General features: G+C 44.4%; 1 protein-coding gene, 1 long non-coding RNA gene and 2 pseudogenes across 2 annotated transcripts; 2 read left to right on the forward strand and 2 right to left on the reverse strand.

The window, feature by feature from the left end:
- Positions 1–1,585, forward strand: part of LOC142832522 (UL16-binding protein 1-like) — a 2,670-nt pseudogene extending 1,085 nt beyond the window's left edge.
- Positions 1,586–18,325: 16,740 nt separating this feature from the next.
- On the reverse strand, positions 18,326–113,917 carry LOC142835777 (uncharacterized). The gene is made up of 3 exons (XR_012907923.1): positions 113,539–113,917; positions 21,009–21,098; positions 18,326–18,704 (listed from the first exon to the last, which is right to left on the reverse strand). It is a non-coding gene; the product is annotated as an uncharacterized LOC142835777 (long non-coding RNA).
- Positions 25,764–27,199, reverse strand: LOC142842585 (protein LSM14 homolog B pseudogene; annotated as a pseudogene).
- On the forward strand, positions 30,178–35,099 carry LOC142837795 (UL16-binding protein 1-like). The gene is made up of 5 exons (XM_075953145.1): positions 30,178–30,256; positions 31,883–32,140; positions 32,481–32,759; positions 33,317–33,471; positions 34,460–35,099. Exons 1-4 carry the CDS (start codon positions 30,178–30,180, stop codon positions 33,466–33,468), a joined length of 768 nt encoding a protein of 255 aa, XP_075809260.1. The 3' UTR covers positions 33,469–33,471; positions 34,460–35,099.
- Positions 113,918–133,208: the final 19,291 nt, after the last annotated feature.

Raw genomic sequence — 133,208 nt, forward strand, 5'->3', positions numbered from 1 at the left:
CTTCACTGCAAGTTTCCTTCACAGATGCTGCTTCTCTTTGCTACACCTTCACTGTTAACAAGTCAGGGTCTGGACCATGGAGGCACAAAGTCCAAGGCCAACTGAACGAAGACACTTTTCTTTCCTACAACAGCAGCAGCAACAACTGCCAAGCCATTGGTGTTCTGGGGAACCGACTGAATGCCACAAAGATCTGTGACAAACAGGTTGACACTCTGAAAGATGGAGTTGACCTGCCCAAAGAACAAGTGGTTCACATGAAGCGGGAGAAGAAGACATTCAGAGGTAAGCTTCAAATGGCCCCATATTCTTGGGGTAGAGTGCTTGCCTGGCATGCATGAGGCCATAGGTCAATCCGCACTGCTACAAACTAAATAAAAGAACATATCAGATGGGCCCCTGAAGGAAAGAACAGGATTTGTGACAGGTTAGGGACATTCATTGTTTTCATGGAGGAAAAGAATGAATCACTGGTAGTCAAACCTAAGTGGTCCTGCAGCAAGGCTTTAGTATAGAGCAAGCTCAGAGGATGGGAAAAGAGGGAAGGGGCAGGATTCATTAAGAGCAGTGGCTGATCTCTTTGCAATGGGCACAGAGCCCCTCTCTCTGCAGGCCAGGCTGTGTTGTTGGCATGAAGGAGATGGACATTTCAATGGATCCTGGGACTTTGACCTCAATGGACACAAAATGGTCCATGTTGACTCAAGCACTGGAAAGTAGACTGAAGTAGACCCTGTATCCAGATGGATAAAAGAGATGTGGGAGAAAAACAAGGAGTTAACAGACTTCTTATCCAGGACCACACAGGGGGACTGCAGGGCCTGGCTTAAGGAGATGATCAAGTCACTCTTGGAAGAAAAGCTGGAGCATACAGGTAACTGGGAAGAAGGGGAAGAAACTCACTGCAGTTTAGGGTATGTGTCTATGCGTGCGTGTGTGTGTGTGTGTGTGTGTGTGTGTGTGTGTGTAGTAATGTAATCACCATGAGTCCTTGGGTTAATGGTCATTTTTTCCACCATTCATTTCATTTCTCTCCCTCTCCTATTTCACTAATTGTGGATACATGGTTCTCTCACTGCGGTTCTCGCTGGCTGTCACAGTCTGAGCATCCTTGTATTTCCTGGCCTTTTCCTCATTCTGCACTCACTGTTGCTTTTCCTCTCACCTGATCTTTCTTCTTCCCTGGCACCATCCTCACGGGTCATCTCATGCCTCCTATCCTGCCAGAGGAAAGATGAGGCTCCATTATTATCCTGCTTCTCCTACCATAGCTGCCTAAGTCTTATGAGGTCACAGAACATGCTGTCTCTCCCTTCCTACTCAGGATCCACCTAAACAGTTGTTACATAGCAATGGAGGTGGAACTCTGTGTGTTGCTGAATTGCTAGACAACCCAGAAGCTATGGTGAGATTTCCTCAGATTTGAGGTCTTGTCAAAGACTCAACTTGTGTTTCTACTTCAGCCTCAACAACCACTACTCCAGATGTGGACCAGCTTTTGTCCCTGGATCAAGCCCAACATCTCTGTCCCACTGATAATCCTCCGCTACTCCCTTCTTCTGTGGTCTCTGAGGAGAATCCTTGACAATGAAGGTACTGAGGGCCACGGCTGGGAGTGGGGTGAGACAAAGATGGGCGAGGAGTGAGGAAGCAGGAATGAATTCCTGAAGACTTGATGCTGTTTCTCATCTATAGCATCTTATTGAGAAAGGAGGCAGGAGATCTGGAGTTCATGTCACCTGCTAGCAATAGCGTGTGCACGCTCACCCTTGACAGGACAGGAATCATGTCACAGAGCAGTGGGGAATGAGAAGGGAACACAGCAGGTGCCTGATCAGAGCAGGTTCCTAAACAGGGAGGTCCCATGATACAGATGTGGAAACATTAGGAACACAAATGAAGAATGTGGTAGCTCTATTCAATGTATAGGAAGAAGATTCTATACCACAGACAAAGATAAAGAAGATATAAATAAAGAGATGGTACAGGGGCAAGACCACTTCCTGTTCATGTGTCGGACTTGGGTTCCAGTCCCAGAACCCACATGGCAACCATACAGTTAAAGGTCTGAGAGATCCAGCCCTTTCTTTTCCGCAGACACCAGGCATTTATACAGTGCACTTACAGGCATGCAAGCTTATGCTCATACACATAAACTCACAATGAATAGAGCAGCGGCCTCCAGAACCCCTGGAGCAGTGGCCCCACTGCATGCAGGTGGACTGAGCTGCTGCTGGAGTCTGCTCCTATCTGGGCTGCTCAGATGACAAGGCGGGGCTGAGACAGTCACATCCACACCTGTGTGTGTCACTCTAAGGCTGAGAAAGAATGGAGAAGAAGGCTGGATAGGGGTCCCCATGACTCCTCCAGCCCCTCCCATCATGCCCTGAGTCAGGAAGCAGAGCTAGTCATCACCATTTTATTCTCATCTCCAGGTCTACAGCAGGGCTGGGACTCTGGGACAAGGGAAAGAAGGAGGACGACAGTAGGGGATCCAGGATGGAGAGCCCAGGGGTGATGGAGGAGGGAACTGAATGACCCTCAGTGAGGGTGGCTATGGGGTGGTGATGACTGGTACAGGACACCCAGGAAAACTGACCCAGGCTTTCCTTGGACTCTTCAATAGATGTGTTTCCTTGCTGCAGGTTGAAGATGCTCCAGAGATGTCGTGAGAGTTCATCTGGTGCCACCACTCTCCCTTTCCATCAGCCTCCACCAGATGAATCAGGATGCTGCGGACACAGCATTTCATGGTCTTCACTCTGTGTGGTCACTTGGGCCCTTTCTTATCCCCTTGTACTCTTGGTGCTCCCTGGTGGGATTTGCCCTTAACATGGAACTACCTGAACTAGAGATCTGAAAAAGGACATGGCTGTGTACACATTCTTAGCATAGGAAACAGGACAGCCAGATCTCCTTAGTGGGAATGTGAACTTTTTATTCTTGTGTATCTAGGTCAATGTGAGACAGACTAGAAAGCCCCCACCCCCACTAAGGTATTTGTTTGGAAGTTAAATTCTGTTAAAAATATTGATTTTGTAGTAGGTATTTATTAGGCATCCATCTCTAGAACAAAAGAAAAAATGTGTCTTTTATTTTTCAATGTCTGTATATAATATAGTCATAAGAGAAAATGTAATATTTTATAATATCATTACTATTATAGGTTAGTCATACACTAGGTAGCCTAGCAATGCCCCCATTCACAGTGAGAACAGAGAACCCGGAAGCTGCTCAGTCCGACAGGCTGGCTGTCCCTGCAGTGACAATCTCGCAGTGAAAGGCAGAAGATCCTGGGAGCTGGTGCTGCTGGGTCCACATCCTCCTGGTGCAGGTCTGGGTCAGCGCTGCTCTCCACTGTGTCAGAGAAGCTTCTTCTGCAATCCAGACCTGGGATGGAAGGAGAGTGAACTCACACTGGTTTCCTCTGACTGCACAGGGACACTTTGCACACGTGCACTAGCACTCACACACACGTGACACACGCACACACATGCACGCACACACACACACACACACACACGACACACACACACACACACATACACAGTGACACATACACAGTGACAGCATAAGGACTTGAAAATATGGAAAGATCACTATTGAAAACATGTTTTTGAGGTAGGTCATAACTATGTAGCACAACATGGAATAGAACTCACTACATAGACCAGGCTGACCTGGAACTCGGAGATCTTCCTGCCTCTACATTCCCAGCATTGGGCTTAAAGGTGTGTGTACCACACCTGACTGATTCTTGGATTTTGAGCTCTTATGTTGTGCTACCTAAGTATGTGGGCCCATATTTCGATATGGCACAAAAGCATTTAGCCCGGTTTGAGCGGATCACATAGCTCTGCAGACAAGCTCTCTCTGCCCTTAACAAAAGTCAGGATGCCTGCTCCTAGTTTCTTTTGTTAAAATGTGGATTACCTGAGAAGAGATGTTTGACTGAAGCTGATGTCTTAAGAGTTTAGATGTTTGGTGCTTTCTTCCTTTGTAATTTGAAGGGTGTCTTATAGAGATGCTAATTCAGGGCCTACCTGACTGCCAGATGCGGACGTGACCAGAGCCCATGCACCTGGTTGCCTAGGAGACAGCCTAATGTGTTCCTGCTCTATTGATGTGAGGATATATAAGCTGTTTAGAGAATAAATGAGAGATCTTGCCCGTGAAGGATGACCGTGTAAGTTGTGTCTGATTATTCCTCGCGACTCCGTTCCAGTCCAGTTAGGGAATCTGTGTTGGACCCACACGGGCTCCGACAGAAGTATCACTAATGTAAGATGCACTATTTCTCCCTAATTAATTTGTAACTACAGTGGCATTAAGTAGACTGGCCATACTCAGATATCTCAGGCATCACTAAAGGAAACCTGTAACAGCTAATCCAAGGAAAGAGAAATTGAGGACTAGTTTAGTTGAAGTCACTGGTAATGTCTGTCCTTACTTTTCCTTACTGGAAGCCATCTGATTGCTGACTTGGCATCTTTAAAAAATGCCATCTTTCCATTCAGATGTTTGTGAACTTTCTTCTTGTGATTGCTTTGCATGTGTTCATGTTGTGGCAATGGCTATTTCATTTGTACTAAAATAGCTGTAATATTCTCTTTATTCTTTGTCAATCTGTATAAAGACCTGTCAAATTCAGTATTCATTATTTTGGTCTGGAGGGGGTTGGAGGTGGAAACAGGGTTTCTCTATGCAGCCTGAACTCTGTTCATCTGAGGGGACTAACCCTGACAAGAAATGGAGGTTTGACCTCACAGAAATCAAGCCTCTCACACCCAAGTTTAAGTATCTGTGTGTGTTGACACTTTCTCAACTGGATAGAAGCATTTACTTCTCAGAGGGGACACTGCTCTGACAGTGACCAAGACTCTCTTACATAAGATCATTCTAGGTTCAGACTGCCCTTGTCAATCGGATCAGATGATGGACCTTCCTTCCCTTGTCCATAGCTTAAATGGTCAGTAAGGCCTTAACGTCTCCTGGGAATTGTGCCTACTGACTTCAGAGCTCAGGACGGGTCCAAGACAGAACTGGGCTCTTAAGTTAGCCTTCTCCAAGTTAATTTTGGAAACCAGTGAAAATTGGTCCAACCTTTCACTCCTGACCCTACTTGCGGTGAGATGTTCCACTCACAAGGCAGCACTCACCCAATGATATTGCTTTCGAAAGACACCTGTGGGGGCCCTGCTAACACCTCCACCTGCAGAGAGTTGATCCACAGGAAGCAAGAAGGAAGCCCTGTTTAACCTGACTCAGTGGGCAGTATTGGTTCAGACTTTGAAAGTCTGACACCAGGTAGTTTATTTTAGACATATTTAAGCATAGAAAATAGGAAAAAAATGTTCCCTAGTGACTATTAACTCCATCTCTGTGCACAGCAGAGCTTAAAACAGGACTAAATGGAAACTCTTCTCAAGTGCAAGTGACATCTTCCATAAGGATAGGATCTACAGATTATCTGAAGATACAAACTCAGGATAAGGGTCTGGGGGAGGATCCTGCTGTGATTGAGATAAACAAGATCAAGATAAGGATCTGGGGTAGCTGTTGTGGTCTGACCATACAGATAACACAGAGGTCACTAGGCTATTAACCCAATCTCTCCCAGCCTTCTGGGCAGAAAACAGGTTATACATCTCTCTTTGAAGAGATGACCCTGTGCATTCAGTATTCCTGATTTCCCTAGTATTCATCAGTGAGCACAAGGACCTACATGCCTCCTGCACCTCCCACCTCCCTAGACAGCCCTGACTGTCCTGGAACTCTATCCATAGACCAGGCTGACTTCAGATTCAAAGAGGTCTACCTAACTCTGCCTCCCCAGCGCTGGGATTAAAGGCAAGTGCCACCACCACAGGGCCCCTTTTTAAATTTTGTTTCATTATTTATTTTGTTTTTTTCCAGACAGGGTTTCTTTTTGTATCCTTGAATGTCCCAGAACTAGCTTTGTAGACCAGGCTGGCCTCAAACTCACAGAGAATCTGACCAATTATGTCAGAACAAGGGGAAGCACAAAACTAATGAAAACAACGCCTAGACTGTAAGATTTTAAGTTTTAAACTGAGGGGATGATGGCCAAATTATTGTGAAGTAATAATATGTTCTAAGCAATTGTAGTATGATTGTTTTGTATTTTACATGAAGCTATGTTCAAATTTTGCTCTTTTAATCTTGTTTCCCATCAAAGTTAAGCAACTCACATAAGTACTGATTTATGAGCAGGAGAGGAGAATGTCATCCACAGAACAAATGAGGAATACCTCCGGAAATTTAACCAGCACCGACTGAAGTGCTTAATTACAGAATAGTGATCTATTGGGAGGCTAGTTTTCATCCCCTAGGGTAGAATTTTCCAGAGGTATTGGGACTGTGGGAGTCAGCCATGATAAGCTAAGTATGGGCAGGTTCTTTACTTCCAACCATTATCACCTGCCAGAGTAGGACTCGGCCATCCATAAATTTAATAAAAGGCCTTAGTCTCATTAGTTTACCCTGAAGCAATACCTGGTTTCAAGAAGAACCACAAGCTGAGATTACCCAACAACCACTCAAGAACAGACCATTCAAAGGAAATGCCTAATATTGCAACTGCAGTAGATAGAATCACCTGCCAACACACACTCACCAGTACACCCCCAGAGAAATGTCAGCCAATCAGGTGTCCTGAACCTCAAAAACTCCTCACCCCCACCTTTACTAAAATAAAAACCCAATTCTAACTGAACTCGGGACTCTCGTGTTTATTCCAAAACGTTAAACATGCAGAGAGAACAAATTTGCAAACTTGCTTAAAATAAAGGCTCTTTGCCTTTAACATACAGGACTCTGTCTCCTTGCTGGCTATTGGGGGACTTCATGGATTTGGCCATAACAGGGACATTGGCTGTTGATTGTTTAAAGTAGGAACAGAGAATGGGGGGAGGGGGATGTTCCCTTTCAGGATGTAACGGAAGAGAGAAAAGGCAGTCTTGATCAAGTATAGTAATGTTGGTGAGAAATCACAGTAGAAGCAGGGAGCCTGACTGGAGGGTCCCCGCTGTTTGCATAGTCACATTTATGCACCTATGATCGTGTAAAATTCTAAATTTATTCTTTGTCTTATGAACTGTAAAAATGGGGGAGTTCAAGTGCTGGTACATGCTTTTAATCCCAGCACTCTGGAGGCAGAGGATGCAAATCTCTGAGTTCAAGGTCAGCCTGGTCTAGAATGAGTTCCATGACAGCCAGGGGGTACACAGAGAAAACCTGTCTCTGAAGGGGAAAAAAAAAACAAAAACAAAAAGAAAAAAAAAACCTGGGGAAGTTCAAAGGACCATCCGAAAGTTCTCGAAATTTCTTTATCCCCTAGTTACAAATTTTTTTGACCCAGAAGTTGGGCCGGTTTTAATTTTTCCCCAAGAGGAGGTCAGTGGTCAGAGGGGAGGTGGGAGAGTGGAGAAAAACCTAAGTGCTGGGGTAGGCTAGCCCTAGGGGTCAGACAGTGGAGGAGACATCTCCCCACCCCCACCCTCCCCATACACCCAGTCCTTGTGTGTCATCAGACAACGCGAGCTGAGACAGTCCTGACAATCGGGGAGTGCAGCCCTGGAGAAGGGCGCCCTAGGGAACCTGCTAGCTCCTTCTCCAGGTGGGGGTGGGGGGAGGGAGGGGGCCTTGGAACTTCCTTCTGATTGATCAGCATCGGAAGGGGAGGAGCCCAGAAGTAATGAGATTCATAGGCTAAGCGGAGTGGGCGTGGTACGTGGTGAGTAGAGGGCGGGTCCTGTATATATTATGCTGATTCTGGCTGCTCTCTGCCTAGATGCCAGCTGAAGACACTGACTTTTTTTTTAAAGATTTTTTTTTTATATTTTACATACGAACCCCAGTTTCCTTTACCTCCTCTTCTCCCCCCACCCCCCACCCAATTTCCACCCATCCCACCCCCATCTACTCCTTAGAAGGAGTAAGGCCTTCCTTGGGGAGTCAACAAAGTCTACTATACCAAGTCGAGGCAGAACCAGGCCCTCCCCGCTGCATCAAGGCAGAGCAAGGTATCCCAGCATAGGGAATAAATCATGGTCCCACTGGCCCCTCAAGCAGTTCAAGCCACACAACTGTCACCCACATTCAGAGGACCTACTTCGGTCATATGCAGGTTCCCCAGCTGTCAGTCCAGAGTCCCTGAGCTCCTAGTAGCTCAGGTCAGCTGTCTCTGTGGATTTCCACATTATAATCTTGAACCCCCGCTTGCTTTATGAAGTCACAGATTTTATTCTGTCTCTGTCTTTCCTGATTCTGTTGCCTAGGGTCCCAGGGTGAGTGAGATGAAGGCACCCCGGGCTGTGGGAGCCCAGGACAACAGTGCCCTCCATGCCCCAAAGGAGCAAGGCAATGAGCTAGCAAGTCAGAAACCTCCAGAGACCAGAGCCATAGTGCTGCCTGGCCCAGTGTGACGAAATCGCAGTGCTCAGGGAGGGAGGAGCAGAGGCCCTGGAGGGACCCCAAAGAGATGTAGGAAAATAGGGGAACTCCGTGTGTCTGGAGGACCAGGAGGCCTGAATTCATAGTCCAGATGCCCGGAACTTTGCGAATCTTTGCAAGGGGTTTTCTGCAGGGCGGTATGAGGACTCCCCCATTCTCTCTGCAGGGCAGCTCCAGTCACACCTGTGGGGTGCCGGGCCTCGGGAAGAAACCATGGCAAGGGCTGCAGTCACCAGACGCAATCTTTCCCTAGTTCTGTGCCTTTTCGTTGTACTGAGCTGTCTGGGGTCCAAGCTGCCTGCCAGTGAGTTACCGGGACTTAAATGGAGAAGTGGGGGGGGGGGGGGGGGGAGAGCATCGGGCTACAGCGTCGGGAAGATAAAAGTCTCCTCAGGGGAAGCTTCAGGGCTTTTCTCTTCACTACCACCGGAATTTAAGTCTCTGCTCCCTGGTCTTTGCAGCGTCCCTCCCCCATCCTCACAGGTGAATTGACAAAGTTAGGGGAAAGTCACTGTGGCAGGGCCGGAAGGGGCTGCGTGAATGAGGAAGGCACAGCGGCAGAGGGGAGTAGCTAGTGAGGCCCTCAGCACCACTGGGGTCCACTGAAGCCTAAGCCCTGTCGCCAGTGCTGACCCTTCCAGGAAGCGGTGTCAGACAGCTGCCCTGGACCTAAGGCAGTCTGTCTCTGAAGACTGCCTTCCCGGGGGTTCCTCACAAGCCCCCCACCATTCGGAAACCTCTTTGCTCTTTCTTTCACATCTTCTCACCACCACCCCCCTTTTTAATCAAAAGATCACAAGAGTTGCAGCCTTGGACAAAGCAGCTACAACCATACTCATTCTTAGTTTTTTTCCTTCTTTTTTCTTTACCTTCTTTCTTTCTCTTGTTGTTTTAGGGTGGGATTTCACACCATAGCACCATAGCACACACTGTAGAATACAGAATCTGCAATAATCACTCCTCTCTCTCCCTCTCTTCCTCTCTCTCTCTCCCCCCTCTCTCTGTCTCTCTCTGTGTGTGTTGTAGAAGGAGGTCACTTGTTTGTCCTAGCCTCCCAGAACCGAAATACCAACACAGAAACTGTATTGATTAAATCATTGCTTGATTCATTAGGTCTAGCTTCTTATTGGCTAACTCTTACACATTAATTTAACCCATTTGTATTAATCTGTATCGCTACATGGCTATGGCTTACTGGCTAATATTCTGGCATCTGTCTCTGGCGGGGCTACATAGCTTCTCTCTAACTCCTCTTTCTTTTCCCCAGCATTCGCTTTAGTTTTCCCCACCTAGCTCTTTCTGCCCTGCTCTGCTGTAGGCCCAAAGCAGTTCCTTTATTAACCAATGGTATTCACAGCATACAGAGGGGAATTCCACATCACCTCCCCCTTTCTGTTTAAATAAAAAAGAAGATTGCAACTTTAACATAGTAAAATTACATACAACAAAACAGGTATCAAGCAAGAATTAGGGTTATAGTATTTATATCTACTTTATTTTTATCATAACTAAGGAAAACTGTAACTATATCTACATATTCTTCAACTCCACCAAAGACTCCAGAAGGATATAATATTACCTAAGTAAACAGGAAGTGCAGTGTAAGCAACTTCCAAAACTCTAGAATTGACAGAGACTTCTCATTACCTGGACACTCACCCAAAGATCTTCTGTACCATTGGGGCATCCATATTCAGCCTATCCTCTTGAAGTAGATTGGTATTGCCAGGAGCAGATGTGTCTCACTGTCATGAAAAGTCCTAAGTTCTTAAAACATTTTAAATGCCATATTCTTTAGTCTTTGAAAGGTTTGAAGAATGCCTATTCATCTGAAATATATCTCTGTACATCTAGAAAATCTAACATGACTACAAGCTTGACTATTATAGGTGACTATCTATTAACCTATATTTCTTAATTATACATTACATTTTTAAATGAGCTTCACAAACAATACCTTAATCAATAACAGAAATATACATATAACAAAATAAACCTTAAATTTGTATCAATATACCAAGATCCATACCAATGCAAATCTCTATAGCATATCTCCCTTTAAAAGTAAACAAACATGTGTAAACAATACTTGGGAATTTGGGCGTAGTTCTCTAGACTACTTCCTGCTGATTGGGGTGCTGCTAATCAGGTCTTCATAGTGTCTCCTGTGTGCTAGGTTCATCTCAGTCAGCAGTTGGCCAAAGTAATTTTTTGGAGGGTGTTCACAGTTACCTTTCAGGGGTTCTTGGAGCATCAAACCATATTAGTCTGGAAGCAGGTTCTCATCCTCTGTGGAAACAAAAGAAGAACCTCTTTTCCAAAGCAACTTATCCTTAGACTCAAATTTTGAATTCAAGAAGCCTTTAAAATATCTATGCTGGTTTAGCTTAACAGCCCATGCAATGAAATGTCTCTCTATATTTAGCTCATTCACAGTCAAAAATTTCAAAGAAAACACATTAGTATACATAATCCAGTCTCTCTGTGTGTTCTCCATCTTTGCATGGATTATTCGTTCTTTACTCCTTCTAATGTATGACTGTCTCTACTCTGTCTCTTTAATGACTTTGTTTTATTATTGTATAACTCTCTCTACTCTTTTTCTTCTCCCAAGCCTATGTACATTTTTTTAAACACACTGTATCTTGTTTAGAGGTCTTTTATGTCTGAGTCTGTCCAATCGTATATCTGTAATTCTTTACTGTCCAGGGGTGCTTCTTAAAAAACTTAAGCTATGCCATTGCTAAGGGAAATATGGCACTGTCTGCTTGCCCCATCCAGCCCAGCACAGCAGAGGTGCTCAGCACTTCTGAGAGCCATGCACAGTGCCCTGTCTCTAGATACACAGCTGGTCCATGTTGCCACCAAGCAAACCATAGCATGTTGCTCACAAAACCCCATTCAAGTACTCAGTCTCCTGAAAGCGCCAGAGGTTGTGCTGGAAGCATGGCCCAGACATCCTGCATTTCAAAACGACATGGCTTTTTTTTCTGCTACTGCTGAATCAGGAAAACCTCTCTTAAAGGAGCTGTGGCACACCACCAGCAAACAGCAAGAAGGTGTGTTAAACTCTGTATTTTTTGTATTTCTAGAATTCCTTTCCAAGCCCTCTAAGGTTTTAAGTGGATTTTAGTTGGCCACGTGGGTGACAGTGGGTTGGAGGAGGCTGCTTGTTTGTCCCAGCCACCCAGAATTGAAATAACAATACAGAAACTATATTAATTAAATCACTGCTTAGCCCATTAGCTTCTTATTGCCTAACTCTTACATATGAATTTAAACTAGTTCTATTAATCTTTGTATCACCGCATGGCTGTGGCTTACCAGCTAAAGTTCTGGTATCTGTCTCTGGTGGAGTTACATGGCTTCTCCCTAACTCCTCCTTCTTTCTCCCAGCATTTACTTTAGTTTTCCCTGCCTAGCTCTTTCTGCTCTGTTCTGCTATAGGCTCAAAGCAGTCATTTGTTAATCGATGGTATTGCATACAGAGGTGAATCCCACATCACTCAGTATTTCAAGTTCCTGAATCACAGATGTGTCCCACTGAGCTCAGATTCAACTCCTATGTGTATCATCATCTTTCAGTCTTGCTCACCTCCCTTTCCAGTGCTTCTAACCAGACCGCACTTCAAATCCATACAGTGCATTTAAGCCCTCTTCCACTGGGTGGCAGTCTGTGTTCACTCCTGAAGACATCTTAGCTAAGCCTGGGCTGACTTGCCTTGTCCATTAGGGTCTGACAATGTTACTGGGTGGAGAGTATGAAATCTCCTGCCCTCCTAGGCCCATATAGTCTACCTCCTGGGCGATGTCATCAGATACTGGTGTTCATTTAGGAGGAGAGGGTTTGTTTTTTTCTGTAAATAGAAGGCACTAAATATCTTCAACCTGGCAAGTCTCACTGTATCTAACCTGCATCCAATACTCAGGTCTACATTCAGTGTAGACAGAAGGTAACAAGTTGATAAATGGGAAATCAGATTTGTCCTCTGTCCATTCTTTTGACCCCAGATTAGGGAAATCCCAAAACTAGTATCAGTGCCCATCCACCCAGAGTGTCTTCAGAAGTACTGCCAAAGCTGCATGGTTTCCAGTCAGCAGTGGGTTCTATGCTTCCTGTGACATCTGGGTCAGATAGCAATGACACAACGAGGTCCTGGCTTTAGGGAATGCTGCTCAGTCCATTGCTGCCCAATGGAGTCCTTGCATTCCATCATTGTGAGGACACTCCTTGAAGCCTGAGGTGTTTGCTGAGGGAGAGGTGGTACTGACTTGAGAACTAACCTCAGTTTCTTCATCTAGATAAGATCTCCACAACCATCTGGAAACAGGAGATGTTCTGTCAGACAAGAGTCCTTGTCCCTCCCTGCCAGGCAGCTGTGAACACACAAGGGGCTTGTCTGTCCCTGCAGCGATGTCTCACTGCTGGACACCTTGTCAGAGTGTGACCTGTGCACCTAATAACCTAGAGGGAAAGAGCTCACCTCATCATGTCTGCCTAAGACCTGAGGGGCCTTCTGATAGCCCAGGACCACAAGCTGCTCTCTCCCAGGGCCCAGGACCATGTCAGGAGCCACAGTGAATTAGAGTGTATTTTCCCTGCTGCAGGTGGGTCAGGCTGGCTTCTGCACAAGCAAGGCGATTCTCCAGTTAGACACTGCCATGAATTCCACCCAGGGCCATTTCCTAGAATTGATGCCTTGGATTGACAGATTGTCCTGGGTCATAGAGCCCTAGGACAGGTCCAGTAATGTCTCTAGTTGCTTTCAAGTTCCAAGAGCAAAGTTGTCCAGATGTAACAGAAACAGTCTGTCCTGTGAAGATTTCATTGTTGATATAGTAGCTGTATTGGTCACTTTCTGCTACTGGGATGAACACACAGAAGGAAGGGTTTGGGATCTTAGAGTTTCAGAGGACAAGAGTCCATCACCTTACCGCAGAGAAGCATGGCACCTGGGGTGCATGGTGGCTGGAGCAGCAAGCTTAGTATTTTTAGTTTGGTTTGGGTTTCTGTGACAAAGTCCCACTGTTTAGTCCCTGCTGACCTAGAACTCACTACATAAAACAGGCTTGATACAAACTTATAAAGTTCTGCCTTCCTCTGCCTCTCAAGTGCTGGGATTAGAGCTCTGTGATACCATGCCTAGCTGAGAGCCTGCATCTTAAACTTCAAGCACGGTCCAGACTGGGTTTTCTTGAAGAATCGGAATGGGTTTCAAAGCCTCACCCCGTGTCATACTTCCTTCAGACAGCCACACCTCCTGAACCTGTCCAAGCAGCTGCCACCAACTGGGGACCAAATATTCAAAATTTAACTTTATAGAGGACAGGCTCACCCAAACCAGCACACCATCCATTCACAGGAGCATCTCTGGGTTCATCCCTGAGTGACAGGGCAGTAATGAAATAGTGCAGAAAGAATGACTGCATTTGCTGTGGGGCTGAGTGGTCACTCTTGTGGCCCTCCTAGGAAGGCAATCAGGGTCTTTCATAGAGGTGGTTCAGTTTTAATCGTTATTTTAGTTTTTTTTGTATTGACTGCATGTATGTATGTGCACCACTTATGTGCCTGGTGCCTTTGGAGGACAAAGCACATTTGGTCTCCTGGAACTGGAGTTACAGGCGATGGTGAACCACCAAGAGCAGTTGCTGAGAACCAAGAATCAAACCTGTCTATCACTGAGGGAGGTCAGGGCAGGTTCTCAGAGACAGGCCCACTTGCTATTCCCCCCAGCATTATCTATGACCAAGGAGCTCCCTTCACAGCCAGAGAGGCACAGCAGGAACCATGGAGGATGCTGCTAGCTGTCTTGATCACATCTTCTGCAGAGCTAGATTTCTTATCTAGATTTCTCATCAGAGACCACCTGCCTAAGGAACAATAATTCCCACAGTGATTGGGCATTTCTACATCATTCACAGTCAAAACAGCCCCTCAATAGACACTCCCTTCTTAGGTGAGTATAGGCTGGATCAAACTGACAAAGTAAACCAGCAAAGATGGTCAAGACTTTCCTTCCTTCCTTCCTTCCTTCCTTCCTTCCTTCCTTCCTTCCTTCCTTCCTTCCTTCCTTCCTTCCTTCCTTTCTTTCCTTCTTCCTTTCCCTTTCCTCTCTTTCTTTTTTTTAAAAGACATTATTCCAGAATGACTTTTGGTCCAAAAACTGTCTATGAGGACTGTCTCTGAGTTGGTGCTCTTCATCCCTAACCTCACTGCATGTTTCCTTCACAGAAGTTGTGTCTCTTTGCTACACCTTCACTGTTGGCCAGACAGGGCCTGGACCATTGAGGCAAGAAGTTAGAGGCAAAGTGAACAAAGAGACTTTTGTTTACTGCAGTAATAACACCTGCCGTGCAAACGGTATTCTAGGAAGAAAACTGAATACCACAAAGATCTGGCAACCCCAGATTGGTGTTCTGCAACAAGGAAGTGGACTGTTCAAAACGCTCGTGCTTCGCGTGATGCAGGAGAGGACACTGGGGGGTGAGTTTTAAATTGCCCAGTAGTGTTGGGGATGTAGCTCAGTGATAGAGAGTTTACCTAGCATGCACGAGGCCCCAGATACAATTTCCACTGCTACAAACAAAATAAAAGAACTTATTAGATGGCTCCATGAAGGAAAGGACAGGATTTGTGACAGGTTAGGGACATTCATTGTTTTCATGGAGGAAAAAAAAAAAAAGAATCACTGGTGGTCCCTCCCACCAAAGAGACCCAGGAGTGGTGTAGGAGGCCCTTCTGTATTTGTGTTGCTTTCATTGGGTATTAAAGAAACTGCCTTGGCCTAGTTGATAGGGCAGAATTCAGGAAGGCGGGGGATGACAGAACAGAATTCGGGGAGGAAGAAAGCAACAGAGAGAGCCTAGATGCCATCAATCTCCAGCCTGAGATGGATGTAGGTTAGAATCTTCGCAGTGAGCCACGACCTCGTGGTAATACACAAATTACTAGAAATGGGTTAGACCAAGATGCGAGAGTTGGCCAAGAAAAGGCTGGATATAAAGGGCCAGGCAGTAATTTAATTAATACAATTTCTGTGTGGTTATTTCTGGGGGTTAAGCTACCCAGGCGGCGGGACACGGTCTGCTCCTCCTCCTACACGGTAGCAAGGCTAAACTGTGAAGGGTAGAGCAAGGTCAGATGATGGGAAAGGGAGGCAGACAGGACTCATCAAGGCCAGAAGCTGATCTCTTCCCCATGGGCACAGAACACCTCTTACTGAATGCCAGGATGTGTTGTTGGCATGAAGCAGATGGGCAATTCAATGCATCCTGGAACTTTGACATCAATGAACGCAAAATGTTGCATTTTAACGCAATCACTGGAGCATGGACTACTATTGATCCTGCATCAGTCCTGTTGTTGGAGAGAATCAAGCAAAACTTGGAAGTAACTACCTTCTTACAAATGACCTCCCAGAATCACTGCAAGACCTGGTTTCAGGAGTTCAGCTTCCGCATGGCAAAAAAGGTGAAGCGTACAGGTAACTGTGAAGAAGGGTAGGAAACTCACTGCAAATGAGGGGTGTGTGTGTGTGTATATGTGTGTGTGTGTGTGTTTGTGTGTGCATGTGTGTTGTATGTGTAAGTATGTGGTGTGTGTGTGGTGTGTGCGTGTGTGTTATGTGTATGTGTGTGGTGTGTGTGTGGTGTGTGTATGTGTGTGTGTGGTGTGTGTGGTGTGTGTGTGGTGTGTGCGTGTGTGTTATGTGTATGTGTGTGGTGTGTGTGTGGTGTGTGTGGTGTGTGTATGTGTATGTGTGTGGTGTATGTGTATGTGTGTGGTGTGTGTGGTGTATGTGTGTGTGGTGTGTGTAATAATCTAATCACCAGGAGTTCGTGGGTTAGTGATCATTTTTTCCATCATTCACTTGGGTTCCCACCGTCTCCTGTCTCACTAATTGCTCTCTCACTTTGACACTCACTGACTATTACAGTACGAGCGCCCTTATTTCCTGGCCTTGTCCTCATTCTGCACTCACTGTTGCTTTCATCTCAGCTGACCTTTCTTCTTCCTGCCACCGTCCTCACAGGTCACCCTCATGCCTGCTCTCCTGCCATCACTACCCTGCTTCCCCCACAGCTGCCTGAGTCTTTTGAGATCAGGGAACACGCCCTCTCTCCTTTCCTCCTTGGGACCCACCTAAACAGCTGCTGCAGAGCAACACCAGGGGTGGAACTCTTGTGTGTTGCTGCATGACCCGAGGACCCAGAAGCTAAGGCGAGGTTTTCTCAGATTTGAGGTCTGGTCAAAGACTCAGCTTGTGTCTCCACTTCAGGTTCGTCAAAGGCCATGACCATCAAGCCTCACATCTCTGTCCTGCTGATTCTCCTCACCTGCTCCCTTCTGCTTCTTCTCTCAGGAGGATCCTTGGCAATGGCAGGTACTGAGGGCAGTGATGGGAATAGAGTAAGGGACGGATGGATGAGGAGTGTGGAAGCAATTCCCGAAGTCCTGCTCTTGTCCCTCAACTGCAGCATCTTATTGAGAAAGGAGGCAGGAGATCTGGAGTTCATGCCACCTGCTAGCAATAGCTTGTGCATCCTCACCCTTGACAGAACAGGAATCATGTCACAGAGCAGTGGGGAATGAGGAACACAGCACGTGTCTAATCAGGCAGGTCCCATTTACAGGAACACAAAAGAACATATAGTTCCTCTTACTGTGTAGAGGCAAGAGGATTCCACCCAACAGACAAAGATAAAAATATGAATAAAGAGATGGCTCAGTGGCAAGACCACTTGCTGCCCTTGCTTCAGACCTGAGTTCCCTTTCTAGAACCCATATGGCAGCTCACAACCAAACAGCTTCTGGTCCAAGGGATCCAGCCCCTTCTCCACAAACACCAGGCATTCACACAGTGCACTTACAAACATGCAGGCACACACTCATGCACATGAAATAGAAACAAATCAAGGAACAGCAGCCTCCAGAACCCTGTCCCCACTGGAGGCCGGTGGACTGAAATGCTCCTGGAGTCCATTGCTCTCATCTGACTGTGCGGATGGACAGGTAGGGCAGGGACAGTCACACCCTCAGGTGTGATGCCAATCTTAGATATTGGGAGTTTTAGAATAAAAGAGAAATGATGTCTGGAACTCCACTCAAGGCATGGATAACCAGGACCCATGGGCCTTTCTGAATAGAGGTCCCCTCCCAGGTCCTCCAGCCCCTCCCATCAGCCCCTGAGTCAGGAAGCAGAGCTAGTTGTCATCACTTTATTCTGATCTCCCAGATTTGCAGCATGGTCTGGGGCTCTGTGATTTGGGAAAGAAGGAGGAAGACAGTAGGGGATCCAGGATGGAGAGCCCAGGGGTGATGGAGGAGGGAACTGAATGACCCTCAGTGAGGGTGGCTGTGGGGTGGTGATGACTGGTACAGGGCACCCAGGAAATCTGACCGAGGCTTTCCTCAGACCCTTCAATAGATGTGTTTCCTTGCTGCAGGTTGAAGATGCTCCAGAGAAGTCGTGAGAGTTCATCTGGTGCCACCATTTTCCCTTTCCATCAGCCTCCACCAGATGAATCAGGATGCTGCGGACACAGCATTTCATGGTCTTCACTCTGTGTGGTCACTTGGGCCCTTTCTTATCCCCTTGTACACTTGGTGCTCCCTGGTGGGATTTGCCCTTAACATGGAACTACTTTAACGAAAGATCAGGAAAGAGCATGGTTATGTACACATCCCTAGCATAGGAAACAGGATAACCAGATCTCCTTAGTGGAAAAATGTGAAGTTATTTCTCCTGTGCAAATAACTTGCCAGTATCTAAGTCAGTTTGAGACAGACCAGAAAGACTCCACCCTCCCTAATGTATTTGGCTAGGAGTTAAATTCTGTTAAGTATATCAATTTTCTAATAGATATTTATTATAACCACACCTATACAAGGCAGCCTTCTCTAGCACAAAACAAAGAATGTATTTGATATTTTCATATGACTATATATGATAGGGATATTTCATAACAGAAAAGTTAATATTTTATAATACTATTATAGTTTAGTCTTTGTGACATGCACCAGGTCCAGCAATGGCCACATGCACACTGGGGAAAGAGAACCCGGAAGCTGCTCAGTCCGACAGGCTGTCTGTCCCTGCAGTGACAATCTGGCAGTGAAAGGCAGAAGGTCGTGGGAGCTGGTGCTGCTGAGTCCACATCCTCCTGGTGCAGGTCTGGGTCAGCGCTGCTCTCCACTGTGTCAGAGAAGCTTCTTCTGCAATCCAGACCTGGGATGGAAGGAGAGTGAACTCACACTGGTTTCCTCTGACTGCACAGGGACACTTTGCACACGTGCACTAGCACTCACACACACGTGACACACACACACAGTGACAACATAAGAACCCTAAAGTATGGAGAGTTCACTGTTGAAAACGAGATTTATTTTTTGAGGAAGGGGCTAACTAGAACGACCTGAAATGGAACTCACTATGGAGACCAGGCTGGCATGGAACTCAGAGATCCACCTTCCTCTACCTCCCCAGTATTGAGCTTAAAGGTGTGTGCACCACACCTGACTGATTCTTGGATTTTGAGTTCTTATGTTGTGCTACTAAAGTATCACTAATGTAAGATGCACTATTTCTCCCTAATTAATTTGTAAACTACAATGGCATTAAGCAGGCTGGCCATCCTCAGATATCTCAGGCATCACTAAAGGAAACCTGTAACAACTAATCCTCTGAAAGAGAAATTGAGGACCAGTTGTTTAGTAGCAGTCACTGGTAATGTCTTTCCTTCATTCTCCATACTGGAACCTATCATATTGCTGACTTTAAAATGCCATCTTTCTATTCAGATGCTTATAAACTTTCTTCTTATAATTGCCTTGCACATGTTTATGTTTATATAAATGTGTGCATGGCTGCAGTGTATGACTTTTACGTAAAAATTTCCAAAGAATTTTCTCATAATTACTTCTCAAAGTTTGTGGCAATGTTTATTTCATTTGTGATAAAGTAACTGTAATATTCTCTTTGTTCCTTGTCAATCTGTATAAAGTCCTGTCAAAATCAGTATACATTTTTGGGGGTCTTGAGGGTGGTTAGAGTGTATTGATATTTTGTTTGTTTGTTTTTTTAACAAATAAAGCATGCTTGAAGATCAGAGTGCAGAGCTAAGCCACTAGAGGCCAAAGAGTGTTGGCACACACCTTTAATACCAAGAGATGGACAGAGGCAGAGGGATCTCTGTCAGTTCAAGGCCACCCTGGGCTACAGAAGATTGAATCTGTTTAAAGGAAAAATAGGGCTCCCACAAAGATGACCTCAGAACTTGGGATCCTGTGACTTTAGTCCCAGCTCTAGGGAAGTGGAGAAAGGAGTGACATGGTAGGGTGAGGAAATAGGAACTCAGTGTAGTCTGAGGAGCAGTATAGCCTGAGAAACAGTGCAGTCTGAGACATTCAGTCTAAGCAGTGTGAGGATGCAATCTGAGGACAGAATCACCCCTTTGTTCTGAGCATTGGTGGAGGTAAGAACTCTCTAGTGTCTGTTCACTGTGCTTCTCTGATCTTCACCATTAACCCTTATATATGACTCTGTTTTTATTATTAATGCCAATTAGAATTCAAATTACATCTGGCACCCAGATGTTTGGGGTGTGAATTCACTGGTGAAAAGAAGAAGCTAAGACCATTGAACAACAGAGTAGAGTTGGAGGTGTGGAAATGGATCAAGACCAACTTCTTGTAGAAGGAGATTATGTTACTATAAATAGGCAATCTCAACATGATGCTCATACCCTGGCTTTATGCTATGCAGCAGCATTGAATGTTTGGGACAAAATTGAAGAAGTAGGAAAGAAGGTTGGGTCACTTATTAAATTCATAAAGGGCCCAAAAGAAATTTTCACAGATTTTGTCAAAAGATTGACACCAACAGTAAATAGAATGATACCAAATTCAGAAGCCAGACAAATTATAATTGAATCTCTGGCTTTTGAAAATGTTAATTCTTAATGTAAAGTATAATTTGGCCTTTAAAGGCAAGATCAGCACCATTGGAGGAATGGAATCAGGATACTGTTGATATTGAATCTCATGACCATGATGATGCATGGATAGGAGAGGTGATTTACAGAGGTTTGAACAAAAATCAAAATGTCAAGTGTTTCAGTTGTGGCAAACAAGGTCACTTTCAAAGGGACTGAACACAGGGGGTTCCCAGAACAATTTTTTTTCTAAGCATAATTCAAATAAAATAGAACGCCTCTCCCTTAAGGATTATATAGAAGGTGAGCAAAGACAGAGCATGAGACATGTCAAATGTATAGGGTCAAGAGGACAGAGAAGAAAATTAAAACCATATGTGGCTAACATAGCAATGAATTTGTGGGGACATGATTTTTTTTTACAGCGATGGAACACTCACATTAACAGTCCATAAATTAACCTGTTTCTGGGAAAAACATTAGAAGGTATCATAAAGAACAGTCACCAACCATTCGGGTTGTACAAGAACAGGGCACAACAGCTGCTGATCTTCCAAAGGCACCAACAACCATACCTTCAAAATGGTTGGCAGACAAACCTGTATGGGTTGTGCAATGGCCTTTAACAACAGAGAAACTTCAGTGCTGGAAGAGGTTTCTGTGCTGCCTGGTCCCACAGCCATTCAGTCCTATAGAAACACACAAAGGTTTACATTAATTATAAACTGGTTGGCCTATTAGCTCATGCTTCTTATTAACTAATTCTTTTATCTTGCAGTAACCCATAATTCTTGTCTGTGTCAGTCAGTCATGTGGCTTGGTACCTTTTATCAGTGAGGCATTCTCATCTTGCTTTTGCTGCATCTGGGTTACGATTGGAGACTGAGTCTTTTCTCTTCCCAGAATCCCTATTTTTTCATCGCTCAGCCTATACTTCCTGCCTTGTCGCCCCGTCCATACTTCCTGCCTGGCTACTGGACAATTAGCATTTAATTGAAATACAAGTAACAAATCTTTACAGGGTACCAGACCATTGTCCCACAGCACTGCGGGCTTTAGATAAGATGGTACGGTAATAATTAAAGGACCAGGATATTGAAGAATAAACTGGCCCTTGGAATTCTCCTGTATTTGTTGTTAAAAGAAATCTGGAAAACAGAGATTGGTGACACATCTAAGAGCTGTCAACAAGGCAGTTCAACCGATGTATCTTAGTGTTCAGAGGTGTGCGCTACTTCCAGTCTTCATAATCACACCACCAGTCAGATCTTCATCAGAGCATTTTTAAATTATCTTTAAAACGATTGACTCAGTGATTTGCTAGCTATTCTTTACCCATGGTTATAGGAGTTCACTAAAATTGCAAGGGTGCTTTCTTTTTATTACTGCTTCACACACAGTCATCTCTGAAAAACAACATTCACTCTTGAACCACTCATACCTCCTGGTGGAAAGGTGAGATGCACTGGGGAGGGGGAGGCAGAGGCAGGCGGATCTCTGTGAGTTCGAAGCCAGCCTAGTCTACAGACCTAGTTCCAGGACAGCTAGGGTTGTTACAGGGAGAAACCCTGTCTCTAAATAAAAAAAAAATAGTGAAATGCCCCACACTCTGTCCCATCCCACCCCTCTACCTGACCCCTAATACCTACCCTGTGGGCTTGGCTCATACACTTCACACTGGGTCTCTGCTGGCTCTATTTTGGGAAGGTTGTAGAACTTTCAGAAGGCAGGGCTTCACTGAAGGAAATGGCTCCCTAGGGGGTAGGAGTTAATTTTTTGGTAACTTCGTGTCCAACTCTCTATGACCTAACTGCTAGTGCCACAGGGCCAGTGACTCTATCCCATCTGCCAAGCCTTCTGTTCCATGAAGGACTGTACCTCTTCTAATGTAAGCCCCAATAAATCCTCCCTTCCTTCCTTAAGTTGCTTCTTGGCAAATACTTTTCATAAAAGAAAAAAAAAACATATGATCATTTCATTAGATGCTGAAAAAGCATTTGACAAAATTCAACATCCCTTTATGATAAAGGTCTTGGAGAGAGGAGGGATACAAGGGTCATACCTAAATATAATAAAAGCTATTTACAGCAAGCCGACAGCTAACATCAAATTAAATGGAGAGATACTCAAAGCCATCCCACTAAAATCAGGAACAAGATAAGGCTGCCCACTCTCTTCATACCTCTTCAATATAGTGCTTGAAGTTCTAGCAATAGCAATAAGACAACATAAGGGGATCAAGGGGATTCAAATTGGAAAAAAAGAAGTTAAACTTTCGTTATTTGCAGATGATATGATAGTGTACATAAGCAACCCCAAAAAATCCACCAAAGAACTCCTACAGCTGATAAATACCTTTAGTAACATGGCAGGATACAAGATCAACTCCAAAAAAATCAGTTGCTCTCCTATACACAAAGGATAAGGAAGCAGAGAACGAAATCAGAGAAGCATCACCTTTCACGATAGCCACAAATAGCATAAAATATCTTGGGGTAACTCCAACCAAGGAAGTGAAAGATCTATTTGACAAGAACTTTAAGCCGGGCAATGGTGGCGCACGCATTTAATCCCAGCACTCGGGAGGCAGAGGCAGGCAGATCTCTGTGAGTTTGAGGCCAGCCTGGTCTACAAGAGCTAGTTCCAGGACAGGAACCAAAAGCTACGGAGAAACCCTGTCTCGAAAATTCAAAAAAAAAAAACAACAACAACATTAAGTCTTTGAAGAAAGAAACTGAAGAGGATACCAGAAAATGGAAGGATCTCCCTTGCTCTTGGATTGGGAGGACAAACATAGTAAAAATGGCTAGTCTCCCAAAAGCAATCTATAGATTCAATGCAATCCCCATCAAGGTCCCATCAAAATTCTTCACAGATCTTGAGAGGACAATAATCAACTTTATATGGAAAAACAAAAAAACCCAGGATAGCTAAAACAATCTTATACAATAAAGGAACTTCTGGAGGCATTACCATCCCTGACTTCAAACTCTATTATAGAGCTATAGTATTGAAAAGAGCTTGGTATTGGCATAAAAACAGAGAAGTCGACCAATAGAATTGAATAGAAGACCCGGATTTTAACCCTCAATCCTATGAATACCTGATTTTCGATAAAGGAGCTAAAAGTATACAATGGAAGAAAGAAACCATCTTCAACAAATGGTCCTGGCACAACTGTAGAAGAATGAAAATAGATCCATATCTATCACCATGCACAAAACTCAAGTCCAAATGGATCAAAGACCTCAATATCAATCTGAACACACTGAACCTGATAGAAGAGAAAGTGGGAAGTACTCTACAACATATGGGCACAGGAGATTGCTTCCTAGGTATAACCCCAGCAGCACAGACAGTAAGGGCTACATTGAATAAATGGGACCTCCTTAAACTGAGAAGCTTCTGTAAAGCAAAGGACACTGTCACTAAGACAAAAAGGCAACCTACTGACTGGGAGAAGATCTTCACCAACCCCACAACAGACAAAGGTCTGATCTCCAAAATATATAAAGAATTCAAGAAACTAGACTTTAAAATGCTAATTAACCCAATTAAAAATGGGGCACTGAACTGAATAGAGAATTCTCAACAGAAGAAGTTCAAATGGCCCAAAGACATTGAAGGTCATGCTCAACCTCCTTAGCGATCAGGGAAATGCAAATCAAAACAACTTTGAGATACCATCTTACACCTGTCAGAATGGCTAAAATCAAAAACACCAATGATAGCCTTTGCTGGAGAGGTTGTGGAGTAAGGGGTACACTCATCCATTGCTGGTGGGAATGCAATCTTGTGCAACCACTTTGGAAATCAGTATGGCGGTTTCTCAGGAAATTCGGGATCAACCTACCCCAGGACCCAGCAATACCGCTCTTGGGAATATACCCAAGAGATGCCCTAACATACTACAAAAGCATTTGTTCAATTATTTTTATAGCAGCATTATTCATAATAGCCAGAACCTGGAAACAACCTAGATGCCCTTCAATGGAAGAATGGATGAAGAAAGTGTGGAATATAGAATAACATATTAGAGTACTACTCAGCAGTAAAAAACAATGACATCTTGAATTTGCATGCAAATGGATGGAAATAGAAAACACTATCCTGAGTGAGGTAACCCAGACCCAAAAAGATGAACATGGGATGTACTCACTCATAATTGGTTTCTAGACATAAATAAAGGACATTGAGCCTATAATTTGTGATCCTAGAGAAGCTAAATAAGAAGGTGAAGCCAAAGAAAAACATATAGTTATCCTCCTGGATATTGGAAATAGACAAGATTGCCAGGCAAAAATTGGGAACTTGGGGGTGGGGTGGGATGGTGATAAGGGGAGATGGGGAGAGAAAAGTGGGAAGGGGATGATGGGGGGAACTTTGGGGAATGGGATGGTTGGGATAAAGGAAGGGTGGATATGAGAGCAGGGAAGTATATATCTTAATTAAGGGAGCCATCTTAGGGTTGACAAGTGACTTGACCCTAGAGGGGCTCCGAGATATCCAGGGAGATGTCCCCAGATAGTTCCTTGGGCAGCTGAGGATAGGGAACCTGAAATGACCCTATCCTATAGCTATACTGATGAATATCTTGCATATCACCATAGAACCTGGCTCATTTCAAAGTGGATGAGAATACTTAGGTGCAGCCAGAGTCTTCTAACAATGGCTGACCTGGGTCAGAGGCAGACAAGGCAGGAAGCCGGGCACACCACATCCCTTGTCTTGGATCTCGACCCTAAGCCTCAGTAGCTGTGGAAGCCAGGCTCTACATGAACTTCTTCACTCATCCCTCTGTCAGCCTCCAGCACTGACCATCACTGGTTCATTACACAACATGATCCATGAACCACCCCCCCTTCACTGCCCTTGGCCCTCTCACCCCATATAAATGGTTCACCCTGTGCTGGCCCTGCTTGGCTCCTGAGACTTCCAACTTTTAGCAGCTGGGGTAGCAGGCCAGTAGCACCAGAGGCCAGATGGGTTTCAGAGACATTTGGACACCACATGTGCCAAATAAAATTTGGTTCTAAGAGTCAAAGCTATCATTTAAAAGAAATTACAACGTGAGGACTGAGCCTTTGTCTATAGAAACCTTTTTGCGGGGCTGGAGAGATGGCTCAGAGGTTAAGAGCATTGCCTGCTCTTCCAAAGGTCCTGAGTTCAATTCCTAGCAACCACATGGTGGCTCATAACCATCTGTAGAGGGGTCTGGTGCCCTCTTCTGGCCTGCAGGCATACACACAGACAGAATATTGTATACATAATAAATAAATAAATATTAAAAAAAAGAAACCTTTTTGCAAAATACCAAAACCTTACAATTAGGCTGTGTGCAGCCAAGAAGAAAATGTAGGTCAAGAAACCTTCACAAGGTCACCCACAAAATACTTCCCCCAAAACAAGTGGTTCTAATCAGACCACAGCCAAGTTTAGATTAAGTCCAAAGCGAAGTAGCTAAGTAGCATCCAGACTTGGTAAACAAGATCACTTCTCCCGGTGACTGTAACGTTCATTTCCTTCTGTCTTCTTCAGGACCTTGTACTGCACCCTCACACCCGGCCAGTCCCAGCTCGGTGGGAAGTAGGGTTGTACCATGTTGTTCCATTGCCTCTGCCTCCTCGGAATCCACCACGTGAACTGCGGGGCCCAAAGGAACCTCCCAGATACCCCAAAGGTCTCAGTGTTCAGCTTCCTCTCTTCAGCCCACCTTGTTCGCCTAGAGCTTGTTTTGAGTTCAGAGGAAATGTTGTCAAAGAAGGACTTGGATTTGTCATAGTAACAGTTGGGCCCCCCTCCCACCAAAGATCTTCCTTAGCAGGAGTCTCTTCACTCTGGGTCATCACAGTAGGGTCCTTCTCTTCCCCCTTCTCAGCTTTGTCATCCTTAAAATTCAGCTTCTTCTTCATTTCTTTATCGAGCTCTTCTCTGTTGAACTGGGCATTTGCACTCTCAAAATCAAAGTCACCCTCAAAATTGATTGCGTTTTCCTTAACATTAGTTGGACGGTTTTGCCCTCTGGAACGGTTTCTTGTTCGCCTATTGCCTGACCGCCTCCGTGGAGGTCTTCTGTTCTCATCATTCACCTGCCCTTGAGTGTGCACAGGTGCGGGCTGGACTACATGGATGGCAGTCTTGCTGCTAGGCTGAGCCTGGCGACCATTGAGTTGTGTCCCCGAGGTGACCTTGGTGGGTAAGAGGTTCTTAGCATTCAAGTTAACAGCAGAACTGGTCTGGACAGCCTATTCCACCATGGGACTCTTGCCGACTGGGGTTGATGGAAAACCAGCTCCCTTGGAAGTGAGCTGAGGTGGCTCTGAGGACATGTCAAGCTCTGAAATAAGCTGTGGAGATGGAGAGGTACTAGGGCTGGAAGCAGCGGCTAAGGCTGGAGGGCTTACCAACTTCTCTAGACCTAAGGAGGCAGCACACTGCTGGCTGAGCAGGGAGCTGGCTGCCAGCTGGCCATAAGGCAGCATCCCTCTGAAGGGGCTGTAAGACACATAGGGCTGGAAGGGTGAGGTGGAGGCCGAGCCCAGGGAGGACTGAACAGTAGCAGGATCCTGAGAGAGTGTGTGCTGAGCTTTTGGAGGTTCACACACAGTAATATCTTTGATATCACTTCCCCGGAAAATGATGTACTCATAAATTTCCTCTCTTGGGGGAGCAGGCCTATCTGGGGGACGGTCTTCAGTGCCAAAGGACCTTACTTTGGCGAGCGCCACGGTGGAATTGTCGGTGTCGATGGTGTAGAGAATGCCCTCTTAGCGGATCTGCGCCTTGGAGATAAGGCAGATCTTGCTGCCCAGATACCAGGTGCCGGAAGAGTCGCTCCTGGCGGCAGCGGGGAGCGCCAGGAGCAAGGGACCAGCGCCTAGCCCCGCCCGTTCCGCCGCGGCGTGGTTGCCTGGCCGACCACTTCCGCACACCTCTGTGCCACCGCTGTCACAGCCTCCTGCGGCGCCTAGGGGGCCGGCCTCGAGCAAGCCAGAGAGGGAGCGGATTGAGGCACAGAGCCCGAGTCTGAGGGGAGCGGGTCATCCCAACCTTTTCTGTGGCTGCCTAGATACTTCTCTTTCTCCAAGAGCTACATCCACCTTGGCAATGCTTTTCCACTGTCCATAACCCTAACTATAGTCCAGATACATTAACCAAAATAATTGGGGTTTGTGCAAGACTAAACATAAACCTAAAACAGCTAAAATAAAGTCAATGATAAACAGTTGTGGAGTGTCTGGGAAATACTGCTGAGCTTTGAAAAAAACTAATATTACGAGGCCATGTCAAATACCTTACTGCAGTAATCCCGCACCTTGCGCACTGATGTCATTGATATTTTGTCTATTTTACACTGTACACTTCAGCTCGGCCATCAAGAGTCTTTAGATGCATGAGCCCATTCTCGTTCAGTCCATTACTTAAAACGTCTCAATTTTTTTGATTGATTTAGTCAGCATCATTGTCAATGATTAGTTCTCATGGATCATTTCATTTGGAGGCCCCAGCTTGATCTCTGTGGTATTCAGCCTTGTTCCCTGCCTTCCCTCCCATGAGGAGGTTACAGGGGAGGTATCCACTGACAAACCTTTCAGGGCCATACTACTCTCACTGGTTCCAAAGAAATCTGGGTTGTTAGCAATTTCCCTACACATGAAAACAGATAAGGAGGGCTGCAGATTCTGAGGACCCAAAAAGTGTAACACAGATAAGAGTGGGCAAAACTAGAGTTTTTGCTTGAGCTTACTAAGACCTCCTAAGAGCTAGATAATATGATAGGGACAAGGGAATGGGGGCTTAGGGAGGGAGAGCGAGGGCAGTGCAGAAGAAGGTGGGAGGAGGGTAAAGGGGAATATCAGAACTGATACAATTACATTGCTAGGGAAACACAGAAAATGAGGTCTCCTTAAGGAAGCTGAAGGAAGGTAAATACAGGAGAAGGAGCAAGGGAGGTAAAATAACAATATGATAGCTGGAAAAGTCATAAGGGCTCCTAACAATAACTATTTATCTAACAAAGCAAATGTAATTCAGCATAGAACTATGCACATATAGTTTTAATGAACATTTTTTTCATGTGTGTTGATGGCATTTCCTCCAAGAGACTACCTAACAAAACCCCAATACTAGGCAAAAGGACCCTCTTTTGAATTGTTGGTCAGGGCTAAAAACTCCCCAAACATACAGCCCATTGCTGTTACCCTTGTTTACCCAGCAGAGTTGGAACGTAAGACCCTACTGCTGAAGACACTTTAGAAACAGGGCCCCGAGGTCCCTGAACTGCAACTGACCTAAAGTCACCTCCATGAGAGACTAGATTTCTTAGTTCTAAAAGGTGCCATGTAAACTTCCAAAGGAGAGAGGCATCCACTGTCCCACCCATCAATCAATGCCTATGGACCACATCAATGAGCAGCACGACACGATAACCCTTATAGGCACAGAACTGGCACACGTGCATTGGTGGTAACCAGCAGCTCTCTCACTGAACTTAAGATCTGCTCAGCAAGATGGATATTATACCTGCATGGTACTGGAAACTAATAATAAACATAGCTAACTAATAAGTGCTGAAGTCATGGTTATTAGAGGAGAATCCACAACCACTAATCTACCAAATCAGCATAATCTCTAACAGCAATCTATAAAGACTTATCCTTAAACACCAGGGTAAATGTATTCTTCACCCGCATCAAGGAAACTTTTCTTTGGAGAGGATGGAGACCTCTATAGAAAACCACAGTTGATCAATATGCAGAGTTGTGGAGCCCAATTTCAAGGGATGCTTCTTCAAAAGATCCCACACCTAAGGCTCAGGGCACAATGCAGAAGAGGGGAAAGAATTCCAACATGGGTCCTCTGGAAGATCAATCAGTGCTCTTAACCTCTGAGCTATTTCTACAAAGCTCCAGAATCTGCTCCTAATTGGAATAAACTTTGTGATTTCTGAACTTGCTGAGGTTCCAATGTCACAGGCTTAAGGAGAAAAGCACAGCCTTGCTGACAAGATAGTAATTGTCTTCCCTTCGTGGGGGTTTGGGGATAAAGGAAGGAAATGGAGGTGGGGAGGGGGAATGACTGAGGCTGTAAGGGGATGGGGAGTGCTGGGTCCCTGGACCAAGAATCAGGACAACAATTAACATGAGGGTGGAGGACAGGGTTGAGAGGAAAGAACCTGGTGGAGAAAATGAGTCTGGGGTTGAGATGTAGGGAGAGGGAAGGTGACGGGAAGTGCAGAAGGACCAGCTGAGTATTGGAAGGGGATTCAGACAGCAGCAGGCAGCAGGGGTGGGGGTGGCGAGGGGACACTGGTGGTGTGGCTGAAGATAAAGGAGGTGTGTGAGTCTCCGGAAAAAACTCCTGGGAGTGACTCCAAGTTTCTTGTGGCGTGACTGCTCTTAGGAACACACGTCCCTTTCCGGTGTCACGCGGCAAGAAAAAAAATTTAGGGAAGGACTTTGGTTTTGGGGCGGGTCAGTTGTCATGGATTTAGAAGGCTGAGCCATGGTTGATTGTCTGGGAGGGACGGGGATGATTAGGAGCCTGGGGATTGGACAACAGCCTGCATCACTCAGGTCATAGTCTCTGCCTTCACAGTCCGCTTATAAATTGAGGGAGCGCGTCCCGTGCAGGGCGCCCAGAATCCCCACTGAGAATTCATTCTGGTGCCTGGCACTTTTGTGAACCCTGTGCCAGGCAGCACTGAGGCCTCACCGCTTCTCTCCACAACTCTGATTACTAAACCTGTGGCTCAGGGTATGGCAAAGAATGCAGCTGCCTAGAACTATCTTTAAGAAGCAGTACTTCTTGGTTCTACTGATCTGTTTCCGGTCCTTGCAACCCGCTGGTGAGTTGGTGCAATTCAACCTGAGGGGTGCCAGGAGGGGAATGGGGAGGGAAGGGAAGTTGCCATTGAATCCCAAAGTAGTAGTCCTCCTCTGGGAAGCTCCCAGATCCTCAGAATTGAGAACTTGCAGAAAAGGCAGAGCCTGTGGAAATGTGGCGCTTGCAGCGCACCTTCCCTTGCCCTGCCCCTACCATGTTCAAGGGAGGAGGGGAAAAGTTACCATAACGCCATGAGCATTCTGTCATACTGGTGTCCACGGGAAGGCTAAGCCTAGTCAAGAGGTCCGGAGGTGATGCACACAGTGCCAGACCCCACCAAGAAGCTCAGACAGCTCCCCTGGATTGAAGGCAGTCTGTGCTCTGAAGACTGTCTTCCCAGGGGATTCCTCAGGAGCCCTCCTCCATTCCTGAGCCTCTATGCCCTGGAACTTTCTTTCCCATCATTCCTCCGTACTATTCCAGCAGATGACAAAGGATGCTTCAGGGAAAACGTTATCAACCACCCTCTTTCTCACTTTTTACCCATTTATTCTTGCTTTTGCTTTGTTTTACATCAGGACTTTACACCAGAGACCACAATAAAGAATTTGCAGCGATTCCTTCTCTCTCTAGGTCTGTCAGGTGCTAGGATTACAACTTTCTACCACCAACCTTCAGCTTCAATTCCATGAGACTCATCAACCACCAGCCGGCTCAGCGCCCTTCCCTGTTCATATACCCTTTCCCATTCCCCATCCATAAAGTGCCTTTCAGCCCCTTTTCCACCAGGTGACAATCTGTGGATTAGCACCTCAGCTCTCAGGGCTGACCATAGTGGATTCCAGCAATGATACTGGGTAGGGACATGTGGAAGGCTCTGCCCTGGCATTCCAGGCCCATGTAGTCTACCTCCTGGGGAAACAGCATCAATTAATGGTGTTCCTTTAGGCAGAAATAGGTTTGGGTTTTGTTTGTTTGTTTTCTTTTGTTTCATTTTCTGTAAATGGCAAGCATTGAAATTTCCCACCAGGCAAGCCTTACTATACCTATCCTGCATTAAACACTCGAGTCTACATTTAGTGTAACTGGCTCAGAAGGCAACAAGCTGATGAACGGGACAGCAGATTTGGTCTCCATCACTCTTCTGACCCCAGATTAGGGTCTACCCCATGTACCAGTATTGGCGCCCATCCCTCCAGAGTGCATTCAAATGTACTGTGTAAGTTTCATGTTTCTCGGGAATCAGTGGGTCCTATGCTGCCTATGACTTCTGGGTTAGCTAGAAATGACAGGATGAAGGCCTGGGTTTAGGGCCTCTTGATGAATCCTGAAAATATCCAGAAAAAAAAATTCTTAATTTTCCTGCCATCACTGACAAGGCCCACTACAGCATGATCATGTGATAACAGATTAGAGAATTGTCCTGATGAAGAGCAGGGGTCGGCCACACCTTGGCCTGCATCCTCAAACAAGAGAGAATGATGGGCTATACTTTACTTAACACAATGCAGGTTCAAGTTTCATTTTATCTACTTATTTCTATATTTTTAAAGTCTCCCTTTCCAGAGGACTTTCCTGTTCCACAGGCAGAGACTGACTTTGATCCCCTGCTCCGCATCCCTAACCTCACTGCATGTTTCCTTCACAGATGATGCTTCTCTTTGCTACACCTACACTGTTAACAAGTCAGGGTCTGGACCGTGGAGGCAGGAAGTCAAAGGTCAAGTGAATGAAAATACTTTCATTTACTGTGGCAGTATTAACAACTGCCATGCCATTGGTCTTATTGGGAAGAAACTGAATGTCACAAAGACCTGGGACCTACAATGTGACACTCTGAAAGATGGGCTTGGCCAGGTCACTGACCAAGCACTTCTCATGAAGCCGGAGAATGAGACAATCAGAGGTGAGTTTCAAATGGCCCCATAGTGCTGGGTATGAAGCTCAGTGATAGAGTGCTTGCCTAGCTTCCATGAGGACCTAGGTTCAGTCCCCACTGTTGCAGTTTAATAAAAGAACAATCAGATGGGCATCTGAGGGAAAGAATAGGACTTGTGATGGTTTAGGGACATTCATTGTTTTCATGGAGGACAAGAAATGAATCACTGGTGGTCCCTCCCACCTCAGAGGTCCAGCAACAAGGCTAAAATGTGGAAGGTAGAGCAAGCTCAGAGGATGGGAAGGGAGGAGGGTAGGTAGACAGGATTCATCAAAGCCAGAGGCTGATCCCTTTCCAATGGGCACAGAGCCCCTCTCTCTGCAGGTCAGGATAAGCTGTTCACATGGAGCCGATGGAAATTCCTATGCATCCTGTGACCTATACCTCAATGGACAGAAAGTGCTGTATCTTCACCCAAGCACTGGAAAGTGGACTGAAGTTGACCCTGGATCCATGCAGATAAAAGAGATGTGGGAAAAAAACAAAGATTTAACAGACTTCTTATACAGGACCTCACAGGGGGACTGCAAGGCCTGGCTTAAGGAGATGATCAAGTCATACTTGGAAGGAAAGCTGGAGCGTACAGGTAACTGGGAAGAAGCTCTCTAGAGATGAAGTGTGTGTGTGTGTGTGTGTGTGTGTGTGTGAGAGAGAGAGAGAGAGAGAGAGAGAGAGAGAGAGAGAGAGAGAGAGAGAGAAATAATCTAAACTTCATGAGTTCTTGGGTTTATGGTCATTTTTCCCGTCAATCTTTTCCATTCCTACCCTCTCCTATCTCAGTAATTGTGGCTACATTGTTCACACACTGTGGTTCTCGCTGGCTGTCCCAGCACAGAAACCGTTTGTTTCCTGGCATTGTCCTCACTCTAGAATTACTGTAGTTTTACATCTCACCTGATCTGTCTTCTTCCTGCCACCGTCCTCAGAGGTCATCCTCATGCCTCCCCTCCTGCCTGCAGGAAAGATGCGGTCCCATCATTACCCTGCTTCCCCTACCATAGCTGCATGAGGGAACACGCGCTCTCTCCCTTCCTACATGGGACCCACCTAACCGTTGTTGCATAGCAACAGGGGTAGAACGCTCTGTGTTCCTGAATTGCCTGAGCACCCAGAAGCTAAGGTGAGACTTTATCTTGATTTCAGGTCTGGTCAAAGACACAGCTGGTATTTTCACATCAGCCTCAACAACCATTGCCCCAGATGTGGACCAGAATTCATCCATGACCATGAAGCCCAATGCCTTTGTCTTGCTGTTCGCCTTAGCCCTCCTGGTTCTCTTAAAGTATCTGCAATGACAGGTACTGAGGGCGGGACTGAGAGTGGTGTAAGGGACAGATGGGAGAGGAGTGAGGAAGCAAGAGTGAATTCCTGAAGTCACCATCTTGTCCCTCAACTGTAGCATCTTATTGAGAAAGGAGGCAGGAAATCTGGAGTTCATGTCAGCTGCTAGCAATAGTTTCTGCATCCTCACCCTTGACAGGACAGGAATCATGTCACAGAGCAGTGGGGAATGAGGAGGGAACACAGCCAGTGGGTGCTCAGAGCAGACTCCTAATCAGGAGGGTCCCATGATGCAGATGTTGAGACAGTAGGAACAAAAAAGAACATAATAGTTCCTCTTAATATGTAGAAAGAAGAGGATTCCATCCCACAGACAAAATAAAAAAGATATAAATAAAGAGATGGTCCATTGGCAAGAACACCTGCTGCCCATGCATCAGACACAGGTTCTGTTTCCAGTACCCACAGGACCATCACAACCATACAGCTCTAGATCCAGAGGATCCAGCCTGTTCTTCTGCACAGACCCCAGGCATTCACACAGTGCAGGTATAGGCATGCAGGCTCACATGCACAGACATAAAATAGAAGTGAATCAAGCAGCAGCAACAGCCTTCTGAACAACCCCAGGAGCAGAGTCTGCACTGGAGGCTGGTGTACTGATCCTATTGCTGGAGTCTACTCCCTTCTGGACTACTTAGATGGACTTGGTTGGACTGGGAGAGTCACACCCTGAGTCAGGCCCTGAGTCAGGAAGCAGAGCTGGTCATCACCACTTCATTCTGATCTCCCAGGTCAAAAGTAGGGCCTGGGGCTCTGGGACAAGGGAACAAAGGAGGAAGACAGTAGGGGATCCAGGATGGAGAGCCTAGGGGTAATGGAGGAGGGAACTGAATGACCCTCAGTGAGGGTGGCTGTGGGGTGGTGATGACTGGTACAGGGCACCCAGGAGAACTGACCCAGGCTCTCCTCAGACCCTTCAATAGATGTGTTTCCTTGCTGCAGGTTGAAGATGCTCCAGAGAAGTCGTGAGAGTTCATCTGGTGCCACCACTCTCCCTCTCCATCAGCCTCCACCAGATGAGTCAGGATGCTGCAGACACAGCATTTCATAGTTATTTACTCTGTGCTAATTGCTTAGAGTCTTTTCTTATCACTGTTTCTCTTGGTGCTCCTTAGTGGGAATTGCTCTCATTGTGGAACTATTTTTACTAGAGATCTAGAACGAATGTGGTTTTTACCCATCCCTAGCATAGGAAACAGGATAACTGGATCTCCTTAGTGGGAACGTGAAGTTTTTACTCTTGCATATATAACTGGCAATAATCAAATATCTCAGATGTCAAAAAAACCTCTAATAACTAATGATAGAAAACAGAAGTTGAGGACCAGTTGTTCAGTAGAAATCACTGGTAACCATACCAGGGCACACCTGACTCCATGATGGAAGCTCCATCCAGGCTGTAAAAGTCAGCATAAAGGAAGCACTACCTGCCAAAACTCGAATAAAGTCCTAGTCCATCCAAGTCTCTGAATGGATTAACCTTGCTTTAGGCTTCTGTCCTTCCGCTTCTGCCAACTCTTCTGTTAACTGAGGTATGTCCATCCAGAACATGGTTTTGTGTTTCAAAGAAAGGCTCATTGCTACACTGGAATCTCAACACCCAGTGTAGTTGCTGATCAGCTAATAAAGAGTTTCTCTTGACTTAAATCCATGTCTGAGCAGTCTTCTCTAGTGAATACCCCACATTTCTGGAAGTTCCTGCGGAGAATCCTGAGCAAGACCTCAAGACAACAGAGGTCTCAGAACCCCTTGGAGTAGGGAAGATTGTGTTGATCAAGAAGCCCCTAGGGCAGTGGTCCTCAACCTGTGGGTCTCAACTCCCTTTGGGGGTTGAAGGGCCCTTTCAACGTGGCCACACCACAGATACATTGCATAGAAGATATTTACATAATGATTCATACCAGTAGTAAAATTACAGTTATGTAGGAGTATCAAGAGTTTTATGCTTTGGGATCAAAAACAATATGAGAAACTGTCTTAACGGGTCACAGCATTGGGAAGATTAAGAACCATTGTCCTGGGGCTGTGCAACCTGAGTTCTAGGTCCCCAGGGCTCCTTTTGATCAATTGTTGCCTAAGACTTCAGAAGAGTCGGACATCTCCACCCCAAAAGGAAACAAAATTAGAATGTCACCTCCAGAGGTAAATCCAGTTAAGGCGACATCTTTTTGAACACATGGAAGAGGTCCAACAAGGCCACTGGTCCAGTGTCCGGAGCCTGTGAAGTGTCACTGGATTCCCCCTGTCTGTTCAGGTGTATGAATGTGTGGTGGCCATCAGTGGTTGTCTTCAGTCTGTGTGTGTATCTGGGTGTCTGTATTTCTGTCACTTCTTGCTCTCTCTATTAACCAATGCTTTCTCTGGTATGAGAAATCCCTGGATTAAGACCTGTGCCCTTCTGTTGGGGACCCAAATCTTTTTTGGTTCTGCCATGTCACCTAGAAAGAAACAGAAACAAAGAGACAGCAGAAACAAGAACCTTCTACCTGTCTCAGTCCCTGATGGGGAGCATTTGCTTGGCTCATTGCTTGCCTCCTGCTCATGGTCAGGGTTGGTCTCGGTGAGGGGAGGCCAAGTTTCTTATTCAAACCCCTCTGCATCTAGTGCAGTGCACACAGGGAGGGGAAATAGCTCCCCAGGTGAGCATTCCCTCCACCCCAAGTCTGTTCTAAGCAGCCCTGGGGAAGGTGGAAAGTTCCCCTCAGCTGAACCTGAAGGAAAAGAGAATCCACCCCTTCCTCTTTATGACGTATGTCTTCTTGTCAGCAAATTGTCCATACAGCTTGAAAGCTCATTGCCACATTATCTGGAAAAATAAATAAATAAAAACCATCCCAGAGCCTGGAGGGTGATCCCTGCCAGTCTACGCGGTCTGGAGAGAGTGGATTCTCCCCTCTGTCCAACACTGACTAGGGAGACTTTAAACAACTTTTAATAAATAGTTTTAGAAAGATTAAAGACACCTGATAGAATGTTTTCTTTTGTCACCCATTCAGCCTCAGATATTAGAAAAAAATATATAGAAGTTACCAAAAAATTATAAGTGTAAGGAGGTCCCAGTTGCTGGAGCTAGCTCAAAGGTGTTTAAAAACAGAACTGATAAGGTTGAGAACCTTTCCTAAACTGAAAGCTACCAGCATCTTCTCTGACGATGAGACGCAGCTACATTTGCAGACATCCAGCAAAACCGGGCTTCTACCCTCTGTCAGAATACCTCCTAGCTGAACACTCTGCCCCCAGCTGAAAGATAAAGTTGACTTATGTCTCAGATTGACAATAAAGATTTCACAAATGGGACATCTATATCATTCCCTGCCCCCACTATGCAGGAACCATCATGAAGATGCCTCATTCAGTGTTTACAGTACCAAATTTTCCTTTCTTTAAAGATTTATTGTTGTTTTATATATGTTCATCTCCATTGTTTACTTTTATCAACTCTTTATGGTGTTTTCCCGCACATTGGAATGTGCACCCTGTACGTGCATTCTTGGTAGAAGGCAAAAGAGGCATCTGATCCCCAGCACTGGGGTTACAGACAGTTGTGAGCTTCCGTGTAGGTTCTGAGAATTGAGTAGGGACTGAGAATTGAGCCCAAGTCTCCTGGGGCTCAGACAATGCTCTTAATCACAGAACCACATCCCTAGAAAAGTTCCTAAAAAACGTTAGGAACTAGCAAGGATAGATCTGGGAGGAGTGAGGGGAAACTTTGTATTCCGGCATGACAATCTCAATAAATAAAATACTGTGTTTACAAATGCCTTGTGTTAAAATAGAGACACACAGTCAGACATTATGCAGAGAATGAGAGATCTTGAAACACTGAGTTTTAAAAGTGATGTCTCCAATGAATTCCTCCTCAGAGTTCAGGGAACCCTGTGGAAAGGGGACACAGAAAGAGTGTAGGGGCCAGCAGGGGTGGAGGACACCAAGAAAACAAGGTCCTCTGCATCAGCATGAGCAAAGCTATAGCTACTCCCAGGAAGTGCAAGCAGCATGCAGGGCCTGCATGGGTCTGCACCAGGTCCCCTGGGTTTATAAGCTGCCTTCAGGTTTACTGTTTAAAGGGATTTTCTGACCACAGGAACAAGTTTGCCTCTCTGACTCGTGTGCCCTTTCTTGGGCTTGTTTCTTTCTGTTTGTCTCTACTGTCTTACTTTTATGTGGTAGGTTTGATTTTAGCCTGTTACAGTTTCTTGAAATGCATGAATGAATCTATGAATAAATGGGTATAAATCTAGTCACTAGGATAAAGGTTAACAATGGGACTGTCATTTATACCATTTGGGACAGAGAAAATCAATCTACTCCAATGAAAATGATGCTGGCTATAAACAGCACCACAGGGAAGATCACATGTTCAGAGTAGCTGACCAACAAATGATGAATGCTACAGTTTGTGTGTGTGTGTGTGCACGTGTGTGTGCTTTTAATTAGTTACAGTTCAATTTTATTTTGATTAATTTTTGGTTTTGTATTTTCTTTTTGGGTGATGTTATATTTTCTTTTTTTACATTTTAGGCATTTATATTTGTATTGGTGTTTTGGCTATTTTTTGAGATAGAACTTAAAGTTGAGTGGATAGGGAGGAGGGGAAGAGCTGGACAAACATTGGGGGGGAGGAATGTGATCAAAACACATGTAAATTTGAAAATGATTTTCAGCCAAACAAAATGGCCCATGTCTTTAATCTTAGCACTAGGGAGGCAGAGACAGGTGATTTTGTTAGTTCCAGGTCAGCCTGTTCTGCAGAAGGGGTTTTAAGGCAGCCAAGGATGCACAAAGTAAAACTGCCTCAAAATAAATAAATAAATACTAAAAGATATGCTTTTAAATAATAACAAATATAAAAATAAGTAAAAACTGGTGTAGGAGGTTTTTCTGTCTATGTGTTACTTTCATTGATTAAATAAAGAGACTGCCTTGGCCTTTTCATAGGACAGAAAATTAGGTGGGCGGAGTAGACAGAACAGAATTCTGGGAGGAAGAAGGCAGTGTAGCAGATGCCTTGGCTCTCCTCTCTGAGACAGGTGCTGGTTAGACAAACGCCGGTAAGCCACAGTCAAGTGGCAATACAGATTATTAGAAATGGGTTAGATAAATATGTGAGAGTTAGCCAATAAGGGGCTGGAGATAAGGGGCCAGGCAGCAATTTAATTAATACAGATCTCAGTGTGGTTATTTTGGGGGTTAAACTAGCCGGGCTGGGAATGCAGCCTGCTTCTTTACAACAAAAAACTGGTTACAGACACTAATTATAAACTCATCGAACATTTACTACATCTACTGTTTGAGAAAGAAAGGCTCTCCTTTCCACTCCTCCCAGATCCAATGAGTGGTGCTCAGATTCTCTTCCTTTGAGCCCTACCCTTTCTCCTCTCCAGTGGCAGCAAGTACCAGCACCTGTAGAGTCTTGGATGGACTTGTCATTTTGAGACAAACTACTCTAATTTCAATAAAGCTACTGAGTGGCAGAATGACAGCATTTTTAAAAACATGTACTGGCTTTGTGGGAGCCTAGGCTGTTTGGATGCTCACCTTACTAGACCTGGGGGAGTTGATTGGGGGAAGGGGAGGGAAATGGGAGGCGGTGGTGGGGAGGAAGCAGAAATCTTTAATAAATAAATAAATAAAATAAAAATAAAAAAGTGATGTTTAAATTTCACAGTCTTGTGCCTTATCTATTTTTTTCTGTTTATTAATTTCTGGTTTGGTACCATTTCACTAGAGAAGATAATTTTATGGTAGTTATGTTAACTTTATTTAAGCCTTGCATATTTTAGAAAAGCCTATCTTGGGAAATACTTTATGAACGCTTTGAAAATAATATACTGGGATTGATCAGAGATGGAGAGTTGGCTCAGAGGTTAAAAGCACTGGCTACTCTTCCAGAGGAACCCAGGTTCAGTTCCCAACAGCGACAGGCAGCTCACGACTGTCTGTACCGCCTGTTCCACAACATCCAACACCTCACAAAGATATTCAGGCAGTCAAAACACCTATGTATATAAAATGAATTATTTTTTTAAAAAAGCAAGGAAGCATGATCAAAGAAATAATACAGGTTGTATTTGTCTATGCATAGTTTGGGTCTGAGTAAAGGTCCAAGTTTGGGGGTCATAGTAGAGGTCCAAGTCATGTTTCCTTACTGATATCTGGCTGTTCTTTCCATTACTGGAAGTGAGGAATTAAGCCAAGGATAGGGGCACATGCCTTTAGTTCCAGCACTAGAGAGCTAGAAGTTGATGGATCTTTATGAGTTCAAGGCCAGCCTTGAACTATCTCAGGGAACAAAACTAAATAAATAAAAATAATGAATATAAACAATTTAATTCAATTACTATGTTGCTGTAGATTTATCACTTCAGTAATACATATTTCGTCATTTGTAAGCTCTGATGTTAAATAGAAGCTTAAGACTGTGATATACTTCTGTCAAAGGAATCCTATCGTCATTACATAATCCTTTATCTCTTGAGACCCCAAGTTAACAATATAAAGCAAATAACACAAGTAAAACAATCAGCTATAGACTTGGAAAGATATTTACCTTAATATGATGACATGCTAATGACCAATAAGCACGTGAAAACATTCCATAGTATTTAGCACTAGAATATGTAACCCAAGATAATAGTGAGATGGGCACTTCATGTGTGTTATAGTGATTACTACAAAATAAATATCCTCAAGGATTTGGATTTGGAGAAACGGTATCCCTCCTGTACTGTTGTTGGGGTATTTTCTTTCTTTTTGAGACAAAGTCTCACAAAATAGCCCTGTGTGGACTGGACAATGCTATGTAGATCTGGCTGTCAAGCTCATAATTTAATGCCTTCAAAACTAGTAACACACCAAAGATGCTTACACATTGCCAAGTTCAGCTGCCAAGGTCAAGATGTCACCTGGCCCCACTTACTCGGATTTCTATGTTCTGAATCTGGGGAAATTCTTTCTCATTGTCCCTCAATGGTACTGGTCTCTTATTAATGACAAATGATTCTCCATCCTTAGCCTGATCAGGCAACAGCGATTCTTAGCCTAAATATCATACTATAGCCTCATCCTAATTCTTAATAAAGCACTTTAAACCCCCCCTTCCCCTCAAAAAACCTCTCTGGATCTGGCCTTTCACTATCCACATTAATGCTAACATTCTTATTTTCAAACGACCTGCGAAAATGACCCATTAAACTCTGAGACAGTGTTCAGTAGTATTTCCAGCCGAAAGTTTCAAAATCTTCATCCTCAAAGCACCACATTCAGGTTGTCACAGAACTAGCCCACTTCTCTGGGACCAGTTTCTGCATGGTTTCATTTCTGTTTCTGTGACAAAACACCATGACCAAAAACAACTTGGAGGAGAAAGGCTTTGTTTGGCATCTAATTCCAATTCAGTTATAGTTACATTCCAGTGCGGGGCTGTGTCAGGTTGACAGAGTGAACCTTCACAGAGTACATGGGAAATTCTTCTCAATTCTTTTCTGAACCCCTACTCTCTCCCAAATAGCTTCCCTATTAAATGTTCAATCTAGACCTCAAAAGTTTCTCTGTGGATGACGGGGATGAAACACAGGGCATTGCAAATGAAGTGTAGGATTCAATACCCATCCAGAAAACTTCTCTTTAGGACAGAGATGGCTACAGAAAATCACAACCAATCAACATGCAGTGCTGTGGAGTCCAGGCCCAGTGGTTACATCTAAAAACCTCTCCCTCACCATAGGCACAGAGAGTATTGCAGACTGTGGACTGGCAAGATTGTAAGAGCCAGAAGAGCAGGGACTTTGCTGTGAGTAACATCAGAAGCCACTACAGTGAAGTCTCACCAATAAGACTGTGAGCTAATGTGACCTGAACAAGGAGGAGAGCAATGACTACACCAACTGCTGGGGTAGGAGGAACCCAGGACGAATCAACCCTACACAGAGACCTACAGGCAAATGAGTAAAGATGGGAGCAGGGGAGGTGGCTCTCCCCAGAGAAGAGCCCAGCAACTGATTGTCCAGTGCTGAGTAGTTAGCCCTGAAAACATGCATAAAGCAACAATCCATACACACAACATGTTCTATTGGCAAATATATATATGAATATTCAAATACATATATGCACAGAGTAGCAATTTATGGAAAAGAGACCATGAATTTGAGAAAGAGTAGGGAGGGGTGTATGGAAAGATTTTGAGGAAGGAATGGGAAGGGAAACATATTATAATTAAACTACAATCTCAAAAATGAACAAACACATTAATCCTCTATCTTTCCTGAAAATCGAGGGAATCAGTCTTTATAGAGACAATACTTAATTTTGATGACTTCTCTCACTGCCTGAGTGATGTTGAAAAATAAAATGGTTCCATTAAAACAACTGTGTGGACGAAGGGTGCCCAAAACAAGGAATAATATGTTCTGTGAGGACAGCGGATCCCTCTCAGACCTTGACTATCTCAGTAGATAATTTGGTGTCTTGTATGGGGACACGGGAATAAAATCAGTTTGTCAATCATGCACACATTGAAAAGAGAAACAAAGGGATAGAGTGAATGAATACCCAAGCCAGTCTTGGTGTGCCTCAGAAAGATACAGTTTAGATAGAAACACAAGGATATATATATATATATATATATATATATATATATATATATATTCCAATCAGCTCTCCTCATGATGTTTGCCTGAGGCCTGATGGTCTTCTGAAAGCTCAGGACCACAGGCAGCTCTCTACCAGGGCCAAACACCATGCGATAGCCACACTGAAATGGAGTATGTTTTCCCTGCTCCGGGTTGTCAGCCTGGCTTCTGCTCAAGCAAAGTGCTTCTTCAATTAGACGCTGCCATGAACTCCACCCAGGAGCCATTTCCTAGCACAGTACCGCAGGTTGACATACTGCCCTGGGGACATTGGAGAGTTAGAGTCCAGCAGGCTGGGTGCCTCCGCAGTCGAAATCTGACAGTGAAAGCTGGCAGCTACAGGTATAGATTCCACGGCTTTGTCACTGAGTATAACTGTGGTGGTAGCAGTAATAGAGACACTTCCTCTTTGTAGAGACCTAGGCTCGGTCACCCCCTTGATGGAGGGTCTTTCTGTGATTCACTCTCCCCTCTGGAAACACTCCCACAGACACAGAGCATCTCAACCATTCTCCTAGCTGCTAAGTCAGTCAGGCCAACCTTGGAGTCCACAGTCACTACCCCTTACATTTCTGTCCTCTGTGTTTTAACTTACGGTGCCTACTATAGATAAACACAGCAGGGAGGCAACACTGACATGAAAACACACAGTGCACTACAGATACCACTACTGCCTCCCGCCCCCACCCCACCACACCCTTTTCTTCCAAGAGCTTCTCATTCTCTTTTCATGTATCACATCCTGTTGTTTTTCCTCATCTCCGTCTTATACCCTCTCTCCCATTTCCTCTTGTTATTTCCTGGCTTCTCCCTGCTCAAGATAGTTTTTTACACTGTATAAAGATGCGTCACTGAGATTGGTTTAATAAAAAGATAAACAGCCAGTAGCTAGGCAAGAGGTATAGCGGAGACTTCTGGACAGAGAGGTGAAGTCGGCAGACTTGCAGGAGGAGAGATAATAACCACAAAGCTAGTTCTCTGCTCCAGAGTTCATGTTCTTGTCCAATAAATCCTTCAGTGAAGTGTACTGAGTGAGACGGAATCTCAGCCACTAAAGAACAAATTCAAGCCTTAAGAGTGTGAGGAAATAATAAAAGTTTGACGTCTTCCTTTCCAATTAGAATCCCCTTGATCTTTTTATGTTGTCTTATTGCTATTGCTAGAACTTCAAGCACTACATTGAAGAGATATGGAGAGAGTGGACTGCCTTGTCTTGTTCCTGATTTTAGTGGAATCGCTTTGAGTTTCTCTCCATTTAATTTGATGTTAGCTGTTGGCTTGCTGTATATTGCTATTATTATATTCAGATATGATCCTTGTATCCCTAATCTCTCTAAGACTGAGAAGCCAATGATAATGGCACTAGGATTTGTCTCTACTGCATGTACTGGCTTTTTGCGATCCTAGTCTATTTGGATGCACACCTTCCTAAGCCTGGATGGGGGGGGGCTTGGACTTCTCACAGGGCAGGGTACCCTGCCCTCTCTTAGGACTGGAGGGGGAGGGGGAGAGGATAAGTGGGGGAGCAGGAGGGAAGTGAGAGGAGGGAAGGAGGGGAAGTTTTGAATGGTATTATACATAAAGTAATAAAAAAAGAAAAGCAAGAATGTGAGGAAGGGGAAAGTAGATTTGGAAAAACTGTGGAGAGAGAAGAAACAGGTGGTAGAAGAGGCAGTGAGGTGAAGGAAGAGGAAGCTGGTTGAGGGGGACAGGAAAGGACGTCCCCAAACCTGCAGCAGCCCACCTCATAGCAGAAGTTTTGGGGAGGGAGGAGGGAAAGAGGGATTTTTTTTTAAAGCATCTCTTTTTCATTTTTTTGGGTACAATTATATTGCAAACTTGTTGAAAAGGTCCTTTAAAATTACTGTTTATTTTAGATTTCAGTGCTCACACACACGCATGGAGTACACATGTTCATCCTCACTAGGTGTTACCTGCTTGTTTATACACTCTGCTGAACAGAACAGCTCTAGCGTGTGGTGTCTTCTGTTGATGCTAGCGAAAGTCTGGGAGACCAGGGGCTATAAGTGTGCTGGGAAACAGCCGTCTGAGGAAGGGAAGAGACAATCGGGGCTTCGAGAAGGTCAGACAGAGATCTCTTTTTGAGAAAGAACTAGAAGTGTAGCTTAGCAAGTGAGTATCTGGCATCTGATGATTAACATTGGTGTTTGAAGTGGCCCAGTGGGAATACGGTGTGAGTACTGTGCTCACAGGTGACAGCTCCCCTGCCAAGATAAGTTGCAACATAGTCCAAGGGTCCTTTCCTGAACTCCATACTACATGTTGAATTTACCACATGTTCTATGATGCCTCCTTTCTCTGTGGGTTCAGTAGATTTCAGTCCCAGGAACAAAAATATTACTGACGTATTTTATTTTTCAACACTTGATAAAAGTCACTATAAGCAGTTGTGAGATAAAATCCCCTGGTGACACAGTGTGCATCTGAGGGTCCTACCACCCTAAGATTGCCAAAGATAGCATGGAAATGAGGTTCCAGAAGTTGGTGGACATAGGGAACAGAGGCTTCTCTTCTTGGTCTTTTGTCCTTCAGAAGGATTCTGGGTGTCACAGAACCATGAATTCCTTGACTTTCTGCTCCCTCTTTGTACCTCACCTGCTTGTTTCTCTCACAGATACACACTCTCTTACTTGTGACGTCATTGTCAAGGCTGGTACCACACCTGGGCAGTCCTGGTGTGAAGGGCAGTGCTCAGTGGATGGAGAGCCTTTCCTGCAGTATGATAATGACAACAAAGCCACACCTTTGGGAGACCTGGGAAAAGCCGTAAATGCTACACCTGTGTGGACAGATTTTGTGCAAAAGCTGGAATACTTAGGGCAAGAGCTCAGGAAGATGCTGGCTAACTCCAACTTAGGGTCAAACAAGATCAGTGGTAAGTGTGGGATCAAATACAGAGGCAGAGACAGTTGGCAAGAGAGGAGGGGGAGAGCACATGTGGGAATGGGATGGTGGTTGTATCTGTGTGAGGGAGCTGAGCATTGGTCCAACCTTGGAAGCATGTGGTACCCAGTGGATAACATAAGACAAGTCATGTGGAAATAATCCTGTCTCATAACCCAGTGGGAAAGTCCTGACCTTTGGAGAAGTGATAGATCTCTGAGAGTGAAGCATGATGGTATTGTGTGTGTTCACAGGTCAGCCCACTTTACAGACCACCATGGTTTCTAAGTATGAACAAGGACAAATTGTTGGTGCCTCCTGGAGATTTAACATCAGTGGAAAGTACTCCTTTATCCTCAACACAATGAATATGAATTGGACACTGATTGATCATGAAGTTGGCGGTATCATAAAAATTAGAAGCAAAATAAACAATTAATAAAAGATCTCAAGACAATATCCACAGCAGACTGCAGTCACTGACTCAACAAACTCTTAAAGCACCAGAAGGAAAAGCCTAGTAGGTATTACCTAGATTATCAGGGGCCAACTCTATCACATTTGATAGACTGGGTGGGTCATTTCTTGGTGGTTTTCTTGTCTGAGTTCCACTGATTCTCACAGGATTTCTCTATCTCTCCTCACCTCCCAAAGTTTCTCATTTCCTACTAACCAATGGTCCAGACACTACATGGCCTGCTAATGGCGCCCAAGTCTGCATGCATCACGCATCCCTGTAAACCTCCAGCCTTTTCTGCCTCACTTATAGATGCCCTTTCTCCAGCACCACATCACTTTGAGAGGCTTAACTATCTTTCTCTGGCACAATTAAACATCACCAAATAGAGCCACCCTCCAGAAAGTTCTAACCAAAGTAAATACGTTACATTGTTGGATGGTTCCAGAGACATTTATTTTCTTTGGTAATAAAATAAACTCTGCAAAGACATTGCACACAAAACTCTACTCCTCTCTCTACTCAGGACCTTATAAATAGTTATTGCACATTGTAGAGGGCTGGTTTTGAATTGCATAGCAACTCTGTGCAAGGGAGACTTGAGGTAGCATTCTTGCTGATAGGCTTGGCAAACCAAGTCAGGAGGAGACAAACCTCTCCCATCAGTAGAGTGCCTTGCCAATGGTCAGTCCTTGAGAACACAGATGTGCACTGTAGTTCAAAGGCTCTGATTAGGTTGTGGTTTGTCTTCTGATAAGGTGTTTTTACATATTATATTACAACAAGAGGTTTTCCCATAACATCGAGGTTTTTGTTTTTGAAATTATTTGCAACAGAGTGACTAGTCTATGAAACTATTTTCATGTATTATGGGAACCTAGTTTCAATCATGACTTGAGTATTATAAAAAGAGCACTGGCTTTGCAATAAAGGATGCAGTTGTATCTCCTACTCTGCATCCCCTGAGTCCTGATTTCTGTAGCATTACCCAGGGTCATCCATAACCCAGGAGGTTGGGGAAGGATCCCCAACAATTGGCACCCAAACAGGGACCCTGAAAGAACATGAGGAGTGCCGGATAATAAGGTAAGTAATTACAGGGTAATGGAACAAGCTAACTCTTCTCTGCTTCTGTCTATGCTTAAACATTTGCTGAAAACTCATGGTACTCGTGTGTCTATGTCAGACTTAGAGATGTGTCTGAAATTATCAAAGACTATAATCCCTGGTTTCCCTCAGATGAGAATTTAATGGATATAGAAAATTGGGATCGGGTTCTGATGAACGTTGAGAAGGCTGTAAAGCAAGTTAAAAGAATACTGGTGTGGTTTTGGGCTATATGGTCTCTTATTTGTGTAGATTTTAAAGCAGTGCAGACTGAGAAGCCAGTGAAAAACTTAGCATCCGAGGTTCATGCTCCGGTGAAAAAGTTACAGGTTAGTGAAGAAATGCAAACTGAGATTGAAAAAGATAATTCCTAGTTAGTTGAGAAGCCAGTTACGGTTACTCAGAAGGATAATGAAGTTACTAAGGAAAGGATAAATAAAGGATAAATAAAGAAAAACAGCTGGAAGAATTGTTAACTATCGCCAAAGATAAAGTGAAAGTAAAACTGTCAGCTACTCCACTGTCGAGGCAATCATTTAAGGCAGCTGCAGTCAGGGGATATGCAGAATCTTTGGAGTCTTCTGATTTTGACTCTTCAGATAAATTTGGCCTTGACCAAGATGAAGATGACCACCCTGATCATTATGTATTTTCTGTCATGGGACAGCCACCTATTGGGGGAGTAGCCCAACCGCCATGGTATGAAGGTATCAATGTGGACGATATTAGTAGGATTCGAAAAGCAGTTACTTTGTATGGTCTACAATCATATTTCACTAAAGAAATTTTCATTGGCACTGGCCATTATTATGGAAATTGGTCTCCTGAGGATTGGAAAATTGTGGTGCGTTCTTTACTCAAAGAAGGGGAGTATTTGCAGTTTCCAATGTGGTATAATTATTTGTGTACTGAGAAAGCAAGCAGAATGCCCACAGTCAGGACCCTCAAATTAGAGTTATCACATACGCTGTAAGGAACTGGGCAATATAATGATCTACATCAACAAGTAAAAATTGCTAATGAGGCGTGGGAACGGATTAAGTCAGCTGGGTCCTGGACTAAGATTTTTCAAAAGGCTAATGAACTTTACATAGATTTTAATGCCCACGTCAAGAAGACTATTGAGAGAGCTGTAGTTGTTGAGGAAGCAAGACAGCAGTTACTGACGTTATTGGCTTATAAGAATGCTAATGAGGATTGCCAGAGGGCCATTTTACCCATTAAGGAATCAGGGAATTTGAACCAATACATAAAACTTGTAACAATATTTTATCAAAAACCAGAAATATGCAGCTTATGCCAGAAACTGTTTATCAAATGGTCACTGTTTATCAAAAACTGAATGAGAATTCAGGGAAGACTATGAACTGTCACCTTAAGAAAAATTGTAAACAACTTTGGCAGGGTGCTATACTGAACATAGGTCCGTGATGTAAGAAGGGCAAGCCACAATTTTTTCACTCCAGCCAGCACTAAACATAGTGCCGCAGTGGCCATACCAGCTGTGACTGATATAACTTTGAAAGCTGGACAATTTGCCTGTTAAGGTGCCGGCTGGGATCTATGGGCCCTTGCCTCCTGGGACTTTTGGGTTATGAACTGGAAGATCTAGCTTAAGTATGAGAGGAATTATAGTGCATTTAGGAATAATTGATAATGATTATAAGGGTGAAATACAAATTATGATGTCTGGTATTGCTGATTTGGAATTAAAAAAAGTGTTGCTCAATAACTGCCTTTACCTTATTTGCCTATCAATCTTCTGCTATAAGGACAGGAGGTGAGGTGTAAATACAAAAAAGAGGTTAGCTGCGCAGTGTGAAATACAAGTAAAAAGTAACTCGAGTATAATTGTAAAATAAGAAGTATCTTAAGAAGTAACTTGTATATAAGTGTTTAAAAAAAAAGTAAACTGAATATGAGCCAAGAAGACAGCCAAGAGCTGTTTGTACATTTACTTAGAGATACTTTAAAGGTTAGGGGGACTAAGGAAGGACAACAACAACTGCTTCTGTTTTTGAAATGTATAAAGGATGTGTGCCCCTGGTTCCCTGCAAAAGGGAGTATGAATCTAGAGATTTTTAAAGGTGTGTTTGAATGAATGAGTGTGCTTTGTCTTGGTCTGTGTTTGACTGTTACTATGTTGCTGTTTTTATGTGTTCATGTTTTTGAAAACTTTAAGTGGTACCGGCACCTGTCTGTCTGTCATCACTGTCCGTTTTTGTTTATTGACCTTTGTTATCTTGGAAGAGATGAGGCGGGCAGCCTCTGCTTCTAGAGTCCTGGACATTTTTATTGGATCACATCCAGGTCTTTGGGTTCTGAAAGAAAAACTTCTCTAAGGTGAGGCATGACACTGGCCACCTTCCTTAATTGTTTTCTGGTCCACAGCCAGCCAGCAGCTCTTGCAGAGGGCAGGTGTGCAGGCGCATGCTCAGGTGGGCAGAGATACTATAGGGAGACATGCGCTTGTGTATGCGGCGGCAGGGAATTAATTACTTGAAGCTGAAAAACTGCACAGATGTGTAACAGAGAATCTTTGATGGTGGCTGGAGAAGTTAACTTTTTTTTTTCAGGAATGCTGGCAGTCAAGGACACTCTGTGCCCACCAGCGCTGCTCCCCGTCTTTTCTTTCCTAAGTCAAGTTCTTCTTCACTGTGATAACACTCAAGGTCTTTTCTGCTGGCCAGCTATTTCTCATTTTAACCATTCTCTGTCTTGATACTGCTTTAAAAAAAGAAATGTTGAGTTATACCTTCCTGTGTACTTTTAAAAGCGTTGATTTAAAATAATAGTTAAAGATACATTATGTTTGGGGAAAATTATGCTTTTGTTTTCACAGAAAAAAATATATGCATTTTAATCATTTAGATCCAATTGGTTACAAATATTTACCATCTTTAAAGGAAATTGGGTACAAATTATTACTGGTTAAGATAAAGAAAGCTACTGCTGGTTTTAAATTTTCACATTAGTACAGGCTTTTATATGTCACTACAAATTTAAGTTATTTTTATTGTGATACATACACACATACATACATATATTATATATTTTGGCTTTTGTTTGAAATGTATCTATGCAATGTTCCTGACTGCTGGATACACTCACCAGAGGAGACATTCATGGAGATTGACATGTTGTCTAAAGGACAAGGGGACAAACAAGAGACTAAAATGATATAAAAAAATTCATCTATGGACAATAGTGAGTTTTAAGAAAAACTATAAAAATTCTAAATATTTAATTATCTTGTGCTAATTCTGATTGACTTCTCCAATAATAAAGCTGGTGATTCTTCACTAAAAAATAGTTATGTTAATTATGCAATCATGTTCTTTAAAGGTAAAAAGAAGACTGAGGTCCCAAATACAAGTTAATAATTAATCATCATAATACAAACAATTCTCCTAATTACAAAATTCTATATGATTGTCCTCCTATAAAATAACAATGCTAAAGCTCTTAGCTATTTAGACTCTCATGGAGAAGTCCAAATGTGTTTCTTAAAAACTTTAACATCACATCTATGGTCGGTAAATTAAAACTGTACTCTAACTACTCCTATGATGGTTAGTCACAGGTCAAAATGCTTTTACTGTGAGTCTATATTAATACAGAGGGTTGAAAGCATGGGATAAAACCGGACTAGCTGAACATAGCAGACAATGATGACTACTGAGAACTCAAGAACAATGGCAATGGGTTTTTGATCCTACTGCACGTACTGGCTTTGGGGGAGCCTAGGCAGTTTGGATGCTCACCTTACTAGACCTGGATGGAGGTGGGCGGTCCTTGGGCTTCCCACAGGTCAGGGAACCCTGATTGCTCTTAGAGCTGATTAGGGAGGAGGACTTGATTGGGGGAGGGGGAGGGAAATGGGAGGCGGTGATGGAGAGGAGGCAGAAATCCTTAAATAAATAAATTTAAAAAAATGAAAAAATAAAAATAAATAAAAACCTGAGAACATCAATACAGGTTGTAAGGATGTAAAGACATAAAAGCTTGGAGACGATATGGGTCTTAGAGGATATTCAAAAATATAAAATTTATAAGAAATAATGGCTTTAGGTGTATATAAAAATTTACAAGATTTCTTTTCCCTTCCTTAATTATTAAGAATACGAGTAAACAAGCTTCAAACAAGCCCATAAATTTAACTTCTTTTCCCAGTTTGTGTCTGCTTTACCAGGTTTCCACTTGGCCGACAAACGCATCCAAGCATCAGTTGCTGATAACAGCCTGCTCCAAATGACTATGAGTCCTGACCTTGCTGAAACCTGATGTGGACCCATCCAGCCAATGTGACTGATGTATTCTCAGCTTGTCAATGAACCAGATTCTTTTAAGTTCCCTCATTGCTTTTAACTAGCATTCTAGCCTTCCAGCCCCCCCCCCAGAACAACAACATCCTAAGGTCAACAGGAAGTAATTACAGAAACGAATACATCATCCTTGTTTCTCCCCCCTCCCCCAGAATGTTAAAAAAAAATTTTCCGTCAGTCATCACAGGGATTTTGGCCATTAATGCCTTCAATAAATAATAATTCCTGTCTGGGTGCCATTAAACTAATGTTACTAAAATCTCAATATCAGCCTCTGGAATAAATTCATCTCAAGGATTTGAGATGATCTACTGAGCAGGGGCAAGGAATTTTTTAAAGAACATTTTGTCATTAATTACCTTATAGTGGAACAACCCATTTCTCAAGCTCAAACTGTCTTTACTGATGGTTCTAGAACTCGTGCCACTTATTGGACTGAATCAGTTTTGGTCATGATTATCTCCTTATTCCTCAGCACAACAGATTGAGTTATGGACAGTCATTCAGGCACTGCAGGATTTTCCTACCAAAGCCTTTAATAGAGTAGCTGATTCCAAATATGCAGTCAGGTTGTAAAGACCATCTACACTGCTTCTATTCATGTTAATAATCCTATACTGCACGGGTTATTTTTAACATTACAAAAGTTACTACAAAAATAAAATCATGTAGTGTTTATTGTGTATATACAATCACATATCAAATCACCTGGATATCTAACAAAGGAAAAATAACCTAGCTCATGCTCTTGTAAACTTTGCTCTGGCTGAGGATGAGCATCAACATTTGCACACCAATGTTCCTCATTTACATGTTCAATATAAAATCCCTTACAGACAAGCTAAGTGTATTATTCTTAACTGTCCTATCTGTCATCCCCTGCATTTAATACAAAATATCCCTGGTACAAATCCTCAGGGTTTGGATTCCAACCATATTTGACAGATGGATGCAACTCATATTGTTGTTCTTTTGCCAAACTACAGTTCCCAGCATTCTCCTGGATATGGACATTTCCCAGAAGCCTTTGTATTCCTCGTTAAAAAGCGAGGGTCCTACGACCCTCTCTCTCTCTCTTCTCCCCCCCTCTTCCCTTTTCCGTCTTCCTAGTGTATCGACACACCTTCACCTGCCTGTTGCCCCTCCCCCATTAAAGTGCACCCACGTGGGACCGCCGCGTGTCTGTGTCTTTTCCTCGCGTAACCGTCTTCGTCCTCTACCCTGCAGCCAGGAATTAATTAATTAACAACATTGGTGCCACCGTTTGACTCGTCTGAACCGACTGCCTGCACTCACTTCCAACTGTTTATCACGGCCATTCACCTCATCCTCATCCTCATCCGTGAGTTAACCTTATTTGGCTTCCCTTTCCCCCGGGGCGCTCAGAGACTGTCCTGCCGGCTTTCTTTGGTGCGTCCTGGACTAGGTCGCCAACCTCCCTCCCCCTTCCCCCCGGATTTTTGCCCTTGGCTAAAACCTGCCTTAGTCCGCACAGGCAGTTCGGTGCTCCCGGCCTTTTTCTCCTTTTTTTCTAATCTTTCCTGTCTCCGGGCCGTACGCAGGCCCTAAAAAGCTTAATTGTCTCCTCCCAGCCGGGGCTTTTTCTCCCCCATATGGTAGTTGGGTTCGGGCCAATTAAGTCTTAACACGCCCCAAGAACACCGGGACGCCAGCGTTCTTGGCCTTGCCGTGTTCGCGGTACCTTTTGGGTACCTTTTTGTGGGCGGGCTTCAGTTTCAAGTCATGGGCTCTGTAACCAACCCCCGCACCTGGAAGGCTGGTGCAATGCCATCCCTCCAGGGACCCTCTGCTCCCGCCGCCATGGATCCCGGACAAACCTCAAACTCCATACCCCCCCACCGCTCCTGGAGGGGCCACTCGCTCTCGCTCTGCCCAGTCGAACGATAGCGATTGGCTCACCCATTCCTCCTCCTCCCAAGGTTTACTCGCCTGCACCTTTCCGCTCCGGCTGCGGCTCGCAAGCCGCTGGCCGCGGCCCTCCCCCTGCTCCCGCAGTGGACCCTGCTCGCCTCCCACTGCTCCCCGTCTCCCCTGTCGGGGACCCATCGCGAACAGGGGGGGACAGGGGCGGAGCGTCTGGGTACGCGTGTTCCCAGGATCGCAGTTACAACGCGATCCTCTCCGCCAGCTCTTCTGCGGCTCCGAGCCCTTCCAAGGGGACCCCTCCTCATCTCACCCCTTCAACTCATGTATGGGCAGCCGGTTTAACCCCCAGCTTCTCATCGGAGATCTCTCCCCTTCCTGACTACCTGCTCACTCCCCTCCTTTTCCACTTACGCTCACTACTGTGGGACTTCACAGATCATTCACTACCTCGACCATGTGCTAATACATGTCCACCGCCAGTTAAAATAGGAGATAAGCTGCCAAGCTTGAAGGGATTCCTCATTGGATTCACCTGTCACATCTTAAACCGTTTATCTCCACAGCTCAAGATAATCCTTCATATACGGTAACTCAAACTGGAGCCTGTTCTCTTAAGTTCCAAAGGACACCTGATCCAGTTCCCCTACCACAGTCTAAGGAGAACACTGGTCCCCATCCGTCGCTGTGTTAACACACCCTCCCTTCTTTAAATTCATAAATAACCGTCTAGCTGTCGTTGCAGGTACCCTCATTAAATACGGAGTCAAGTGGTAAGCAGATTCTCCTCTACAAAACTCTTTAACATAACAGGCCAGCCACTGACTGCAGCAGTGGCCCCTGAAATGTTAAGAAATGTATGGTTAGAATCTATTTCTTTTAAGACAGTTTCTTTAAGCTCCAGGATGCCAGCCCAACCTACCCAAACAAATCAAGCACAAGTGGACCATTAATGATAAGTACTTTTTTTATCATTCTTAACCCCAGACATCCTATCTCCCCCACACTTTTTAACCTCTTTTTTACTTTTTTAATTTTCTTCCTTTTACTAATGCAACTTTTGCCTTCCAGCATCTTAATGATGACCCAGCTACTCAGGAAAGCCAGACAGATTTCTCCAATTAGCTACCTCAGATGACAGCCGATCTCTTCAATCAGCTATGTCAGACACCAGCGACCTCAGACACCAGCGACCTCAGACACCAGCGGCCAGTGGGACATCGCCAAAAGAATCAAACATTCCCTGGACCCCTCAACTCCCAAAGCCAGCAGGAAGCAGCCATGAGAGACCGGACTACGCCCCCATTCCCTACCCTTCAAGGTTCCCCAATTTTTTTTTAATCAAACCAAAAGGGTGTAATGTTGTTCTTTTGCCGAACTACAGTTCCCAGCATTCTCCTGGATACGGACATTTCCCAGAAGCCTTTGTATTCCTCGTTAAAAAGCAAGGGTCCTACGACCCTCTCTCTCTCTCTTCTCCCCCTCTCTTCCCTTTTCCGTCTTCCTAGTGTATCGACACACCTTCACCTGCCTGTTGCCCCTCCCCCATTAAAGTGCACCCACGTGGGACCGCCGCGTGTCTGTGTCTTTTCCTCGCGTAACCGTCTTCGTCCTCTACCCTGCAGCCAGGAATTAATTAATTAACAGCACATATACCAGAATTTAGCCGGTTATCTTATGTTCAAGTGACCATAGATACATTCTCCTCCATGATATGGGCTGCGCCATTATCTGGGGAGACAACCAATCATGTCATGACCCATATATTTGAAGCTTTTACAGTATTGGGGGTGCCAACCATAATAAAGACAGACAATGGGCCTACATACTCTTCTACAAAATTTCAGTGATTCTGTGATCAATATGATATTGAACATGTGACTGACATAGAATATAACCCTCAAGGTCAAGCCATTGTACAAAGAGCCCATGCTACCTTAGAGCAACTAATTAAAAAACTAAAAAAAAAGGAAAGATGCAGGACTTGGGTATGATAGACATTTGGGCTTTACAGAGTAATTCTAGAGCTATTATGCATAAAGCTTTGTTTATTTTAAACTTTTTGAATTTACCACAGGGAGACATTCTGACTAGAGCAGAGAAGCATTTTGTGTCTGAAAAGTCTCAGGCTTTGGAGTCAGCTTCTTTTAAGGAAAGTTGAGCAAAAACTGCTACTGCTGCTGAATGGGTTCCGGCCCAGTTGTTGGTAGATGGAAGTGGGTATGGTCTTGTGTCTTTTCAGAATGGCCACCAGCAGTGGATTCCAGGCCGCTGGATCAAGACCCAAAGGACCCATTAAAACAGCTGTGCAGAGAAGAATGACATCAAGGGGAAACGAGGACAATCTTGAGGTGACCGTGGCAGCAATGGCCCAGTTATCATTGGCCAGATAAAGCCCCCATCGGCATGTTAAAGCTCCTGTGCCTACCTGGGGGCAAATTAAGTCTCTCACTGCTAATGGCCAAGCTGTTCTGCAGAGGTGTGATAAACCTGTTGCAGCCGAGAATCTTTTCCTGACCATGAGTGCTTTACTGTCCATAACTTCTGCAGAAGCCAATGGCTCCAGCTACAAACAACAACGAGACAGTTAACAGTCCTCGGCTTATGGCCTGGGGAGAAGGAGGGAGAAGTGAACCTCAGATGGCTACTATACAATTTCCTGATGCTGTTCAGATGCATATTTGGAAGCTGGCTGCTACCTTAAAGACTGTGCACCTCCATAATGTATCATTTTCCAGAACTGCTTCCAGTGCTTCTGTGTATAATTTTGCTATGTGTAAAAGCTGGAATATTACAGCTTGCATTCCTTTGCCTTATCTACTGCTAACTGGCAATCTAAAAATATTTCTTATGTCAACTGTACCTTATATACTTGCTTAAATAATTCTGTTCCTTTAAATGGTCAGTGCATCATGATTGTGAAGCAACTATCCTACGTCTGGTTACATAAAGGTAAATAGGCCTTGGTCATCTAATCCTTTAATTCAGTTAACAGTAGATTTTTTTTAAAGAAATCGCTTGCTGGGCATAGGCCCTTTGTTTACGAGCTACCTGAGCAGCACGGAGATCTGATCTCGGCACCAGGAGAGCCATCACTGGGGTGATTGAGTTTCTGACCCTCGGCAGCAGCCGGGGACACGGAACACAGATGTTCCTCATCCCCCTATACTTCCTGCTCTTCCTGCAGGGGCTATACTTGCCGGATGATGCCTCTCTCTTCCTATCCCACCCAGCTTGCATCCAGAAATCCTCCCTTTCTGCCTTCCTACTCTCTTCGGGCCCGTGTAACATCACCCAGCTCAGCCTGTTTGGGCACTGGGATGGAGTCATGAGTACAACGAGGCGGGCGGGAGTCCCTTTGTCTCAATAGCCTGCCTACAGCAAACAAGGTAGGCCTTTTGTTTGTGAGCCACCTGGCCAGCTAAAAGACCTGATCTCGGAACCAGAAGGTACATCAGTGGGCAAGGAGACCTGATCATGTAAAAGAAGATCCATGGGGGAGCATTCAGAGGAAGAGATGGGTAGGCACCAATGCAAGAATTCACCCAACAATATGAAAAACAACATGAAACCACTAGAACCCAGCAACCTTACAACAGGAGGATATGAACACCTTAATCAAGAAGAACTTGAAAAAATTTACTTTATGAAAGTGATAGAGGCCCTTAAACAGGAGTTGAAAATCTCCCTTAAAGAAATCGATGAGAAGAATAACAGAACGTTTGAAGAATTCAGTAAATCTGTGAATGATATCCTAGGAAACCAAGGAAAAACAATCAAACGGATAATGGAAACAGTTCAAGACTTAAAAACTGAAATGGAAGCAAGGAAGAAAACACAAACAGAGGGCCAACTGGACATGGAAAATCTAGGTAAATGGATAGAGACTACAGAAACAAGCATAACCAACCGAATAAAAGAGATAGAAAAAAGAATCTCAGATTCTGAAGATACCATAGAGAAAAAAAAACGCACTGATCAAAGAAAACAGTAAATCCAATAAACTCTCATCACAAAACATTCAGGAAATCTGGGACATGATAAAAAGACCAAACCTAAGAATAATAGAAGTAGAAGAAGGAGAAGAAGTGCAGCTCAACAGTCCAGAAAATATATTTAATAAAATATTAGAAGAAAACTTTCCCAACCTAAAGAAAGATATACCTATGAAGGTTCAAGAAGCATACAGAACACCGAATAGACTGCATCAAAAAAAATCCCCTCTCCATATAATAATCAAAACACAAAACATACAGAATAAATAAAGAATATTAAGAGCTGCAAAGGAAAGAGGTCAAGTTACTTATAAAGGTAAACCTATCAGAGTTACACCCAGTCTCCAAAGTGGGACATTGGAGAGTTAGAGTCCAGCAGGCTGGGTGCCTCCGCAGTCGAAATCTGACAGTGAAAGCTGGCAGCTGCAGGTATAGATTCCACGGCTTTGTCACTGAATATAACTGTGGTGGTAGCAGTAATAGAGACACTTCCTCTTTGTAGAGACCTAGGCTCGGTCACCCCCCTGATGGAGGGTCTTGCTGTGATTCACTCTCCCCTCTGGAAACACTCCCAGAGATACAGAGCATCTCAACCATTCTCCTAGCTGCTAAGTCACTCAGGCCAACATTGGAGTCCACCGTCACTACCCCTTACAGTTTGTCCTCTGTGTTTTAACTTACGGCGCCTACTATAGAGTAAACACAGCAGGGAGGCAACACTGACATGAAAACACACAGTGCACTACAGACACCACTACAGCCTCCCGCCCCCACCCCTCCCTCCTCTCCCAGGAACTTCTCATTCTCTTTTCATGTATCACATCCTGTTGTTTTTCCTCATCTCCGTCTTATACCCTCTCTCCCATTTCCTCTTGTTATTTCCTGGCTTCTCCCTGCTCAAGATAGTTTTTTACACTGTATAAAGATGCGTCACTGAGATTGGTTTAATAAAAAGATAAACAGCCAGTAGCTAGGCAAGAGGTATAGCGGAGACTTCTGGATAGAGAGAGTCGGCAGACTTGCAGGAGGAGAGATTAAAAACCACAAAGCTAGTTCTCTGCTCCAGAGTTCATGTTCTTGTCCAATAAATCCTTCAGTGAAGTGTACTGAGTGAGACAGAATCTCAGCCACTAAAGAACAAATTCAAGCCTTAAGAGTGTGAGGAAATAATGAAAGTTTGACTTCTTCCTTTCCAATTAGAATCCCCTTGATCTTTTTATGTTGTCTTATTGCTATTGCTAGAACTTCAAGCACTACATTGAAGAGATATGGAGACAGTGGACTGCCTTGTCTTGTTCCTGATTTTAGTGGAATCGCTTTGAGTTTCTCTCCATTTAATTTGATGTTAGCTGTTGGCTTGCTGTATATTGCTATTATTATATTCAGATATGATCCTTGTATCCCTAATCTCTCTAAGACTGAGAAGCCAATGATAATGGCACTAGGATTTGTCTCTACTTCATGTACTGGCTTTTTGTGATCCTAGTCTATTTGGATGCACACCTTCCTAAGCCTGGATGGGGGGGCGGCTTGGACTTCTCACAGGGCAGGGTACCCTGCCCTCTCTTAGGACTGGAGGGGGAGGGGGAGAGGATAAGTGGGGGAGCAGGAGAGAAGTAAGAGGAGGGGAGGAGGGTATTATTTATAAAGTAATAAAAAAAGAAAAGCAAGAGTGTGAGGAAAGGGAAAGTAGATTGGGGAAAAACTGTGGAGAGAGAAGAAACAGATGGTAGAAGAGGCAGTGAGGTGAAGGAAGAGGAAGCTGATTGAGGGGGACAGGAAATGACGTCCCCAAACCTGCAGCATCCCACCTCATAGCAGAAGTTTTGGGGAGGGAGGAGGGAAAGAGGGATTTTTTTTAAGCATCTCTTTTTCATTTTTTTTGGGGTACAATTATATTGCAAACTTGTTGAAAAGGTCCTTTAAAATTACTGTTTATTTTAGATTTCAGTGCTCACACACACGCATGGAGTACATATGTTCATCCTCACTAGGTGTTACCTGCTTGTTTGTGCACTCTGCTGAACAGAACAGCTCTAGCGTGTGGTGTCTTCTGTTGATGCTAGGGAAAGTCTGGGAGACCAGGGGCTATAAGTGTGCTGGGAAACAACTGTCTGAGGAAGGGAAGAGACAATCGGGGCTTCGAGAAGGTCAGACAGAGATCTCTTTTTGAGAAAGAATTAGAAGTGTAGTTTAGCAAGTGAGTATCTGGCATCTGATGCTTAACATTGGTGTTTGAAGTGGCCCAGTGGGAATACGGTGTGAGTACTGTGCTCACAGGTGACAGCTCCCCTGCCAAGATAAGTTGCAACATAGTCCAGGGGACCTTTCCTGAACTCCGTACTACATGTTGAATTTACCACATGTTCTATGATGCCTCCTTTCTCTGTGCGTTCAGTAGATTTCAGTCCCAGGAACAAAAATATTACTGACGTATTTTATTTTTCAACACTTGATAAAAGTCACTATAAGCAGTTGTGAGATAAAATCCCCTGGTGACACAGTGTGCATCTGAGGGTCCTACCACCCTAAGATTGCCAAAGATAGCATGGAAATGAGGTTCCAGAAGTTGGTGGACATATGGAACAGAGGCTTCTCTTCTTGGTCTTTTGTCCTTCAGAAGGATTCTGGGTGTCACAGAACCATGGATTCCTTGACTTTTTGCTCCCTCTTTGTACCTCACCTGCTTGTTTCTCTCACAGATACACACTCTCTTAGTTGTGACGTCATTGTCAAGGCTCGTACCACACCTGGGCAGTCCTGGTGTGAAGGGCGGTGCTCAGTGGATGGAGAGCCTTTCCTGCAGTATGATAATGACAACAAAGCCACACCTTTGGGAGACCTGGGAAAATCCATAAATGCTACACCTGTGTGGACACATTTTGTGCAAAAGCTGGAATACTTAGGGCAAGAGCTCAGGAAGATGCTGGCTAACACCAACTTAGGGTCAAACAAGATCAGTGGTAAGTGTGGGATCAAACACAGAGGCAGAGACACTGGGCAAGAGAGGAAGGGCAGAACACATGTGGGAATGGGATGGTGGTTGTATCTGTGTGAGGGAGTTGAGCATTGGTCCAACCTTGAAGCATGTGGTACCCAGTGGATAACAAAAGACAAGTCATGTGGAAATAATCCTGGCTCATAACCCAGTGGGAAAGTCCTGACCTTTGGAGAAGTGATGGATCTATGAGAGTGAAGCATGATGGTATTGTGTGTGGTTCACAGGTCAGCCCACTTTACAGACCACCATGGTTTCTCAGTATGAACAAGGACAAACTGTTGGTGCCTCCTGGAGATTTAACATCAGTGGAAAGTACTCCTTCATCTTCAACACAGTGAATCTGAATTGGACACTGATTGATCATGAAGTTGGCGGTATCATAAAAATTAGAAGCAAAATAAACAATTAATAAAAGATCTCAAGACAATATCCACAGCAGACTGCAATCACTGACTCAACAAACTCTTAAAGCACCAGAAGGAAAAGCCTAGTAGGTATTACCTAGATTATCAGGGGCCAACTCTATCACATTTGATAGACTGGGTGGGTCATTTCTTGGTGGTTTTCTTGTCTGAGTTCCACTGATTCTCACAGGATTTCTCTATCTCGCTTCACCTCCCAAAGTTTCTCATTTCCTACTAACCAATGGTCCAGACACTACATGGCCTGCTAATGGCGCCCAAGTCTGCATGCATCACGCATCACTGTAAACCTCCAGCCTTTTCTGCCTCACTTATAGCTGCCCTTTCTCCAGCACCACATCACTTTGAGAGGCTTAACTATCTTTCTCTGGCACAATTAAACATCACCAAATAGAGCCACCCTCCAGAAAGTTCTAACCAAAGTAAATACGTTACATTGTTGGATGGTTCCAGAGACATTTATTTTCTTTGGTAATAAAATAAACTCTGCAAAGACATTGCACACAAAACTCTACTCCTCTCTCTACTCAGGACCTTATAAATAGATATTGCACATTGTAGAGGGCTGGTTTTGAATTGCATAGAAACTCTGTGCAAGGGAGACTTGAGGTAGCATTCTTGCTGATAGGCTTGGCAAACCAAGTCAGGAGGAGACAAACCTCTCCCATCAGTAGAGTGCCTTGCCAATGGTCAGTCCTTGAGAACACAGATGTGCACTGTAGTTCAAAGGCTCTGATTAGGTTGTGGTTTGTCTTCTGATAAGGTGTTTTTACATATTATATTACAACAAGAGGTTTTCCCATAACATCGAGGTTTTTGTTTTTGAAATTATTTGCAACAGAGTGACTAGTCTATGAAACTATTTTCATGTATTATGGGAACCTAGTTTGAATCATGACTTGAGTATTATAAAAAGAGCACTGGCTTTGCAATAAAGGATGCAGTTGTATCTCCTACTCTGCATCCCCTGAGTCCTGATTTCTGTAGCATTACCCAGGGTCATCCATAACCCAGGAGGTTGGGGAAGGATCCCCAACAATTGGCACCCAAACAGGGACCCTGAAAGAACATGAGGAGTGCCGGATAATAAGGTAAGTAATTACAGGGTAATTAAAAAAGCTAACTCTTCTCCGCTTCTGTCTATGCTTAAACATTTGCTGAAAACTCATGGTACTCGTGTGTCTATGTCAGACTTAGAGATGTGTCTGAAATTATCAATGACTATAATCCCTGGTTTCCCTCAGATGAGAATTTAATGGATATAGAAAATTGGGATCGGGTTCTGATGAACGTTGAGAAGGCTGTAAAGCAAGTTAAAAGAATACTGGTGTGGTTTTGGGCTATATGGTCTCTTATTTGTGTAGATTTTAAAGCAGTGCAGACTGAGAAGCCAGTGAAAGACTTAGCATCCGAGGTTCATGCTCCGGTGAAAAAGTTACAGGTTAGTGAAGAAATGCAAACTGAGATTGAAAAAGATAATTCCTAGTTAGTTGAGAAGCCAGTTACGGTTACTCAGAAGGATAATGAAGTTACTAAGGAAAGGATAAATAAAGGATAAATAAAGAAAAACAGCTGGAAGAATTGTTAACTATCGCCAAAGATAAAGTGAAAGTAAAACTGTCAGCTACTCCACTGTCGAGGCAATCATTTAAGGCAGCTGCAGTCAGGGGATATGCAGAATCTTTGGAGTCTTCTGATTTTGACTCTTCAGATAAATTTGGCCTTGACCAAGATGAAGATGACCACCCTGATCATTATGTATTTTCTGTCATGGGACAGCCACCTATTGGGGGAGTAGCCCAACCGCCATGGTATGAAGGTATCAATGTGGACGATATTAGTAGGATTCGAAAAGCAGTTATTTTGTATGGTCTACAATCATATTTCACTAAAGAAATTTTCATTGGCACTGGCCATTATTATGGAAATTGGGCTCCTGAGGATTGGAAAATTGTGGTGCGTTCTTTACTCAAAGAAGGGGAGTATTTGCAGTTTCAAATGTGGTATAATTATTTGTGTACTGAGAAAGCAAGCAGAATGCCCACAGTCAGGACCCTCAAATTAGAGTTATCACATACGCTGTAAGGAACTGGGCAATATAATGATCCACATCAACAAGTAAAAATTGCTAATGAGGTGTGGGAACGGATTAAGGCAGCTGGGTCCTGGACTAAGATTTTTCAAAAGGCTAATGAACTTTACATAGATTTTAATGCCCACGTCAAGAAGACTATTGAGAGAGCTGTAGTTGTTGAGGAAGCAAGACAGCAGTTACTGACGTTATTGGCTTATAAGAATGCTAATGAGGATTGCCAGAGGGCCATTTTACCCATTTAAGGAATCAGGGAATTTGAACCAATACATAAAACTTGTAACAATATTTTATCAAAAACCAGAAATATGCAGCTTATGCCAGAAACTATGGTCACTGTTTACCAAAAACTGAATGAGAATTCAGGGAAGACTATGAAATGTCACCTTAAGAAAAATTGTAAACAACTTTGGCAGGGTGCTACACTGGACATAGGTCCGTGATGTACGAAGGGCAAGCCACAATTTTTTCACTCCAGCCAGCACTAAACATAGTGCTGTAGTGGCCATACCAGCTGTGACTGATATAACTTTGAAAGCTGTACAATTTGCCTGTTAAGGTGCCGGCTGGGATCTATGGGCCCTTGCCTCCTGGGACTTTTGGGTTATGAACTGGAAGATCTAGCTTAAGTATGAGAGGAATTATAGTGCATTTAGGAATAATTGATAATGATTATAAGGGTGAAATACAAATTATGATGTCTGGTATTGCTGATTTGGAATTAAAAATAAGTGTTGCTCAATAACTGCCTTTACCTTATTTGCCTATCAATCTTCTGCTATAAAGACAGGAGGTGCAGTGTAAATACAAAAAGACGTTAGATGCCCAGCATGAAATACAAGTAAAAAGTAACTCAAGTATAATTGTAAAATAAGAAGTAACTTGTATATAGGTGTTTTTTAAAAAACAAAGTAAAGTGAATATGAGCCAAGAAGACAGCCAAGAGCTGTTTGTACATTTACTTAGAGATACTTTAAAGGTTAGGGGGACTAAGGAAGGACAGCAACAACTGCTTCAATTTTTGAAATGTACAAAAGATGTATGTGTGCCCCTGGTTCCCTGCAAAAGGGAGTATGAATCTAGAGATTTTAAAAGGTGTGTGCAAATGAATGAGCCCTCTCTGTCTTGGTCTGTGTTTGACTGTTACTATGTTGCTGTTTTATGTGTTCATGTCTTTGAAAACTTTAAGTGGTACCGGCACCTGTCTGTCTGTCATCACTGTCCGTTTTTGTTTATTGACCTTTGTTATCTTGGAAGAGATGAGGCGGGCAGCCTCTGCTTCTAGAGTCCTGGACATTTTTATTAGATCAGATCCAGGACTTTGGGTCCTGAAAGAAAAACTTCTCTAAGGTGAGGCATGACCATGGCCACCTTCCTTCGTTGTTCTCTGGTCCATAGCCAGCCAGCAGCTCCTGCAGAGGGCAGGGGTGCAGGCGCATGCTCAGGTGGGCAGAGATACTACAGGGAGACACGTGCTTCTGTATGAGGCGGCAGGAAATTAATTACTTGAAGTTGAAAAACTGCACAAATGTGTAACAGAGAATCTTTGATGGTGGCTGGAGAAGTTAACTTTTTTTTTTTCAGGAATGCTGGCAGTCAAGGACACTCTGTGCCCACCAGCGCTGCTCCCCATCTTTTCTTTCCTAAGTCAAGTTCTTCTTCACTGTGATAACACTCAAGGTCTTTTCTGCTGGCCAGCTATTTCTCATTTTAACCATTCTCTGTCTTGATACTGCTTTATAAAAAGAAATGTTGAGTTATACCTTCCTGTGTACTTTTAAAAGCGTTGATTTAAAATAATAGTTAAAGATACATTATGTTTGGGGAAAATTATGCTTTTGTTTTCACAGAAAAAAATATATGCATTTTAATCATTTAGATCCAATTGGTTACAAATATTTACCATCTTTAAAGGAAATTGGGTACAAATTATTACTGGTTAAGATAAAGAAAGCTACTGCTGGTTTTAAATTTTCACATTAGTACAGGCTTTTATATGTCACTACAAATGTAAGTTATTTTTATTGTGATACATACACACATACATACATATATTATATATTTTGGCTTTTGTTTGAAATGTATCTATGCAATGTTCCTGACTGCTGGATACACTCACCAGAGGAGACATTCATGGAGATTGACATGTTGTCTAAAGGACAAGGGGACAAACAAGAGACTAAAATGATATAAAAAAATTCATCTATGGACAATAGTGAGTTTTAAGAAAAACTATAAAAATTCTAAATATTTAATTATCTTGTGCTAATTCTGATTGACTTCTCCAATAATAAGGCTGGTGATTCTTCACTAAAAAATAGTTATGTTAATTATGCAATCATGTTCTTTAAAGGTAAAAAGAAGGCTGAGGTCCCAAACACAAGTTAATAATTAATCATCATAATACAAACAATTCTCCTAATTACAGGATTCTATATGATTGTCCTCCTATAAAATAACAATGCTAAAGCTCTTAGCTATTTAGACTCTCATGGAGAAGTCCAAATGTGTTTCTTAAAAACTTTAACATCACATCTATGGTCGGTAAACTAAAACTGTACTCTAACTACTCCTATGATGGTTAGTCACAGGTCAAAATGCTTTTACTGTGAGTCTATATTAATTCAGAGGATTGAAAGCATGGGATAAAACCGGACTAGCTGAACATAGCAGACAATGAGGACTACTGAGAACTCAAGAACAATGGCAGTGGGTTTTTGATCCTACTGCACGCACTGGCTTTGGGGGAGCCTAGGCAGTTTGGATGCTCACCTTACTAGACCTGGATGGAGGTGGGCAGTCCTTGGGCTTCTCACAGGTCAGGGAACCCTGATTGCTCTTAGAGCTGATGAGGGAGGGGGACTTGATTGGGGGAGGGGGAGGGAAATGGGAGGCGGTGATGGGGAGGAGGCAGAAATCCTTAAATAAATAAATAAATTTTTAAAAAAGAAAAAATAAAAATAAATAAAAACCTGAGAACATCAATACAGGTTGTAAGGATGTAAAGACATAAAAGCTTGGAGACTATATGGGTCTTAGAGGATATTCAAAAATATAAAATTTGTAAGAAATAATGGCTTTAGGTGTATATAAAAATTTACAAGATTTCTTTTCCCTTCCTTAATTATTAAGAATACGAGTAAACAAGCTTCAAACAAGCCCATAAATTTAACTTCTTTTCCCAGTTTGTGTCTGCTTTACCAGGTTTCCACTTGGCCGACAAACGCATCCAAGCATCAGTTGCTGATAACAACCTGCTCCAAATGACTATGAGTCCTGACCTTGCTGAAACCTGACGTGGACCCATCCAGCCAATGTGACTGATGTATTCTCAGCTTGTCAATGAACCAGATTCTTTTAAGTTCCCTCATTGCTTTTAACTAGCATTCTAGCCTTCCAGCCCCCCCTCCCCGAACAACAACATCCTAAGGTCAACAGGAAGTAATTACAGAAACGAATACATCATCCTTGTTTCTCCCCCCCTCCCCCAGAATGTTAAAAAAAAATTTTCCGTCAGTCATCACAGGGATTTTGGCCATTAATGCCTTCAATAAATAATAATTCCTATCTGGGTGCCATTAAACTAATGTTACTAAAATCTCAATATCAGCCTCTGGAATAAATTCATCTCAAGGATTTGAGATGATCTACTGAGCAGGGGCAAGGAATTTTTTAAAGAACATTTTGTCATTAATAACCTTATAGTGGAACAACCCATTTCTCAAGCTCAAACTGTCTTTACTGATGGTTCTAGAACTCGTGCCACTTATTGGACTGAATCAGTTTTGGTCATGATTATCTCCTTATTCCTCAGCACAACAGATTGAGTTATGGACAGTCATTCAGGCACTGCAGGATTTTCCTACCAAAGCCTTTAATAGAGTAGCTGATTCCAAATATGTAGTCGGGTTGTAAAGACCATCTACACTGCTTCTATTCATGTTAATAATCCTATACTGCACGGGTTATTTTTAACATTACAAAAGTTACTACAAAAATAAAATCATGTAGTGTTTATTGTGCATATACAATCACATATCAAATCACCTGGATATCTAACAAAGGAAAAATAACCTAGCTCATGCTCTTGTAAACTTTGCTCTGGCTGAGGATGAGCATCAACATTTGCACACCAATGTTCCTCATTTACATGTTCAATATAAAATCCCTTACAGACAAGCTAAGTGTATTATTCTTAACTGTCCTATCTGTCATCCCCTGCATTTAATACAAAATATCCCTGGTACAAATCCTCAGGGTTTGGATTCCAACCATATTTGACAGATGGATGCAACTCATATTGTTGTTCTTTTGCCGAACTACAGTTCCCAGCATTCTCCTGGATACGGACATTTCCCAGAAGCCTTTGTATTCCTCGTTAAAAAGCAAGGGTCCTACGACCCTCTCTCTCTCTCTTCTCCCCCTCTCTTCCCTTTTCCGTCTTCCTAGTGTATCGACACACCTTCACCTGCCTGTTGCCCCTCCCCCATTAAAGTGCACCCACGTGGGACCGCCGTGTGTCTGTGTCTTTTCCTCGCGTAACCGTCTTCGTCCTCTACCCTGCAGCCAGGAATTACTTAATTAACAACATTGGTGCCGCCGTTTGACTCGTCTGAACCGACTGCCTGCACTCACTTCCAACTGTTTACCACGGCCATTCACCTCATCCTCATCCTCATCCTCATCCGTGAGTTAACCTAAGTTGGCTTCCCTTCCCCTGGGGCGCTCAGAGACTGTCCTGCCGGCTTTCTTTGGTGCGTCCTGGACTAGGTCGCCAACCTCCCTCCCCCTTCCCCCCGGATTTTTGCCCTTGGCTAAAACCTGCCTTAGTCCGCACAGGCAGTTCGGTGCTCCCGGCCTTTTTCTCCTTTTTTTTCTAATCTTTCCTGTCTCCGGGCCGTACGCAGGCCCTAAAAAGCTTAATTGTCTCCTCCCAGCCGGGGCTTTTTCTCCACCGTACGGTAGTTGGGTTCGGGCCAATTAAGTCTTAACACGCCCCAAGAACGCCGGGGCGCCAGCGTTCTTGGCCTTGCCGTGTTCGCGGTACCTTTTGGGTACCTTTTTGTGGGCGGGCTTCAGTTTCAAGTCATGGGCTCTGTAACCAACCCCCGCACCTGGAAGGCTGGTGCAATGCCATCCCTTCAGGGACCCTCTGCTCCTGCCGCCATGGATCCCGGACAAACCTCAAACTCCATACCCCACCACCGCTCCTGGAGGGGCCACTCGCTCTCGCTCCGCCCAGTCGAGCGATAGCAATTGGCTCACCCATTCCTCCTCCTCCCAAGGTTTACTTGCCTGCACCTTTCCGCTCCGGCTGCGGCTCGCAAGCCGCTGGCCGCGGCCCTCCCCCTGCTCCCGCAGTGGACCCTGCTCGCCTCCCACTGCTCCCCGTCTCCCCTGTCGGGGACCCATCGCGAACAGGGGGGGTCAGGGGCGGAGCGTCTGGGTACGCGTGTTCCCAGGATCGCAGTTACAACGCGATCCTCTCCGCCAGCTCTTCTGCGGCTCCGAGCCCTTCCAAGGGGACCCCTCCTCATCTCACCCCTTCAACTCATGTATGGGCAGCCGGTCTTAACCCCCAGCTTCTCATCGGAGATCTCTCCCCTTCCTGATCACCTGCTCACTCCCCTCCTTTTCCACTTATGCTCACTACTGTGGGACTTCACAGATCATTCACTACCTCGACCATGTGCTAATACATGTCCACCGCCAGTTAAAATAGGAGATAAGCTGCCAAGCTTGAAGGGATTCCTCATTGGATTCACCTGTCACATCTTAAACCGTTTATCTCCACAGCTCAAGATAATCCTTCATATACGGTAACTCAAACTGGAGCCTGTTCTCTTAAGTTCCAAAGTACACCTGATCCAGTTCCCCTACCACAGTCTAAGGAGAACACTGGTCCCCGTCCGTCGCTGTGTTAACACACCCTCCCTTCTTTAAATTCATAAATAACCGTCTAGCTGTCGTTGCAGGTACCCTCATTAAATACGGAGTCAAGTGGTAAGCAGATTCTCCTCTACAAAACTCTTTAACATAACAGGCCAGCCACTGACTGCAGCAGTGGCCCCTGAAATGTTAAGAAATTTATGGTTAGAATCTATTTCTTTTAAGACAGTTTCTTTAAGCTCCAGGATGCCAGCCCAACCTACCCAAACAAATCAAGCACAAGTGGACCATTAATGATAAGTATTTTTTTTTATCATTCTTAACCCCGGACATCCTATCTCCCCCACACTTTTTAACCTCTTTTTTATTTTTTTAATTTTCTTCCTTTTACTAATGCAACTTTTGCCTTCCAGCATCTTAATGATGACCCAGCTACTCAGGAAAGCCAGACAGATTTCTCCAATTAGCTACCTCAGATGACAGCCGATCTCTTCAATCAGCTACGTCAGACACCAGCGACCTCAGACACCAGCGACCTCAGACACCAGCGGCCAGTGGGACATCGCCAAAATAATCAAACATTCCCTGGACTCCTCAACGCCCAAAGCCAGCAGGAAGCAGCCATGAGAGACCGGACTATGCCCCCATTCCCTACCCTTCAAGGTTCCCCAATTTTTTTTTAATCAAACCAAAAGGGTTTAATGTTGTTCTTTTGCCGAACTACAGTTCCCAGCATTCTTCTGGATACGGACATTTCCCAGAAGCCTTTGTATTCCTCGTTAAAAAGCGAGGGTCCTACGACCCTCTCTCTCTCTCTTCTCCCCCTCTCTTCCCTTTTCCGTCTTCCTAGTGTATCGACACACCTTCACATGCCTGTTGCCCCTCCCCCATTAAAGTGCACCCACGTGGGACCGCCGCGTGTCTGTGTCTTTTCCTCGCGTAACCGTCTTCGTCCTCTACCCTGCAGCCAGGAATTAATTAATTAACAACACATATACCAGAATTTAGCCGGTTATCTTATGTTCAAGTGACCATAGATACATTCTCCTCCATGATATGGGCTGCGCCATTATCTGGGGAGACAACCAATCATGTCATTACCCATATATTTGAAGCTTTTACAGTATTGGGGGTGCCAACCATAATAAAGACAGACAATGGGCCTACATACTCTTCTACAAAATTTCAGTGATTCTGTGATCAATATGATATTGAACATGTGACTGACATAGAATATAACCCTCAAGGTCAAGCCATTGTACAAAGAGCCCATGCTACCTTAGAGCAACTAATTAAAAAACTAAAAAAAAAGGAAAGATGCAGGACTTGGGTATGATAGACATTTGGGCTTTACAGAGTAATTCTAGAGCTATTATGCATAAAGCTTTGTTTATTTTAAACTTTTTGAATTTACCACAGGGAGACATTCTGACTAGAGCAGAGAAGCATTTTGTGTCTGAAAAGTCTCAGGCTTTGGAGTCAGCTTCTTTTAAGGAAAGTTGAGCAAAAACTGCTACTGATGCTGAATGGGTTCCGGCCCAGTTGTTGGTAGATGGAAGTGGGTATGGTCTTGTGTCTTTTCAGAATGGCCACCAGCAGTGGATTCCAGGCCGCTGGATCAAGACCCAAAGGACCCATTAAAACAGCTGTGCAGAGAAGAATGACATCAAGGGGAAACGAGGACAATCTTGAGGTGACCGTGGCAGCAATGGCCCAGTTATCATTGGCCAGATAAAGCCCCCATCGGCATGTTAAAGCTCCTGTGCCTACCTGGGGGCAAATTAAGTCTCTCACTGCTAATGGCCAAGCTGTTCTGCAGAGGTGTGATAAACCTGTTGCAGCCGAGAATCTTTTCCTGACCATGAGTGCTTTACTGTCCATAACTTCTGCAGAAGCCAATGGCTCCAGCTACAAACAACAACGAGACAGTTAACAGTCCTCGGCTTATGGCCTGGGGAGAAGGAGGGAGAAGTGAACCTCAGATGGCTACTATACAATTTCCTGATGCTGTTCAGATGCATATTTGGAAGCTGGCTGCTGCCTTAAAGACTGTGCACCTCCATAATGTATCGTTTTCCAGAACTGCTTCCAGTGCTTCTGTGTATAATTTTGCTATGTGTAAAAGCTGGAATATTACAGCTTGCATTCCTTTGCCTTATCTACTGCTAACTGGCAATCTAAAAATATTTCTTATGTCAACTGTACCTTATATACTTGCTTAAATAATTCTGTTCCTTTAAATGGTCACTGCATCATGATTGTGAAGCAACTATCCTACGTCTGGTTACATAAAGGTAAATAGGCCTTGGTCATCTAATCCTTTAATTCAGTTAACAGTAGATTTTTTTTAAAGAAATCGCTTGCTGGGCATAGGCCCTTTGTTTACGAGCTACCTGAGCAGCACGGAGATCTGATCTCGGCACCAGGAGAGCCATCACTGGGGTGAGTGAGTTTCTGACCCTCGGCAGCAGCCGGGGACACGGAACACAGATGTTCCTCATCCCCCTATACTTCCTGCTCTTCCTGCAGGGGCTATACTTGCCGGATATGCCTCTCTCTTCCTATCCCACCCAGCTTGCATTCAGAAATCCTCCCTTTCTGCCTTCCTACCCTCTTCGTTCCCGTGTAACATCACCCAGCTCAGCCTGTTTGGGCACTGGGATGGAGTCATGAGTACAACGAGGCGGGAGGGAGTCCCTTTGTCTCAATAGCCTGCCTACAGCAAACAAGGTAGGCCTTTTGTTTGTGAGCCACCTGGCCAGCTAAAAGACCTGATCTCGGAACCAGAAGGTACATCAGTGGGCAAGGAGACCTGATCCTGTAAAAGAAGATCCATGGGGGAGCATTCGGAGGAAGAGATGAGTAGGCACCAATGCAAGAATTCACCCAACAATATGAAAAACAACATGAAACCACTAGAACCCAGCAACCTTACAACAGGAGGATATGAACACCTTAATCAAGAAGAACTTGAAAAAATTTACTTTATGAAAGTGATAGAGGCCCTTAAACAGGAGTTGAAAATCTCCCTTAAAGAAATGGATGAGAAGAATAACAGAAAGTTTGAAGAACTGAGTAAATCTGTGAATGATATCCTAGGAAACCAAGGAAAAACAATCAAACGGATAATGGAAACAGTTCAAGACTTAAAAACTGAAATGGAAGCAAGGAAGAAAACACAAACAGAGGGCCAACTGGACATGGAAAATCTAGGTAAATGGATAGAGACTACAGAAACAAGCATAATCAACCGAATAAAAGAGATAGAAAAAAGAATCTCAGATTCTGAAGATACCATAGAGAAAAAAAAACGCACTGATCAAAGAAAACAGTAAATCCAATAAACTCTCATCACAAAACATTCAGGAAATCTGGGGCATGATAAAAAGACCAAACCTAAGAATAATAGAAGTAGAAGAAGGAGAAGAAGTGCAGCTCAACAGTCCAGAAAATATATTTAATAAAATATTAGAAGAAAACTTTCCCAACCTAAAGAAAGATATACCTATGAAGGTTCAAGAAGCATACAGAACACCGAATAGACTGCATCACAAAAAATCCCCTCTCCATATAATAATCAAAACACAAAACATACAGAATAAATAAAGAATATTAAGAGCTGCAAAGGAAAAAGGTCAAGTTACTTATAAAGGTAAACCTATCAGAGTTACACCCAGTCTCCAAAGTGGGACATTGGAGAGTTAGAGTCCAGCAGGCTGGGTGCCTCCGCAGTCGAAATCTAACAGTGAGAGCTGGCAGCTGCAGGTATAAATTTCATGGCTTTGTCACTGAATATAACTGTGGTGGTAGCAGTAATAGAGACACTTCCTCTTTGTAGAGACCTAGGCTCGGTCACCCCCCTGATGGAGGGTCTTTCTGTGATTCACTCTCCCCTCTGGAAACACTCCCACAGATACAGAGCATCTCAACCATTCTCCTATCTGCTAAGTCACTCAGGCCAACCTTGGACTCCACCGTCACTACCCCTTACATTTTTGTCCTCTGTGTTTTAACTCACGGTGCCTACTATAGAGTAAACACAGTATGGAGGCAACACTGACATGAAAACACACAGTGCACTACAGATACCACTACAGCCTCCCGCCCCCACCCCACCACACCCTCCTCTCCCAGGAACTTCTCATTCTCTTTTCATGTATCACATCCTGTTGTTTTTCCTCATCTCCGTCTTATACCCTCTCTCCCATTTCCTCTTGTTATTTCCTGGCTTCTCCCTGCTCAAGATACTTTTTACACTGTATAAAGATGCGTCACTGAGATTGGTTTAAAAAAAAGATAAACAGCCAGTAGCTAGGCAAGAGGTATAGCGGAGACTTCTGGACAGAGAGAGTCGGCAGACTTGCAGGAGGAGAGATTAAAAACCACAAAGCTAGTTCTCTGCTCCAGAGTTCATGTTCTTGTCCAATAAATCCTTCAGTGAAGTGTACTGAGTGAGACAGAATCTCAGCCACTAAAGAACAAATTCAAGCTTTAAGAGTGTGAGGAAATAATGAAAGTTTGACTTCTTCCTTTCCAATTAGAATCCCCTTAATCTCTTTATGTTGTCTTATTGCTATTGCTAGAACTTCAAGCACTACATTGAAGAGATATGGAGACAGTGGACTGCCTTGTCTTGTTCCTGATTTTAGTGGAATCGCTTTGAGTTTCTCTCCATTTAATTTGATGTTAGCTGTTGGCTTGCTGTATATTGCTATTATTATATTCAGATATGATCCTTGTATCCCTAATCTCTCTAAGACTGAGAAGCCAATGATAATGTCACTAGGATTTGTCTCTACTGCATGTACTGGCTTTTTGCAATCCTAGTCTATTTGGATGCATACCTTCCTAAGCCTGGATGTAGTGGGGAGGGCCTTGAACTTCCCACAGGGCAAGGTACCCTGCCCTTTCTTAGGACTGGAGGCGGAGGGGGAGAGGAGGGAAGTGAGAGGAGGGGAGGAGGGGAAGTTTTGAATGGTATTATTTATAAAGTAATAAAAAAAGAAAAGCAAGAGTGTGAGGAAAGGGAAAGTAGATTGGGGAAAAACTGTGGAGACAGAAGAAACAGATGGTAGAAGAGGCAGTGAGGTGAAGGAAGAGGAAGCTGATTGAGGGGGACAGGAAAGGAAGTCCCCAAACCTGCAGCAGCCCACCTCATAGCAGAAGTTTTGGGGAGGGAGGAGGGAAAGAGGGATTTTTTTAAAGCCTCTCTTTTTCATTTTTTTGGATACAATTATATTGCAAACTTGTTGAAAAGGCCCTTTAAAATTACTGTTTATTTTAGATTTCAGTGCTCACACACACGCATGGAGTACATATGTTCATCCTCACTAGGTCTTACCTGCTTGTTTGTGCACTCTGCTGAGCAGAACAGTTCTAGCATGTGGTGTCTTCTGTTGATGCTAGCGAAAGTCTGGGAGACCAGGGGCTATAAGTGTGCTGGGAAACAGCTGTCTGAGGAAGGGAAGAGACAATCGGGGCTTCGAGAAGGTCAGACAGAGATCTCTTTTTGAGAAAGAATTAGAAGTGTAGTTTAGTAAGTGAGTATCTGGCATCTGATGCTTAACATTGGTGTTTGAAGAGGCCCAGTGGGAATACGGTGTGAGTACTGTGCTCACTGGTGACAGCTCCCCTGTCATGATAAGTTGCAACATAGTCCAAGGACCTTTCCTGAACTCCATACTACATGTTGAATTTACCACATGTTCTATGATGCATCCTTTCTCTATGCGTTCAGTAGATTTCAGTCCCAGGAACAAAAATATTACTGACGTATTTTATTTTTCAACACTTGATAAAAGTCACTATAAGCAGTTGTGAGATAAAATCCCCTGGTGACACAGTATGCATCTGAGGGTCCTACCACCCTAAGATTGCCAAAGATAGCATGGAAATGAGGTTCCAGAAGTTGGTGGACATATGGAACAGAGGCTTCTCTTCTTGGTCTTTTGTCCTTCAGAAGGATTCTGGGTGTCACAGAACCATGGATTCCTTGACTTTTTGCTCCCTCTTTGTACCTCACCTGCTTGTTTCTCTCACAGATACACACTCTCTTAGTTGTGATGTCATTGTCAAGGCTCGTACCACACCTGGGCTGTCCTGGTGTGAAGGGCAGTGCTCAGTGGATGGAGAGCCTTTCCTGCAGTATGATAATGACAACAAAGCCACACCTTTGGGAGACCTGGGAAAATCCATAAATGCTACACCTGTGTGGACAAATTTTGTGCAAAAGCTGGAATACTTAGGGCAAGAGCTCAGGAAGATGCTGGCTAACACCAACTTAGGGTCAAACAAGATCAGTGGTAAGTGTGGGATCAAATACAGAGGCAGAGACACTGGGCAAGAGAGGAAGGGCAGAACACATGTGGGAATGGGATGGTGGTTGTATCTGTGTGAGAGAGTTGAGCATTGGTCCAACCTTGAAGCATGTGGTACCCAGTGGATAACAAAGGACAAGTCATGTGGAAATAATCCTGGCTCATAACCCAGTGGGAAAGTCCTGACCTTTGGAGAAGTGATGGATCTATGAGAGTGAAGCAGGATGGTATTGTGTGTGGTTCACAGGTCAGCCCACTTTACAGGCCACCATGGTTTCTAAGTATGAACAAGGACAAACTGTTGGTGCCTCCTGGAGATTTAACATCAGTGGAAAGTACTCCTTCATCTTCAACACAGTGAATCTGAATTGGACACTGATTGATCATGAAGTTGGCGGTATCATAAAAATTAGAAGGAAAATAAACAATTAATAAAAGATCTCAAGACAATATCCACAGCAGACTGCAGTCACTGACTCAACAAACTCTTAAAGCACCAGAAGGAAGGAAAAGCCTAGTAGGTATTACCTAGATTATCAGGGGCCAACTCTATCACATTTGATAGACTGGGTGGGTCATTTCTTGGTGGTTTTCTTGTCTGAGTTCCACTGATTCTCACAGGATTTCTCTATCTCTCCTCACCTCCCAAAGTTTCTCATTTCCTACTAACCAATGGTCCAGACACTACATGGCCTGCTAATGGCGCCCAAGTCTGCAGGCATCACGCATCACTGTAAACCTCCAGCCTTTTCTGCTTCACTTATAGATGCCCTTTCTCCAGCACCACATCACTTTGAGAGGCTTAACTATCTTTCTCTGGCACAATTAAACATCACCAAATAGAGCCACCCTCCAGAAAGTTCTAACCAAAGTAAATACGTTACATTGTTGGATGGTTCCAGAGACATTTATTTTCTTTGGTAATAAAATAAACTCTGCAAAGACATTGCACACAAAACTCTACTCCTCTCTCTACTCAGGACCTTATAAATAGTTATTGCACATTGTAGAGGGCTGGTTTTGAATTGCATAGAAACTCTGTGCAAGGGAGACTTGAGGTAGCATTCTTGCTGATAGGCTTGGCAAACCAAGTCAGGAGGAGACAAACCTCTCCCATCAGTAGAGTGCCTTGCCAATGGTCAGTCCTTGAGAACACAGATGTGCACTGTAGTTCAAAGGCTCTGATTAGGTTGTGGTTTGTCTTCTGATAAGGTGTTTTTACATATTATATTACAACAAGAGTTTTTCCCATAACATCGAGGTTTTTGTTTTTGAAATTATTTGCAACAGAGTGACTAGTCTATGAAACTATTTTCATGTATTATGGGAACCTAGTTTGAATCATGACTTGAGTATTATAAAAAGAGCACTGGCTTTGCAATAAAGGATGCAGTTGTATCTCCTACTCTGCATCCCCTGTGTCCTGATTTCTGTAGCACTACCCAGGGTCATCCATAACCCAGGAGGTTGGGGAAGGATCCCCAACAATTGGCACCCAAACAGGGACCCTGAAAGAACATGAGGAGCGCCGGATAATAAGGTAAGTAATTACAGGGTAATTGAAAAAGCTAACTCTTCTCCGCTTCTGTCTATGCTTAAACATTTGCTGAAAACTCATGGTGCTCGTGTGTCTATGTCAGACTTAGAGATGTGTCTGAAATTATCAATGACTATAATCCCTGGTTTCCCTCAGATGAGAATTTAATGGATATAGAAAATTGGGATCGGGTTCTGATGAACGTTGAGAAGGCTGTAAAGCAAGTTAAAAGAATACTGGTGTGGTTTTGGGCTATATGGTCTCTTATTTGTGTAGATTTTAAAGCAGTGCAGACTGAGAAGCCAGTGAAAGACTTAGCATCCGAGGTTCATGCTCTGGTGAAAAAGTTACAGGTTAGTGAAGAAATGCAAACTGAGATTGAAAAAGATAATTCCTAGTTAGTTGAGAAGCCAGTTACGGTTACTCAGAAGGATAATGAAGTTACTAAGGAAAGGATAAATAAAGGATAAATAAAGAAGAATTGTTAACTATCGCCAAAGATAAAGTGAAAGTAAAACTGTCAGCTACTCCACTGTCAAGGCAATCATTTAAGGCAGCTGCAGTCAGGGGATATGCAGAATCTTTGGAGTCTTCTGATTTTGACTCTTCAGATAAATTTGGCCTTGACCAAGATGAAGATGACCACCCTGATCATTATGTATTTTCTGTCATGGGACAGCCACCTATTGGGGGAGTAGCCCAACCGCCATGGTATGAAGGTATCAATGTGGATGATATTAGTAGGATTCGAAAAGCAGTTACTTTGTATGGTCCACAATCATATTTCACTAAAGAAATTTTCATTGGCACTGGCCATTATTATGGAAATTGAACTCCTGAGGATTGGAAAATTGTGGTACGTTCCCTACTCAAAGAAGGGGAGTATTTGCAGTTTCAAATGTGGTATGATGATTTGTGTACTGAGAAAGCAAGCAGAATGCCCACAGTCAGGACCCTCAAATTAGAGCTATCTATCACATATGCTATCAGGAACTGGGAATATAATGATCCACATCAACAAGTAAAGATTGCTAATGAGGCGTGGGAGCGGATTAGGCCAGCTGGAGAACACTACGGGTCCTGGACTAAGATTTTTCAAAAGGCTAATGAACTTTACATAGATTTTATTGCCCACGTCAAGAAGACTATTGAGAGAACAGAAGTTACTGAAGTTATTGGCTTATGAGAATGCTAATGAGGATTGCCGAAGGGCCATTTTACCCATTAAGGAATAAGGGAATTGGAATCAATACATGAAAACTTGTAACAATATTTTATCAAAGACCAGAAAAATACAGCTTATGGCAGAAACTATGGTCGCTGCTTACCATAAGCTGAATGAGAATTCAGGGAAGACTATGAAATATCACCTTAAGAAAAACAGTAAACAACTTTGGCAGGGTGCTATACTGGACAAAACTCCATGATGTAAGAAGGGCAAGCCACAATTTTTTTTCACTCCAGCCAGCACTAAACATAGAGCCGCAGTGGCCATACCAGCTGTGACTGATATAACTTGAAAGCTGGACAATTTTCCTGTTAAGGTGCCGGTTGGGATCTATGGGCCTTTGTCTCCTGGGACTTCTGGATTATTAACCGGAAGATCTACCTTAAGTATGAGAGGAATTCTAGTGCATTTAGGAATAATTGATAATGATTATAAGGGTGAAATACAAATTATGATGTCTGGTATTGCTGATTTGGAATTTAAAAAAAGTATTGCTCAATAGCTGCCTTTACCTTATTTGCCTATCAATCTTCTGCTATAAGGACAGAAGATGCGGTGTAAATACAAAAAAGACGTTAGCTGGGCAGTGTGAAATACAAGTAAAAAGTAACTCAAGTATAATTGTAAAATAAGAAGTATCTTAAGAAGTAACTTGTATATAAGTGTTTTTTTTTAAAAAAAAAAAGTAAAGTGAATATGGGCCAAGAAGACAGCCAAGAGCTGTTTGTACATTTACTTAGAGATACTTTAAAGGTTAGGGGGACTAAGGAAGGACAGCAACAACTGCTTCAGTTTTTGAAATCTATAAAGGATGTGTGCCCCTGGTTCCCTGCAAAAGGGAGTATGAATCTAGAGATTTTAAAAGGTGTGTGCAAATGAATGAGCCCTCTCTGTCTTGGTCTGTGTTTGATTGTTACTAAGTTGCTGTTTTATGTGTTCATGTCTTTGAAAACTTTAAGTGGTACCGGCACCTGTCTGTCTGTCATTACTGTCCGTTTTTGTTTATTGACCTTTGTTATCTTGGAAGAGATGAGGCGGGCAGCCTCTGCTTCTAGAGTCCTGGACATTTTTACTGGATCAGATCCAGGTCTTTGGGTCCTGAAAGAAAAACTTCTCTAAGGTGAGGCATGACCCTGGCCACCTTCCTTCGTTGTTCTCTAATCCACAGCCAGCCAGCAGCTCTTGCAGAGGGCAGGGGTGCAGGCGCATGCTCAGGTGGGCAGAGATACTACAGGGAGACATGCGCTTGTGTATGCGGCGGCAGGGAATTAATTACTTGAAGCTGAAAAACTGCACAGATGTGTAACAAAGAATCTTTGATGGTGGCTGGAGAAGTTAACTTTTTTTTTTTCAGGAATGCTGGCAGTCAAGGACACTCTGTGCCCACCAGCGCTGCTCCCCGTCTTTTCTTTCCTAAGTCAAGTTCTTCTTCACTGTGATAACACTCAAGGTCTTTTCTGCTGGCCAGCTATTTCTCATTTTAACCATTCTCTGTCTTGATACTGCTTTAAAAAAAGAAATGTTGAGTTATACCTTCCTGTGTACTTTTAAAAGCGTTGATTTAAAATAATAGTTAAAGATACATTATGTTTGGGGAAAATTATGCTTTTGTTTTCACAGAAAAAAAATATGCATTTTAATTATTTAGATCCAATTGGTTACAAATATTTACCATCTTTAAAGGAAATTGGGTACAAATTATTACTGGTTAAGATAAAGAAAGCTACTGCTGGTTTTAAATTTTCACATTAGTACAGGCTTTTATATGTCACTACAAATTTAAGTTATTTTTATTGTGATACATACACACATACATACATATATTATATATTTTGGCTTTTGTTTGAAATGTATCTATGCAATGTTCCTGACTGCTGGATACACTCACCAGAGGAGACATTCATGGAGATTGACATGTTGTCTAAAGGACAAGGGGACAAACAAGAGACTAAAATGATATAAAAAAATTCATCTATGGACAATAGTGAGTTTTAAGAAAAACTATAAAAATTCTAAATATTTAATTATCTTGTGCTAATTCTGATTGACTTCTCCAATAATAAGGCTGGTGATTCTTCACTAAAAAATAGTTATGTTAATTATGCAATCATGTTCTTTAAAGGTAAAAAGAAGACTGAGGTCCCAAATACAAGTTAATAATTAATCATCATAATACACACAATTCTCCTAATTACAGGATTCTATATGATTGTCCTCCTATAAAATAACAATGCTAAAGCTCTTAGCTATTTAGACTCTCATGGAGAAGTCCAAATGTGTTTCTTAAAAACTTTAACATCACATCTATGGTCGGTAAATTAAAACTGTACTCTAACTACTCCTATGATGGTTAGTCACAGGTCAAAATGCTTTTACTGTGAGTCTATATTAATTCAGAGGGTTGAAAGCATGGGATAAAACCGGACTAGCTGAACATAGCAGACAATGAGGACTACTGAGAACTCAAGAACAATGGCAGTGGGTTTTTGATCCTACTGCACGTACTGGCTTTGGGGGAGCCTAGGCAGTTTGGATGCTCACCTTACTAGACCTGGATGGAGGTGGGCGGTCCTTGGGCTTCCCACAGGTCAGGGAACCCTGATTGCTCTTAGAGCTGATGAAGGAGGGGGACTTGATTGGGTGAGGGGGAGGGAAATGGGAGGCGGTGATGGGGAGGAGGCAGAAATCCTTAAATAAATAAATAAATTTTAAAAAAAGAAAAAATAAAAATAAATAAAAACCTGAGAACATCAATACAGGTTGTAAGGATGTAAAGACATAAAAGCTTGGAGACTATATGGGTCTTAGAGGATATTCAAAAATATAAAATTTATAAGAAATAATGGCTTTAGGTGTATATAAAAATTTACAAGATTTCTTTTCCCTTCCTTAATTATTAAGAATACGAGTAAACAAGCTTCAAACAAGCCCATAAATTTAACTTCTTTTCCCAGTTTGTGTCTGCTTTACCAGGTTTCCACTTGGCCGACAAACGCATCCAAGCATCAGTTGCTGATAACAACCTGCTCCAAATGACTATGAGTCCTGACCTTGCTGAAACCTGACGTGGACCCATCCAGCCAATGTGACTGATGTATTCACAGCTTGTCAATGAACCAGATTCTTTTAAGTTCCCTCATTACTTTTAACTAGCATTCTAGCCTTCCAGCCCCCCCCCCACCAGAACAACAACATCCTAAGGTCAACAGGAAGTAATTACAGAAACGAATACATCATCCTTGTTTCTCCCCCCCTCCCCCAGAATGTTAAAAAAAAATTCTCCGTCAGTCATCACAGGGATTTTGGCCATTAATGCCTTCAATAAATAATAATTCCTATCTGGGTGCCATTAAACTAATGTTACTAAAATCTCAATATCAGCCTCTGGAATAAATTCATCTCAAGGATTTGAGATGATCTACTGAGCAGGGGCAAGGAATTTTTTAAAGAACATTTTGTCATTAATAACCTTATAGTGGAACAACCCATTTCTCAAGCTCAAACTGTCTTTACTGATGGTTCTAGAACTCGTGCCACTTATTGGACTGAATCAGTTTTGGTCATGATTATGTCCTTATTCCTCAGCACAACAGATTGAGTTATGGACAGTCATTCAGGCACTGCAGGATTTTCCTACCAAAGCCTTTAATAGAGTAGCTGATTCCAAATATGCAGTCAGGTTGTAAAGACCATCTACACTGCTTCTATTCATGTTAATAATCCTATACTGCACGGGTTATTTTTAACATTACAAAAGTTACTACAAAAATAAAATCATGTAGTGTTTATTGTGCATATACAATCACATATCAAATCACCTGGATATCTAACAAAGGAAAAATAACCTAGCTCATGCTCTTGTAAACTTTGCTCTGGCTGAGGATGAGCATCAACATTTGCACACCAATGTTCCTCATTTACATGTTCAATATAAAATCCCTTACAGACAAGCTAAGTGTATTATTCTTAACTGTCCTATCTGTCATCCCCTGCATTTAATACAAAATATCCCTGGTACAAATCCTCAGGGTTTGGATTCCAACCATATTTGACAGATGGATGCAACTCATATTGTTGTTCTTTTGCCGAACTACAGTTCCCAGCATTCTCCTGGATACGGACATTTCCCAGAAGCCTTTGTATTCCTCGTTAAAAAGTGAGGGTCCTACGACCCCCTCTCTCTCTCTTCTCCCCCCCTCTTCCCTTTTCCGTCTTCCTAGTGTATCGACACACCTTCACCTGCCTGTTGCCCCTCCCCCATTAAAGTGCACCCACGTGGGACCGCCGCGTGTCTGTGTCTTTTCCTCGCGTAACCGTCTTCGTCCTCTACCCTGCAGCCAGGAATTAATTAATTAACAACATTGGTGCCGCCGTTTGACTCGTCTGAACCGACTGCCTGCACTCACTTCCAACTGTTTACCACGGCCATTCACCTCATCCTCATCCTCATCCTCATCCGTGAGTTAACCTAAGTTGGCTTCCCTTCCCCTGGGGCGCTCAGAGACTGTCCTGCCGGCTTTCTTTGGTGCGTCCTGGACTAGGTCGCCAACCTCCCTCCCCCTTCCCCCCGGATTTTTGCCCTTGGCTAAAACCTGCCTTAGTCCGCACAGGCAGTTCGGTGCTCCCGGCCTTTTTCCCCTTTTTTTCTAATCTTTCCTGTCTCTGGGCTGTACGCAGGCCCTAAAAAGCTTAATTGTCTCCTCCCAGCCGGGGCTTCCCCCCCCATATGGTAGTTGGGTTCGGGCCAATTAAGTCTTAACACGCCCCAAGAACGCCAGGGCGCCAGCGTTCTTGGCCTTGCCGTGTTCGCGGTACCTTTTGGGTACCTTTTTGTGGGCGGGCTTCAGATTCAAGTCATGGGCTCTGTAACCAACCCCCGCACCTGGAAGGCTGGTGCAATGCCATCCCTTCAGGGACCCTCTGCTCCTGCCGCCATGGATCCCGGACAAACCTCAAACTCCATACCCCCCCACCGTTCCTGGAGGGGCCACTCGCTCTCGCTCCGCCCAGTCGAGCGATAGCGATTGGCTCACCCATTCCTCCTCCTCCCAAGGTTTACTTGTCTGCACCTTTCCGCTCTGGCTGCGGCTCGCAAGCCGCTGGCCGCGGCCCTCCCCCTGCTCCCGCAGTGGACCCTGCTCGCCTCCCACTGCTCCCCATCTCCCCTGTCGGGGACCCATTGCGAACGGGGGGGGCAGGGGCAGAGCGTCTGGGTACGCGTGTTCCCAGGATCGCAGTTACAACGCGATCCTCTCCGCCAGCTCTTCTGCAGCTCCGAGCCCTTCCAAGGGGACCCCTCCTCATCTCACCCCTTCAACTCATGTATGGGCAGCCGGTCTTAACCCCCCGGCTTCTCATCGGAGATCTCTCCCCTTCCTGACCACCTGCTCACTCCCCTCCTTTTCCACTTATGCTCACTACTGTGGGACTTCACAGATCATTCACTACCTCGACCATGTGCTAATACATGTCCACCGCCAGTTAAAATAGGAGATAAGCTGCCAAGCTTGAAGGGATTCCTCATTGGATTCACCTGTCACATCTTAAACCATTTATCTCCACAGCTCAAGATAATCCTTCATATACGGTAACTCAAACTGGAGCCTGTTCTCTTAAGTTCCAAAGGACACCTGATCCAGTTCCCCTACCACAGTCTAAGGAGAGCACTGGTCCCCATCCGTCGCTGTGTTAACACACCCTCCCTTCTTTAAATTCATAAATAACCGTCTAGCTGTCATTGCAGGTACCCTCATTAAATACGGAGTCAAGTGGTAAGCAGATTCTCCTCTACAAAACTCTAACATAACAGGCCAGCCACTGACTGCAGCAGTGGCCCCTGAAATGTTAAGAAATGTATGGTTAGAATCTATTTCTTTTAAGACAGTTTCTTTAAGCTTCAGGATGCCAGCCCAACCTACCCAAACAAATCAAGCACAAGTGGACCATTAATGATAAGTATTTTTTTTATCATTCTTAACCCCGGACATCCTATCTCCCCCACACTTTTTAACCTCTTTTTTACTTTTTTAATTTTCTTCCTTTTACTAATGCAACTTTTGCCTTCCAGCATCTTAATGATGACCCAGCTACTCAGGAAAGCCAGACAGATTTCTCCAATTAGCTACCTCAGATGACAGCCGATCTCTTCAATCAGCTACGTCAGACACCAGCGACCTCAGACACCAGCGACCTCAGACACCAGCGGCCAGTGGGACATCGCCAAAATAATCAAACATTCCCTGGACCCCTCAACGCCCAAAGCCAGCAGGAAGCAGCCATGAGATACCTGACTACGCCCCCATTCCCTACCCTTCAAGGTTCCCCAATTTTTTTTTAATCAAACCAAAAGGGTGTAATGTTGTTCTTTTGCCAAACTACAGTTCCCAGCATTCTCCTGGATACGGACATTTCCCAGAAGCCTTTGTATTCCTCGTTAAAAAGCGAGGGTCCTACGACCCTCTCTCTCTCTCTTCTCCCCCCCTTCCCTTTTCCGTCTTCCTAGTGTATCGACACACCTTCACCTGCCTGTTGCCCCTCCCCCATTAAAGTGCACCCACGTGGGACCGCCGCGTGTCTGTGTCTTTTCCTCGCGTAACCGTCTTCGTCCTCTACCCTGCAGCCAGGAATTAATTAATTAACAGCACATATACCAGAATTTAGCCGGTTATCTTATGTTCAAGTAACCATAGATACATTCTCCTCCATGATATGGGCTGCGCCATTATCTGGGGAGACAACCAATCATGTCATTACCCATATATTTGAAGCTTTTACAGTATTGGGGGTGCCAACCATAATAAAGACAGACAATGGGCCTACATACTCTTCTACAAAATTTCAGTGATTCTGTGATCAATATGATATTGAACATGTGACTGACATAGAATATAACCCTCAAGGTCAAGCCATTGTACAAAGAGCCCATGCTACCTTAGAGCAACTAATTAAAAAACTAAAAAAAAGGAAAGATGCAGGACTTGGGTATGATAGACATTTGGGCTTTACAGAGTAATTCTAGAGCTATTATGCATAAAGCTTTGTTTATTTTAAACTTTTTGAATTTACCACAGGGAGACATTCTGACTAGAGCAGAGAAGCATTTTGTGTCTGAAAAGTCTCAGGCTTTGGAGTCAGCTTCTTTTAAGGAAAGTTGAGCAAAAACTGCTACTGCTGCTGAATGGGTTCCGGCCCAGTTGTTGGTAGATGAAAGTGGGTATGGTCTTGTGTCTTTTCAGAATGGCCACCAGCAGTGGATTCCAGGCCGCTGGATCAAGACCCAAAGGACCCATTAAAACAGCTGTGCAGAGAAGAATGACATCAAGGGGAAACGAGGACAATCTTGAGGTGACCGTGGCAGCAATGGCCCAGTTATCATTGGCCAGATAAAGCCCCCATCGGCATGTTAAAGCTCCTGTGCCTACCTGGGGGCAAATTAAGTCTCTCACTGCTAATGGCCAAGCTGTTCTGCAGAGGTGTGATAAACCTGTTGCAGCCGAGAATCTTTTCCTGACCATGAGTGCTTTACTGTCCATAACTTCTGCAGAAGCCAATGGCTCCAGCTACAAACAACAACGAGACAGTTAACAGTCCTCGGCTTATGGCCTGGGGAGAAGGAGGGAGAAGTGAACCTCAGATGGCTACTATACAATTTCCTGATGCTGTTCAGATGCATATTTGGAAGCTGGCTGCTGCCTTAAAGACTGTGCACCTCCATAATGTATCATTTTCCAGAACTGCTTCCAGTGCTTCTGTGTATAATTTTGCTATGTGTAAAAGCTGGAATATTACAGCTTGCATTCCTTTGCCTTATCTACTGCTAACTGGCAATCTAAAAATATTTCTTATGTCAACTGTACCTTATATACTTGCTTAAATAATTCTGTTCCTTTAAATGGTCAGTGCATCATGATTGTGAAGCAACTATCCTACATCTGGTTACATAAAGGTAAATAGGCCTTGGTCATCTAATCCTTTAATTCAGTTAACAGTAGATTTTTTTTAAAGAAATCGCTTGCTGGGCATAGGCCCTTTGTTTACGAGCTACCTGAGCAGCACGGAGATCTGATCTCAGCACCAGGAGAGCCATCACTGGGGTGAGTGAGTTTCTGACCCTCGGCAGCAGCCGGGGACACGGAACACAGATGTTCCTCATCCCCCTATACTTCCTGCTCTTCCTGCAGGGGCTATACTTGCCGGATGATGCCTCTCTCTTCCTATCCCACCCAGCTTGCATCCAGAAATCCTCCCTTTCTGCCTTCCTACCCTCTTCGGGCCCGTGTAACATCACCCAGCTCAGCCTGTTTGGGCACTGGGATGGAGTCATGAGTACAACGAGGCGGGCGGGAGTCCCTTTGTCTCAATAGCCTGCCTACAGCAAACAAGGTAGGCCTTTTGTTTGTGAGCCACCTGGCCAGCTAAAAGACCTGATCTCGGAACCAGAAGGTACATCAGTGGGCAAGGAGACCTGATCATGTAAAAGAAGATCCATGGGGGAGCATTCGGAGGAAGAGATGGGTAGGCACCAATGCAAGAATTCACCCAACAATATGAAAAACAACATGAAACCACTAGAACCCAGCAACCTTACAACAGGAGGATATGAACACCTTAATCAAGAAGAACTTGAAAAAATTTACTTTATGAAAGTGATAGAGGCCCTTAAACAGGAGTTGAAAATCTCCCTTAAAGAAATGGATGAGAAGAATAACAGAAAGTTTGAAGAATTCAGTAAATCTGTGAATGATATCCTAGGAAACCAAGGAAAAACAATCAAACGGATAATGGAAACAGTTCAAGACTTAAAAACTGAAATGGAAGCAAGGAAGAAAACACAAACAGAGGGCCAACTGGACATGGAAAATCTAGGTAAATGGATAGAGACTACAGAAACAAGCATAACCAACCGAATAAAAGAGATAGAAAAAAGAATCTCAGATTCTGAAGATACCATAGAGAAAAAAAAAAACGCACTGATCAAAGAAAACAGTAAATCCAATAAACTCTCATCGCAAAACATTCAGGAAATCTGGGGCATGATAAAAAGACCAAACCTAAGAATAATAGAAGTAGAAGAAGGAGAAGAAGTGCAGCTCAACAGTCCAGAAAATATATTTAATAAAATATTAGAAGAAAACTTTCCCAACCTAAAGAAAGATATACCTATGAAGGTTCAAGAAGCATACAGAACACCGAATAGACTGCATCACAAAAAATCCCCTCTCCATATAATAATCAAAACACAAAACATACAGAATAAATAAAGAATATTAAGAGCTGCAAAGGAAAAAGGTCAAGTTACTTATAAAGGTAAACCTATCAGAGTTACACCTGCCTTCTCTATGGAAACCATGAAAGCCAGAAGGTCCTGGATAGATGTACTGCAGAAACTAAGAACCATGGATGCAAGCCCAGACTATTATACCTTGCCAATCTTTCATTCACTATAAATGGAGAAAACAAATTTTCCAGGATAAAAACAAATTTAAACAATACGTAGCCAAAAATCCAGCCTTACAGAACGTAATAAAAGGAAAATCACAAACCAAGGAGTCCAACAATGCCCACAATAACTCAGACATCTAGTGACCCTTCACCAGCACAACTCGAAGAAGGGAGACACACAAATTCTACTACCAAAAAAATGACCAGAGTTAACAACCACTGGTCATTAACATCACTTAATATCAATGGACTCAACTCACCTATAAAAAGGCACAGGCTAAGAGACTGGATACGAAAACAGGATCCAACATTCTGCAGTTTGCAAGAAACACATCTCAACCACAAAGACAGGCATCTACTCAGAGTAAAGGGTTGGGAGAAGGCTTATCAAGCAAATGGACCTAAGAACCAAGCAGGTGTGGCCATACTAATTTCTAACAAAGTTGACTTCAAACTAAAATCAATCAGAAGAGATGGAGAGGGACATTTTATACTCATACCAGGGACAATTCATCAGGATGAAGTCTCAATCCTGAATATCTATGCCCCTAATATAAAAGCACCCACTTATGTAAAAGAAACATTACTAAAACTCAAGGCAGCCATCAAACCACACACACTAATAGTAGGAGACTTCAACACTCCTCTCTCACCAGTGGACAGGTCAATCAGACAGAAACCTAAGAGAGAAATAAGAGAATTAATGGAGGTAATGAATCAAATGGACTTAACAGATATCTATAGAACATTCCACCCAAATAGGAAAGAATATACCTTCTTCTCAGCATCTCATGGAACGTTCTCGAAAATTGACCACATACTCGGTAACAAAGCAAACTTCCAAAGTTACAAAATAATATTAGTAACCACCTGTGTCTTATCGGATAACCATGGATTAAAGTTAGAATTCAACAACAATGCTACCCGCAGAAAGCCTACAAACTCATGGAAACTGAATAGTCAACTACTGAACCACACCTAGATCAAGGAAGAAATAAAGAAAGAAATTAAAGTCTTCCTTGAATTCAATGAAAATAAAGAAACAACATACTAAAACCTATGAGACACTATGAAAGCAGTGCTAAGAGGAAAGTTCATAGCTCTAAGTTCCCACTTGAAGAAAACAGAGAAAGCACACATAGGAGACTTAACAGACCACCTGAAAGCTTTAGAAAAAAAAGAAGCAGACTCACCTAGGAGGAGTAGAAGACTGGAAATAATCAAACTGAGGGCTGAAATCAACAAAATAGAAAGACAGAAAACAATCCAAAGAATCAATGAAACAAAAAGTTGGTTCCTGGAGAAAATCAACAAGATTGATAAACCCCTATCCAAACTAATCAAACGGAAGAGAGAGAATATGCAAATTAATAAGATCAGAAATGAAAAGGAGGACATAACCACAGACACAGAGGAAATTCAGAGAATCATTAGATCTTACTATAAAAGCCTGTATGCCACAAAATTGGAAAATGTAAAAGAAATGGACACTTTTTTAGATAAATACCATATACCAAAGTTAAACCAGGATCAGGTGAACAATCTAAATAGACCTGTTAGTCGCGAAGAATTAGAAGCGGTTATCAGAAACCTTCCTACCAAAAATGCCCAGGACCAGATGGTTTCAATGCAGAATTCTACCAGAACTTCCAAGAAGATCTAATACCTATACTCCTTAATGTATTTCACAATATAGAAACAGAAGAGTCATTGCTAAATTCCTTTTATGAAGCTACAGTGACCCTGATACCAAAACCACACAAAGACTCAACCAAGAAAGAGAATTAAAGGCCAATCTTACTCATGAATATCGACGCAAAAATTCTCAATAAAATACTGGCTAACCGAATCCAAGAACACATTAGAAAAATTATCCATTATGATCAAGTAGGCTTCATCCCAGAGATGCAGGGCTGGTTCAACATACGAAAATCTATCAATGTAATCCATCATATAAATAAACTGAAAGAAAAAAACCATATGATCATTTCATTAGATGCTTAAAAAGCATTAGACAAAATTCAACATCCCTTTATGATAAAAGTCTTGGAGAGATTAGGGATACAAGGGTCATACTTAAATGTAATAAAAGCTATTTACAGCAAGCCGACAGCTAACATCAAATTAAACGGAGAGAAACTTAAATCCATCCCACTAAAATCAGGAACAAGACAAGGCTGTCCACTCTCTCCATACCTCTTCAATATAGTGCTTGAAGTTCTAGCAATAGCAATAAGACAACATAAGGGGATCAAGGGGATTCGAATTGGAAAGGAAGAAGTTAAACAACCACTGCACCACCTCTCAGGCCCAATGGTCCAGTTTAAACAATGGGCACGGGAGTTGGGATTTTCATAAGACAGCAGCTTTCAGCTTCACAATTATCTGTTCTATCTTTAATTATTAAAATTCAGTCACATGTGGGTTGGCTAACCACTTATATGTATTTAGCATTTTCATGTTCTGTTAGTCGTAACTCCCTTAAGCAGTTAAGCTTCAAAGTGGGTCCCCTTACTCAGCAATGGACCACTGTCCTTGATATTACTGCTTCTTGACCACTCCACTTGATGGGATTTTTCTGTACCATATTTGCTGGGATTCAGGAATACAGTTTCCTAACCCACCCCAGCTTTGAGCCATCATCGTCATCTCTGAGCTTCCAGGAATGTTGGTGCCCTTCTCCCTGGTCCTTCTCACTGTGCTTCTCAGCAGGGATGCTCCAGCATCCACAGACAGCATGGACTCTTCACTCTTCCCCTGGAGATGTTTGCTGTTCCATCTACTCTGGCACATGCACTTCTCTGAGATTCTTGATCCCCACTCTTCTACTGCCAGATTTAACCAGCCTAGATTTTCTGTGTCCTGTAGTGTGGGCTAGCCTCTGACCAGGTCCAGGAAGCCATCCCTGGAGCTCTGCAGTATCCATGGAATCTGGCAGATGTTGTTCTGGTTTAATTCTGTTGCTGTGATAAACACTACCAAAATCAATGTAAGGGAGAAACTGATTTATTTGACTCCTATTTCTAAGCCATAGTCTGTCACTGAGGGAGGTCAGGGCAGGTACTCAGTGGCAGGCCCACATGCTATTCCACACAGCATTATCTAGGACGAAGGAACTCATTTCACAGCCAGAGAGGCACAGCAGGAACCATGGAAGAAGCTGCTTGCTGTCTGAATCACCAGCTCCTGCTTAGCTAGATTTCTTATCCAGCCAGAGAGACCACCTGTCCCGGGAATGATAATGCCCACAGTGGCCGGGTGTTCCTACATTATTAATAGGGAAAACAGCCCCTCAGTGGATACTACCTTCTTAGCTGACTCTAGGCTAAATCAAACCGGCAGTAGAATCTAACCAGCAAAGATGTTCAAGTCTATGATCTGAGTACAGATGAGTAAAAACGGTGTCCATGCAACTTCTGTTCCATCCTCACCCTGCTCCACTCTGCTCCCTCCCCCAGCCTCACGCATCACTCTGTCTCCACACAGTCTCCATGAGCAGGTTCTGGAGATTCTACAGAATGAACAGATCCAGAGAAGACATCCTAAATTTTCCTGTCATAACTGACAGGGCGCACCCCTAGCAAGATCATGTGATAACAGAGAAGGGAATCGTCCTGGTGGAGAGCAGGGTTGGGCCACACCTTGATCTGCATCTTCAAGCAGGAGAGAAAGGTTAAATTTTTTAGCACAGTGGAAACTCAGCCTGGGATTGATGATTGATTGATTGATTGACTCACTTAATAGCTGTGGGACAATGTTTTGTATCCTATCAGTGTGTGATTTCTTTGTGACTGAATGGCTGTCAGACCAGGCAGGACTGGGTGAGACAGAAACCTCGGTCAACACTTATTTCTCTCTTTCTTTTTTAAAGACTCCCTTCCAGAGGACTTTCCTGTTCCACAGGCAGGGACTGTCTCTGCGTCCCTGCTCTGCATCTCTAACCTCACCACATGTTTCCTTCACAGATGCTGCTTCTCTTTGCTACAGCTTCACTGTGAAAAAACCAGCATCTGGAAAATGGAGTCAGGAAGTCATAGGCCAACTGAACAAAAAGTGTTTTATTCACTGTAACAGTACCAACAACTGTCATCCCAATGGTGTTCTAGGAAATAGACTGAGTGCCACAAAGATCTGGGGAACACAGGTTGAGACTCTGCGAGATTTATCTGACCTGTTCAAACAGCAAATGAGTCACCTGAAACACAAGAATAATACTATCAGAGGTAAGATTCAAATGGCTCCATTGGGCTGGGGATTTAATTCAGTGTAGAGTGCTTGCCTGGCATGCATGAGGTCCTAGGTTCAATCCCCATAGCTACAATTTAATAAGAGAACATATTAGATGCCCCCCTAAAGGAAAGAACAGGATTTGTGACAAGTTAGGGACATTCAGTGTTTGCATGGAGGAAAAGAAGAGGTCCAGCACCAAAGCTAAAATGTGGAGGGTAGAGCAAGGTCAGATAATGGGAAAGGAGGGAGGGTAGGTAGACAGGATTCATCAAGGCCAGAGGCTAATCTCTTTCCAATGGGCACAGAGCCCCTCTCTCTGCAGGTCAGGCTGTGTTGTTGGCATGAAGTAGATGGACGTTTCAATGGATCCTGGGACTTTGGCCTCAATGGACACAAAATGGCCCATGTTGACTCAAGCACTGGAGAGTGGACTGAAGTTGACCCTGGATCCAGGTGGATGAAGGAGATGTGGGAGGAAAAAAAGGATGTAACAGACTTCTTATCCAGGACCTCACAGGGGGACTGCAATACATGGCTTGAGGAGTTCGAGTCACATTGGGAAGAAAAGCTGGAGCCTGCAGGTAACTGGGAAGATGGGGTGGAAACTCAGGCAGGTGAAGGGTGCGTGGGGTGTGTAATGATCCAATCACCGTGAGTTCTGGTGCTGATGGCCGTTTATTCCACCAGTCACTTCTTTCTCACCCTCTCCTATCTCATTACTTGTGTGTACATTGTTTTCTCTCTGTGGTTCTCACTGGTTGTCACAGTCTGAGTCTTTATTTCCTGACGTTTTCTTCATTCTAGAATCACTGTTGCTTTTCATCTCCCCTGATCTTTCTTCTTCCCTGTCACCATCCTCACAAGTCACCTTCATGCCTGCTCTCCTGCCAGCAGGAAAGATGAGGACTCATCATTATCCTAACATAGCTGCATGACTCTTTTGAGGTCAGGGGACCCGCTCACCTAAACAGTTATCCACAGCAACAGGGGTGGAACTTTGTGTTGTTGAATTACTTGAGAACCTGGAAGCTACGGTGAGATTTTGTAAGATTTGAGGTCTCAACTCAACTTGTGTTTCCCCTTCAGCCTCAACAACCACTACTCCACATGTGGACCAGTCTTCATCCATGGCCATCGATCCTAAGATCACTGTCCTGCTGATAATCCTTTCCTACACCCTTCCTCTCTTCTGTGTTTTCTGAGAAAAATCCTTGGCAATGACAGGTACTGTGTGTTGTATTGGGAGCGGGGTGAGGGACAGGAGGGTAAGAAGCGAAGAAGCAAGAATGAATTACTGGAGTCCTGTTGTTGTCCCTCATCTTGTTGAGATCGGACGCAAGAGATCTGGAGTTCATGTCACCTGCTAGCAATAGCTTGTGTATCCTGAGCCTGGACAGGACAGGAATCATCAAGTCACAGACCAGTGGGAAAGGAGGAGGGAACACAGCAGGTTCCTAATCAGGAGGATTTCATCATGCAGATGAGGAGTCAACAGAAACACAAATGAACATCATAGTCCCACTCATTGTGTGGAGGGAATAAGATTCCACCCCACAGATAAAGATAAAGTGATATAAATAAAAAGATGGCCCAGTGGCAAGACACCTGTTGCTCATGCATTACACCCAAGTTCCATTCCCAGAACCCACAGGGTAGTCACAACCATACAGTTTCAGGTCCAGAAGATCCAGCCCCTTCTTCTTCACATACACCAAGCATTCACACAGAACAATTAAAGACTATCAGACTCATATTCATACACATAAATAAATCAAGCAGCAGCAGCAGCCTCCAGAACCAATGGAGCAGTGTCCCCACTGGAGACAAATGAGACTAAGCTGTTCCTGGAGTCTACAGCTCCCATCTGGGCTGCTCAGATGGACAAGGTAGGGCAGGGACAGGCACACCCACAGGTGTGATGCCACTCTTAGATTTTGAGAGTTTTACAATGAAAGGGAAATGATGTCTGGAACCCCACTCATAGCCTGGGGAACCAAAACCCAGGGCTCTTTCTGGATAGAGATCCTCCGTCTCTTCCACCCCTCACCCTCATTAGGCCCAGAGTGAGGAACCAAAGCTAGTCATCACTACTTTATTCTGATCTCCCATGTCTGCAGCAGGGCCTGGGACTCTGGGACAAGGGAAAAAAGGAGGAAGACAGTAGGGGATCCAGGATGGAGAGCCCAGGGGTGATCGAGGAGGGAACTGAATGACCCTCAGTGAGGGTGGCTGTGGGGTGATGATGACTGGTACAGGGCACCCAGGAGAACTGACCCAGGTGTCTCCTCACCCTTTAAAAGATGTGTTTCCTTGCTGCAGGTTGAAGATGCTCCAGAGAAGTCGTGAGAGTTCATCTGGTGCCACCACTCTCCCTCTCCATCAGCCTCCACCAGATGAGTCAGGATGCTGCGGACACAGCATTTCATGGTCTTCACTCTGTGTGGTCACTTGGGCCCTTTCCTACTACCTGGTACTGTTTCCTTGGTGTTCCCTGGTGGGATTTGCTCTTAAGCGAAACTTGAACCAGAAATTTGGAAAAGAACATGGTTATGTATACATCCCTAGCATAGGAAACAGGATAACCAGATCTCCTTAGTGGGAATGTGATGTTTTCACTCTTATGTATGTAACAGGCAATATTCAAACATCTCAAGTATAACTAAAAGAAACCTGCAACAACTAATCATAGTAAATGGAAACTGAGGACCAGTTGTTTAATAGAAATCACTGGTAACTGTAATAGGGTTCCATATCTTAGCACAGCTGACTCCATGATCAAAGTGTCATTCACACTGTAAAACTCAGCACATAGACAGCAATACTTGTAAAACCTAAAACAAAGGCCTAATCCCTCCAAGTTCATAGTTGAGGGACAGTCTCTGAATGGACTGACCTTGCTTTCTGGCTTCTGTACTTGCATTCCTGGCTAACCATTCTTGACTAAAGCATGTCCACACAGAACATTTTTTTTTGTGCAAAAAAAGCTCTACCTGAGAAATGCTTGGTGCTACATTGGCTCCCAAATATACAGTGTGGTTGCTTACTTGCTAATAAGAGTTTCTATTAACTTAAATCCATGTCTGAGCAGTCTTCTCTGGTGAATACCACACAATGTTTCTGGAAGTCTGACCAAGATCCCAGAGCCAGACCTAAAGACACTGGAGACCCTTGGAACAGGGAAGATTGTGGTGGTCAAGGAGCTCCAAGGGAAGTGGTCCTCAATTGGGTCACAAGCCTTTGGAGGGCTCAAGGGGCTTTTCAAAGTGGCCACAGGCCACATGTCAGATCTCTTGCATATCATATTTATACTATGATTCATAACACCAGCAGAATTACAGTTATGAAGGAACAACAAAAATAACTTTATGGGGTCACCACAATATGAGAAACTGTGTTAAAGGATAACACTATTGGGAAGGTTGAGATCCACTGTCCTAGGGGGTGTGTGCCACCTGGGTTCCAGGTCACCAGGGCTCCCTTTGATAAACTGGTGTCTAAGGCTTCAGAGGAGTCTGAAGTCTGCACCTCAAAAGGTAACAAATCAGAAACTCACCTAATCTATCAGGTCCAGAGGGAAGTGTGGCTAAGGCGCCTTCTCTTTTTACACAGAGGAGAGGTCTAACAAGGCCATTGATCCAGTGCTGGGAACCTCGTGGAATGTCACTGGATTCCCCATCTTTTCATATGAATGAATATGTGGTACTCACCACTGCTTGTCTTTACTGTGTGTGTATGTGTGTGTGTGTGTGTGTGTTATGTGCATTTGTGTGTCTGTGTATCTGTGTATCTTTCAGTTCTATTCTCCTGCATTGACTAGTCGCTTTCTCTAGTATGTGAACACCTGGCTTAAGAACTGTGCCCGTCTTGTTAGGGACCTGAATCTTTTTTGGTTCAATTAAGTCACCCCAAGAGACAAAAACAAATAAAATAACAACAAAAACAAGAACCATCCACCTTTTCAATTCTGTGAGTGGGTCACATGCTTAGTTCATTGCTTGACTCCTGCTCATGGTCAGGGGTGGTCTCTGTGTGGAGGTGAGGAGAGGCCAACCGTCTCATTCAGGCCCCTCTGCCATTTAGTGCAATGCACACAAGAAGTTGACATAGTTTCCCCAGGTGAGCATTCCCTCAACTCCACTTCTGCACCCCTGCTTTACATGCTTGGGACAGGGTTCAGGAAATAGGAAAGAGGTTTGAGTCCTATATTAGGGTTAAACAGGGCCAGAGAGAACACATTAGTGACCCTCTTACAAAGATTAACTAAGGCTGTAAAAGTGGGAGTGACAGACCCTGAAGCTAGAAGTGTATTTATTGAATCTTCGGCTTTTAAAAATGCCAACTTAAAATGTAAGAAGGTCCTTGGGCCTTTAAAGGTCAGATCAGCACCCATAGATGAATGGATCTTGCATACAATGAATGTTGAAACATTTGACTATAGTACTGAGGCTTGGGTAGGAGAAATGATTTCCAAAGGTATGAGGAGAAACCAAAATGCCAATGGTTTTAATTGTGGTAGAATGGGACATCTAAGAAGGGACTAAGAAGACAAGGAATTCCTAGGAATAATGTCTCCTCTAGGGATGGCAAGAATAGGAGGACTCTGCCTTCCTGTATGTGTAGGAGGTGTGGCAAAAACAGACATTGGACTAATGAATGTAGTTTAACAAAAGACAGACAAGACAATCAGATACCACCAGGAAACTCCTTGAGGAGGCCTCTCACAGGTCCCCATATCAAACAAGGTCCAGTCATTCCCAGTCACTGTGGAGAAATGTCTCACCAGGAAAATCAAGCAATCCAGTGCCTACTGTAAAATAACATACTGGTCTGGATGATGGAATAGATATGGAAGATGAGTAAAAACTCCAGTAGGAAATAGTAAATGTATATTTTGGCATACTTCTATAAATGACCAAAGACCAAAGCTGATAGCACACGTAAATGACATTGTAATTGAGGGATTAATAGACACGGGTGCAGACGTATCATTACTCAGCAATCTTGGTATCCAAACTGGCCTCTTCAAGAGGCATATATTCAATTACTAGGAAGTCAAACCCTATTTCAAGTGAAACAAAGCACAAGGTGGGTTGAACGCATAGGGCCAGAAGGACAGAAAGGAAGGCTAAGGCCATATATAGCTAATAGTGCAGTGGGAAAAAAAGGTGGAGGGGGAGTGCTGTGGGACTTATATCCTGTAAAATTTTGTTAATTGTTCTAGTTCAATAAAATTCTGACTGGCCAGTAGCCAGGAAGTAAGTAAGGGCAAGATGAGAGAATAAGAAAATTCTGAGAAGAGGAAAGGCTGATTCTGCAGTCGTCACCCAGACACAGAAGAAGCAAGATGAGAATGCCTTGCTGATAAAATGTACCAAGCCACATGGCTAACATAGACAAGAATAATGGGTTAATGTACAATGTGAGACTTAGTTAATAAGAAAGCCTGAGCTAATAAACCAACCCTTTATAATTATTCTAGATCTCTACATGCTTCTTTGGTACTGAACAGTGGTGGTAACCAGGCAGAACAGAAACCTCTATCAACAAAGGGTGTTGCTGGGGATTGGGAAGAGAGTGTAGCCAGGGAAGGAGGGAGGGGGAAGGAGATTAAAGCAGTGGGGGCTGTGATGGAGTTAAGGTTTGAGAGGCAGGAGAGAGATAAGAGGTTGAGGACCACAAGGGTACAGAGAAAGTGAAGAAAGGGATGGGCTGAAGTAAAAAACAGGCCTGAAGGCAGTGCCACACCTCACCCAAGGTCAAGAGGGGTGAGGATGGTTTGGAGGAGAGAATAAGGCATTGGGGTCTAGGGGTTGTAGGGTCAAAATAGATGGGTAGAGGAGGGGAACAGTGAGTGAGAATTTGAGGACTTCCAGCAGAACAGAGAAGGCCCTAAAGCTGGGGCTTAAAAGAGGGAAAGAACCTGTGTGGGTGCCCTAGACAGTAGGGGTAGGACAGGACAGAGCGGGGAGGGGGGCAGCAGTGAAGAGAGTGGAAGATGAGACTAAGCAAGCTTGGGACTTGGGACAGGGATTGGGAGGATGTGAAGAAACCCCACAAATAGTCCTTGATACTTCCTCTCTGACTGCAGGCAAGTGACTGCCAGCACAGGCTAAAAGCACCAAATTTCTTCCTTGACATTCTGCACTGCTTCAGCTGCCTAGGGTCTCAGACGGTGCAGCCAGTGTGTGAGAAGAGACCGCATGGAGTGGGAGGCCTGGTGACACCAGAGCCACAGAGCCCAGGCTGCTCAGCTTCTGCCTGGGTGCCATGGCCTCTCAGGAAGAGGACCTGAGATCCTGGAGGGTCTCCTGGAAGTTGATGTAACCACAAAACCTCTAAGAAAAAAGTGAAGGGTATGACAGACAAACTTCAAATTGCCTGAGGTCATAGCCCTGATTCTGAAATTTTCATGAATGTCATCAGCAGGAAGCTGGCATCTATTACAGTGCCCTTCACATCTGAGGCTGGGTTTAGAGAAGGGAACCCACGGCCTGGGCCACAGTGAACACGTTCATTAATTGCACCCTGGCTCTTCTCCCATTGTACTGGAGACCAACCCATGAGTTTGGGGGAATCAACAATAGAGTTTGAGGGCCACAGGGCCATAGTATCAAGGAAGAAGGGTGCTCCTAGCTGAACTGATGATCTTTGGCCTCAGACATCAGACCCCCATCCACTTCAGGCTCCTTCTGGATGACTGTACAGTCCAGACCCTGAGGTTTGTTCCCTACCTCAACTCATACACTTTCTCTCAGAGGCTTTCAGGAAAGCTGAGAAAATACTACAACAAGATGGTGAGCCTAGAATAGAAGAAACTGAAGTTCATTGTGGTTCACAAGAAGTTACTGAATCTCTAAAGCCAAAGTTGCTCCTAGGGACAGGAGTCATACCACCCCAGTTCTCTCTTCATTTATTTATCTTCTCCTCCTAATTTTTTCCCTCCCTGTATAAGCTGGGTTGCCAGCTTCACCAGTTCCCTCCATTAGCCTTCTCAGAGCTGAGAGCAGAGGTCACCACACACAGCTTCACTGAATACTTCATATACTGAACCAGCACCCAGTTCACCATCCTTATATCCCCTTCCCCCACCCTCTCACCCAGAAAGGTGATTTATTCCCTCCTCAACCCATACTGCATGACCCTGCCTGAGGGCACACACTAGGAAATCCATCTACTCTCACCCATAGAACCTAAATCAGGGCATATAGGCAAAGTTTAAATCTCATATGATCTGCCAGTTGTTCTAAGTGGGGCATAAGGAAACCTCTGTTCTGGCCTCTCAGTCCCCCCTAGACTAACTCTTAGGGGAGAAAGGAGCAGATAATGGTGTTCATTTCAGTAGACATTGCATAGCTTTTACTTAAGGGGCACATAATATTTACAGTTTGGCAAGCCACTCCCTACCTGGCTCTACATCAAATACCCTATCCCAGCTTCAGTGTGAAAGCAGCTCAAGAGATTCCTGGACAACTGGAGACCAGGTTTGGCCTCTGTACTCATTTTCTGACCCCAGATTAGGTAGCATCCTGTATCCCACTATTGGTACTCATTCCCCTGAGCACTCTCTGCAAGTGATGCCAAAGCTGTGTGCTTAACAACCAGGAATGGTCCTGTGCTGCCTGTGCCTCTGGATCAGCTGGAGAGGATATGGGGAGGACCTGGGTCAGCGGGGGATGATATGGGGAGTTCCTGGTGTTTGTGTTCATTCTGCTCTGCAGTCCAGGAAATGAGGACACTCCTGAGTCAGAGATGCTTGCTGAGGGGGGACCCCATTCCCTTCGTCTAGAATAAGATTTCTACAACCAGCTGGGAAAAGTAGATTTTTGTCCTTTTCTCTCTCTGCTAGGCATCTCTCAACACACATGACCGCTTTTGTCCCCTTTGGATAAAGTGCTGGGTTTGTCTCTGCAATCACAGGTTGCTGCTTTATTCCTTTCACAGCAGACTCTCCCATTGACATGAACATATATAGCAACTTTAATGACTTTAAATTGTTTTGTCTGCCCCCAAGGCTTGTAGAAAGAGGAACCATAAACTCTCCCAAAGCCAATTTGTAGTCCATCCATAAGCAGAAAACTGTCAATATCGAAATACAATACTAGTTTGACCCAGATTTGAAGCGCTGACAAAGGCAGGTTTTGCTATTTAGGAGAGCTCAGCCCTCTTGCCTGAGTACATTAGGAGGGCGATCCTGTCTAGGCACTTTACCAGGGATTTCTAAGTTGAGGTAGAACTTCCAGCTTCCCTTAGAACAGAGGCCTACCCCGCTGAATCTGTCAATAGAAATCCTATTTTGGATGCAGAACAAACGCGCAATTTCAGACTTTATTATGTATTCTTCCAGTCTCGAAAGGGGCAAATTAAACTCCATACAAGCATAGAACTTCATTTCTTATTTTTCTTGACCTGTGGCATGTGTTCAGCCCCTGGGTAGCAATTGGTGTGAGACCAGGGCCCGCTATGTAATAGCTGAATGCACACATTTAACCAGCACCTGGTGGATTCGCTGCTCTGAGAATTGCCTTAGGGAGAAAAAAAAAAGGAAGGTGCAGAAGCAGACAAAGAAATCTATAACCTTCTCAGCTGGTGCCAAAGCCAATTATTGATTTTTTTTTTTTTAATCTGGGTGAGGAAGAAAGTTCAGAGAGGAGAGCGCACACCCTCGTCTTGGAAAGAGATCAGGGGAGGGGAAGGAGAGAAGGGGTTTCTCCCCAACTTCTTTGTGCCTTTCCATAAGAGGAGAAAACTAATTTGGGGGCGGGGTCGTGGGCTAGTGACTTGGAAGCAGCTGGTGGGTGAATCTGTGGCTAAAACGTGCGAAAGAGGAAAAAAAGAGAGAAAAGAGAAAAAATGGGGAGAGAAGAGAGTTAATTTGTTTTTCCTCTCCTTTTAGGTGCATAGAGCTAAGGGTGTGGAGGGCCCTCCGGAAGGGAGCCGGCCAAATTGGCCGCGTTGGGCGGAGGGATGCTTCTGCCCCCCCCCCCCCCCCCGCCCGAGCTTGTCACTTTGGTTGCTTTTTTGACACTGGGCGTGGAGTGGCGGCGGTGGGGGGAACGCCACGGAGCCGCAGCCTCCCCAGGGAGCGCAGGCTTCGGGAGGAGACCGCGGGGACATCGCGTTAACGATTGGGTTAGGCGGCGGCGGGAGGACTGGAGCCCAGGCGCGCCGCCCCTGCAGCCCTCTCCACCCGCGTGACCTTAGCGCCAGGCTCACACCTGGAGAGCAAAGGAGCGAGCGCGGGAAGTTCAAGTGCGAGAGACCAAGGCAGTGGGAAAAGGAGCCGGGTCACTTAGCTTCCCTGGTACATTAGGAGAAGGGACCGGCTGAATGTGGCAGAGGCGCCTCTCGCAGGCCTCACTGGCGTGCACAGCCGAGCCGCGGCGGGGCCGGCAAGAGTTCGCGTGAGCTCTCCCCGAGTCAGGAAAGTGCTTTTTAAGAGGGCGCGGCAGGCAGCGCAGACCTGGCATTGGCGTCCCGCGGGGAGGAGGGCGCGGTCTGGGCGGGGCACCCGCGCCCTCCGGGCCGCGTTCTCCTCGGTGCAGCGCTGGCCGTGCGGGCCAGAGTGTGTGGGAGAGGCGAGCGGCGGCGGCGGTGGTGGCGGGTGCTACTGGTGCCTGCAACTTGTTTGTGGTCAGTCGCCCGTGATGGCCTTCGAGTCGCCAGTCGCGTTCTTCTAGCACCCCTTGCAGGCGCCCGCCCTTCCGCCCTTCAGCACTCAGAGGCTGCTGTCTGGTGCCGGCTCGATTCCTGGGCCGATCAGGGCGGCGGTGGGTGCAGTGGCGGTGGCGGCGATGGTGGGCGCAGTGGTGGTGGAGGCGGTGGGTGCAGTGGCGGTGGCGGCGATGGTGGGTGCGGTAATGGTGGAGGCGGTGGGTGCAGTGGCGGTGGCGGCGATGGTGGGTGCGGTAATGGTGGAGGCGGTGGGTGCAGTGGCGGTGGCGGCGATGGTGGGTGCGGTAATGGTGGAGGCGGTGGGTGCAGTGGCGGTGGCGGCGGGGGTGGGTGCGGTAATGGTGGAGGCGGTGGGTGCAGTGGCGGTGGCGGCGGGGGTGGGTGCGGTAATGGTGGAGGCGGTGGGTGCAGTGGCGGTGGCGGCGATGGTGGGTGCGGTGGTGGCGGCGATGGTGGGTGCAGAGGTGGTGGAGGCGGTGGGTGCAGTGGCGGCAGGGGTAGAAAAGGCAGGCAGGGGTGGGGATTGTGAAGCTCAGGAGCCCTGGGATCCGCCCCGCTCCCAGCCTACGGCGACCGGAGGAGGCAAACTTGAGAGAGCCAGGGGCTCGCTGGCGAAGGGAAAACTTTAATCGCCTCCCGAGGGGGGGGGAGGCCAAAAGGGGGGGTCTGGGATTCAAACCCTGAGTTCGCGGCCCACCGCGCGGCCTCAAGAGATAGTTGACCCTCCCAGAGGCTTGCTCCGCCCCAAGCTCGCCCGAGGCTGAGGAATCTGTCCAGTCGGAGCTCTGTGACAGCCTGGGTCGAGCCGCACTGCGGAGTGGCATTAGGGCTCTTGCCCCACCCTTCCAAGGGGGACACGAAGGTAAACTTCGCTTCTGTTTCCCTTCTCTGTCCTGTAGTCACTGACCAACTTCCATTTCCTCCTCTCTCCTTGCTGATTTTTCTTTTCTTTTTTTCTTTTTTCTTTTGGCGGGGTCTCTTTCCTTATGGAACTTCCTTTGGGCGCCTTTTGCAAGCCTCCTTCCCCCGCCACGATTTCTGTATCTCTTGGCCCTCTCCTTTGCCACCTCGGGGCCAACGCTGGAAACATGCATTTGAGATCACCCAAAGTCACCAGAAACCAAAAATAAATTTTAAAAAATTGTTCTAAGTTAAGGGAAATTGACACAAGAAATAAACACGTGTGTGTGTGTGTGTGTGTGTGTGTGTGTGTGTGTGTGTGTGTGTTGAATTCTCATTTCGATTTTCGTAGCTGGTTGGTTGTGATGTCTTTATTGGTGTGGGGAGCCCTGGAGACTTTGCACTGGCCACCTCTGTCGGGTAGATTTTTGCGTAAGTTTTTATTAAAACACTGATTCCAGTAGAGAGGATTTCTCAGCAAGTTTCAGGTGTAGCATAAATAGCGAGCAGGCCCACCGAGGGGGCCCTCGAGTGGTTACACGCATCTTAAGTTGGTCAGGCAGAGAGCAAAGTTTGCCCTTGTTACTTTTAGAATTGGAAGTAATTGGAGGACCAAAGTCAGCAGCTGGATGTGGGAACTGGCGCTGATCAGAAATAGAAAGTTTTGTGAATCAGAGAACAGTGAACTGGGAGTTTTCGAGTACTGTGATTTCCACTCTTTATGGCTTGAATTAAAAAATAAATCCTTTTATTCTGAGATATGATATTGACATACCTCAGATAAGGAAATTTGTTTTATAATAACCATCGTCTGTATCTTTCAGCGTTTACCACCTCTAAGGAGGCATAGCAGGTAGCTTAATTTAGAACGTTAAGGAGAAATTAAACAAAACATTGGGCTTAAAAGTTTACAAAAAGTGAAAAAAACATTTAAATTTTTTTCTATGAGCTGATCATTTTGTTCTCTGATTTATGTCATCTCAGGCTAACAAGGTAATCACTAACCTACATATATATTCATAAAATAAATATTCTTGTTGTAAGAATTTAATTTTGATTCACTGGGTAAGAAATTATTTCAGGGATACTTTGAATAATTTATGGATTTAAAACATATTTATATTTATGTTTTAAATGAGTTACATACCTACTTCCCAGTATGTATACTGTTAAAGAATCTTGAATTTTAAAGGTAAAAACCAGAGAAATGAAGGTTGTGTCTAACCACCTGTCTGTCATACATACAATGAGAGGGACAGGGTCACCTATGTAGCCCAGGCTGGTGCTGAACTTACATCCTGCCCCAGTTCCCCTAGTACTTGCATAGCCGTACTCTTATTTAAAATGAGGAATTTTATTATGTGAACTTGGAATATGGGGATGATGTGAATGATTAAAATTAATTCCATCTCATGTGGAACTGGTTGTATTTATTCTAACACACAGAGCGATGCCGTGTGGACTGACGCATGTTGAGTTTGAATTTAGATTATAGATGTGAAGACTTAAGGAGAGGGCTGTGAATTTTTTTCTTCCTTCCTTTTTCTCTTTTAAAATCAATGCTAGATCCTTAGGAGATTGGGGTGCATAGCAGTTGTGAAGACCGCCAGACGGTTCTGTCTTTCACCACCCGCCTTGAGGGAATAGTCACTTGTTGTGACCAATTGGTTTCTTATATACTAGGAATGCAGAACACTGGCTGCATTTGGAAATCAAGGAAAACGTGTGCCAGGGTTAGTAGGAAATATAAAAAACACTAAGTTTGTGGGAACTGCTTTGAACAGATGAAAAAGTAGACACCAAGTGTGCTTGAAATTTGAGGAAACGTGACACTGTGCTAGGGTGTGTGTGTGTGTGTGTGTGTGTGTGTGTGTTTGGTGTGGGTGCATGGGGAGGCTAGAGATCAGCTGGAGTTGTTTCTTCCCTTCCTGTATTGCTCTCCACTTTCTTCTTCATCTTCTTTCCCCACCCAACCTGATTGTTCTCTTTAAATCTGGCTCACTGATTGGCTAGATTGGCTGGCCAATGAGCTACAGGGCTCCTTAGGTTTCTACCCTCCCTTAAGTGCTCAAGTTACAGATGAGGGTGCTCTTTGTGGGAGTGCTCAGGATCTGAACTTCATGCTTTTGTGACTGTCACTTTATTACTGGATTCTTTTCTTTTTTATGGGGGTGAGTGGGAGGATATGTTTTGAGGCAGTATGTCTTTGTATAGTTCTGGAACTTTCCCTGTAGCCCAGCCTGGCCTCTCACTCACAGAGATCCTCCTGCCTGGGCCTGAGTGCTGTGATTAAAGGCCTGTGCCACCAGGGCCTGGCTGTTATTGAATTCTTAATTAGCACCCCCTTTTCTACTGACAGCAATTTCTTTCTTTTGAATTGAAAAGGTGAGAAAACCAGAACAAAGCCGTTGTGAATGGCAGCCTTTATAAATGCACAATGTTAGGGAAGAGCTGGGAACTTTAAATGTCTGTGGAGTCTGAGCTACAATTTTGTAGCTAAAATTTATGGCAGTGGGGGGAAGGGGAGTTAATTAATTAACATGAAATGAACATTTAAGTGTCTGCTATGGATGAAATCCAAGAAGGCATTACTTACTTCTGCCAGATACCATGGCTTAGGAATATAGCCCAGTCTTGAGTTTTTGAAAACATTTCTATGGGTATATATTGTTTTGTATAGTTTTTGTCTAATAAGATCTCTTTGCTCATCTGGAGAATGCTGGCTTAACCCCAGCAAATAATCCAGGACCTACATTTAGGATCCAGACCCATTTGATGGGGGAAACCCGGGCTGGGTTAGAATATCTCAATAGTGCTTTCTGTTATTTATTCTGTTACTACTCTTTAATCTTTCTTTCTCCTTTTCCCTCAGGCTTTCCTGCCTCCTCTGTCTTGAGTACTTAAGAGTTTGCTAATTGGGCTGGAGAGGTGGCTCAGAGGTTAAGAGTCCTGGCTGCTCTTGTAGGGGTCCTGAGTTCAATTCCTTGAAACCACATGGTGGCTCACAACACCTGTAATAAGATCTGGTGCCCTCTTCTGGTGAGTGAGCTTACATGCAAGCAGAGAACCTTATACATAATAGATAAGTCTTTAATAAAAGTTTGCTAATCGCTGTTCAGTAGAAGCAAAAGGAAATGAAAGTTAACTTTTCTTTTAAATTTTATTTATTTGTTATTAGCATTTCTCTCTCTCTCTCTCTCTCTCTCTCTCTCTCTCTCTCTCTCTCTCTCTCTCTCTCTCTCTCTCTCTCTCTGTGTGTGTGTGTTATAACTGTGATCCTATAGGTAACTCACTAGGTTACTGTTACCATTTACTTCTGGGATCTCTCAATTCTGTCCAGTCTACCTCACATCATAGTAGAGGTAGGACTCAGCTCCTGATGGACCCCTGAGGCTGCATTGTCACTGGTATCACAGGACCAGAGGGCCCCTCTCTCCCAGGGTCCAAGACTGTGCCAGTGGCCACTTTGCAATTCTAAGACTGTCTCTGCTGTCACTGCGCAGGCTTGCTTTCCACCTCTGGGGTCTCTATTGTTATTCTTCAATTAGTTACCACCAAGAACTCCACGTAGCATCTACCATACACGCCTCAGTGTCACAGATCGTCCTCAGTCACGACATAGAGGACATCTATTTGGCCACACTCACCATTCATGTATTGTCCATGGGGGCTTTAACTTATTAGAGCAGACCTGAGCCTACAAACCCTTTAGACATTCACAGTAGACTCTAGGGGCAATATGTCTGTCTAAATGGAGCAGTGACCCTGGGAGAAGAGCTGCACCTGCTGTGGGTGAGGAGTCCTCCTTATCTGAATCCTTTCTCTCCTCCAAGAAAGGACTCTGGGATCTCTGAGAAGTGGTTCTGTGGTGGACACTGGGCACAGGAGGCCAGCTTTGTCCTGCATGTCAGTTCTCATATGGTTAATTATCAATTTCTGGCAGCATGTAACTCACTGACCATCTGTTTGCCTGTAGAATCTGTATGTTCTGTCACTTTGGGGCACACACCCCACCCTGAGGTCAGAGCCTGGGTTACACACACATCACAAATCATCTGAGCCCTGGTCCCTCCATGATGCTGTCCCCTGACCATTCCACTTTGGTCTACTACATCAGGACATTTCTGCCCATGTTCCTGACGTCTCATTTCAGGAACACCATCTGCCTTCCTTGCCCTGGCCTTGTACAGTTTTCATCACTGGGCCTATGCAGAGGCCCATGTCCTTCTCCCCGGGCAATCTTTCCATGTTTGACATGCAAGAGTCCTCGATGCTCTCCTATGGAACAGAGTGGACATATTTCATATCACACCCCCTTTGGCACGTGTACTCTTCTTAGTCTTTACTCGCACCCTTCATTGCCAGTTTTAGAAATTCTTGATTTTCTGTTTCATGCAGTATGGACCAGCCTCTGACCAGGTCCCTGAAAGCCATTCCTGGGGTCAGTGGTAAGCCTGTCTAGCCTACTTGTGGAGTCCCAGGTCTCTTAGAGACCTTGTCTAATCAATACTGCTGTAGCACAGTTGTGAGAGGTTATAGAAATGTTTTCCTTACTACAGCGTGGGGGTCTATTTATAAATACTTCCTTCTAACTCATCCCTCATGACCTGTTATTGTTATCATTATTGATATTATTAATTGGCAAATGTTTGGAAGTAAGGTATGCTTTCTTTAAAATGCCTTCAAAATTTACTGTTCCTCCTACCACTAAAACAGCTGGTGAAAGAAACAGACAGACAAAAAATTTTTTAAAAAAACAGACAATTTTCTTGATAGGTACCACATACTAAAATTAAATAGAGACCAGATAAAAATTTTAAATAGACCTAAAACCCCTAAGAAATTTGAAACAGTCATTAAAAACCTCCCAACCAAAACCAAACAAAGAAACAACAACAAAACAGGGCCAGATAGTTTCAGCACAGAATTCTATCAGAATTTCAAAAAAGAGCTAATACCAACACTCCTCTGGTGTGGGAAACCTGTCTATGTGTTGCCTTTATTGGTTAATGAATAAATCTGGATTTGCCAGTGGCCTAGAAGAATAGGGCAAGGCAGGAGTTCCAAGCAGATGGGGGAGGAGAGAGTAGGCGGAGTCAGGGAAAATCCATGTAGCCTTCGCTGGGGACAGAGGCCTGCACTGGAGCCTGGTGAAACTTTGTCAGTAGGCCACAACCTCATGGCAATACCCAGATTAACAGCATTTCTCCACATGTATGACCACCATGTCCCTTCTGGACACGTCTCACTTCTGGACATCTTGTCTGACTGTGATCTGTTCACATAACAGCCTAGTGGGAAAGAGCTCACCTCATGACATCTGCCTGAGGCCTCATGGGTCTTCTGATAGCCCAGGACCACAGGCTGAGCTCTCCAAGACCATGCCAGGGGGCACAATGGCATGAAGTGTATTTTCCCTGATCCAGATGGGCCAGACTGGCTCCTGCCCAGTCAAGGTGCTTCTCCAATTAGACACTGCCATGAACTCCACCCAGGAGCCATTTCCTTGATGGCACTTCAGGTTGACAGATTGTCCTGGGGACATTGGAGAGTCAGAGAACTCAGTACTGCTCAGTCCAGCAGGCTGGGTGCCTCGGCAGTGACAATCTGACAGTGAAAGCTGGCAGCTGCAGGTATAGATTCCATGGCTTTGTCACTAAGAATACCTGTGGTTGTAGCAGTAATAGAGACACTTCCTCTTTGTGCTGACCTGGGGTGGGTCACCCCACTGACGGAGGGTCTTGCTGTGATTCACTGTCCACTCTGGAAACACTCTCATAGACACAGAGCATCTGAACCATTCTCCCTATCTGCTAAGACAGTCAGGGCTACAATAGAGTCCACCATAACTGCCCCTTACATTTTTGTCCTCCGTGTTTTAACTTAGATTTCTTACCATAGAGTAAACACAGCAGGGAGGCAACACTGACATAAAAACACACACAGTGCACTACAGACACCACTACAGCCTCCCCCACCCCCGCCCTACTGCACCCTCCTCTCCCAGTAACTCCCGTTCCCTTTTCATATATTCATGTTCTACTCTCCTTCTTCATCTCTGCCTTATACCCCCTCTCCCATCTCCTGGACCTTCTTTTATTTCCTGGTTTCTCCCCACACCTACTCCCCATTAGATAACTATAATTAACTTTTAGAAACTGGGATCCAGAATGAATTCAAAGCTATTTCAGATACAGAAGTGGGGAGAGGTGGGATTTCTGGGACTCACTGGCCATACTCCAACTCAGAGAGCTGAGGCCTTTGAAAGACCCGTGTCCTCAAGTATGATGGATGGAACCTGTGGATCCACAGCCAAGGTCAATCACCATCCTGCATGTACAGCACCCACTGTGTTTATATATATACACATACACACACACACACACACACACACACACACCCCTTCACAAACATAGGATTCACCTGCAAAAAAAATGTGCAAAAACAAAAATCCCTTAAAAAAGTGACAGCAAATTCAAAAATATTCTACCAAAGATCTGGACTTTTCATATGTAAAAACCTCTTCAAAAACATGGGAGGAAATCATTTTTAAGTCATGTGTATGAGCACTTTATCCATGTGTGTTTCTCTGGCCCATGTGTGTGCAGTGCCCATGAAGACCAGGAGCCTGCATGGAATCCCCTGGAACCTCAGTTCTCCTGGCTATGAGCTGCTGTGTGGATGCTGGGGATCCAGCCTGGGTCCCCAAACAGCAGCTGGTGCTCTCACCCTCTGGGCCCTCTCTCCAGACCCCAGAAGCTGCTTTTAATTGGGAGAAGTTTTTTAACTGCAGAACTCTCCTGAAGGTCTTAGGTGCCAGTGTCACAGAGGTAAGGAGGAAAGCGCAGACTTCCTTCCCCACAAGACAGCTACTGTCTCCAACAGGGAGAGAGTGAAAGGAAGGAAATGGAGGGGGAAGGGAGAGTGACTAGAGGGGCAGGGGTAGGGGTCACCTTGAGAAGCAGGGAGACAGGAACTTGGGGTGCAAAGACCTTGAGGGGGTGATGGGGAAGGGACCTGGAGGGGCAAGTGAGTCTGGAATGGGGGAGAAACTTGAGAAAGAGGAAGTGAGGAAGAGCAGGCTGGAGGTCCCAGGGGACCCAGAGGGATGGTCTAGAGGGAGACAGAGAGTGTCAATCTAGAGGAGTAGGGAAAATTGCTAAAGCTAACAGTGCCACCTACTGGAAAGACCAAAAGACTACATTGCTGTGGGCGTGGAAACCTCACAGGGACAAGCTGGGGTAAATTTCTGGGGTACATTGAGCAGAGAACCGGCTGAAGGCACGACTTACTCTGTCTTCGTCTCTCCTGATTCTGTTGTCCAGGGTCCCTGAGGGCCCAGCTGAGGTGAGTGAGAAGAAGGGACAGCCTGTGTGGGAGCCCAGGACCACAGCGCCCTCGCCTCTCTGTTCACACTGAGCTGAGCGCTCCAGGTGCCCAAGCTTGACTGAAAGGAAATGGCAGTGAGCTCCCAGAGAACCGGAGCTGCATGGCCCTGAGGGACCCCGAAGAGATGTAGGAAAAGATGGGAACTAGGAACCGGCATGGCTCTAGCACAGAAAGGACTGAATTCACAGCCCAGGTGTCAGGTCTTTGGGGAATCTCTGCGCTGTGTCCTCTGCGGGGCAGTACTGAGGACTCCCCATTCTCTCTACAGCTCCAGACACACCTGTTGGGAGCCCGGGCCTCAGGAAGGAACCATGGCAAAGGCTGCAGCCTTCGGATACTACCTTTCCCTAGTTCTGTGCCTTTTCGTTCTGCTGATCTGTCTGGGACCTTCCCTGCAAGCCAGTGAGTACTGGGACTTAACTGGATGGGGGTGGGAAAGGGGAGATTTGGGCTACTGAGTCAGGAAGATTAAAGTCTCACAGGAAGCTCCTGGGTTTCTTTCTCTTTGCTATCACCCGGATATAAGTTTGGGAGCCCTAGTCCTCACCGCGTCCCCCTCATTTTTCTCTTCAGTGGATTGACTAAAGTTGTAGAAAGTTACTGTGGCAGGGCCGGAAGGGGCTGCATGAATGAGGAAGGCACAGCAGCAGAGGCAAGTAGCTAGTGAGGCCCTCAGCACCACTGGGGTCCACTTAAGCCTAAGCCCTGTCGCCAGTGCTGACCCTTCCAGGAGGCGGTGTCAGACAGCTGCCCTGGACCTAAGGCAGTCTGTGCTCTGAAGACTGCCTTCCCAGGATTCCTCACAAGCCCTCCACCATTCCAGGAACCCTTTGTTCTTGAACTTTCTTCCCCACCTTCAGACGCTATTCTCTGGAAGAAGACAATAGACGCTTCTAGGGACAATCACAGCCACAGGCAGCCACCGCCATACAAATTCCTACTCCAATAATCCCATCTTTCCCTCTGTCTAAGCTCAGTTTCCATTCCCACGTGACTCAGGCTATGGCTCCTCACTTTCTGGTCCTTCTTGCCTTTCCTGCTCTCCCATCAATAAAATGCATTTACGTTCTCTTCCACAAGGTGGCAGACTGCTCATGCCTGAAAAAACCTCAGCTAAGCAGAGGCTAGCACACCTTGTCCACTATGAAAGACTAGTGATGTGGGGGTTCCTTGGACTTCCCACAGGACAGGGAACCCTGATTGCTTTTCGGGCTGGGGGGAGACTTAATTGGGGGAGGGGGAGGGAAATGAGAGGCGGTGGCGGGGAAGAGACAGAAATCTTTAATAAATAAATAAATTAAAAAAAAAAGAAAAAAAAAGGAGAAAAAAAAGGAAAAAAAAAAAGAAAGACTAGTGATGGTCCTGGGTGGGGTGTTTGAAATCTTCTGTCCTTGCTCCCAAGCTCGTATAGTCTACCTTCTGGGGAGATGACACTAGATACTGGTGTTCATTTAGGAAGGAGAGGGTTTGTTTTTTTCTGTAAATGGCAGGCATTATTCTCACTATATCTGTCCCACATCAAATACTCAGGTCTGCATTCAGTGTGACAGCAGCAGAAGGAAACAAGCTGATGAATGGGACAGCAGATTTGTCCTCTGCCCTTCTTCTGACCCCAGATTAGGGCATATCCATGTCCTAGTATTGGTGCCCATCCCCACAGGGCGTCATCAAATGCACTGCCAAAGCTGCGTGTTTCCCAGTTAGCAGAGGGTTCTATGCAGCCTGTGATGTCTGGGATATCTAGAAATGACATAAGGAGGGCTCCTTTGTCTCTCCACAGCTGCCCAATGGATTCCTTGGATTTCCCGCCCATAGAGGGCACTCACTGAAGCCTGAGGTTCTTGCTGAGGGAAAGGTGGCAGCTTACTTGAGAACTAACCTCAGTTGCTTCCTCTATATGAGATTAGATCTCCACACCCACCTGGGAAACAGGAGCTGTTCTGTCAGACAAGAGTCCTAGCCTCTCCCTTCTTGGCAGCTCTCAATACACAAGTGACTTATTGGGACATCTTGTCTGACTGTGACCTGTCCACCTAATAATCTAGTGAGAAAAAGTTTACCTCATGATGTCTGCCTGAGGCCTGATGAGCCTTCTGATAGCCCAGGACCACAGTCTGCTCTCTGCCAGGGCCCAGGACCATGCAAGAGCCTCAGTGATATAGAGTATATTTTCCCTGATGCAGGTGATTCAGACTGAAGTCTGCCCAAGAAAGGTGTCTCAAATTAGACACTGGCATTAACTCCACCCTAAGCATTTTTCTAGTATTGAGATCTCAGGGTCATGGATTGTCCTTGGTCATGGAGCCCTAGGGCAGGTCCAACCAATGTCTTCATGGATTTATTGTCACTGGCTGCTTTCAATCTCCCAGAGCAGAGTTGAGTGGGTGTAACAGACTGTCCTGTGAAGATTTCATTGTTGATATAGTAGCTGTATTGGTCACTTTCTGCTGCTGTGATGAACACCAAGGCCACGGTCACACACAGAAGGAAGGGTTTGGGATCTTAGAGTTTCAGAGGACAAGAGTCCATGAGTCCATCACCTCACCGCATAGAAGCATGGCAGTGGGTCTACCATAATTTCTATAAGAAAGCAGGCTGAGCAAGCCATGAGGAACAATCCAGTAGGCAGCACCCACCCACGCATGGCCTCTACTCCAGCTCCTGCCTCCAGATTCCTGCTTGCCCTGTTTGAGTCCTGTCCTGGCTTCCTTAAACTGATGGACAGTGATTTAGAAATGGAAGTCAAATAAACCCTTTCCTCCCCAAGTTCCATTGGTCAGGATGTTTCTTCACAACATGAGTAACCCTAAAGAAGACAAGTTCATACAAGATAGTGTGATATTCCTGTGACTGCTGACCATGGGTTTTGGGAAGGCTTGTAGAAGAACTTTGGAAGCTGGAAAATCATCAAGTGTTGAGAGCTCACGGGGCCATTCTTCAGGAGCCTGGCAGATAAGACTGTTGAAGCAACACAGACAATGGAGGCCTGGCTTGTGACGTTAGGAAAGCAGACTCTACGGAGTCATATGAGTTAAGAATCAATGGTTCTGGGTATTAGGGGCTGAAGAATCAGCTATGATTACCAAGTACCAGAACTACAGAAGTGAAACCTTTGCTTTGTTGGGATACTCAATACTGACCAGCTGGAGTTGAGAAATTAGCAGTGATTACAAAGAAACCAATATCTTAGAGGTGAGGTCTTCTGGAAAGTGTTTCCTGAGAGTCAGCCCACACAGGCTGTGTTCCAGACATGGCCAAGATTGTGCCTTGTGCAGGCAGCTGAACTTGACAGTGTAAGAACCACCCAGGTGGTGCTAGTTCTAAAGGTGTGAAGGTGTCATGGAGGCTAGGTGCTGTGTAGCAGGACTGGACTCCATGGAGAGAGACCAGGCTAGGTTACTAGTGAAAGTGTAATTGCAGCAGAAGACCTCAACATTTTGGAGATCCAGTCCCATGGGATGACCCCTAAGAACAGCAGCAGTGGAGTGAAGCCAACCAGTGCTAAGAAGACCAGCTGTGTGTGCCACAGAGGGCAAGCTGCAGAAGTAACTCTAGAGTTGATGGTGTGCAACACATAGTTCAATCATGGACCCTGTGTCCAGGTCCTCACTGGGGACTCCACCACTGGGTCTGTTCTCAAAAAGAGTTTCTGCAGAAGTTAGACTCATAAAAACAGGATTAAGAGCAAAGTCTAAGGAACTGCAGAATAGAAGAGCTTGTAGTAAAAGGAAGTATTCGGAAAGTTCAAACTGAGCAACCTGAGACATAAAAGCAGATGTCCTCCCCCAAAACAGCAGAGCTGTAAGTTTAGTAAGTGTTCCATTGTTTTGTACAGACAACATAACCATGGCAACTATTATAAAGGAAAGGTTTGATTGGGCCTTGTTTACAGGTCCAGAGGTTTACTCCATTGTCATCAAAACGTGGAGTCAGACAGCAATCAGCAGACGTGGTGCTGGAGAAGGACCTGAGAGTTCTACAGCACAGTCCACAGGCACAGGAAGAGAGGGAGACACCGGACCTGGCTTGGGCTCTTGAAATATGAAAGTCCAGCCCAGTGCCGTGCTTCCTTGAACAAGACCACACAAACCACAACATGGAAACACCTCCTAATCCTTCTAAGTAGTGCTATTCCCTGATCACTTGGCATTCAAGCACACAAGGCCCCCTTCTCCAAGCCACCGTAATCTAACTCTTCACATTCCCTCCTGTGCTCTGCACATCCACTCCTGACTGCAGGCCCGATCAGTAATTGCCTTTGTAAAGTTCATCCTTCCCTCCATTTCTACAGAGCATCTTTTACACAGCCAGCATCCACACACCCAGGATGACAACAGCTGTGCAGACAAAGCCTGCCACACTATTCCACTGTCTGCTGATATCAAACCAAGACATGATCACACAAACCAATTGGATCTTATGAAAACTGATGTTGTACCGGAGACTTTCCCTGTGGAGATGACTGTACACACACACACACACACTCACCCCAGAAGGACAACCTATGACAGAGCAGAGTACCAACACCACAAAGGTCCATCGTTGGGACCACCGGGTTTTCTTTGGGGTTGCTAACAGGGGTGTGGTGAAGAGTTACTTACAGGAGCTGGGATGGATTCACAGCAGCTGCATCCCTGCAGAGTCCACATCAGCTCAGGCAGCAACTCAGGGAACAGCACAGATGAAACTGCACAGCTTGCAGGCTCAGAACAGGTCTCGGGTCTTCTCTGAAGCTGGTCAGGGTCCTTCTACAACCTTGGTGAGTCCTCTAAAACTTCTGAGTTTCAGTTTCTCAACAACAGGATATTGCTTATTTCCTGGCCGAAGAAACCTCGCCCCTCTTTTGAAGAGTGTTGCTGTAGGAGGAAAGACTAAAAGCAACAAGTGACCTTTCCAACAAGGCAGAAGAATTTGTCCCACAGAGATATTAAAGATTAAAAGAAGCACAACTCTGCAGAGGACCCACAGTATTGATTTCCAGTCCCTTCTTTGATTATAATAAGTGAGATCTTCCTTTAGGTTCACAGTAGCCAAAGCAAAGAGCTTGTCTGTGCTTTAGGATGTCATCTGTTTCCTTAGGCCTTCTCCAGGAAAAAACACTTCAGAGCTTAATTGACATTTCTGTCTCTAACCAATGAAAAAAAGCAGGGTGTGTCCATAAATAGTAATTTCTATCATCTCTGGTATCACTCAGAAGTCATGTGGTTCTCCGGAGTAACCGGGGAGCTCGAGTCAAACCCGAGAACAAATCAAGTACTGCTACCTGATGTACGAGCACACTACACAGGGCACTCTGCTCTAGACCAGTGCTTCTCAACCTCCCTAATGCTATAGCCCTGTGATACAGTTCCTCATGTTGTGGTGACCCTGACCACCATAACATTAGTTTCGTTGATAATTTGTAACTCTAATTTTCCTAATATTATGAATTATAATGTAAAAATGTGATATGCATGATAACTTATGTGTTATCCTCAGTGGGGTCATGAACTACAGGTTAAGAATCAGTGCAACTGTCAGAAGGTTAATGTCTGACAGCAATATGTTATATTGTACAACAAATATATGGTTTTAAGACATACAGTCTTGCACTCAAGTTTAACACAACAGACTCTTCCTTCAGAGTAATTTGTAAATGAAGTTGTCTTGCTTAGGAAGGGTTTTTAGGGGCTTTGGTTTCCAGTTACTGGCCATAGCTATCATGAGGTATAACAAGAGAAGTCAGACTGTCCCATAGTCAGACTGATGACTATCTTGAATATCACCATAGAACCTTCGTCTGGTGACAGATGGAGACAGAGATCCTCATTAGAGCACTGGACTGAGCTCCCAAGGTCCAGTTGAAGAGTTGAAGGAGGGAGAATATGAGCAAGGAAGTCAGGACCACGAGGGGTTGGGTCACCCACTGAGACTGTGTGCCTGAGCTAATGGGAGATCACCAACTCCAGCTGGACTGGGAATGAACGAGCATGGAATCAAACTGGACCCTCTGAATGTGGTTGACAATTGGGGCAGACTGAGGGGCCAATGATAACGGCACTGGGATTTGTCTCTACTGCATGTACTGGCTTTTGGGATCCTATTCTCTTTGGATGCACACCTTCCTAAACCTGGATATACTGGGGAGGACCTTGGATTTCCTTGCCCTGTCTTAGGACTGGAGGATGTGTGGGGGAGGGTGTGTGGGGGAGCAGGAGGGAAGTGGGAGGAGGGGAGGAAGTGGGAATTTTGATTGTTATTTATAAAGTAATAAAAAATGTTTTCGAAAAAGAAAAGTTCCAATTAGCCAATTTACTTTTCTTCAGTTTCATTTATTTTCTTGGGTGTATATGAGTGTTTTGCTCACCTATATGTATATGCACAATTGTGTAGATGATGGATAGCCACCACGTGGTTGCTGGAAATTGAACTCTGGAGCCTGTTTTGTGAGAGCAAATCTCTCCAGCTGCATTTTGAGAATGAAACAGCAGCATGCAGCATATTTTTTATTTCAACTATATCCAAGGCTATAGTAATCAAAACAGTATGAGAAGCACTAGCCAACAATGGAATAGAACAGGAAGCCCACAAATAAGCCTGCGCAAAGACCTTCAACAAGGACGCAAAAATCAAATGGTGGGTGGGGTGTAGAGGGAAGGAAAATCTCTTCAATAAACAATTCCGAGGAAACAGGCAAGCAGCATGGGAGATGCTAAACCTGAACTTCCCAGCACACATCATACAAAAGCATCCTTAAATGGACTGAAGATTTAAGTCTAGAGTCCGACACTGTGAAACTGTGGTAAAAATTCTAAGGAAACATTTTGTTATTTATCTTTGTAGTGACATTTGAAACTGGGGTCCTTTGAATGTAACTGGCTCCCTAATTCCAAATCTTATTATCACAGAATCTCATAAGAAGTGCAGCTTTGTTGGAATGAGTATGGCCTTGATGGAGTAAGTGTGTCTGTGTCACTGTGAAGGCAAGCTTTAGGGTTTCATACACTCAGGATTCCTCCCAGTGTGTCAGTGGCCTGTTGCCTGCAAGATGTAGCCAGCGCAATTCCAGCCTGCAGGCTACCATGCTTCCGGTCATAATAGACTGAACCTCTCAACTTTAAGAGAGCCACCGCAATCAAAGGTTTCCTTCATAAGAGTTGCCGTAGTCATGGTGTCTCTTCACAGTAATAGGAAATCCTAAGACAGAAATTTAATATAAAACATACAAATAAGAAAAGCAGTGTGTGGGGGTGCACCCCTCGCGGTCCTGAGTTCCTTGCTCGTGCTCTCTCTCCTTCTGCTCCTGAATTGGACCCTGAGATTTCAGTCCTGTGCTCCAATGTGGGTCTCTGTCTCTGTCTCCTTTCATCTCTTGCTGAAGGTTAATATTCAGGAGGATGCCTATATGTTTTTCTTTGGGTTCTCCTTATTTAGCTTCTCTAGGATCACTAATTATAGGCTCGATGTCCTTGGTTTATGGCTAGAAACCAAATATGAGTGAGTACATCCCATGTTCCGGCTTACTGAGACAATGGGGATGTTCTACTGGGAACTCACCAAGACCAGCTGGCCTGGGTCTGGAAAAGCCTGGGATAAAACCAGACTCTCTGAACATAGAGGACAATGAGGACTACTGAGAACTCAAGAACAATGGCAATGGGTTTCTGATCCTACTGCATGCACTGGCTTTGTGGGAGCCTAGGCAGTTTGGATGCTCAATTTACTAGACCTGGATGGAGGTGGGGGTTCCTTGGACTTCCCACAAGACAGGGAACCCTGATTGCTTTTCGGGCTGGGGGAGGGGACTTAATTGGGGGAGGGGGAGGGAAATGGGAGGCGGTGGCGGGGAAGAGACAGAAATCTTTAATAAATAAATAAATTAAAAAAATAAAAAATAAAAAAAAGAAAAGCAAAAGTAAAAACATCAGACTAGACAGGTAGAGGCAAAAGGGGAAAAATAACAATAACAGGTCAGGCAGAGTGGTTCACAACTTTAATCTCAGAACTCAGAAGGCAGAGGCAAACAGACCTCCACGAGATTGAGGCTAGCCTGGTTTCTATAAAGTTACAGACAAGCCAGAGTTACATAGTGAAACTTTGTCTCAACAAACAAACATACAAACAAACAAACTGTGACTAGGCATAAAAAGACATCTCCAAAGCACACCTTGTGTTTCTCAGAGAGAGGACCGGGAACTGTGGTTGGAATGCAACACAGAAGTGTGGGAGGGGGAGCAAGGCTAAGAGTAAAGACAGGGTGATCCAGACCAGAGGTGTCAAGAGCATTGTGGAAACAAGGCTGGTTTTGGGGTAGAGGAAAAGAAAGAATCTAAGGCAGTGGGGGTGTGGTGAAGCTGAGGTTTGAGAGGTAGGAGAAAGTTAACAGGGAGAGGCCCACAAAGGTAGACAGGGGATCAAGACAGGGATGATCCTGGGGAAACAAATGGGCCAGGAGGCAGTACTACACCAGGCCCAAGGTCAAGAGGGGTTGAGTGGGTTGAGGGAGAGAATAAGGCATTGGGGGTTAGGGATTGGAGGACAAGATAAAGGGGTAAGGGAGGGGAGCAGCCAGGGAGAGGTTGAGGGCTGACAGCAGAGCAGAGAGGGCCCTAAAGCTGGGCTAAAAAAAAGAGCAAGGACCTGGATGGGGCTCTGGACAGCAGGGGTAGGACAGGACAGAGTGGGGGGAAATGGGTGACAGTGGGAGAGAGTGAAGGGGAGACCAGCTAAGCTTGGGGACAAGGGGCAGTGACTGGAGGATGTGAGGAAAGCCCTCAAATAGTCCCTGATATTTCCTCTATGGCTGCAGGCAAGAGAGTGTTACACAGCCCTAAGAACTGCCTGATTTATTGCTTGACGTTCTGCCCTGCTTAAGCTGCCTAGGATCTCTGAGGTTGCAGTCAGTTTGTGTGGGGGAAGGGATCACATGGAGTGGGAGGCCTGGTGACACCAGAGCCACAGAGCCCAGGCTGCTCAGCTTCTGCCCGGGTGTCATGGCCTCTCAGGAAGAGGACCTGAGCCCCTGGAGCCTCTCCTGGAAGTTGAGGTAACCACAAAACCACTAACAAAAAAAGTGAAGGGGTGTGACACACAAACCCCAAACTGCCTGAGGTCACAGCCCTGATTCAGAAATTTTCATGAATGTCATCAGCAGGAAGCTGGTGTCTACTACAGTGCCCTTCACATCTGAGGCTGGGTTTAGAGAAGGGAACCCATGGCCTAGCCACAGTGACCAAGCTCATTACTGCACCCTGGCTCTTTTCCCATTGTCCTGGAGACCAACCCATGAGTTCAGGGGACTCAAGAATACAGTGTGAGAGGACACAGGGCCACAGCATCAGGGAGGAAGGGTGCTCCTAGCTGAGCTGATGATCCTGGGCCTCCACCCCATCCCCATCCCCTATGACTCCTTCTGGATGTCAGTGCAGTCCAGACCCTGGGGTTTGCACTCTACCCCACCCCATACTCTTTCCCTCAGAGGCTTTCAGAGAAGCTGCCACGTCTCAGAAAAATTCCTACATAGAAAGATAAGACAGGGCCAGAGGAAGTGGAAGTTCACTGTGGTTCACCAGAAGCCACCGAATCTCTAAAACCACAGCTGCTCCCACGGACAGGAGTCACACCACCCCAGTTCTCTCTTCATTTCTTTATCTCCTCCTCCTCATTTCCCCTCCCTGTATAAGCTGGGTTGACAGCTTGCACCAGTTCCCTTCATCAGCTTTCTCAGAACTGAGGGCAGAGGTCACCACACACAGCTTCACTGGCTACTTCATATCCTGAACCAGCACCGAGTTCACCATCCTTATATCCCCTTCCCCCACCCTCCTACCCAGGAAGGTGGCACTGCATGCCCCTGCCTGAGGACACTCTCGGACATCCTTGCACTCTCTCCCATAGAACCAAAAGCAGGGATAAGGGGAAAGCTTTAAGTCATATATGACCTGCCAGTGGTGCTAAGTAGGTCATAAGGAAACCTCTGCCTCCCAGAACCGCCCCCCCCCACAGGCTAACTCCTGGGCAGACAGTAGCAGAAAATGGGGTTCATTTCAGCAGACATTGCATAGCTTGTATTTACAGAGCACATAATAATATTGACAACTCGGCAAGTCACACCCTATCTACATCAAACACTCTATCCCAGCTTCAGTGTGAAAGCAGCTCAAGAGATTGGGGGACAACAGGAGACCAGGTTTGGCCTCTGTACTCCTTACTTGACCCCAGATTAGGTAGCATCCTGTATCCCAGTATTGGTACCCATTCCCTTGAGCACTCTCTCCAAGTGATGCCAAAGCTGTGTGCTAAACTACCGGGAATGGTCCTGAGGTGCCTGTGCCAGCTGGAGAGGATATGGGGAGTTCCTGGTGTTTGTACCCATTGTGCTCTGCAGTCCAGGAAATGAGGACGCTCCTGAGTCAGAGATGCTTGCTGAGGGGAGAAGTGGAAGCCTGATCATTCCTCTGGAATGCTATTTCCACAACCATCTTGGAAAAGGAGACTTCTGTGAGGCAACAGTCCTTTTCTCTCTCTGCTAGGCATCTCACAACACACATGACCACTATGTCCCTGCTGGGTGTGTCTCACTTCTGGACATCTTGTCTGACTGTGACTTGTCCATAAAACAGCCTAGTGGGAAAGAGCTCACCTCATGACATCTGCCTGAGGCCTGATGGGCCTTCTGATAGCCCAGGACCACAGGTTGCTCTCTCCCAGGGCCCAGGACTATGTTAGGAGATACAATGGCATGGAGTGTATTTTCCCTGCTGCAGGTGGGTTAGGCTGGCTTATGACCAATCAAGGTGATTCTCCAATTAGACACTGCCATGAACTCCACCCAGAAGCTGTTTCCTAAGACTGACACCTCAGACTGACAAATTGTCTTGAGTACAGTGAGAGGCAGAGAACTCAGTACTGCTCAGTCCAGCAGGCCGGGTGCCTCTGCAGTAGCAATCTGACAGTGAAAGCCGGCAACTGCTGACATAGAGCCATGGCCTGGTCATTAAAAATACCTGTTAGGGTAGCAGTAATAGAGACACTTTCTCTTTGTGGTGACCTGGAGGGTCTCTCCTTTGGAGACACCCCCATAGACACAGAGCTAAGACAGTCAGGCCGACAACAGAGACCACCATCACTAACCCTTACAGTTTTGTCCTCGGTGTTTTAACTTAATAGTGTCTACTACAGAGTAAACAAAGTCTGGATGCAACACTGACATGAAAAACACACATTACACTACAGACACCACTCACAGCCTCCCCCAACCCTGCCCTCCTGTTCCCTCCTCTCCCAGCAACTCCCATTCCCTTTTCATATATTCATGTTCTGCTGTCCTTCTTCATCTCTGCCTTATACCCTCTCTCCCATTTCCTGGACCTTCTTTTAGTTCCTGGTTTCTCCCCACACTTACTTCCCATTAGATAACTATATTTAACTTTTAGAAGCTGGGATACACGATGAGTTCAAGGTCATTTAAGATACAAATCTGGGGAGAGGTGAGATTTCTGGACTTCACTGGCCAGAAAACATAGCCAACTCAGAGAGCCGAGACCTGTAAAAGACACTGTTTCCTAAAGCAAGATGGATGGAACCTCTGGGTCCACACTAAGGTTAATCTCTGCCCTATAAGTACACACACACACACACACACACACACACACGGGCCCTTCACAAACATACAGCTTACCTGCAAAAACACACTTAAGAGTGACAACAAAATTAAAAAAAAATTCTACCAAGGATCTGGACTTTTCCTATGTAAACGCCTCTTGTAAAACGGGAAAAAGAATCATTCATTTTTATCTGCTGAGTGCTTTATCTGTGTGTGATTCTCTGCTGTATGTATGTGCAGAGCCCATGGAGTGGGACAGAACACAAACCTCCCTACTGGACTTCTGTCGGAGCCCGTGTGGGTCCAACACAGATTCCCTAACTGGACTGGAACGGAGTCGCGAGGAATAATCAGACACAACTTGCACGGTCATCCTTCACGGGCAAGATCTCTCTTCAAAAAGATCTCTCATTTATTCTCTAAACAGCTTATATATCATCACATCAATAGAGCAGGAACACATTAGGCTGTCTCCTAGGCAACCAGGTGCCTGGGCTCAGGTCATGTCCGCATCTAGCAGTCAGGTAGTCCATGAATTAGCATCTCTATAAGACATCCTCCAAATTATAAAGGGAGGAAGCACCAAACCTCTTAACTCTTAAGTCATCAGCTTCAGCCAACATGTCTTTTCAGGTAATCTATATTTATAACAAAAGAAACTAGGAGCAGTACATCCTGGTTATTGTTAGGCAGAGACAGCTTGTCTGCAGGGTTACGTGATCAGCTCAGACCGGGCTTATGGCTCTTGTGCCTTACAGAAATATAGGCCTACAGACTTCATTCATTTTTGTGCCTCATCAAACAGAGGGTGGGGACATTGGCTCATTGAGGAGGCCATCCAGCACAGGCCTGTGTCCTAAAGGGCAGAACATCCTTAGTATTGGGGGCAGGAAGTGAAAGTTTCTAACATGAAGGTTGTGTAGTGACCGATACAGAATGTAAAGTCGGAGGTTTTGAATGACCATCACTAGGGAGCTGTTGAGAAGCCTCAAAATGTCTTTGAAGAGTGAGTGCCATAATTTGGTTAAAATATTTTCCACACAAAATTACTTTGGCTTCAGCATATCTAGGAATAGACATTGCAGGCACGTGGGGGGTGGGGGTGGGGGTATAGATGGACTTTTGATATTTAAAATACATAGAAAAATAAGGGACTGAGGTAATCCCCTTGTTTTGGACATCAGGGGAGTTGTAGACCTATATCTGAAAAATAAGTTTGGTATTTCCATGTTCTGGCATGAGTCAGAGTCAGATAAACAAGAGGAAGAGCAGGAAGAGATTAAGCAATGCTGGGAAGAAGCATAAAGTACTTGCCAATTCCCAGTGAATGATTAGTAGGGGGTGGAAGAAAGGGCAAAGAAACGTATAGTAGCATATGGCTTTTCTGGGGGAAATGTGAGATTCCCCTCTGAATGTTGTGAGTATGTTTTATTACCATTGGTTAATAAAGAAGCTGTTTTGCGCCTATAGCATAGCAGAAAAGAACAAGGCAGAAATTCCCAGCAGAAATAGTGGAAAAAACAAGGCAGAGGCAGAGAGATGCTATGTAGCTGCTAGAGACAGACACCAGGCACAACCTTACAAGTAAACCAGGAGCCTCGTGATAAAATACAAAATGAATGGAATGGGTTCGTTTAAGATGTAAGAGTTAGCTAAAAGTATACATAAGCTATTGGTATTGTTGTGATTAATATAAATAATCTGCATGATTATTATAGGTCTGGGTGACTGAGGAAAAACAAGCAGCCTTCAGTAGCAGTGGTCCAATGTATTGATGACAGCACCAATTTATATAAAGAATAAAATTGACATCTAGTTCTAATGGCGTTTCTGCTTATCTGTGATGGTGTTGTTCCAGGTTGGGGGGGGCGGTTTTTAAAGTTCTTATTCTGACAGGTCTTCAATATCTTCACTATCTCCACTATGTAGGGCTACAATTAGAGACAAAGTTTCCACAGTGACTTTGGGAACAGAGATACAATGTATTGTATCCAACTGCAAGCCATCCCCATTTCTGTTGGCCAACCCTCACCAAGGCAGGTTTCCATGTGAGGCATACTCTCTCGAAACCCTTGACTCCTCCGAATAGTGGTCCTTCATAGACTCCTAAGATAATGGGCCATCATACATCCTGGATGTACATCTTCCTTATTGCTCAGGGAATGCCGCCATTGTTCTTGCGACCATAGGATTTACTACTGAACAAAGTTGCACATAATGTTACTTTTGATCATCTTTTTATCTTAGGCAGCATGGAGGACAGGCAGGTGGGTGTGGCAGCAAACACCTACTATCCCAGGCCTTAGGATGCTGAGTTAACAGAAATAGAAATATCACTTAAAATTTTCTAGAGAATGACTTTGAGATGGATGGAGTTTTAGAAAGAGGAATTTGAAATTAGTTTTGACTTTCTTGGTGGCAATGTCTTAAGTTACCACAAAACTCATGGCCTTTCTCTTGTAGTCTGCCTTTGGTCATTTCACTTTTTGTTATTCAAGAGTTGGAAAGAAAAGGGGAAAAGCTGAAATTCCTGCATGCTAATGAAGCTGTCCTTGAAGCAGGTTGAATTCAAGGACTAAAGTCAGTCCTCAGGTGGTGGTCTGAGGTAATCAATAGCTCTCACTAACCAGACAGTCCCTGCCGCACACCCCTGAACCAGTGCCTGTGCAGACAACACAGGAAGCTTATTTTATGAACTCCGCAAGCTTAGTTAGCACCTGTGTCCCAAAGCACCTGTCAAGTCATGTACCTCAATTTGGGAGGTGGAGAGCTGGTCTCTACAGTAACAGAAGAATAAGTGGTGATCTGTTTCTCTGGGGGCAATTTCAGGGGCCTTAAGAAAGAATTTAAGAATTTATTTTCTGAAACTAGTTCAAAGAACATTCCTTAAGTGAAAAAATTTTAATCAAGAATACTCTTACTTTTTAGAGGAAGACATTCTAATATGGAATTTCCATCTGTGATATATTTAAATTCTAGGCCTCTGGCAACTATATCAGAGAAACACCTCTGTAGCCTTCATTAGAGGCAAAACAAACAGTACAGCTGGGGGCGGAGCTTTCCTTTACTTCCCCACTGCTTTCCTTTTCCCCTCAGAGAAGTGCTAGGCTTGCCTCACCATCTCTGAAATCACACCTTACTGCTTTATCCCCTTTCCCTTCACAGCAGACTCTCCTGTTGGCATCAATATAGGTATTGCAACTTTAATGACTTTCAATTCTTTTGTCTGCCCCTGAACCTTGCAGTAAAGGGGAACCATAAACCCCCATAAAGCCAGTTTGCAGCCCGTCCATAAGCAGAAAACTGTCAATATTGAAATACAATACTAGCTTGATCCAGATTTGATACCCTGACAAAGGCATGGTTTGCTGTTTAGGAGAGTTCAGCCATCTTGTCTGAGTACATTAAGCGGGCGGTCCTGTCTTACTGCCTAGGCACTTTACCAGGGATTTCTAAGTTGAGGTAGAACTCCCAGAGTCCTTTAGAAAGAGGCCTAACTGGCTGAAGCTGTCAATAGAAATCTCATTTAGGATTGGGCGCTAGGTCCCAGTCCTCGGGGCGCCCGGGCGGGCTGCAGTTCCTTTGTTTCTGTGGCCTGCCTGCACCAAGCAGGGTAGGCGCTTTATTTGTGAGCTGCCCAACCAGCATGGAGGCCTGATCTCTCGGCCCCAGGAGAACCAGCGTTGGGGAGAACCAGCGTTGGGACGAGCCAGGGTTGGGCACGGAGACCTGATCCCTTGGTGCCAGGAGAGCCAACATTGGGGAGGCTGCGTTGGGTAGGCAAGGAGACCTGATCTGGTAAAAGAAGATCCATAAGGGAGCATTTGGAAGAAGAGATGGGCAGACGCCAAGGCAAGAATTCGCCCAACAAACTGAAAAGCAACATGAAGCCACCAGAAACCAGCGACCTCACAACGGAAGGACATGAACACCTTAATCAAGAAGGAGAAAAGATTGACTTCATGAAAGTGATTGACGCCCTTAAACAGCATGTAAAAAATGCCCTTATAGAAATGGATGAGAAATATAACAGAAAGTTTGAAGAATTGAATAAATCAGTGAATGATACTCTAGAAAACCAAGGAAAAACAATCAAACAGATAATGGAAACAGTTCAAGACTTGAAAACTGAAATGGAGGCAAAGAAGAAAACACAAACAGAGGGCCAGCTGGACATGGAAAATCTAGGTAAACGAATAGAGACTACAGAAACAAGCATAACCAGCAGAATACAAGAGAGAGAAGAAAGACTCTCAGATTCTGAAGATACCATAGAGAAAATAAACACTATGATCAAAGAAAACAGCAAGTCCAACAAACTCTCATCACAAAACATTCAGGAAATATGGGACACAATAAAAAGACCAAACCTAAGAATAATTGGAGTAGAAGAAGGAGAAGAAGTGCAGCTCAACAGTCCAGAAAATATATTTAATAAAATTATAGAAGAAAACTTTCCCAACCTAAAGAAAGATATACCTATGAAGGTGCAAGAAGCATACAGAACACCGAATAGGTTGGATCAAAAAAAAAACATCCCCTCGCCATATAATTATCAAAACACAAAGCATACAGAATAAGGAAAAAATATTAAGAGCGGCAAAGGAAAAAGGCCAAAATACTTACAAAGGTAAACCTATCAGACTTACACCTGACTTTTCCATGGAAACCATGAAAGCCAGAAGGTCCTGGATAGATGTACTGCAGAAACTGAGAGACCATGGATGCAAGCCCAGATTACTATACCCAGCCAAACTTTCGTTCACTATAAATGGAGAAAATAAAATTTTCCAGGATAAAAACAAATTCAAACAATATGCAGCCACAAATCCAGCCTTACAGAAAGTAATAGAAGGAAAATCACTAACCAAGGAGTCCAACAATGACCACAATAACTCAGACATCTAGAGATCCTTCATCAACACAAACCAAAGAAGGGATACACACAAACTCTACGACTAAAAAAAAATGACCGGAGTTAACAACCACTGGTCATTAATATCACTTAATGTCAATGGACTCAACTCACCTATAAAAAGGCACAGGCTAAGAGATTGGATAAGAAAACAGGATCCAACATTCTGCTGCTTACAAGAAACACACCTCAACCACAAAGACAGGCACCTACTCAGAGTAAAGGGTTGGGAAAAGGCCTATCAAGCAAATGGACCTAAGAAACAAGCAGGTGTGGCCATACTAATCTCTAACAAAGTTGACTTCAAACTTAAATCAATCAGAAGAGATGGAGAGGGGCATTTTATATTCATAACAGGAACAGTTCATCAGGATGAAGTCTCAATCCTGAACATCTATGCCCCTAATATAAAAGCACCCACGTACATAAAAGAAACATTGCTAAAATTCAAGGCAGCCATCAAACCGCACACACTAATAGTAGGAGACTTCAACACTCCTCTCTCACCAATGGACAGGTCAATCAGACAGAAACCTAACAGAGAAATAAGACAATTAATGGAGGTAATGAAGCAAATGGACTTAACAGACATCTATAGAACATTCCACCCAAATAGGAAAGAATACACCTTCTTCTCTGCAGCTCATGGAACCTTCTCGAAAATCGACCACATAGTCGGTAACAAAGCAAACATCCACAGTTACAAAAAAATATTACTAACCACCTGTGTCTTATCAGATCACAATGGATTAAAGTTAGAATTCAACAACAATGCTACCCCCGGAAAGCCTACAAAGTCATGGAAACTGAATAGCCAACTACTGAACCATACCTGGATTAAGGAAGAAATAAAGAAAGAAATTAAAGTCTTCCTGGAATTCAATGAAAATAAAGAAACAACATACTCAAACTTATGGGACACTATGAAAGCAGTCCTAAGAGGAAAGTTCATAGCTCTAAGTTCCCACTTAAAGAAAACAGAGAAAGCTCACATTGGAGACTTAACAGCCCACCTGAAAGCTCTAGAAAAAAAAGAAGCAGAATCACCTAGGAGGAGTAGGAGACTGGAAATAATCAAACTGAGGGCTGAAATCAATAAAATAGAAACACAGAGAACAATCCAAAGAATCAATGAAACAAAAAGCTGGTTCCTGGAGAAAATCAACAAGATTGACAAACCCCTATCCAAACTAATCAAACGGCAGAGAGAGAATTTGCAAATTAATAAGATCAGAAATGAAAAGGGGGACATAACCACAGACACAGAGGAAATTCAGAGAATCATTAGATCTTACTACAAAAGCCTATATGCCACAAACCTGGAAAATGTAAAGGAAATGGATACTTTCTTAGATAAATATCATTTACCAAAGTTAAATCAGGACCAGGTGAACAATCTAAATAGACCTGTTAGTCGCGAAGAATTAGAAGAGGTTATCAAAAACCTCCCTACCAAAAAAAGCCCAGGACCAGATGGTTTCAATGCAGAATTCTACCAGAACTTCCAAGAAGACCTAATACCTATAATCCTTAATGTATTTCACAATATAGAAACAGAAGGGTCATTACCAAATTCCTTTTATGAAGCTACAGTTACTCTGATACCAAAGCCACACAAAGACTCAACCAGGAAAGAGAATTACAGGCCGATCTCACTCATGAATATCGATGCAAAAATCCTCAACAAAATACTGGCAAACCGAATCCAAGAACACATCCGAAAAATTATCCATTATGATCAAGTAGGCTTCATTCCTGAGATGCAGGGCTGGTTCAACATACGAAAATCTATCAATGTAATCCAGCATATAAATAAACTGAAAGAAAAAAACCATATGATCATTTCATTAGATGCTGAAAAAGCATTCGACAAAATTCAACATCCATTTATGTTAAAAGTCTTGGAGAGATTAGGGATACAAGGGTCATACCTAAATATAATAAAAGCTATTTACAGCAAGCCGACAGCTAACATCAAATTAAACGGAGAGAAACTCAAAGCCATCCCACTAAAATCAGGAACACGACAAGGCTGTCCACTTTCGCCATAACTCTTCAATATAGTGCTGGAAGTTCTAGCAATAGCAATAAGACAACATAATGGGATCAAGGGGATTCGAATTGGAAAGGAAGAAGTTAAACTTTCGTTATTCGCAGATGATATGATAGTGTACATAAGCGACCCCCAAAACTCCACCAAAGAACTTTTACAGCTGATAAACAGCTTTAGTAATGTGGCAGGATACAAGATCAACTCCAAAAAATCAGTCGCCCTCTTATACACAAAGGATATGGAAGCAGAGAGGGAAATCAGAGAAGCTTCTCCATTCACGATAGCCACAAACAGCATAAAATATCTTGGGGTAAATCTAACCAAGGAAGTGAAAGATCTATTTGACAAGAACTTTAAGGCACTGAAGAAAGAAATTGAAGAGGATACCAAAAAATGGATGGACATCCCTTGCTCTTGGATTGGGAGGATTAACATAGTAAAAATGGCAATTCTACCAAAGGCAATTTATAGATTCAATGCAATCCCCATCAAAATCCCATCAAAATTCTTCACAGATCTGGAGAGGACAATAATCAACTTTATATGGAAAAACAAAAAACCCAGGATAGCCAAAACAATCCTATACAATAAAGGATCTTCTGGAGGCATTACCATCCCTGACTTCAAACTCTATTACAGAGCTACAGTAATGAAAACAGGGTGGTACTGGCATAAAAACAGAGAAGTCGACCAATGGAATCGTATAGAAGACCCGGATTTTATCCCACAAACCTATGAACACCTCATTTTCGATAAAGGAGCTAAAAGTATACAATGGAAGAAAGAAAGCATCTTCAACAAATGGTGCTGGCACAACTGGATGTCAACCTGTAGAAGAATGAAAATAGACCCATATCTATCACCGTGCACAAAACTCAAGTCCAAATGGATTAAAGACCTCAATATCAGTCCGAAAACACTGAACCTGATAGAAGAGAAAGTGGGAAATACCCTACAACAGATGGGCACAGGTGATCGCTTCTTAGGTATAACCCCAGAAGCACAGGCATTAAGGGCAACATTGAATAAATGGGACCTACTAAAACTGAGAAGCTTCTGTAAAGCAAAGGACACTGTCACTAAGACACAAAGGCAACCTACTGACTGGGAGAAGATCTTCACCAACCCCGCAACAGACAAAGGTCTGATCTCCAAAATATATAGAGAACTCAAGAAACTAGACTTTAAAATGCTAATTAACCCAATTAAAAAATGGGGCACTGAACTCAACAGAGAATTCTCAACAGAAGAAGTTCAAATGGCCAAAAGATACTTAAGGTCGTGCTCAATTTCCTTAGCAATCAGGGAAATGCAAATCAAAACAACTTTGAGATATCATCTTACACCTGTCAGAATGGCTAAAGTCAAAAACACCAAGGATAGCCTTTGCTGGAGAGGCTGTGGAGAAAGGGGTACCCTCATCCATTGCTGGTGGGAATGCAATCTTGTGCAACCACTGTGGAAGTCAGTGTTTCGGTTTCTCAGGAAATTCGGTATCAACCTACCCCTGGATCCAGCAATACCACTCTTGGGAATTTACCCAAGAGATGCTCTATCACATGTCAAAAGCATTTGTTCAACTATGTTCATAGCAGTATTATTTGTAATAGCCAGAACCTGGAAACAACCTAGATGCCCTTCAATGGAAGAATGGATGAAGAAAGTATGGAATATATACACACTAGAGTACTACGCTGCGGTAAAAAACAATGACTTCTCGAATTTTGCATGCAAATGGATGGAAATAGAAAACACTATCCTGAGTGAGGTATCCCAGACCCAAAAAGAAGAACATGGGATGTACTCACTCATAATTGGTTTCTAGCCATAAATAGGGGTCACGGAGTCTACAATTGGCGAACCTAAAGAAGCTAAGTAAGAAGAACTTTCATCTGGCGATGGATGGAGATAGAGACAGAGACCCACCCTGGAGCAATGGACTGAGCTCCCAAGGTCCCAATGAGGAGCAGAAGGAGGGAGAACATGAGCAAAGAAGTCGGGACCACGAGGAGTGCACCCACCCACTGAGACAGTGGAGCTGATCTACTGGGAGCTCACCAAGGCCAGCTGGACTGTTACCAAAAAAGCATGGGATAAAACTGGACTCTCTGAACATGACGAACAATGAGGGCTGATGAGACGCCAAGGACAATGGCACGCAGTTTTGATCCTAGGCAATCTGCTGGCTTGGTGGGAGCCTAGCCAGTTTGGATGTTCACCTTCCTAGATATGGACGGAGGGGGGAGGACCTAGGACTTACCACAGGGCAGGGAACACTGACTGCTCTTTGGACTGGAGAGGGAGGGGGAGAGGAGTGGGGGGAAGGGGAGAGGGGTGGGAGGAGGGGGAGAAGAGTGGGAGGAGGGGGAGAAGAGTGGGAGGAGGGGAAGGGAAATGGGAGGCTGGGAGGAGGTGGAAATTTGTTTTTTTTTTCTTTATTCTTCTTTTATCAATAAAAAAAAATTAAAAAAAAAGAAATCTCATTTAGGATGTCGAATGAACACTCAAGTTTCAGACTTTATTATGCATTCTTCCAGTCTCGAAAAGGGCAAATTAAACTCCATACAAGTTAAGAACTTCATTTCTCTTTTCTTTTTTTTTCTTGACCTGTGGCATGTGTTCAGCCACTGGGCAGCAATTGGTGTGAGACCAGGGCCCACTCTTTAATGGTGAACACACACCTTTAACCAGCACATAGTGGATATGCTGTTCTGAGATTTTGCCTTAAGAAAAAAAAATACGTGCAAAAGCAGACAAAGAAATCTATAACCTTCTCAGTGTTTCCCATTTGTTAGAGCCATTCTTTGACCCAGCTTGGATGCCCCAGCGACAAGGATCCCAAAGGGATACACCTGAACCACTGTTTGAGGGCAGCCACCTTGGCCTAGCCTTCCAGCAGCAAAGGCACAACTGCAGTAATGGGAAGCCAGCAGGAGCTTCTCTGGGGACAGAGCCAGAGGCAGCACCAAGGCAGTTTTCCCTCTTCCAGTCCTGGTCCTGATTGGAAAGGCCCTTGAGCACTGTGCCTGCAGCGTTGGACCATTCATTTGTCAGGACAACACTTGAGACTGAGAGGAAAAAAATGGATAAGAAGCAGCTGATGAAATCAAATCTCTAACCCAAGCCTCCACTGGATTTTTCTCCCTTGCTTTTTAAGGTGGCGCGTCCTGGCATTGGCGTCCCCGCGGGGAGGAGGACGCGGGCCGGGGCGGGCATCCACGCCTTCACTTCTTGGTGCTGCTCCACCTGTGCCGGCACGGGCGGGCGTGTGGGAGAGGCCAGGCAGCTGCGGGGGTCCCTAGTGTCTGCAACTTGCTTAAGTTGCCTGCGATGGCCAAGGCCTGCAAGCCAGGACGCCCTGCGGCCTTGCACGTGTGCCTGCCAGCACCTCTACCTCTCTGCCTGCCCTTTGCACTCGCTGACTGCTGTCTGGTCCCTGCTTGCCTTCTGGGCCCAGCGCACTTGCGAAGGAAAACTTGATCGCATTCTAGGGTGAGGAAAAAAAGTTAAAGAAACGGGGAGGGGGGAGGTTCTGGGGTCGGAACCCCGCGATCGCCTCCCACTGCACTGCCCTGAGAGAAAGAACACCCTAGGCATGGCTTGTTCTGCGCCCGGCCCACGCGAGGCAGAGGTGTCTGTCTGTCTTTTCATTCTGTCTGTCCGTGCTCCATGATAGCCGCGCTGGGAGATACAGCTGCACTGACAGGTGGGTCAGGGTTCTTGCCCCACCCTTCCATGGGGGGGGGGACATGAAGGTAAAAGTCTGCCCTGCCGTCACCACCCAGCTTCCTTTTCCACCTCTTTTCAGGCTGATTTTTTTTTCTCTTTTTTGTGGCGGGCAGGGGCGCGGGGGTACAGTCTTTTCCCTTACGCAGCTTCCTCAGGAGCCTTTTGCAAGTCCCTCTGTCCGTCCTGTGTCCTCTCTTCCCCTTTTCTGCATCCCTTGGCCCATTCCTGTGCCACCTGGGGGCCAACACCAGAAACATGCATTTGACATCACCCAAAGTGCCCAGGAACAAAAACAGATTTTAAAAAATTCTTCTAAGTTAAGGGAAATTGAGACAAGAAATAAACACGTGTGTGTGTGTGTGTGTGTGTGTGTGTGTGTGTGTGTGTGTGTGTTGAATTCTCATTTCGGTTTTCGTTGATGGTTGGTTCTGATTTTTTTCTAATGCGAGCTCTCTGCCAACACAAATTCCCAATCAAGCCAAATCAAAACAAGCCAAGTTAAGAAATATCCAGATTTAATGGGACTCCTGCGCTCTCGGGTGGACCAGAGGGGGAACCGAGATGCTGCAAACAGGACCACTAGGAGGAAGGAAAAGGGACCACGTGATCCTCTTTGGGGAGTTCACTTAAACACTCTGTGGTAGTGGAGGGGTCCGAACCTGGCCTCCTGGGATTTGGAGTCCAGACCAATAGAACCCTTGGGCCTGGGGGCTAGGATAGATGCTAGGGGCTGTGGGATCTAAGTTCCCAACTTAACAGTGATGTCTTTAGTGGTGTGGGGAGCCCTGGAGACTTTGCACTGGCCACCTAGGTCGGGTGGATTTTTGCTCAAATTTTTAGAAAAACACTGAGGAGTAGAGAGCATTTCTCCAGAAAGTTTCAAAGTGTTACAAAACTGGCCAAGGGGGACCTCTAGTGGTAACAGGCATCTTAAGTTCGCCAGACAGAGAGCAAAGTTTGACCTTCACTTAAGGAGAAATCAAACAAAACATGTGATTAAAATTTTGAAAAAAGCGAAAAAAAATTTTAAGTTTGCTTTTTCTATGAGCTGATCATTTTGTTCTCTGACCATGTAATCTCAAGCTAGCAAGTTATTCACTAACATACACATATATTCATAAAATAAATATTCTCATTGTAAGAATGTAATTTTGATTCACTGAGTAAAAAGTTATTTGGAGGATGCTTTGTGTAATTTATTTATAAATATAAAATGTATATGTATATGTATAAAATGAGTTACATACCTATTTCCTGGTGTGTATACTGTAAATGAGTTACATATCTTTTTCCCAGTGTGTATACTGCAAAGGGTCTTGAATTTTAAAGGTGAAAACCAGAGAAATGAAGGTTGTGTCAAACCATGCATGTATCTGCCACATATCTGTCATACATACAACGAGAGAGACAGGGTCACCTGTATAGTCCAGGCTGGTATTAAACTTACATCCTCCTGCCTCAGTATCCCTAGTGCTTGGGTAGAGTACTCTTATTTACAGTGAGGATTTTATTGTGTGAACTTAGAACATGGGGATGACGTGAATGATTAATATTAATTTTGCCCCATGTGGTTGACTTTATTCTAACACACAGAGCGATGCCGTGTGGACTGATGCATGTTGAGTCTGAATTTAGATTACAGATGTGAAGGCATAAGGAGAGGGCTGTGATTTTTTTCTTCCTTCCTTTTTCTCTTTTAAAATCAATGCTAGATCCTTAAGAGAATTTTGGGGTGCACAGCACTTGTGAAGGCTGCCAGATGGTTCTGCCTTTCATCACCGCCTCGAGGTAAGAGTCACTTGTTGTGACCAATTGTTTTCTCATAGTAGTAATGCTGAACACTGGCTGCATTTGGAAATCAAGGAGTGTGTGTGCCAGGGTTAATCATAAAAAACCCTAAGTTTGTAGGAGTTAGGATCCAAGTCATGTACCATCATGCCTGGCATTGTCTGTCTGTCTTTTCTTACTATTTAATTTTTTTCTTTAGATT

This window comes from Microtus pennsylvanicus, chromosome 1 (genome assembly GCF_037038515.1).
Source record: "Microtus pennsylvanicus isolate mMicPen1 chromosome 1, mMicPen1.hap1, whole genome shotgun sequence".
Classification (NCBI taxonomy): Eukaryota; Metazoa; Chordata; class Mammalia; order Rodentia; family Cricetidae; genus Microtus; species Microtus pennsylvanicus.

What these genes read in the sequence shown, in the direction of transcription:
- LOC142837795 (XM_075953145.1), top strand. Translation starts at nt 30,178, where the DNA reads ATGCAGCTGCCTAGAACTATCTTTAAGAAGCAGTACTTCTTGGTTCTA. An exon ending in CCGGTCCTTGCAACCCGCTG is followed by an intron (nt 30,257 to 31,882) that starts GTGAGTTGGTGC and finishes TTTCCTTCACAG; the next exon opens with ATGATGCTTCTCTTTGCTAC. An exon ending in AGGAAAGCTGGAGCGTACAG is followed by an intron (nt 32,760 to 33,316) that starts GTAACTGGGAAG and finishes TCTTGATTTCAG; the next exon opens with GTCTGGTCAAAGACACAGCT.